Source organism: Oncorhynchus kisutch, linkage group LG13, assembly GCF_002021735.2.
Source record: "Oncorhynchus kisutch isolate 150728-3 linkage group LG13, Okis_V2, whole genome shotgun sequence".
Taxonomy (NCBI): domain Eukaryota; kingdom Metazoa; phylum Chordata; class Actinopteri; order Salmoniformes; family Salmonidae; genus Oncorhynchus; species Oncorhynchus kisutch.
Window position 1 is genome coordinate 19,550,012 of NC_034186.2, and position 130,466 is coordinate 19,680,477.

The window sequence follows — 130,466 nt, forward strand, 5'->3', positions numbered from 1 at the left end:
ACCCACTGGGAATGTGATGAAAGAAATAAAAGCTGAAATAAATCATTCTCTCTGCTATTATTCTGACGTGTCACATTCTTAAAATAAAGTGGTGATCCTAACTGACCTAAGACAAGGAATTTTTACTAGGATTAAATGTCAGGAATTGTGAAACACCGTAGCCAAATACATTTAAACTCAGTTTATGTAAGCTTCCAACTTCAACTGTAATTACTTCTGTCTAAATAAAATCATTCAAAATACTTCACCAAGGAGTATGACTTAGCCACAGAGAATCATTCGCTTCTTTAAGTAAAAAAATTGCTGTGGATTGTTTCAAATCACAAGTGAGTTTCCTATGCCTTTTTGGGAAGCCTGCAATTTGGGTAGTGCGCTTGGCAATAGGTCTTGCTGATTGAGTTGCGGCTGTCACTGAAAATTATCTAAAATATGTGTGATGATAAAATGTCTCAAGTATAATTTAAAATGTTGCATCAAGAGAAAGTGGAGGGGTGTGTGAGGATGATATGGTGTGTCTCTCTCTGGAATGCATGCATATGTAGGAAAGTGCCCATTTGGCAATGTTTGATTTTTGATTGTCTTAACTCACCACGTACACTACTAATAAGCATAACCTATCAGTCATTTTATCTTCGCCTCACACAAGTCAACAAAGTCTTTTTTTTATCCATTGCAAATGTATCCATTCCTCAGTAATTGAAAAATTATTCCAACACTCCCGGCCTCGATAATCAACAAGCCTCGTCTGAAAGAGCAAAATATCACGATTTGATGGTCCCATATATCCATTGGAAATGTCCTAAAAAAAACAGCTGTCTGTCCAGAGCTCACTTGCCCAGGAAACTCTGAGGTGCTGTAATAGGCTAGTTGATGCAATGTTGCAAGTTCGCTAGCGACAGCTTCTGGCTAGACCCAGTGATCATACAATGTTGAATTTCATTAACAAACGCTCAAGTCAAGACAGATATAAAGGGAGGCAGACAGGCGGAACAGAGAGATGAATGTGATTAAAAGAACCAGAATTATCATCAGGATATGTTCAACAGTTTTTATTTATCGGCTTTAGGCCTATGCATTTTACTTAGTCGATGATGGAAGTTAAAGGCCTGTGCTCTCAGTTCTTTAGCCGGTGTTGTGCTGAAAATCTCCCCCCTGACAGAATTCTTCTCCCTTTCGCTATGTTCATTGCTGCGACTTGCTTACTAGTTGAGATTTCTGCTCTCCACTCTGTTGTCAGTTTAGCCTACATTTCACAGATTTTTAGTAGCAGAAAGTATTTTTGTCTGCAGTTTTTGGTTTGGCTATTTGTTTCAAGTGTATGTGGTGTTCTAGGTTGTATGGAGCAAGCACTCGCCTGCACCTGGGGGTACCCCTTGCAGCCCTGGCAAGATGCCGCCCGTACCTAAATCCGCTACTGATTTTGTATTAGTCTATAAGTATATCTCTTTGCCAAAATTCGCCATCTATCCCAGTCTTATTCAACTAGTATTTTTGAAAGTGTAAGGATAATAATTCAATGGATCCCAGTGTATCAGTGTGTCCATATGGCAGAGGCTGGTGCGCTCGCCATAGTTACATTTTTATTTTTAGATTTTTAGCATTTTACTTCCAATTTTTATGATTAACCACATGACAATGATTTTGAGAAACAAAAACGTTATTATTGAAATGAAACTGTTGCACACAACAAGCGGCAGACAGGATTTTCAAGAGTGTCTTCCCCAGATAGCTGCCCCAGAGTGTCTGCCTCAGATAACTACTTTCCCCTGAAGGATAGAAACGAGGTATAACATACAACTTCTATTGATGACCTAAAATAATGCCTGACAAGACCAATGAAATCATAATCTTATCCTATTATAGTGTGGATACAGGAGTAGCCTATTTTACAATAATGTAACTGTATGTGCTAGTATTGTTTATCTAATTGATAAATTATATTGTAAATGTGGATGGGTACGATACTTCATTCAATGATTATGGTATTATGGGCGGCAGGTAGCCTAGCTGGATCAAATCCCTGAGCAGTTAACCCACTGTTCCCCGGTAGGCCGTTAATGTAAATAATAATTTGTTCTTAACTGACTTGCCTAGTTTTATAAAGATTAAATAAAAAAATATATTTAAAAAATAATAATTTGTACAAGGTAGATTCAGGAGTAGTCTATAGTCTAAATTAATAATGTAATTGAATGTGCTATAGAATAATTTATTAGTTAAATTGAAAATGGGGATTGGTATCCTACTTCATTCAGTGAATACTGAATGTCCTGCTATCTCTGGGAGCATCTTGATGAATGATTTCAATCAGTGGCTAACTGCAAGCATTGCAGAGCAATCATTAGCCTGCTATTCAGAGGAGTGTCTGTGTGGTCCCAACACTAAGATTAAGGGACTCTTTTCCTAGTTTTAAATTATAAACATTCAACATTGGCCATGCTGTCAATTAATTATGATTTGTGCCATGCTCAAAACAACTGTTAACTTGGAACTGTTAAATCTGACTTCAGTGAGTTCAAGACAACTGGGAACTCTGGAAAAATGAGCTACGACTGAGAAAATATGTTTTGAACTTTCATCCATCTCTGAATTTTGAATCGGGAACTCTGGCCTCTTTCTAGACCTATGACTTGAAGAACACTGACATCATCATGATTCAACCTTTTTTCCCCAGAGTTCCCAGTTGCACTGAAAGCACTATAAATCCAGAGAATGCCAGAGAGTGCCACCTTCCTGTTTAAGTGAACACAGCACAACAAGGTGAGTCCAAAAATGTCTTGTATGCTGCTGCATAATTTATGTAATATGCCAGGGAGATATGTATACTGTAGCTAAGAAAGTAATACTAAGTGTATGTTGTGTAGTAAGCTGTTAGTAGCCCATGTGCCTCACCCTAATAATTAGGTCTACTGTTCTGACTTGGTGGTGCACATGTACCTGTCACGAATCCCGCTTCCTGAGTCTGTGTTTGCCTGTGTTTCTGTCCTGGAGTGTGTTTGCGGTGTCCTGGAACGCACCCGGTCTGGTTGCCGGGCGAATTAGCTTGTTGGGAGATCGATGTTCACCCGCACCTGTATCCCATCAGTAATCTGCACACCTGTCCTGATCATCACCTCTCCCCTTCAAAAGCTCTGACCTGACATCCATTCCCTGCCGGATCGTTAGCCATGAACACCATTCACCCGGAACCCATACCCCATCCCTGTCTGCTCGTCGCCAGTGTGTTGTTATCCATTGGATCTGCATATCCACTCCCATCAACCCACCTCCGCTGCCCGCTCCTCCACCCGGAACTATCTACCTCCACGTTCTCATTGATTAATAAATACTCACCATCTTTATACTCACCTTGTCCTGGTCTGCTTCTTGGTCCAATTCTGGTAATCCATGACAGAACGATCCGGCCAATGATGAACCCAGCGGACCTGGACTCCGTTTGCCATACAATTACCCAGCAGGAGAAGATGTTGGGACAACACAACACGGCGCTACACGAGATAGCGGGTTCAATCCGGAACTTAGCGGATAGATTAACAGGTATCCAGGATCAGCTCAGGTTGCCGGCGGATCATCCACCACCTGTTTCACCCATATCACCTGCCGATTCGGGATCGGGTTCCTTCCGTGAGCCCAAGGTTCCGACACCGGAGAAGTACGAGGGAGATCTGGGAGAATGCCGTTCATTTCTTTTACAGTGTGGGTTAGTTTTTGATCTGCAGCCCTACTCTTACGCCACAGATAAGGCTAGGATAGCTTTTGTTATTGAGCTGCTGCGTGGTAGAGCTCTGGATTGGGCTTCAGCGGTTTGGGAACGACGGGACACATGCATGACGTCATACCAGGGTTTCACGGCAGAGATGAGAAAGCTTTTTGACCATCCAGTCCGAGGTAAGGACGCAGCTAAACGTTTGTTCTCTCTTCGCCAAGGAGCTCGCAGTGTGGCAGACTTTGTGATAGAATTCAGGACATTGGCTGTGGAGAGTGGTTGGAATGAGGAATCACTACAAACGTTTTTTTACCAGGGGTTGTCGGAGCAACTCAAGGACGAGCTGATCTCCTATCCAGAGCCTAGTGACCTAGATAGTTTGGTCACCTTAGCTATTTGGGTAGATAATAGAGTCCGAGAGAGAAGGAGGGAGAAGCAGTGGGGTCCATCTAATCAATCTGAGACTCGGTTACCATTCGGGTCAGGAAGTGGACCAGAACGGGTTGATAATTTTCCCTCTCACGGGATTAGTGGAGGAGTCCGGCACGGGTTAACTAAGGACGAGCGCCAATGTAGACGTGAGACCAACAGCTGCCTCTACTGTGGTAGCTCGGGACATTACATCTCCGTTTGTCCTCAGCGCCCGTTAAACTGCTCGGCTCGTTAAGTTTGGGAGGTTTGTTAGCGAGCCAGTTTCAACCAATCGATTCAGGTGCCGATGACAGCTTCGTTGATGCCGACTTAGTGGAACAGCTGGGGCTTTCCAAGGAGCAATTACCGGAAGCCATGAAGCAACCACTCTGAACGGCAGTAGTCTGGCACGGATCACTATGAGGACTGAACCGGTTAAGATGTTGTTGTCGGGGAATCATTCAGAGGTTATTTCTTTTTTCATTTTGCATTCCCCCCCATGTTCCTCTGGTTCTTGGATACCCCTGGCTAAGAGAACACAATCCTTTGTTCGATTGGGTGACTGGTAAGGTAACTAGTTGGAGCATTGAGTGCCATGCTAACTGCCTGTTCTCATGCTGACCCCAGTCGGGTCAGTGAGTCTGCTCCTCCTGATTTGTCCCTTGTTCCTGAAACATATCACGAGTTGGGTGAGGTGTTCAGTAAGCAGAAAGCTCAGTCACTTCCTCCCCACCGACCTTATGATTGTACTATTAAGCTGTTCCCTGGAGCTGCCTTTCCCAAGGGACGGTTATACAGTATTTCTCGACCTGAGCGGGAAGCCCTGGAGACCTACATAAAGTAGTCTCTTGCTGCAGGTCTCATTCGTCCCTCGTCATCACCCCTGGGAGCTGGATTTTTTTTTGTGAGTAAGAAGGATGGCTCTCTTCGACCATGTATTGATTATCGGGGGTTGAATGATATTACGGTCAAGAACAAGTACCCCTTGCCCTTGATGAGCTCCGCTTTCGATTCTTTACAGGGTGCTACTGTGTTTACGAAGCTTGATCTACGCAATGCGTATCATCTGATTCGGATCAAAGAGGGGGACGAGTGGTTGACTGGATTCAATACACCTATGGGACATTTCGAGTACCAGGTGATGCCGTTTGGACTTTCCAACGCTCCAGCAGTGTTCCAAAGTTTGGTGAATGACGTGCTGAGGGATATGATCGGTCTGTTTGTGTTCGTTTACCTGGATGACATCCTGATTTTCTCCAAGGAGCTTTCCAGCCACATCCAGCATGTTAAGCAGGTCCTGCAGCGGTTATTGAAGAACCGTCTGTTTGTGAAGGCAGAGAAGTGTGATTTTCACGCCCACACTACATCCTTCCTCGGGTACATCATCTCCAGGGGTGAGATCAAGATGGACCAAGAGAAGGTTCGGGCGGTTCGGGATTGGGCCCGGCCCGGTACGAGATTGCAGCTCCAGAGATTTCTGGGATTTACGAACTTCTATCGGAGGTTTATCCGTGATTACAGCCGGGTGGCCGCCCCTTTAACTGCTCTGACGTCTTGCACCAGAATTTTCTGTTGGACTCCTGAGGCAGACCGAGCATTTCTGAACTTGAAGAGCCGATTCACCAACGCGCCGATTCTCTCTCAACCTGACACTTCCCGTCAGTTTGTTGTTGAGGTGGACACGTCTGATGTGGGAGTGGGCGCCATCCTGTCCCAGCGTAGCTCCACTGATGGAAAACTCCATCCCTGCGCCTTCTACTCTTGTCGTCTTTCACCAGCTGAGAGAAACTACGATGTGGGTAACCGGGAGCTTCTCGCTGTGAAGCTTGCCTTGGAGGAGTGGCGTCACTGGTTGGAGGGAGCGGAGCAACCGTTTGTGGTCTGGACTGACCACAAGAATCTGGCTTACGTGCAATCGGCTAAACGTCTCAACTCTCGTCAGGCCAGGTGGGCTTTGTTTTTTGGACGCTTCAATTTTTCCCTGACGTTCCGACCTGGGTCGAAGAACGGCAAAGCGGACGCCTTGTCCCGGATGTTCTCCAAGACGGATGAGAGTGGGGCCAAGACTGAGACGATTCTTCCCCAGAACCTTGTCGTGGGAGCCGTTACATGGAGGATTGAGGAGGATGTGATGGCGGCCCTTCGGACTCAGCCCGGCCCCGGTAACGGTCCACCCGGTCGGTTGTTCGTGCCTGAGTCGGTCCGTTCTGCTGTTCTTCAGTGGTCCCACGCCAGCAAGATAGCTTGTCACCCTGGCGTTGCTCAGACTATGGCGCTACTGCGCAGACGATTTTGGTGGCCTGCCATGGGAGAAGATACCCGGAGGTTTGTTGCCGCATGTCCTGTTTGTGCTCAGAACAAAAGTACCAATCGGCCCAGCTCTGGGCTTCTTCACCCCCTACCTGTTCCTCTGCGACCTTGGTGAATCTGTCGACAATGGTCAGAATGATCTGGCCCTGGATTTTGTCACGGGATTACCCCCTTCTGTTGGGAACACGGTCATTCTGACCATTGTGGACAGATTCAGCAAGTTTGCTCATTTTGTCCCTCTCTCCAAGCTTCCATCTGCCACGGAGACGTCCGAGATCCTGGTTAGGGAGGTTTTCAGGGTCCACGGATTGCCCAGTGACATTGTTTCTGACCGTGGTCCTCAGTTTACCTCTGCTGTCTGGAGATCCTTCTGTTTGGCCATTGGAGCTACAGTCAGTCTCACTTCTGGATTTCACCCACAATCTAATGGTCAGGCGGAGAGAGCCAACCAGAAGATGGAGTCCACGCTGCGTTGTCTTGTCTCCTCTGATCCCACCTCTTGGTCATCTCAATTACCCTGGGTCGAGTATGCCCATAATACCCTTCCTTCATCTGCCACTGGGATGTCCCCCTTCCAGTGCCTGTACGGATACCAACCTCCCTTGTTTCCTTCTCAGGAGAGGGATCTTTCGGTTCCTTCTGTCCAGGCCCACATTCGTCGTTGCCACCGGACCTGGCATCGGGCCAGGAAGGTCCTCCTTAGAGTTTCTGACCGGTATCAGATCCAGGCGAATCGTCGCCGTATTCCTGCTCCCGCTTATACCATCGGAGATAAGGTTTGGTTGGCTACACGGGATCTTCCTCTACGGACTGAGTCGAGGAAACTGTCACCAAAGTTCATTGGTCCGTTTGTGGTGGAGAGAATCATTAACCCTGTTGTGGTCCGACTCAAATTGCCGGCAACGCTTCGAGTACACCCCACCTTTCATGTCTCCTGCCTCAAGCCGGTTCTCCTCAGTCCTCTGTTGCCCCCTCGTCCTCCTCCTCCTCGGATGATCGGAGGTGGTCCTGCCTACACAGTGCGCCGCATAATGGATTCCAGACGGCGGGGTCGAGGTTTCCAATATCTCGTGGATTGGGATGGATATGGTCCAGAGGAGAGGAGTTGGATTCCTCGGCGTCAGATCCTTGATGACGACCTGCTTCGTGACTTCTACCGCCTCCACCCTGGCGCTCCAGGTAGTCCGCCCGGTGGCGTTCGTCGGAGGGGGGGGGGGGTACTGTCACGAATCCCGCTTCCTGAGTCTGTGTTTGCCTGTGTTTCTGTCCTGGAGTGTGTTTCCGGTGTCCTGGAACGCACCCTGTCTGGTTGCCGGGCGAATTAGCTTGTTGGGAGATCGATGTTCACCCGCACCTGTATCCCATCAGTAATCTGCACACCTGTCCTGATCATCACCTCTCCCCTTCAAAAGCTCTGACCTGACATCCATTCCCTGCCGGATCGTTAGCCATGAACACCATTCACCCGGAACCCATAGCCCATCCCTGTCTGCTCGTCGCCAGTGTGTTGTTATCCATTGGATCTGCATATCCACTCCCATCAACCCACCTCCGCTGCCCGCTCCTCCACCCGGAACTATCTACCTCCACGTTCTCATTGATTAATAAATACTCACCATCTTTATACTCACCTTGTCCTGGTCTGCTTCTGGGTCCAATTCTGGTAATCCATGACAGTACCCTTAAACCTGTTTTTGAAAAAATGTAATAATCAAATATTGTAAGAGCTTTCATTGTCTGCTTATTTGCCTCCTTTATTTATCCTACGGTTCTGACATAGTGTACAGGGAAAACACTGTAAGAATGGCCTATGTTCTGAATTCTGTCGCTGTACATTTTAAAAGTGTTGAACACATAGTTATATTGACGACGTCCGTCCTAACTTGCTCATTAATGTCTTGATCGAAATGACGTATTGCCTCTTATCCACTTGTCGTCTCCTTATGCCATAGTTTGTAAATCTCAATTGTCAGTAGAAACCACATTTGTTTAAGCAAGTCAGCCATATCAGCTATGTTTTTTTTAAAGGCAGTAAATGAGGCTAAATGAACTGTTTCGCTCCAGTGATAGCAAGGTGCAGCAGTGGTAAGTCCCAACAGGGACTACTGTTGGGACAGCTTTATGTAGGCTCTAACAGTTTGTGGGCATTGTTTGTCACAGTTATAGTGCAATTAATGTATTGTTTAGTTTTGTGTTGTGTCTTTGCTGGTATGCATCCCAGAAGTTATTTTTCCCCCACCAAGATATACGTGCTAAAATCACCACTGACCATAAGACATGGTGACAGTGATTGTGTTGGTTAAACAGGTAAATGTGTGGTAAACTGGGAACTCTGGGGGAAAAAGAAGGTCAAATCATGACATCAGTGAGTTTCAGGTAGGACATTTGGAGAAAGTTGCCAGAGTTTTTTCGAATTGGAATTCTGAGTTGGATGACTGTTGAAAACAATTTTTACCAGTCAGAATTCATTTTTTTCAGAGTTCCCAGTTGTCTTGAACTTACTGAAGCCGCAAGTCAGAGATTGCAGAATTCCGAGTTCCTAGTTGTTTTGAAGGTGGCACTAGAGACCTAAACTGTGTTCGAATACTCATTCTAACCGCAGTAATCGTACTATTTGTGACATGAATTGAGTATATAGTATCACTATTGGTCATAGTATGGATATAGTTAATATGCCAAAAGTATGTAATAAATTCGCCAAAATACAAAGTATACATGCAGTGGACACTATTTCCGTGGTTTTAGGGCCCATAATGCAATTCTTCAGAAAACAGGCGTGGCTTCATCCCTTTTCAGATTTGAAGAAAATGGCGGGAAACATGTTGCAGAGTCTGATGAGAGTGTATACAAATGTATTGCTTTAACTAATTTTGACAAATGTTAATAAAATTTTGAAAAATGTAATAAGTAATGCCTTTCCAATAAGTTACGTTGCACGTTATGTTGACTGACAATTTGTTAGCTAACGCTATCCATTACAGCAGTATGTTAGCTAGTTACCTACTGTAATGTTAGTTGGCTACTAATACATCAAACTTGCCAGGCAGTATATTAACTATCTGCTATCTAACTAACTACCCTATAGACTTGATTATTTACATAATTCTTAGCTTAGTGGTATAGTCGTGCGATTCAATGGCTATCTACTCCGATTTCAGAGCATTCTCGTGCAGAATAACTCATGAATTTACAAACGCTCAACACCCGTTGAATATGGTCGGTGTCAGTAAACGTTGGCAAAAAATGTGAATTCAATTGTTGCCAACAGCACAGTTACAGTCACCGAACCAGCTCTGCTAGGGCGAGTAAAATGGTCAAAGTGAGGTGTTCTCTCACTTGTGTCTGGAAGTAGCTAGCCAACATTAGTCAGTTAGCTTGGGTGCTTGACTGCCGTTGAATGCTTGGATCAACCCTACTCCAGTGTGTGCTCTGAATGCTCCGAGAGCAAAAAGCTCTGAATTTACAAACGGACAATTTGACAATGTTTTGGATTTATTCATGCCCAGAGCACGCTCTGGCACTCCAGATTGAATTTACGAACACACCCCAAATCGTAAAATGTTTATCTAGTCATTTGTTGCATAGCAACAGCATCAACTTCCGGCAGACAGGTGAAGCTCTAGTATGCTCAACTGAAACAATACCGTTAGTTTACAGTATACTAAAATGAACTCATAGTATATAGTGTCGTGACGTGACTTTCATTAATGTGATGACTGATATTTAATGAACAATTACCTACTATGTTTAATAATGACCTACTATTCTGTTTGCCTCAGGGGCATAGGTATGAGTGGGCCTGGGTGGACACATGCCCAACCACTGGGGAGCCGGTCCCTGCCAGGCCCACCCAATCAGATTGAGCAAAACCAAAAACATATACATTATTAGTACAAATATATTCCTCAGACCTCCAAAATTGTGTCCTGGTGTGGTTTAAGCATTGTTGTGGACTTAGAACATCACATTTTTATGATTTTGAGAGTGAAAATCTGAAAAATATACTGGAAAACTAATAACAAACTATCATGGTCCAAACACACCAAGGCAGTTGTAAAGAGGGCACGACAACACATTTCCCCTCAGGAGACTGAAAAGATCCTCAAAAAGTTCTACAGCTGTACCATCAAGATCATCCTGACTGGTTGCACAACCGCCTGGCATGGTAACTGCTCAGCATCTGACCGGAAGCCGCTACAAAGGGTATTGCGTACGGCCCAGTACATCACTAGGGCCAAGCTTCCTGACATCCAGGGCCTATGTACTAGGCGATGTCAGAGAAAGGCCCAAAAAATTGTCAAAGACTCCAGTCTCTCTATTACCTCACGGCAAGAGGTACCCGAGCGCCAAGTCTAGGACCAAAAGACTCCTTAACAGCATCTACCCCAAGCCATAAAACTGCTGAACAACTAAACTAATCAAATGGCTTTTACACTGCTGCTACTCGCTGTTTATTATCTATGCCTAGTCACTTTACAAATGACCTCAATTAAGGTTAGGTCTCTTCCTAGGTTCTAGGTCCTTTCTAGGGGGGTTTTCCTAGCCACCGTGCTCCTACACCTGCATTGCTTGCTGTTTGGGGTTTTAGGCTGGGTTTCTGTACAGCACTTTGTGACATCAGCTGATGTAAGAAGGGCTTTATAAATACATTTGATTGATTGATTGATTAACCTGTACCCCCGCATATAGACCCGGTACCCCCAGTATATACTGTAGCTTCATTATTGTTATGTAAATTTCTTGTGCTAACTTGTGATTGATTAGATTTTTTAAACTTTAGTTTATTTAGTAAATATTTGATTAACTCCATTTCTTGAATTGCATTGTTGGTTAAGGGCTTGTAAGTAAGCATTTCACGGTAAGGTCCACACCTGTTGTATACGGCGCATGTGAAATATACAATTTGATTTGATTTGAAGGCGTAGAAGGTCCTCATTGTTCCCCACTGTGTTTGGGTAAGTAATAATTTCTGGAATGGCTCTATTTGACCTCAGCATACATTTTTTCACCAGTTTCAATGTCTAAAGAATCCATATGTTCTTCTGAAATATGAATACAGAAATACTGGAAATGTTTCATTCTTATTACGTTGGCGATTTGACAAAATTATAATCATGGTCTTGAATTGGACTCATATTTTTCTTGTGAAGGTCTTGACTCGGTATCGGACCCCTTGTCCCCTTCCTGGTCTTGGTCATGACTCAGTCTCCCACCCCTCTGGTGTTTGTCTTGACTCTGACTCGATTTGCTCCGATCTTGGGCTGGAATCTGTCTCGCTTTAGGTGGTCTCATACAAAACACTGATATACACATAGAAGTCTTATGGATGTTTTTAAGGCATTCATGGTGAGATCTTTCATAATAAACGTACACGCAAACTGACACTTGACATGTCAGTGTCAAGTGTCCACAATGTGACACTATGTCTACATGACCTGTATGTCACAGGAGGTTGGTGGCACCTCAATTAAGATAGGACCCAATATGGTGTAGCAGTCAGACGTGTGTTTGTCTTGTCTTGTCTTAAATAGTCGTTTTTTTTCATATATATTTTAATCTCACTTTCCATCTCTGAAGTAAATATACTTTCCTGCAACCCGCTTCACCCAAGCTGGTACGGATCTGCTATTTTTATACTTTATAACTGGAACCCCGATCAGAAGCTAGCCAGCTAACTAGCTACAAGCTAGTAGTCAGTTAGCCACTGCTAGCAGTCTTCACCATTAGATTGGACACCAGCCAGCGTTAGCTCGGTCAATACCAACCCAGAGCATATCGGACTGCTTTTCTCTACCACATCACCGGATTCCTGGCGCCAGCTCTGGACCATTACACTGGATCATCACAGCTAGCTAGCTAGCTGCAACTGAGTGGCTATTGCTGGCTAACGCCTCTGTTCCGAAGCAAGCACCAGTTAGCCTTGAGCTAGCCTCGAGCTAGGCCCATCTCCCGACTAGCCGAAGACGTATACCAGCTAATTCTTGGGCTACAATACCTCTTTTGCCAACTGGCCTGAACCCTTTATGGCCGACACGGAGCCCTGCAATCCATCAAGACTGGTCTGCCACGTAATCGTCCAATATGGTTTTAACAGGATTCTCCGTTGCGATGTCGCCGAAGACCCATCTACTAACCCCGGCCCGCTAGCTTTCTGAACGCTGTGTCTCCCACTCGCATAGCGTAGTAGCGACTACCGAACAGCTTCCTGACTAATCTATCGCTGCTCATTGGACCTTATGATCACTCGGCTACACATGCCTCTCCCTAATGTCAATATGCCTTGTCTACTGCTGTTTTGTCTAGTTATTATTGTTTTATTTCACTGTAGAGCCCCCAGTCCCGCTCAACATGCCTTAGATAGCTCTTTTGTCTCACCCCCCCACACATGCGGAGGCCTCAACTGGCTTAACTGGTGCCTCCAGAGACACAATCGCTCTCATCGTCACTCAATTCCTAGGTTGACCTCCACTGTACTCACATTCTACCATACCCTTGTCTGTACATTATACCCTGAACCTATTCTACCATGCCCAGAAATCTGCTCCTTTTATTCTCTGTTTCCCAACGCACTAGACGACAAGTTCGTATAGCCTTTAGCCGTACACTTATCCTACTCCTCCTCTGTTCCTCTGGTGATGTAGAGGTTAACCCAGGCCCTGTAGCCCCCAGCACTACACCTATTCCCCTGATGCTCTCATTTGTTGACTTCTGTAATCGTAAAATCCTTGGTTTCATGCATGTTAACATCAGAAGCCTCCTCCCTAAGTTTGTTTTAGCATCACTCCTCTGAACGGCTCTGGTTAGACTGTAAACTCTTATTCCAGACTCATATCTCCAATCTGAAATTAAATTTAGAATCGGTTTCCTATTTCACAACAACAATGCTGCCAAATATAACCTGGTGGTGGTTTCCATGTGTTTGATGAAATTCCATTTGCTCCATTCCAGCCATTATTATGAGCCATCCTCCCCTCAGCAGCCTCCACTTGTGTAGGTGTTATGTGACATGAACATGTCAGCAGTTTGATACCTTCTAAAAAACGTGTCCCCGTTAATTCATGGCGGTATCTTATGGGCTAGGGAGACGTTAGGTGACTTGGTGAAAGGTATCAGTAGCCTTACTAGGCTTAATTTTGTTATGAATCAGTCCGCATAGGCATGAATCAGAATCACTCCCATTAAAACAGTAGCCGACAAACTGGGTGAAGGACACTGTCTACTGTTGTAGCCCTCGCTTCTTCTTTTGTGGGGTTTATCGGCGGTTGGCATCCAACTGGTACCTACTGTACTGCTGCGCCCCTATCTCTCGGTTATTGTAGTTTAAACATTTACCAATATAAGTATAAAGGGGTTCCTTCGGAAGGTGCCAAGATGGCTGCTTGAACAGACGCTTTTTTACCGAGCTCCGTACCAAACTTCAGAAAGATTGTGAAAAAAAAAAAAAAAAAAGTTTAGTCATTACTATTTTTATTTGCTCAAGATATAAGACCTTTCCTGTGACTGGAATGATAATTGGATCATTTATTTCAGCATGTCCATGCAAAGTCGTGACAAAAAAAAGAAAGGAAAAAGTTAGCCGTTCTATTGCTAATCAACAAGAGAGAAACGTGCTTATAGACAACTGCCATAACTACACTTGGCCTATGGATAATATCATGCTTTCGAATGCTGAAGATGACGAATTCCCCTCTTTACCGGTTACTCCGTGCAAACCTCCACTCTCCTTACTCATCAACTCCAGGTGTGACGCCATTGAGAAAATGGTAGGCGCGAACACCATGGTTATCGAAGGCTTGAAAAAGACTGTGGAGTTTGCATGTGGTAAAATTAATGATGTGAAAACGAGAGTGGCAAAAGTTGAAAAAAATGTGGAAAGGGTGGAAAAGAATAACAATGTCTACCATAGACGTCTCACTGATCTGGAACAATACACAAGAAAATGGAACCTGAGACTCTACGGCTTGCCAGAGGTGGAGAATGAAGATGTGCGAGGAGAGGCTATCCGTATCTGCCAAGAAGTTTTGCCTGCAGAGAAGAACAAAGTTGGTGATACCATCGACGTTGTACATCGCCTCGGCAAGAAGCAACAGCAAAGCGATTCAAGACCCAGGGGTATCATCATCCTATTCACTACCAGATTCTACAGGGATGCTGTCTGGAAAGCTGCTAGGAAGAACGCCTTCCTTCAGAGCCATGGTATGCGTTTCGCCGAGCATCTCAGCCCGGAAGACATAGAAAGAAGGAACAAGTTGTGGCCAACGATCAAGATAGCACGAAGTGAGGGGAAGGCTGCTTACTTCGTCGGAGGACGAGGTTTCATCAACGGTTCAGAAATCCATATTCCTCCCTAAAATCTCACCAGAAGGAACAGGTTGATGGTTTCAGCCATGGTATTCTCATTTTCCTTATGTGGTTTACCTAACAAGCATCAGGTGACTATTTTACAGGAATACTCAGGATTTCAATTCATTAGTTTGTTCTTGTATGACCAGAAGTCCTATTTTGTTTACAAACTTACGAAGAAGATTGAAAGCTGAATTTATGTTTTATGTATACAGTAACTAAGATATTGTTTTAAATGGCATAAAGGTCTGCTCTGACTTTACACGGTTATTGTTCTATTTAGTTATTAATACTTATTTCCAAAAAAGGTCTTAGGGATGTTTATATGTAAAACATTTTGTTATTCAATTATTTTATGATCAGTTTTCATATGTACTTAAAATAGTAGGTACCCTTTTATTTAAATTATTATTTGTTGTTTTATTTCTCAGAATAGTTCCTGATTACACTAAAGAGGGTTTTTAGTCTCTCTTACTACAAGAACCCTTGGTTTGGTCTTGAACATAATTTCCAGTTGAGTTGAATTTCAAAGGTTATGGAATAAGCTATTTTCACTTTAAATTGACTTAAATGGTGCAGATCTCGGTTCCTTATCGTTTACGTTCACTGCTCCTACGTCTCTGACTCATCCTACTACAGTTTATACTTTTATATAATCTTTGTTGTTTTGTCTTTGTCTATATTATCTCTTAATGCTAGGGGGTTACGAAACAGTGTGATGCGCAAGGCCTTATTTTTATTTGCTAAACAATTTCGAACAGATTTTTGCTTTTTTCAAGAGTCTCACTCAATTTCTGCTGATGCCAACTTCTGGAGGTCACAGTGGGGCAACGATATTTGGCTTTCCCATGGATCTGAACGCTCTGCTGGTGTCACTACAATGAAAAATACCTTTGGTGGTAATATTCTACACTCGGAATGTGACCCCTTTGGTCACTTTATTTGTCTTGTGATCAGTTACAATGACATTACACTCATTACTGTAAACTTCTACGGGTACAACACCAAACATGAGAATGATGAGTTGATTGAATCTATAGAGAAACATATACTTCATTGGTTATCTAAATTTCCCAATTCGTTATTATTGATAGGAGGGGACTTTAACATTACAATAGATAATTCAACTGATAGATGGCCCCCAGGTAGGCCAACCAATCAGAATTTGGGTTTAATACTTTTTATGGAAAAGTTTGATCTTACTGATATATGGAGAGAGAGGTTTCCGGCCGAAAGATCTTTCACTTGGAGTAACAAAACAGGCTCCAGACAATCCAGAATAGATTTTTGGCTTATATCCAAATGTATTGATAGTGAGTGTGTTACTACAAATATGTGTACTACTCCCCTCACAGACCATAAGGCTATTTACATTGATATCAAAATATTTACCCCTGATACGAACCTTGGTAGAGCATCCTACTGGAAGCTAAATAGCTCATTACTAAATAATGATATAGTTACATTTGAGGTTAAAGATCTGCTCTCACACTTTTGGGAAAGGGCTTGTGAAGAAAAATCTTATTGCAAGAACTGGGAGCTCTTTAAATTTGAGGTGTCCAAATATCTTAGAAAATATGGTAGTAATCTTGCTAAGACCAGAAGAGCTGAGGAGGAAAAGGTGATCATTAAGATAACTTCCCTTTCTCAGAGGTCCCCAGCTGACCTCTTGGGGGAGGAGAAGATGGAACTAATTGAGTTACAAAATAAACTGGATAATATATATAAATTAAAAGCAGAAGGAGCCTTTATTAGATCTAGGAAAAAATGGATTGAGGAGGGAGAACAGAATTCATCCTAATAACACTATCCATAAGTTAATCATTGATGGTGTTATTACAGATGACCAAAAATGTATCGCTAAATACTGCAGCAATTTTTACAGAAAATTGTATAGCTCTACGTACTGTCAGGAATCACTGAATAATGTTCACTCTATCAGTGATATAGAATCTAAACAGTGTGATGAACCCATCAAAGTTGAAGAGATTATAGAGTCTATCAAATATCTAAAGAACAATAAATCACCAGGTGTTGATGGAATTACATCAGAATTTTACAAATTATTTTCTGAACAAGTAGCTCCCTTTCTATTTGAAGTCTTTTTAGAGAGTATTAAAAACAATGTTCTCCCTCCTACAATGAGTCAGGGGTTAATAACACTGATACCTAAGCCTAAAAAAGAAGTGCTGCTCATCGATAACTGGCGTCCAATTTGTCTTCTTAATAATGACTATAAGATATTAGCCTCACTACTTGCAAAAATAATTAAAGAAGTCCTGGATGCAATCATTGATGAAACACAGTCTGGCTTCATGAGGAACAGACATATTTCTAACAATGTCAGACTAGTATTAGACGTACTTGACTACTCAGACCTAATAACTGAGGATAGCTTCATATTATTTTTTGATTTTTATAAAGCATTTGACACAGTAGAGCATCAGTTTCTCTTCCACTCCCTTGAGAGACTTGGCTTTGGGGATTTTTTCTGTAAGGCTATTAAGACTCTATGCAAATGGTAACAGCTCTATCAAATTGAAATATGGCACCTCACCTAGATTTGAGTTAAAGAGAGGAATTAGGCAAGGTTGTCCTATCTCTCCGTACCTGTTTTTATTAATCACCCAACTTTTTGCAAATTCTTTAAATAATAGTCCTGTACAAGGTATTTCCATAGCTGGTAAAGAAATTATTATAAGCCAGCTGGCTGACGATACTACACTTTTTCTGAAAGATGCTAACCAAATTCCCATATCGATCAATGTGATACAATCCTTTTCCAAAGCGTCTGGTCTATATCTTAACATTAAGAAATGTGAACTCATGGCTGTCAAAGATTGTGTGACACCTTCATATTATGGTATTCCAGTAAAAGAAGAACTTACATATTTAGGCATAACCATTACAAAGGATCAGAAGTCTAGAGGCTTACTAAATTTTAACCCTCTTATTAAAAAAACCCAGAAGAAACTAAATCAATGGCTACAGAGGGACTTGGTTATTAGGTAGAGTCCTAATAACCAAGGCTGAAGGTATCTCTAGACTAACATATGGTGCTCTATCTTTATATCTTGACCGTAAAATAAGCAAGGAGATAGACCAGATGCTTTTCAACTTTCTTTGGAGAAACCGTACCCATTACATTAGGCAAACTGTTGTAATGAACACTTATGAGAATGGTGGACTGAATTTTCTGGATTTTACTACTTTAAATAATACTTTCAAGATCAATTGGATAAAACAATTCCTAAGAAGACCCACTTCTATCTGTTGCTATGTTATTCAGGAACATGTCAAGACCTGACCCTCAGAGCCTACCTTTTATTGACCCTGTTGACTCATCAGTAGGAAAGATTTGTTTCTCTTTTGGTCCATTCAACAACAGAGCGATACGATCCTTGTTTCAGCAGGATGTTGTATCTATACCTTATGTCATGCCTTATTGGAATGGATTTATTGATAATATCTGTTGGAAAAAAGTTTGGATGTTGCCACACACATACCTACTTGTATTTTAAGACGGTTAAATGCTCTACTAACAAAAAAGCTGTTAGAATTGTAAATATATGCATGTCCCTTAAGGTCCTTGTGTAATTGTAATGTGATATTGTACCCCCTAGCGCGATTGTCCATTGTTTGTAATCTATGTATGCTTGTGTTCCCTCATGTGCTTTAAAAAAAAAAATATATATATATATATAAAGGGGTTCCTGCAGATGCAGGAGTTGCGGGCTGCAATTGCACATTTCTCAGAAGCGAATGGTTTCCACTAAATAGCATAGCCACAAAGTCACATTTGGCTATATCGTAAAAATGCATTTTTAAAAATGTACATTTTGTCTTAATTTAAGGTTAGAGTTACGCATAATGTTTGTAGTGTGGTTAAATAACGAAGAGACAGTTTAAAAATAGGCGGAGTTTATGACTTTGTGGCTGTGGTAACTAGTGACGACCGAAGCGAATCAGGCAACTGTAGAATTCAACACGGCTGCCTTGCACTGTCAGTAGGGGAGTTGTTTTCAACTCAGAAGCGGAGAGCTTTTCACTATCGAAATCCAGAGAGAAATACAATTTCGTAGTCTGGGCCTCTCAAGCAGACCGCAATGGCTCAGTGCGTACAGTCTGTGCAGGAGTTCATCCAGGACTCGTTTGTTCCAATGGTGGCTGTCCTGTGCAGCGAAGATGCGGAAAAAATTACTCGTAAAAACAACCTTAATTTCTCGGAGCTGTTAAGACCTTTCTGCCGGTTAACCTCCGAAGGTAAGGGCTTTTATACACAACAACTTGACGTTTTCATGCTCGAACTTCCACCGTACACAAGGGGAATCTAAAATCAAGCTATTGCGACATTTGTGTGTTTTATGTCCACCGTTTTTAGCTAGCTACTTATTATTAACGTAGCATGTTATCCTAGCCAGCTAAGCTCGCTAACGTTAGCTAGCTAGCTACTGCCGTCACTTTGGCAGTCAAGTGACAGGAATGGTTAACCAGTAGCAGATGTGGTGCTGAAACAGAGGCCTTTGTCTTGTTTCTTCAATGTGTCACCCGATAGGACACGATATGTCCGCCATTGTCGTACGTCTGCAACCGTCTTGGGTGTCTTTGCATCTAATGCCGTTAGCAAAGAAGGCTTTCTGGTGTCAAAGGGCTGGGAAGAGGCCCAGTTAGACTAACGTTAAGTGGGGCTGACAGGGACGTGGGAGTTAAGCGTCTCCTGTCATACTAAGTTGTTTTGCTGCAACTTGAAAGTAGACTGTCTGCTTTCTATTTTAACCAATTTCAAAGGTGCTTAGCCAGCTAACAGCCAGTCATCTTGTGGGACAGTCACTGACTTTATTTTATCTTTATTTAACTAGGCAAGTCAGTTAAGAAACACTTATTTTCAATGACGGCCTAGGAACAGAGGGTTAACTGCCTGTTCAGGGGCAGAACGACAGATTTGTACCTTGTCAGCTCGGGGGTTTGAACTTGAGACCTTCCGGTTACTAGTCCAACACTAACGACTAGGCTACCCTGAACAACGCCCGACCATATTTGACATACCATACGCTAAACAGGAGGAAGATGGAGTCTGAGAAAGAGATGGCCATTTAGTTGAACTTGGTTTTAAGCGGCTACAGTTGAAGTCGGAAGTTTACATACACTTTGATTGGAGTCATTAACTTATTTTTCAACCACTCCACAAATTTCTTGTAAACAAACTATAGTTTTGGCAAGTCGGTTAGGACATCTACTTTGTGCATGACACAAGTAAATTTCCAACAATTGTTTACAGAGATTATTTCACTCATAATTCACTATCACAATTCCAGTGGGTCAGAAGTTTACATGCACTAAGTTGACTGTGCCTTTAAACAGCATGGACAATTCCAGAAAATTATGTCATGGCTTTAAAGCTTCTGATAGGCTAATTGACATCATTTGTGTCAATTGGAGGTGCACCTGTGGATGTATTTCAAGGCCTACCTTCAAACTCACTGCCTCTTTGCTTGACATTGTGGGACAATCAAAAGAAATCAGCCAAGACCTCAGACAGAAAATTGCAGACCTCCACAAGTCTGGTTCATCCTTGGGAGAAATTTTCAAACGCCTGAAGGTACCACGTTCATCTGTACAAACAATAGTACGCAAGTATAAACACCATGGGACCAGGCAGCTGTCATGCTGCTCAGGAAGGAGACGTGTTCTGTCTCCTAGAGATGAACATACTTTAGTGCAAAAAGTGCAAATCAATCCCAGAACAACTGCAAAGGACCTTGTGAAGATGCTGGAGGAAACGGGGAACAAAAGTATCTATATCCACAGTAAAACGTGTCCTATGTCGACATAACCTGAATAGCCGCTCAGCAAGGAAGAAGCCACTGCTCCAAAAGCGCCATAAAAAAGCCGGACTACAGTTTGCAACTGCACTTGTGGACAAAGATAGTACTTTTTGGAGAAATGTCTTCTGGTCTGATGAAACAAATAGAACTGTTTGGCTATAATTACCATCGTTATGTTTGGAGGACAAAGGGGGAGGCTTGCAAGCCGACGAGCACCATCCCAACCGTGAAGCACGGGGGTGGCAGCTAGACGTCGCCCGATTTTAATCGGAATGGCCGATTTAATTAGGGCCGATTTTCAAGTTTTCATAACAATCGGAAATCTGTATTTTTGGACACAGATTTTTGCCGATTTAAAAACAAAACAAAAAAGAAAATATATATATATATATATATAATATTTATTTATTTAACTAGGCAAGTCAGTTAAAGACTGAGGTCGCCTGGTGGTTAGAGCATTGGACTTGTAACCGGAAGTTTGCAAGTTCAAACCCCCGTGCTGACGAGGTACAAATCTGTCGTTCTGCCCCTGAACAGGCAGTTAACCCACTGTTCGTAGGCCGTCATTGAAAATAATAATTTGTTCTTAACTGACTTGCCTGGTTAAATAAAGGTAAAATAAATAAAAAATTCAATGACGTCCTAGGAACGGTGGGTTATCTGCCTCGTTCAGGGGCAGAATGACAGATTTACACCTTGTCAGCTTGGGGGATCCAGTCTTGCAACCTTACAGTTAACTAGTCCAATGCAATAACGACCTGCCGCTCTCTCGTTGCACTCCACAAGGAGACTGCCTGTTACGCGAATGCAGTAAGCCAAGGTAATTTGCTAGCTAGCATTAAACTTATTTTATAAACAATCAATCATCACTAGTTAACTACACATGGTTGATATTATCTAGCGTGTCCTGCGTTGTATATAATTTGACTGCGCATACAAGTGTCTAAGTATCTGACTGAGCTGTGGTAGGCAGAAGCAGGCGCGTAAACATTCATTCAAACAGCACTTTCGTGCGTTTTGCCAGCAGCTCTATGTTGTGCGTCAAGCATTCCGCTGTTTGCCTTCAAGCCTATCAACTCCTGAGGCTGGTGTAACCGAAGTGAAATGGCTAGCTAGTTAGCGCACGCTAATAGCATTTCAAACATCACTCGATCTGAGCCTGTGGTTGTTTCCCTTGCTCTGCATGGGTAACGCTGCTTCGAGGGTGGCTGTTGTCGTTGTGTTCCTGGTTCGAGCCCAGGGAGGAGCGAGGAGAGGGACGGAAGCTATACTGTTACACTGGCACGACTAAAGTGCCTATAAGAACATCTAATAGTCAAAGGTTAATGAAATACAAATGGTATAGAGGGAATTAGTCCTACAATAACTACAACCTAAAACTTGTAGTTTTAGGGAATATTGAAGACTCATGTTAAAAGGAACCACCAGCTTTCATATGTTCTCATGTTCTGAGCAAGGAACTTAAATGTTAGCTTTCTTACATAGCACATATTGCACTTTTACTTCTCCAACACTTTGTTTTTGCATTATTTAAACCAAATTGAACATGTTTCATTATTTATTTGAGGCTAAGTTGATTTTATTGATGTCTTATATAGTTTATATATGTTTTATATAGTTAAAATAAGTGTTCATTCACTATTGTTGTAATAGTCATTATTACAAACACATTTTTTTTTAATCGGCAGATTAATCGGTATCGGCTATTATGGTCCTCCAATAATCGATATCGGCTTTTTTGGTCATCCAGTAATCGGTATCGGCGTTGAAAAATCAATCGGTCGACCTCTAGTGGCAGCATTATTTTGTGGGGGTGCTTTGCTTCAGGAGAGACTGGTGCACTTCACAAAATAGATGGCATCATGAGGGAGGGAACATTTAGCATATATTGAAGTTAAAGCTTGGTTGCAAATGGGTCTTCCAAATGAACAATGACCCCAAGCATACTTCCAAAGTTGTGGCAAAATGGCTTAAGGACAACAAAGTCAAGGTATTGGAGTGGCCATCACAAAGCCCTGACCTCAATCCTATAGAACATTTGTGGGCAGAACTGAAAAAGCGTGTGCGAGCAAGGAGGCCAACAAACCTGACTCAGTTACACCGGCTCTGTCAGGAGGAATTGGCCAAAATTCACCCAACTTATTGTGGGAAGCTTCTGGAAGGCTACTCCAAACGTTTGACTCACGTTAAACAATTTAAAGGCAATGCTACCAAATACAAATGGAGTGTATGTAAACTTCTGACCCACTGGGAATGTGATGAAATAAATAAAAGCTGAAATAAATCATTCTCTCTCCTATTTTTCTGACATTTCACATTTTTACAATAAAGTGGTGATCCTAACTGACCTGAGACAGGGAATTTTTGCTAGGATTAAATGTCAGGAACTGTGAAACCGAGTTCAAATGTATTTGGCAAAGGTGTATGTAAACTTCCGACTTCAACTGTACTTGTATTAGTAATTTGGCTTAGTGCTAGTTTAACACTGGCATTTAAAATTCCAGGTTACTCATGGTCTGACAATGAAATGTCCTGGCTACCTTACTCTTTATGCAATCTAGTTAGCTATGTACTTTCCAACTGATATCCATAGCTACCATATAGTCTTGCTGCAAAGGCCTAGCAATCACATCCATAGCTACCATGTTTATTTTTGCTCTGGCTCATGTGAAATTGGAAAACTGTCATGTTTTGGAATAAACAAGACTGGGTTTTAATCATCAGGCTATGATAAAATCACATCCATTATAGTCAATGACCTGTAATAACCCTGGTTGTCTTATTACCCCTTTCGGGCCTCCCGAGTGGCGCAGCGGTCTAAGGCACTGTCCATTGGTAAAATAATAAATAAATAAAAATAACCCTCTCATAGACTCATAAGACACCATGTACATTAGATTTGTGGAATGCATAGCTTACATATTCTGCTCAAGAGGAGAGGAGTTGGACTAGGGGTTTCCTATTGTCTTCCTGCACCTGTCTCCCAAGAGGGTCACAGCCCTACATTACAGCACGGTTGTCACAGCTACCTGTAGAACAACAATAGACTTACTAACAATTTAGCAGCTGGTGTTGTGTGTATTCTGGGGGAAATTCCTCGAAATTGAGATGTTACTCCTGCAAACAGGTTGTGGCATTCACACAAAATTGTTTACATAGATTTTGCTTTTCAGTGGTCTGTATGTGTGTGCTTGCTTTTCAGTCAAATGTAATCTAATTTCTGTAGGAATGTTTCCAAATTGCTGACAGGCCAGACAGACTTAAGAGGAGGACACAAAACACTTCGCTATGGAGAAGTGCCATATGAGTTAGGCCACATGACCATTTGAATGTGAGTGCTTTGATGTCTGGCTGTCCAAACATGCTGCCTCATGATAATGTTCTTACTGCATGAAGTTCTATGGACGCTGTTTCTGTGGATCCTTCATGCAGTAGTCAAAAGTAGCTGGTAGTTTTATATTACCTTCATTTAGTCTCACATCCACGTCTCTTCACACATTTAGCATCACCCCCCCCCCCCCCCCCCTTTGTTAAAATGTCAAATTATTTTCTTCATTTGACTGTCTGTATCTGAAAGGAAAAAGGAGATGCACACTTCAATCAACGCTCTCATGTGGTTTATTGGTGACATCTGAATAGCCTATATTTTCTCATGTCCAGCTCAAAGACATATGTGATTGTGCGTATGTAGCCTAATCTTTTCCCATACGGGTCTCTCAATAGGTCACGTGAGGGACCCTAACAACCAGGTGCAGGTGGTGAAGAACCTTCGCATCAGTGTAAACAATGTGGTTACACGCCCGTCTGTCCCCACCTCCGGCGTCCATAGCCCCGCCCAGCGACGGCTCCTCAGCGCGGTGGTGTCGGCGAGCCAACCAGCAGAGGGGGGTGTGGCCAATGTCATCACCGCCGGAGACTATGACCTTAATATTAGTGGTGAGTAATTTGGACAGAGAAAGAAGGGGATGAGCGTGACATGGGTAAAGGATGGAGTGTTTAATGAGTTGTAGGAATGTAGTGTTTATTGATGATGAATGTGATACTTGTCATGTAGTTTCATAGACTGTCCTGCAGATGGCAGCAGACACTCGGGAGAGAGGCATGACTGGAAGGATTTATTTTAAAATAAAAAAAAATCCAGACAGACAATAACAGCAAACATTTTGCAATATGGGAGTGATTTCCATGTTCATTTATTTTGTTCATTTTGTAATTTATGAACTTCTCGTTTTATTTTCTCTTTTATTGACCTGGACGGCCCTTGGGTAAGAGCCTACTTCAACCTCTGTCCTCTAACCTACAACGTTACAGGTCAAGCCGTTTGACAGTGGAACAGAAATATCCCTAAACACTTTTAGTTACCTGAAATTTAGCTCAGAGAAATGCTTTTTCCAGGACATATTATTTTTCAGTGTATATAGCTATGATTCCATCCAAATGGCGATAGATTTTCATGCGGATATTCACAAATATGCATGAAAACAATTTGTACAATTTCCCACCAGACATGTTTCCAGCCAATTGACTTGTTGCAGATAAAAGGCTGTGTGAGGTGACTGCACATAAAAAATAACTTTTGTAGTTAAATTCCCATGTATTGAAAAAAAGAAAAAAGAAAGGGAAAGTAAAGAAAAGAAAGTTAAATGGGTTTCCATCTCATTTTCAAATCTACTGATGGTTTTAACACAAATATGCCAACTCTGGTATTGGCATGTGCGCTCAAGCCAACAGCTGGCAGATACAGTGCAGATATAGCCTACATGATGATACTAACGACAAAGGAGTTTAATATTTTTTTATTGTCAAGCGGCAGCCAAGCATTGATCATCATATCACCAGAATAAGACCCTTGATATTTATTAGAAAGACGCATCAAGCTCATCACCTTGTACATTCACCACCCTGTGAAGTTCATCATAGCTTATTTCATCTGTAGCCTAATAAACTGCATGCTTTTCCAAGTCGTAGTTGGAGAGCCACACGTCATCGCGTGACTCCAAATTTACTTCGATATGATGGTTGTTATATTCAATATTTGCGCGTAAGAGTTAACTCCAGTTCTTGCATAATTCATTTTACCATTAAGAAAATATCCCAGGCGTATTTTGTTTTGTGGACATTTGGAAAGTTTAACCGCAACATTTGGTGTTTCCATTAGGCCTGTCATAATGTTTGCTCACGAAGATGTTGGATGAACACCTGGTTCATTATATGAATACACCCTAGAGATATTTCAGGAAAGTTCATGGAGATTCCTGTTGCATTTCCACAAGGAAAGACCGTTGGGTAGCAGTGCAGCAACTTTGTGGTGACTATCAAAGCGTGTGTTTCCCCCTGCTGGTCCACATCCATAAACCTCTCCAATCCACTCTATTTCTCCCATCCTATTAGTGGACCTTGCTTGGATCAAACAGCCCCCTCTAACCCTAACCTACAGTTAAGTCAACCCAACTATGGCTCTCCTATTTCTCCATTAGACCTATGAATGGAGCATAGAATGTTATGTCTTCACTGTTTTGTTGGAAGCTAAACTGGAAGCTAAGCTTATGATTTGGGCTAACCTTTTTTCCAAGCTGTAGGTCACATTTGTAGGTCAAAGTGGAAGCCATGGTTGTGAGAATGACCCTCTCCAGCAGCACAGTCTCATATACTGCTGCTCTTCCCTGGTTTTCCCTACAGTGGTCAACTAGCAACAACGTGGTATCTACAATGTGATGTATACTATCTATGATATTGGTACTTTGGATGAGCTATGAGTGGTAAACATCAGTGGGAGATCCTGTACAGGTAATGGGATGTTGCTAACGCTAGTCCCTGACTCTCTCCCCTCGTTAGATCGCTCTGTTAAAGCTAGCGTCCCCTGGTACAGTGACTGGAGGGACACACTAACGGAACTCAGCACCTCCAAGCATTATACAGGTACCTGTACTCTCATCTCACCTGGCCTCACCCCACATAACCTCACAATATCTATGTAGGGGGTGGCCCTACCTCTCCCCCTCTTCTTTCCCTTTACAGCTATCCCCCCCTCTGTTCGTCTTTCTCTCCGTAGCATAACTGTAGCAGACTGTCCTTCTCTCCTAACATCCTCCATTTTTATAATTGAAACTGGCCTTTCCTTGGTTGGTATATTGGTTCCATTGTGCCAGGCAAGCTATATCAAGCACAGCTAATGTATTTGAAATGGTTTCAAATAGTATTTTAAACCTATGTATGAGCGTTAGTAGCATATAACTCCCGCGTCCTTCTGTTCTCTCTCAATCAGCTTTAACCTGTGGTCCTCTCTCTGAAAAGTAAAGGATAGGAAATTATTATGGGTGACACATGGTTTGCTTGTTTGTTAACAAGGTACAAACTACGCTATTAAAAGTAACAACCAATCATTCAATGACTAATTTCACGTTTGGCTAAATTGCCTTAGTACATATATGGCACTAAATGAATTGTGCAGGACAGTGGACACATTTACGCCGTTGTCTCTACATTTTCCAAAAACGGACCTAGTGTTGTCACGATATGCAGATTTTTTAAATGTTATACTTCTATCTAGTTTAGTATCATAATACTCAATACCAGAACAATACTGGAATGATACCATGGCAACAAAAATAAAACATATTAGCTAAAGTCACAGAATAACCACTTGGCCTAATTTTTTGAAACATTGAACAATATGTTGATAACTAGTAGAATAAATAGAATATATTCTATATTCAGCAAAAAGAAAAAAATATTTTTATATTTCTTATTTATCTGTTATTTTACCAGGTAAGTTGACTGAGAACACATTCTCATTTACAGCAATGACCTGGGGAATAGTTACAGTGGAGAGGAGGGGGATGAATGAGCCAATTGTAAACTGGGGATTATTAGGTGACCATGATGGTTTGAGGGCATTTGGATATTTTTTTAGATCAGAGGAAAGAGTGCCTCCTACTGGCTCTCCAACACCACTTCCAGCAGCATCTGGTCTCCAATCCAGGGACTGACAAGGACCAACCCTGCTTAGCTTCAGAAGCAAGCCAGCAGTGGAATGGCAAGAATATCAAACATGTTAATTATGCAAAACCATGTATGAGACTCAGCATACAAAATGTATTTACAGAAACTGAAATATAATTTGATACATATCAAGGTTAATCTTCTCATCTGTGGCCATAATATTGTGTGAAATTACATTCTTTAGACCCAGGATTCATTACAGCTAACTATTTTGATGTATTAAATTAATAGTTACAAAATAAGAAATACTTTGAAGCTACTTTCTGAAGCTTCTATATTGTAATAGTCTACACGCAATAGAAATACAATGGAATTTACACAGCATAGTACATTTCACTTCCCAGGGTGCAATTCTCCATCCAGGGCTAATGCTAGCAAGCCCAGTCTAACGCAAAGTAGTCTAAATATATTGCTGTCAAGTTATGAGTGCATTTCACATGATTTTTCACTTGTGTAATCATATTATAATGCTCACATGAATGTCATGCTGAATATAGGCAGGTAGCCTAGTGTTTAGAGCGTTGGACTTATAAAGGTTGCAAGATCAAACCCCCGAGCTGACAAGGTAAAAATCTGTCGTTCTGCCCCTGAACAAGGCAGTTAACCCACAATTCCTAGGCCGTCATTGAAAATAAGAATTTGTTCTTAATTAACTGACTTGCCTAGTTAAATAAAGGTTTAAAAATATATATATGTTCATGTCATTGTCACTCAAATAATTCAAACTTAGTAGAATAATGAGTTACATTGCAAATGTCATGTGCAAATTTTTTTAAATAATTTTTGGGTCATTTTAAAATGTTTATCTATGATCTCTCGCTTGCTTTTCAAAAGTTACTTGCGCTGTATGCATAAGCGCCGCCTGGCTTGAAACTGCCCCCTTGAAAAGATTCAGACAAATTACAAGACAGACTCGATCCTCTCAATTGGCATATGACGTGAGACACATTTGACAGATGTTCCTAAAGTAACACAAATTCTGGTACCAAACCATTTTTCATGTTCTAGCATCGAAAAAGTACTGAAGTTTCGGTATATACCGTGCAGCACTAGACTGACCTCTGGTGGCTTTAGGTTCCCTTTCTCATGATTTCTCTGCCATACAATGATTAATGTAAATGTCTTACTGCCTAATCTTTTTGGAAAATGGACTGGAGCCGTGTCCAGAGGTTTATAGGTTCATCTGCCTCATTGTGCTGTTGTGCCTGTGTTCTACTATAGTAAATGTACTGCTATATAACCAAATTATTGTTTTACTGGCAGTCTTGGTTTAAAGTTTCTCCATCCATATTCAGATTGAATCTAACATTCAATGGTCTCTTTTGATTTGATTGTTGCTTCTTGCTGTGCTATTTATTTAGGCCTATATTTTTGTAGAGCTGAGTGCTGGTAAAATCCTTCCTCTCTTTCATCTGGCTAATCATTCATTTATTTCTTTCCCTGAGTATCGTTTGTTGCAGCTACACAATCAGACCCTTCAGCAATCTGTGTGGGTGTTTGTCACTTCCCAGCCTCTCCTGTCTGGTTGAGCTGGGTGTGTATAGACTTATCTCACCAGCACCCCTGGGTACAGGCTTCAGGTGGTCTCTTCAGCTCCACTCTCTCAGGGTTGTGTTGCATGGAGGTGAGGTTAGAGTGATGTACTTGCTCTCATTTTGTTGTTGTCCTCTCTCCAGCCACGACTCCCTGGTTTGAGGCGTACAGGGAGAGCTTCCTCCAGTCAATGCCTGCCTCCGACCATGAGTTCCTCAACCACTACCTCGCCTGTATCCTTCTCTGCTTCAACATACTACAATAAACACTATGATCATGATAAATCAAATCTCAAAATCAAATCATTTCTAGGTAACAATTAAGTACCTGACTTTATTTTTTTTATTACAACAAATTATATATTACCAGTGTGATCATATACAGTGCATTCGGTATACATATACAAAGTATTCAGACCCATTCCCTTTTTCCACATTTAGTTACGTTACAGCCTTATTCGAAAATGGATTAAATTAAAACAAATCCTCATCAATTTACACTATAACCCATACTGACGAAGTGAAAACAAGTTTTTAGACATTTTTGCAAACGTATTAAATCTTATCAACAGATACCTTATTTACATAAGTATTTAGACTATTTGCTATGAGACTGGAAATTGAGCTCCCGTGTATCCTGTTAACATTGATCATCCTTGATGTTTCTACAACTTTATTGGAGTCCACCTGTGGTAAATTCAATTGATTAGACATGATTTGGAAAGGCACACACCTGTCTATATTAGAGGTCGACCGATTGATTTTTCAACGCCGATACCGATTATTGGAGGACCCCAAAAAAAATCCGATACCGATTAATTTTTTATTTTTATATATTTTTTTATATATATATATATATATATATATATTTTTTAAATGTATTATTATTATTATATATTTTTTTTAAACATTTGTAATAATGACAATTACAACAATACTGAATGAACACTTATTTTAACTTAATATAATACATCAATAAAATCAATTTAGCCTCAAATAAATAATGAAACAATAAATAATGAAACATTCAATTTGGTTTAAATAATGCAAAAACAAAGTGTTGGAGAAGAAAGTAAAAGTGCAATATGTGCTATGTAAGAAAGCTAACATTTAAGTTCCTTGCTCCGAACATAAGAACATATGAAAGCTGGTGGTTCCTTTTAACATGAGTCTTCAATATTCCCAGGTAAGACGTTTTAGGTTGTAGTTATTGTAGGACTATTTCCCTCTATACCATTTGTAATTCATATACCTTTGACTATTAGATGTTCTTATAGGCACTTTAGTATTGCCTTCCGTCCCTCTCCTCTTCCCTACCTGGGCTCGAACCAGGAACACATCGACAACAGCCACCCTCGAAGCAGCGTTACCCATGCAGAGCAAGGGGAATAACTACTCCAAGTGTCAGTGAGTAACGTTTGCAACGCTATTAGCGCGCACCCCGCTAACTAGCTAGTAATTTCACATCGGTTACACCAGCCTAATCTCGGGTTGATGGGCTTGAAGTCATAAAAAGCGCTGTGCTTGAAGCACAGAAAAGAGCTGCTGGCAAAACGCATGAAACTGCTGTTTGAATGAATGCTTACGAGCCTGCTGGTGCCTTCCATCGCTCAGTCAGACTGCTCTATCAAATCAGACTTAATTATAACATAATAACACACAGAAATACGAGCCTTATGTCATTAATATGGTCGAATCAATTAGGTGGCCCAAACTGTTGCATATAACCTTACTCTGCGTGCAATGAACGCAGGAGAAGTGACACAATTTCACCTGGTTAATATTGGCTGCTAACCTGGATTTCTTTAAGCTAAATATGCAGGTTTAAAAATATGTACTTCTGTGTATTGATTTTAAGAAAGGCATTGATGTTTATGGTTAGGTACACATTGGAGCAAGGACGGTTCTTTTTTGCGAATACGCACCGCATCGATTATATGCAACGCAGGACACGCTAGATAAACTAGTAATATCATCAACCATGTGTAGTTAACTAGTGATTCTGATTGATTGTTTTTTATAAGAAGTTAATGCTAGCTAGCAACTTACCTTGGCTTACTGCATTCGTGTAACAGGCAGGCTCCTCGTGGAGTGCAATGAGAGGCAGGTGGTTAGGGCGTTGGACTAGTAAGGTTGCAAGATTGAATCCCCGAGCTGACAAGGTGAAAATCTGTTATGCACCTGAACAAGGCAGTTAACCCACCGTTCCTAGGCCGTTATTGAAAATAAGAATGTGTTCTTAACTGACTTGCCTAGTTAAATAAAGGTGTAAAAAAAATATTGCCAAATCGGTGTCCAAAAATACAGATTTCAGATTATGAAAACTTAATCGGCCCTAATTAATCGGCCATTACGATTAATCGGTCGACATCTAGTCTATATAATGTCCCACAGTTGACAGTGCATGTCAGAGCAAAAACTAAGCCATGAGGTCGAAGGAATTGTCCGTGCTCTGTAGAGCTCCGAGACAGAATTGTGTCGAGTGACAGATCTGGGCAAGTGTCTGCAGCATTGAAGGTCCCCAAGAACAAAATGGCCTCCATCATTATTAAATGGAAGAAGTTTGTAACTACCAAGAGTATTCTATTCCAGCTGGCTGCCTGGCCAAACTGAGCAATTGGGGGAGAAGGGCCTTGGTCAAGGAGGAGACCAAGAACTCGATGGTCACGCCGATAGAGTTCCTCTGTGGAGATGGGAGAAGGACAACCATCTCTGCAGCACTCCACCAATCAGACATTTTTGGTAGAGTGGCCAGATAGAACCCACTCCTCAGTAAAATGCACATGACAGCCTGCTTGAGGTTTTCCTAAAGGACTCAGACCATGAGAAACAAGATTCTCTGGTCTGCTGAAACCAAGATTGAACTCTTTGGCCTGAATGCCATGGGTCATGTCTGGAGGAAACCTGGTGCCATCATGCTGTGGGGATGTTTTTCAGGGACTGGGAGACTGCTCCAGAGCACTCAGGACTTCAGACTTCCAACAGGACAACGACCCTAAGCACACAGCCAATACAATGCAGGAATGGCTTCTGGACAAGTCTCTGAATGTCCTTGAGTGGCCTAGCCAGAGTCTGGAATTGAACCTGATCTAACGTCTTCGGAGAGACCTGAAAATAGCTGTGCACAATGCTCCCCATCCACCCTGACAGAGCTTGAGAGGATCTGTAGAGAGGAATGGTAGAAACTCCCCAAATACAGGTGTGCCAAGCTTGTAGCGTCATAACCAAGAAGACTCAAGGCTGTAATTGCTGCTAAAGGTGCTTCAGCAAGGTACACTGAAAGGGTCTGAAATATCAAAATTGCCTTGTTATCTAAATGGCCTAGTTAAATTTAGCTAAAACTTTAGTCAAAACCTGTTTTTGCTTGGTCATTATGGGGTATTGTGTGTAGATTGAGGGGTGGAGGACGATTTAATACATTTTATAATCAGGTTGTAACATAACAAAATGTGGGAAAATCCAGGGGGTCAGTGTGAATGCGTTGAGCCTACAGCCTACTGCACAAGTCTCAGAACTATTTTTAAAGGTCTCAATATCAAATCATAAGACTGTCTTTTCAAACAGCTCTTACACTAAAAGGGCATTATCATTTTTCAGTTTGTCCCTCTGTCACTCTCCAGCTATTTCCCCTTCTCTAATTTCATCCTCTCCCCATACTCCCTACTCATTCTCCTCTCCTTTTGCTGCTCTCGCCGCTCTCTCTGGTTGTGGTTCCTTGACTGGTGATCCCGCAGGTCTGTTGGTGGTGTCGTCCAGTGAGGCTGTACCAGTGGAGCAGTTCCACAAGTTGTCTCAGGAGCAGCACATGATCCAGCACAATGGAGAGTACACCAACCCCAAGTGGTTCATCCCCAACACACTCAAATACTACGTCCTCCTACATGACATGAGCCAGGGGGACGAACAGAGGTGGGTAATAGACACACGCACACACACTTGCATGCACACACACACAGTCTCTCGCTTTCTCTCGACAGCCAAGTCTATTACCTCAGCTCTTCTCTGTGTGTGTGTGTTTGTGGCCCTTTGCATCATTAGACCAAAGCAGTAAAGAGGAGGGTGTTGATTTTGTTCCCCACCGGCAGTTATGGAATCCTTTTGTTTTTACCAGTACACAACCTTGAATTAAAACCTCACTATTAGCCTAACCTTGATGCATGAATGAACCAAGGGATGATTCATGTGGATTGAGAATGTATTTTTATAATAAAATAATGGCGGGATGTGAATCATTAGATTTTTATTTTACTGGCTGTAAAAATATGGCCGGATGCTGTTTACTGGTTGGGCTAAGTAGTAGCCTTTTTAAAATGTTAAATTCTCTGAGTCTATGGATTCGTCTCTGTCCATTCGTACGTTTAAAAAATGACCAAAGGGGGGGGGGGGCTATAGATCTATGTTTGTTAGTCACACATGATATCTCAGACACCACTGGCCTGACTTGGACAAGCTTTGGGGAAGGATGCATCTGCCATGGACAGTATAGAACAAGAAGGCCCGCACACTGTTAAAGCTCCCAGTTCTCCACTTTATTGACAACGTTTCGATCCGAAATGGATCTTCGTCAGGTCAAACAAACTGAGTGCTCATATCCCAAAATATACACATGTAACCTCACATGACCATTTCGGACATGACACATGGTGGGTGCAAAAACAATTTGTCTGTAATAATTTAATAACAATGAGATGTGTACATGTGGTAGTTCCAGAAAATTATATTTATATTTATATATATAATTAATATATATACTGCTCAAAAAAAATAAAGGGAACACTTAAACAACACAATGTAACTCCAAGTCGATCACACTTCTGTGAAATCAAACTGTCCACTTAGGAAGCAACACTGATTGACAATAAATTTCACATGCTGTTGTGCATATGGAATAGACAACAAGTGGAAATTATAGGCATTTAGCAAGATAATAAAGGAGTGGTTCTGCAGGTGGGGACCACAGACCACTTCTCAGTTCCTATGCTTCCTGGCTGATGTTTTGGTCACTTTTGAATGCTGGCGGCTACAACCCACACAAGTGGCTCAGGTAGTGCAGCTCATCCAGGATGGCACATCAATGCGAGATGTGGCAAGAAGGTTTGCTGTGTCTGTCAGCGTAGTGTCCAGAGCATGGAGGCGCTACCAGGAGACACATCAGGAGACGTGGAGGAGGCCGTAGGAGGGCAACAACCCAGCAGCAGGACCGCTACCTCCGCCTTTGTGCAAGGAGGAGCAGGAGGAGCACTGCCAGAGCCCTGCAAAATGACCTCCAGCAGGCCACAAATGTGCATGTCTGCTCAAACAGTCAGAAACAGACTCCAAGAGGGTGGTATGAGGGCCCAACGTCCACAGGTGGGGGTTGAGCTTACAGCCCAACCCAGCCCAACCCTGTGCAGGATGTTTGTCATTTGCCAGAGAACATGAAAGCAGGTTCACACTGAGCACATGTGACAGTCTGGAGACGCCGTGGAGAACGCTCTGCTGCCTGCAACATCCTCCAGCATGACCGGTTTGGCGGTGGGTCAGTCATGGTGTGGGGTGGCATTTCTTTGGGGGGCCGCACAGCCCTCCATGTGCTCGCTAGAGGTAGCCTGACTGCCATTAGGTACCGAGATGAGATCCTCAGACCCCTTGTGAGACCATATGCTGGTGCGGTTGGCCCTGGGTTCCTCCTAATGCAAGACAATGCTAGACCTCATGTGGCTGGAGTGTGTCAGCAGTTCCTGCAAGAGGAAGGCATTGATGCTATGGACTGGCCTGCCCGTTCCCCAGACCTGAATCCAATTGAGCACATCTGGGACATCATGTCTCGCTCCATCCACCAACGCCACGTTGCACCACAGACTGTCCAGGAGTTGGCGGATGCTTTAGTCCAGGTCTGGGAGGAGATCCCTCAGGAGACCATCCACCACCTCATCAGGAGCATGCCCAAGCGTTGTAGGGAGGTCATACAAGCACGTGGAGGCCACACACACTACTGAGCCTCATTTTGACTTGTTTTTTAAGGACATTATATCAAAGTTGCATCAGCCTGTAGCGTGGTTTTGCACTTTAATTTTGAGTGTGACTTCAAATCCAGACCTCCATGGGTTGATAAATTTGATTTACATTGATCATTTTTGTGTGATTTTGTTGTCAGCACATTCAACTATGTAAAGAAAAAAGTATTTAATAAGAATATTTCATTCATTCAGATCTAGGATGTGTTATTTTAGTGTTCCCTTTATTTTTTTTGAGCAGTGTGTATATGTGTGTGTGTGTGTATATATATATATATATATATATATATATATATATATATATACTTCCACTTTATTGTACTACTGCTTTAAACTGTTAATGTGTCATTCTTAGCTGTAATTGTATATATTTTTTTCTTTTGTGCTCTCAGAGCTGACTCTGTGTATGAGGATATGAAGCAGAGGTATGGTTGTCAGGGTTGTTACCTTCTGAAGATCAACTCTCGTACAGCAGCAGCAGGAACAGATGAACAGATACCGGACCCATGGAGCCAGTACCTTAACAAGAGCAGTCTGCAAAGCCAGGTACGGTAGAGCCCAGACAAAGTTTTCCAAGTATCTAATTCAGTGATCACCAACCGGTCGACCCGTTCAACTTGTCGATCTTCAAGGCATTTTTTTGTCGATTGCCAAACATTTCTGTAAAACCAGAGGTGGCGCTCCTAGTGGCCGGAGACTTTAATGCAGGGAAAGTTAAATCAGGTCTACCAAATTTCCATCAACATGTTAAATGTGCAACCAGAGGGAAAAAAATTATTGATCACCTGTACTCCACACATAGAGACGCGGACTGTTTTGCTATCACAGACTGGAACATGTTCCGGGATTCTTCCGATGGCATTGAGGAGTACACCACTTCAGTCACTGGATTTATCAATAAGTGCATTGAGGGCGTCGTCCCCACAATGACTACGGACATACCCCAACCAGAAGCCATGTATTACAGACAACATTCGCACTGAGCTAAAGGGTAGAGCTGCCGCTTTCAAGGTGCTGGACTCTAACCCGGAAGCTTACAAGAAACCCTGCTATGCCGAAAGGTTGGTAATGGCTCACATCAACACCATTATCCCAGAAACCCTAGACCCACTCCAATTTGCATACCGCCCAAACAGATCCATAGATGATGCTGTCTCTATTGCACTCCACACTGCCCTTTCCCACCTGGACAAAAGGAACACTTATGTGAGAGTGCTATTTATTGACTACAGCTCCGCGTTCAACACCATAGTGCCCTCAAAGCTCATCACTAAGCTAAGGATCCTGGGACTACACACCTCCCTCTGCAACTGGATCCTGGACTTCCTGATGGCCGCCCCCAGTTGGTGAGAGTAGGTATCAACACATCTGCCACGCTGATCCTCAACACTGGAGTTCCCCAGGGGTGCGTGCTCAGTCCCCTCCTGTACTCCCTGTTCACCCATGACTGCATGGCCAGGCACGACTCCAACACCATTAAGTTTGAAAAAGACACAACAGTGGTCACCGTCAACGACGAGTCAGCCTATAGGGAGGAATTCAGACCTGGCCAACCCCAACCCCTCTTTTTACGCTGCTGCTACTCTCTGTTTATCATCTGTGCATAGTCACTTTAACTATACATTCATGTACATACTACCTCAATTTCGCTGACCAACCAGTGCTCCTGCACTTTGGCTAACCAAAGCCCTTTTACACTACTGCTACTCTCTGTTCATCATATATGCATAGTCACTTTAACCATATGTACATACTACCTCAATAAGCCTGACTAACCTGTCTGTTTATAGCCTCGCTACTGTATATAGCCTGTCTTTTTTACTGTTTTATTTCTTTACCTGTCTATAGTGGGGAGAACAATTATTTGATACACTGCCGATTTTGCAGGTTTTCCTACTTACAAAGCATGTAGAGGTCTAATTTGTGTAGACCGGTGTCTTTTATACAGGTAACGAGTTCAAACAGGTGTAGCTAATACAGGTAATGAGTGGAGAACAGGAGGGCTTCTTAAAGAAAAACTAACAGGTCTGTGAGAGCCGGAATTCTTACTGGTTGGTAGGTGATCAAATACTTATGTCATGCAATAAAATGCAAATTAATTACTTAAAAATCATACAATGTGATTTTTCTGTATTTTTGTTTTAGATTCCATCTCTCACAGTTGAAGTGTACCTATGATAAAAATTACAGACCTCTACATGCTTTGTAAGTAGGAAACACTGCCGATTTTGCAGGTTATCAAATACTTGTTCTCCTCACTGTATAGTTCACCTAATACCTTTTTTGCACTATTGGTTAGAGCCTGTAAGTAAGCATTTCACTGTAAGGTCTACTACACCTGTTGTATTGAGCGCACGTGACAAACTGATTTGATTTGAAAAACCCAAAGATAAAGCCTTGTGTTCATATTTTTTATTTTATTAGTCTCTGGTTGTTGGTGGAAGGTGCAGCCAATTTCGCTGCCCGGCGCCGTGTCTGAAGGTACAAACTCTGCCTTTTTGGTGGACTTGGAGAGGAAATCAAGTGCACTATGCCTCCGCTGGCCAATCAGATTGCTCAGATAACCGAGTCTGCAGTAACGTAGCAGGCATAAAAGAAAGCTACAGCAAAATTGATACCGTGAGATTTCAAAACGTTTAGAACCATGACTAGAGAGAGACTGTTAACGAATACAGCAGAGCTGCTGTTTTTGAGTGAGTTCAGGTTTAATTTCTTACTCGGCACTGTCAACACTTTGTATTCAACACTTTTATAAGCCATAAAATGCATGTTCTTCCTATTTCCACTCAGTGCTACAACAAGCAGTGCAGCAGTAATGAACAAGTAGGAAAGTGTATCTATAAGCTTGCGTTATTAATATCAAGGAATATTTCACTTTCTCTGTTAATTGAAGTAACAACATGAATTTGTCCATGAGGCAGAAGTAATGCGGTGCGACTCGTTTTGCTATCAGCTGGAAGACTGTGTACCTTTGGTCAGTGGAGGAAAAGGAGAGCAAGCGGAGGGATGGAGAGACGGTCCCTCAGTCTGCTGCTCTCTCCCTCCGCTGAGGCTGACCATCAGATGCAGGCACCATCAGCCTAGTAAAATAAAAATGTAATTATTTAAATGTTTCCTTACTCAGATGTGCCTCACAAGTAATACAACAATGGATCGATGACTGGTGTGATCATATAGCCTACCTCAAATTTTGAAATGTAATTTTAACAAAATGTCCCAAACAACAATGCATTGGCAGGTAAATTCAAGCAAAGCTAGTATGCGGTGATGATGTATTGGGCCTATAGCTTAGTGCACAAACCTCATTGCTACAGTACTGTTTTATTTGTATTATATATATATTTGTTGAATTTTACCCTTTTCTCCCCAATTTCGTGGTATCCAATTGTTTTAGTAGCTACTATCTTGTCTCATCGCTACAACTCCCATACGAGCTCGGGAGAGACGAAAGTTGAAAGTCATGCGTCCTCCGATACACAACCCAACCAAGCCGCACTGCTTCTTAACACAGTGCCATCCAACCCGGAAGCCAGCCACACCAATGTGTCGGAGGAAACACCGTGCACCTGGCAACCTTGGTTAGTGCGCACTGCGCCCGGCCCGCCACAGGAGTCACTGGTGCGCAATGAGACAAGGATTTCCCTACCGGCCAAACCCTACCTAACCTGGACGACGCTAGGTTTGTGACCACTGATCTAATTGTCAGTTGCTAATGTACGGTAGCAGATAACTGACCATACCATTGTCGGGTTCATTAGGACACTTGGAAAAGGAGTGTAGCTTATTATACAAGTTCAGTTAGTACCTTCCCATTTTACTCAGTTTCTGAACACTTTCTTCTTGAGCCGACCAATAAATTGGTTGACTGATTTATCGGCTATCAGCCATTCACAGAAATATTTGTGTCGGTCTATATTAGGCTGATATTATATACATATGGAATGAACAAATACATTTGCGGTTATTTTTGGAATTTTTTCTTATGCCATTTTCAGTTGAAATATATAGCCAGTATAGTTTATATGGAATAACTGTAATTTACTTCATGGTTTCAGTAAGAAAACAGTTTTGTAATGAACTCCTAGTGTATGCTTGTCGTAACAAGCTCTCATTGTGAGTTTGCCATGAATAGCTCTTTACATGACCTTGTTGTAAAGCACTGTAGTGAATCTACTCGATACAAATGCTGATTCTAACATCTGGTGGTGATATCATGAATAGCATCTTATTGGGTTTCAATGCATTCTTATTGAACAGTTTAGTTTAAGGTTTACTTTGTAACAAAGTTCAATTCATTCAGCCCTCGTGTATTAGGATACTTGTGGTGCTTCAGTACAAACACTTACGCATTTTTATCCAGTGCCATAGATATACAAATCTTTAAGTTTTACCTAAGAAGGTAAACTGACCAAGTGTTTTATATTTATAGAGGATATACAGTGCATTGAGAAAATTATTCTTAAATAATGTTCATTTTAATATTTAGTTACGAAATTATATTTTCTGTTAATCAATTGGACCACAATTTGTGATAAGGCCTTTTTTTCCATTACACCAAAAATAAAGACATACAGTACCAGTCAAAAGTGTGGACTCTGACTCATTGCAGGGTTTTTCTTTATTTTTCTACATTGTAGAATAATATTGAAGACATCAAAACTATGAAATAACACACATGAAATCATGTAGTAACCAAAAAAGTGTAAAAAAAAAAAAAAAAGTGCCACCCTTTGCCTTGATGACAGCTTTGCACACTCTTGACATTCTCTACCAGCTTCACCAGGAATGCTTTTCCAACAATCTTGAAGGAGTTCCCACATCTGCTGAGCACTTTTTGGCTGCTTTTCCTTCACTCTGCGCTCCAACTCATCCCAAACCATCGATATTGGGTTGATGTCCGGTGATTGTGGAAGCCAGGTCATCTGATGCAGCGCTCCATCACTCTCCTTTGTCAAATAGCCCTTACACAGCCTGGAGGTGTATGTTATGTAATTTTTCCTGTTGAAAAACAAATGATAGGATGGTGTAACGCTGGTGTGGTAGCAATGCTGGTTAAGTCTTCCTTGAATTATAAATAAATCACTGACACTATTACCAGCAATTCACAATCACACCACCTCCTTGCTTCACGGAAGGAACCACACATGAGATCATCCATTCAGCTACTCTGTATCTCACAATGCACTGCGGTGGGAACTAAACATTTCTAATTTGAACTCATCATACCAAAGGACAGATTTCCACCGGTCTAATGTCCATTGCTCGTGTTTCTTGTCCCAAACAAGTTTCTTCTTCTTATAGATGTCCTTTAGTAGTGGTGTCTTTGCAGCATTTTGACCATGAAGGCCTGATTCATGCATTCTCCTCTGAACAGTTGATGTTGATGTGTCTGTTACTTGAACTCTCTGAAGCATTTATTTGGGCTGCATTTTCTTTGGCTGGTGACTCTGAACTTATCCTCTCCAGAGGTTACTCTGTCTTTCTTTCCTGTGGCGGTCCTCATGAGAGCCATTTTCACCATAGCGCTTGATTGTTTTTGCGACAGCGCTTTAAGAGACTTTCAAAGTTCTTGAAGATCAATCAATCCGGAAAACTTGGCATATTTGAGCTATTTTTGCCGTAATATGGACTTGGTCTTTTACCAAATAGTTTTATCTTCTGTTTACCATGGAAAGAAACTCCACAAATGAACTTAACAAGGCACACCTGTTAATTGAATTGCATTCAGGTGACTACCTAATGAAGTTGGTTGAGAGAATGCCAAGAGTGTACAATGCTGTCAAGGCAAAGGGTGGCTACTTTGAAGAATCTCTAATATAAAATATGTTTTGATTTAACTATTTTTGGGGGGGAGGGTTACTACATGATTCCATTTGTTATTTCATCATTTTGATGTCTTCACTATTATTCTACAATGTAGAAAATAGAAAAAATAAAGATTAACCCTGGAATGAGAAGGTGTCAACTTTTGACTGGTACTGTATTTTGGCAGAAATCTCGTTAATCGTTGACTATTGCCTCCCTAACATCGGTATCAGTATTGGATCTAAAAATCCCATATCGGTCAGGCTCTACTATCTTCAGTTTCGTGCCTATTCATCATGACCCATATATTGTCATGTTTGCTCCTGGCTGTTCTAGGATCAGTCTGAGGAGCCAGCCCCAACCCCTGTAGTGGTGAACAACACGGCTGTAGAGAACAACATAGGAGGAGCACCCGAGATGGACGGAGCACCAGAGATGGACGGACATGACTCAGCAGAGAATGGTGAGCGTAGCCACATAGAAATACTCGAGCTGAAGATTTCATATCATTAGTCACTCCTGGGGCGGCAGTTAGCCTTGTGGATAGAGCGTCGGACAAGTAACCGAAAGCTTAAAAGATCGAATCTCAGAGCGGACAAGGTAAAAATATGTTGTTTTGCCCCTTAACAAGGCAGTTAACCCACTGTTCCTAGGCGGTCTTTGTAAATAAGAATTTGTTCTTAACTGACTTGCCTAGTTAGGGTTACTTCGTTGGCGGCCGTTGGAGTAAACAAAGGGAAGTGCGGGAAGGCAGGAAAAAGAAGCTATGAATAACAGGAAAAAACGTGGTGGGCTCTGTTCCAAGCAGAATATCGTGCGGATAGACAAACATTTCATGTCTGCCCATGCCCATTAGTTTGGGACTATCGAATGGGATAAATCTAGCCAGGATTCTACCGCAAGACATCAGGGCAGCCCAGTGAACCACGTTTGGAACCGATGGAGCAAGTCTACGTCGGGGAGACTTCAACAAACTGCGAGAGGGATGAATTTGCTGAGTCATCCAGCATTGAGGGTGAGGGGAATGCAATTTTGACTGAATATGAGCACTTTTATCTGGGTAAAAACCCTTAATTGAAACGAATTGATAACACTGGCAGTAGTGTTTCCCTAGTAAGGGGATTCCTCCGAGGTATGTCAGAGGGCAAGGCCGATGAAGGACTGTGTTCCCTGGATACTTACAAACGTGTTTCTGGGTGGTGTAGCCAAGTTGAAGACTGGTATAGTCCCATCCACATTAAAAATGTCCCGTGCCGATGTTCAACGTTTCCTGAAATATCTTATTGAGTTTAAGCCGAGAAGTCTGCGGGTTAAAGAGAGGGAAATTAGATTGGTGTTACTCTACTTGGCAATGATGGATCGTGATTCCCGGCAGACCCAGGCAAAGTACAGAGCAGAACACACAGGTGTGTGTGTGTGTCTATATATATATCACACACACGCAGTGGGGAGAACAAGTATTTGATACACTGCCGATTTTGCAGGTTTTCCTACTTACAAAGCATGTAGAGGTCTGTAATTTTTATCATAGGTACACGTCAACTGTGAGAGATGGAATCTAAAACGAAAATCACATTGTATGATTAAGTCATTAATTTGCATTTTATTGCATGACAAGTATTTGATACATCAGAAAAGCAGAACTTAATATTTGGTACAGAAACCTTTGTTTGCAATTAGAGATCATACGTTTCCTGTAGTTCTTGACCAGGTTTGCCCACACTGCAGCGGGGATTTTGTCCCACTCCTTCATACAGACCTTCTCCAGATCCTTCAGGTTTTGGGGCTGTCGCTGGGCAATATAGACTTTCAGCTCCCTCCAAAGATTTTCTATTGGGTTCAGGTCTGGAGACTGGCTAGGCTACTCCAGGACCTTGAGATGCTTCTTACGGAGCCACTCCTTAGTTGCCCTGGCTGTGTGTGTCATTGTCATGCTGGAAGATCCAGCCACGACCCATCTTCAATGCTCTTACTGAAGGAAGGAGGTTGTTGGCCAAGATCTCGCGATACATGGCCCCATCCATCCTCCCCTGAATACGGTGTAGTTGTCCTGTCCCCTTTGCAGAAAAGCATCCCCAAAGAATGATGTTTCTACCTCTATGCTTCACGGTTGGGATGGTGTTCTTGGGATTGTACTCATCCTTCTTCTTCCTCCAAACACAGCGAGTGGAGTTTAGACCAAAAAGCTCTATTTTTGTCTCATCAGACCACATGACCTCCTCCCATTCCTCCTCTGGATCATCGATGGTCATTGGCAAACTTCTGACGGGCCTGGATATGCGCTGGCTTGAGCAGGGGGACCTTGCGTGCGCTGCAGGATTTTAATCCATGACGGCGTAGTGTGTTACTAATGGTTTTCTTTGAGACTGTGGTCCCAGCTCTCTTCAGGTCATTGACCAGGTCCTGCTGTGTAGTTCCGGGCTGATCCCTCACCTTTCTCATGATCATTGATGCCCCACGAGGTGAGATCTTGCATAGAGCCCCAGACCGAGGGTGATTGACCGTCATCTTGAACTTCTTCCATTTTCTAATAATTGCGCCAACAGTTGTTGCCTTCTCACCACGCTGCTTGCCTATTGTCCTGTAGCCCATCCCAGCCTTGTGCAGGTCTACAATTTTATTCCTGATGTCCTTACACAGTTCTCTGGTCTTGGCCATTGTGGAGAGGTTGGCGTCTGTTTGATTGAGTGTGTGGACAGGTGTCTTTTATACAGGTAACGAGTTCAAACAGGTGCAGTTAATACAGGTAATGAGTGGAAAACAGGAGGGCTTCTTAAAGAAAAACTAACAGGTCTGTGAGAGCCGGAATTCTTACTGGTTGGTAGGTGATCAAATACTTACATCATGCAATAAAATGCAAATTAATTGATTAATTAAAATCATACAATGTGATTTTCTGGATTTTTGTTTTAGATTCCGTCTCTCACAGTTGAAGTGTACCTATGATAATAATTACATACCTCTACATGCTTTGTAAGTAGGAAAACCTGCAAAATCGGCAGTGTATCAAATACTTGTTCTCCCCACTATATACATACACACACACACACCTCCGTGTGTGTATATATACTGCTCAAAAAAATTAAGGGAACACTAAAATAACACATCCTAGATCTGAATGAATGAAATATTCTTATACTTTTTTCTTTACATAGTTGAATGTGCTGATAACAAAATCACCCAAAAATTATCAATGGAAATCAAATTTATCAACCCATGGAGGTCTGGATTTGGAGTGACACACAAAATTAAAGTGGAAAACCACACTACAGGCTGATCCAAGAAGTCAAAATGAGGCTTGGTAGTGCCTGTGTGACCTCCCTACAACGCCTGGGCATGCTCCTGATGAGGTGGCGGATGGTCTCTTTAGGGATCTCCTCCCAGACCTGGACTAAAGCATCCGCCAACTCCTGGACAGTCTGTGGGGCAACGTGGCGTTGGTGGATGGAGCGAGACATGATGTGCTCAATTGGATTCAGGTCTGGGGAACGGGCGGGCCAGTCCATAGCATCAATGCCTTCCTCTTGCAGGAACTGCTGACACACTCCAGCCACATGAGGTCTAGCATTGTCTTGCATTAAGAGGAACCCAGGGCCAACCGCACTAGCATATGGTCTCACAAGGGGTCTGAGGATCTCATCTCGGTACCTAATGTCAGTCAGGCTACCTCTGGCGAGCACATGGAGGGCTGTGCGACCCCCCCCCCCCCCCCCCCCCAAATAAATGCCACCCCACACCATGACTGACCCACCGGTCATGCTGGAGGATGTTGCAGGCAGCAGAACGTTCTCCACGGCGTCTCCAGACTCTGTCACGTGCTCAGTGTGAACCTGCTTTCATCTGTGAAGAGCACAGGGCGCCAGTGGCGAATTTGCCAATCTTGGTGTTCTCTGGCAAATGCCAAACGTACTGCACGGTGCTGGGCTGTAAGCACAACCCCCACCTGTGGACGTCGGGTCCTCATACCACCCTCATGGAGTCTGTTTCTGACCGTTTGAGCAGACACATGCACATTTGTGGCCTGCTGGAGGTCATTTTGCAGGGCTCTGGCAGTGCTCCTCCTGCTCCTCCTTGTACAAAGGCAGAGGTAGTGGTCCTGCTGCTGGGTTGTTGCCCTCCTACGGCCTCCTCCACGTCTCCTGATGTACTGGCCTGTCTCCTGGTAGCACCTCTATGCTCTGGACACTACGCTGACAGACACAGTAAACCTTCTTGCCACAGCTCGCCTGGATGTGCCATCCTGGATGACCTCCACTACCTGAGCTACTTGTGTGGGTTGTAAGACTCCGTCTCATGCTACCACGAGTGAATGCACCGCCAGCATGTGGTCACCACCTGCAGAACCACTCCTTTATTGGGTGTGTCTTGCTAATTGCCTATATTTTCCACCTGTTGTCTATTCCATTTGCACAACAGCATGCAACATTTATTGTCAATCAGTGTTGCTTCCTAAGTGGACAGTTTGATCACACAGAAGTGTGATTGACTTGAAGTTACATTGTGTTGTTTAAGTGTTCCCTTTATTTTTTTGAGCTGTGTGTGTATGTATGTGTATATATATATATATACATACATATATACATACATACATACATACATACATACACACACACACACACACACACACACACACACACACACACACACACACTTCTTCCCCACCTCCGTTGTGCATCCCTTTCAGCGCCAGGCCCCCTTAATGAAAGCTTGATGAAGGATCAAGAAAGACACTGCTGTAGTTGAGTTTAATTATTTAACCCAGATGGAGAAACTATATGCTCATTACTAATCCATCTGAATCATGCCTGGGTTGACAATGTATTGTTTATTCAGATGTAGTTTCCATGAAGTCTGGACACACCTCATTTGAAGTGTGCCTAGGTTCTTGACAATACTTTCTTTATCCAGATGGAATCTCCCAACAGTCTGGGGACACACCTTTACATTGTTGACATTGTGTTGTTGATAATGTTTTGTTTATCAGACGGAGTCTCTGTAAACAGTCTGGACAACACCCACCCTCTCCAGCTGGAGACTGCCATTGACATGCCCGGTAGCCTGGACTCCCTCAGGGCCATCGCCGCGGAAACCAAGACTACGACAGTTTACACAGGAGTGGCGGCGGGCACCAGCCATGGAACATGTCTTACGCTGAACGACCACAACCGCCTAAGACTATTCATCCAGGAATTTACATTCAGGGGACTACTACCTCATATAGAGAAGAACATCAGACAGCTCAATGACCAGGTAGACACACACACACACAAGATGACCATGAGACCTCTCAGCTACCACGGTTTACCACTGTGTTGTCTTGTATTGTCATATTTTTGGTAACTGTCGACTGACTACTGCCATATCTAAGCATATGTACTTCCTGTCAGTTGGTGTATTGATTAATCGGTCAGGGTGTATTGAAACAAAAATAGCAGTGAAATCCTGGAAGGACTGATTTCATGATAGATAGATGGACACAATCTATTATATGGCCTTAGGCATTCTAATGATCTAATCTCATTCCCTCTCTCTCCCTCCTTCCCCTCCGCCTGTAGCTGGTCTCCAGGAAAGGCTTGAGTCGCTCTCTGTTCTCAGTCACTAAGAAGTTGTTTGGAGGAGGGAAAGTTCCAGAGAAGAGTATCGCTGAGCTGAAGAACACTTCCGGCCTTCTGTAAGTTCATCACCCTCCTTCTCCTCTTCTGTCCGCTTCCTCCTCTCCCTCTGAGATACCTACTCCAGTCCTCATTGTCCACATACAACACCTGTTCTGCCGTTCACTTTTGGTTAAAGGTCCTCAACGCACACACATCCCTGGGTCTCTCCTCTTTTCAGTTCGCTGCAGCTTGCGACTGGAACGAACTGCAAAAAAAACACTCAAACTGGACCGTTTTATCTCCATCTCTTCATTCAAAGACTCAATCATGGACACTCTTAGTGACAGTTGTGGCTGCTTCGCGTGATGTATTGTTGTCTCCATTTTCCTGCCTTTGTGCTGTTGTCTGTGTCAATAATGTTTGTACCATCTTTTGTGCTGGTACCATGTTGTCATGTGTTGCTGCCTTTCTATGTTGTCTTAGGTCTCTCTTGTTGTGGTGTCTCTTGTCGTAATTTTTTATTTTTTTATTATCCCATCTCCCAGCCTTTTGGTAGGCCATCATTGTAAATAAGAATTTGTTCTTAACTGACTTGCCTAGTTAAATAAAGGTTAAAAAAAATATTTTAAAGTGTAATCTGCATCATAGATGGGCAGGGCTACTGGTGGCAAGCGGGTCTTGTTTTTTTGGCAGGAACTCAATCGGTGTCTCAATTTACTGTTGAAAGGTAGAATACACAGTGTGCAACTTGGAAATTTGGTTGTGCATCAGCAGTTTCTCATGTCAGGGGGGCCCAAAAGGCTAGTGCCGGCCAGCGCTGTATGGATGTGGGTTTGCAGACTCGCGAGTCATAGTGGCCCTTCGTGATGAGTTCAGATTCTTTTTGTTTCCCCCACAATTTTTTTTTGCCCGTCTCTGATCTACTTCACCAGTAGCAAGGAGGTTATCTAGTAAGCTGTGGTCTTGGTACTTACTATCACATTTCTCACTGACCAGTGCTTTGAAAGATGGCAAGGTTCTCTCATTAACAGATTACACCTCGGATTCCACAATCAATCAAATGTATTTATAAAGCCATTTTTACATCAGCCAATGTCACAAAGTGCTATACATAAACCCACCCTAAAACCCCAAACAGCAAGCAATGCAGGTGTAGAAGTACGGTGGCTAGTAAAAACTCACTAGAAAGGCAGAAACCTTGAGGGGAACCAGGCTCTGAGGGGTAGTCAGTCCTCTTCTGGCTGTACCGTTTGGAGATTATAAAAGAACATGGCCAAGATGTTCAAACGTACAAAGATGACCAGCAGGGTCAAATAATTATAATCACAGTGGTTGAAGAGGGTGCATCTCAGGAGTAAATGTCAGAAGGCTTTTCATAGCCGAGCATTCAGAGTTAGAGACAGCAGGTGCGGTAGAGAGAGTCGAAAATAGCATGTCTGTGACAAGGTAGCACTTCCGGTGAACACTATGTCTGGTACATACGGTATGAACACAACCACCAGATAAGTTGACTGAAAACATTCTCATTTACAGCAATGGCGTGGGGAATAGTTACAGGGGAGAGGGGATGAATGAGCCAATTGTAAGCTGGGGATGATTAGGTGGCCATGATGGTATTATGGGCCAGATTTTGAAAATTAGCCAGGATACCGGGGTTAACACCCTGACAATAAGTGCCATGGGATCTTTAGTGACCACAGAAGGTCAGGACACCCGTTTAATGTCCCATCCGAAAGACGACACAGGGCAATGTCCCCAGTCACTGCCCTGGGACATTGGATTTTGTTTTTGAACAGAGGAAAGGGTGCCTCCTCCTACCCTCCAACACCACTTCCAGCAGCATCTGGTCTCTCATCCAGGACCAGGACCAACCCTGCTTAGCTTCAGAAGCAAGCCAGTAGGGTGGTATGCTGCTGGTTGTATGTCTGGTACATACGGTATTAACACAATCACACATTTACTGAGTTAAACTGTCCATGTGTCCAATCAGAGGTGCAGAATATGAGGATGGAGAGAGAAGTCAAAGATTGGCTTTAGGCTTTCACCCAAGATAGTGTATATGTACAGTGAATTCGGAAAGTATTCAGACCCCTTGACTTTTTCCACATTCTATTAAGTTTGACTTCTAAAATTGATTAAATTGTTTTTTCCCCCTCATCAATCTACACATGATACCCCATAATGACAAAGCCAAAACAGGTTTTATTTTTTTTGAAACCCTGAAATATCACATTTACATGCAGTACCAGTCAAAAGTTTGGACATCTACTCATTCCAGGGTTTCTTTATTTTTGACCAATTTTTACATTGTAGAATAATAGTGAAGACATCAAAACTATGAAATAACATACATGTAGTAACCAGAAAATGTTACCAAATCAAAACATATTTTATATTTGAGATTCTTCAAAGTAGCCAGAGGGCCTTGATAACAACTTTGCACGCTCTTGGCATTCTCTCAACCAGCTTCATGAGGTAGTCACCTGGAATGCATCTCAATTAACAGATGCGCCTTGTTAAAAGTTAATTTGTGGAATTTATTTTCTTAATCCGTTTGAGCCAATCAGTTGTGTTGTGACAAGGTAGGGGTGGTATACAGAAGATAGCTCTATTTGGTAAAAGACCAAGTCCATATTGTTGCAAGAACAGATGAAATAAGCAAAGAGAAATGACAGTCCGTGACTTTAATACATGAAGGTAATTTCAAGAAGTTTCTTCAAGTGCTAAGATGAAACTGGCTCTCATGAGGACCGCCACAGGAAAGGAAGACCCAGAGTTAACTCTGCTGCAGAGGATAAGTTCATTAGAGTTACCAGTCTCAGCAATTACCAATTACCTCATAGAGTTCAAGTAACAGACACATCTCAACATCAACTGTTCAGAGGGAACAGCGTGAATCTGGCCTTCATGGTCGAATTGCTGCAAAGAAACCACTACTAAAGGACACCAATAAGAAAGGAAAGGGAAGAGACTTGTTTGGGCCAAGAAACACGAGCAATGGACATTAGACCGGAGGAAATCTGTCCTTTTGGTCTGATGAGTCCAAATTTGAGATTTTTGGTTCCAACCGACTTGTCTTTGTGAGACACAGTATAGGTTAATGGATGATCTCTGCGTGTGTGGTTCCCACTGTGAAGCATGGAGGAGGATGTGTGGGGTGCTTTGCAGGTGAAACTGTGATTTATTTAGAATTCAAGGCACACTGAACCAGCATGGATATCACATCATTCTGCAGCGATCCGCCATCCCATCTGGTTTGCACTTAGTGGGACAATAATTTTGTTTTTCAACAGGACATTGACCCAAAACACACCTCCAGGCTGTGTAAGGGCTATTTCTCCAAGAAGGAGATTGATGGAGTGCTGCATCAGATGACCTGGCCTCCACAATCACCCAACCTCAACCCAATTGACATGGTTTGGGATGAGTTGGACCGCAGAATGAAGGAAAAGCAGCCAACAAGCATATGTGGAAACTCCTTCAAGACTGTGGAAAAGTTTTCCAGGTGAATACCTCATGAAGCTGGTTGAGAGAATGCAAAGCTGTCAAGGCTAAGAGTGGTTACTTGTAGAATCTTAAAGAATCTCAAATTGAAAATATATTCTGATTTGTATAACTTTTTTTACTACATGATTCCATATGTGTTATTTCATAGTTTTGATGTCTTCACTGTTATTCTACAATGTAGAAAATAGTAATAATAAAGAAAAACCCTTGAATGGGTAGTTGTCATCTTTTGATTGGTTCTGTAAGTATTCAGACCCTTTACTCAGTACTTTGTTGAAGCACCTTTGGCAGCGATTCGGCCTCAAATCTTCTTGAGTATGATGCTACAAGCTTGGCACACCTGTATTTGAGGAGTTATTCCCATTCTTCTCTGCAGATCCTCTGGGCCACTCAAGGACATTGAGACAAGTCCCGAAGCCGTTGTATTGGCTGTGTGCTTGGGGTTGTTGTCCTGTTTTGAAGGTGAACCTTCGCCCCAGTCTGAGGTGCTTAGTGCTCTGGAGCAGGTTTTCATCAAGGATCTCTCTGTACTTTTATCCATTCATCTTTCCCTCCATCCTGACTAGTCTCCTAGTCCTTGCTGCTGAAAAACATCCCCACAGCATGATGCTGCCACCACACTGCTTTACCGTAGGGATGGTGCCAGGTTTCCTCGCTTAGCATTCAGGCCAATGAGTTCAATTTTGGTTTTGATCAGACCAGAGAACCTTGTTTCTCATGTTCTGAGAGTCCTTTAGGTTCCTTTTAGCAAACTTGAAGCGGGCTGTCATGTGCCTTTTTACTGAGTAGTGGTTTCCATCTGGCCACTATACCATAAAGTCCTGATTGGTGGAGTGCTGCAAAGATGGTTGTTTTTCTCGAAGGTTCTCCCATCTCCACAGAGGAATTCTGGAGCTCTGTCAAAGTGACCATCGGGTTTTTGGTCACCTCCCTGACTAATTCCCTTCTCCCCCGATTGCTCAGTTTGGCCAGGCAGACAGCTCTATGAAGAGTCTTGGTGGTTCCAAACTTCTTCCATTTAAGAATGATGGAGGCCACTGTGTTATTGGGTACGTTCAATGATGCAGACATTTTTTGGTACCCTTCCCCAGATCTGTGCCTTGACACAATCCTATCTCTGAGCTCTTTGGACAATTCCTTCGACCTCATGGCTTGGTTTTTGTTCTGATATGCACTGTCAACTGTGGGACCTTTATATTGACTGGTGCGTGCCTTTCCAAATAATTTCCAATCAATTTAATTTAAAACGCAGCAAACTACTGCTCATGCTCCCAGGTGATATTTATTTACTTGAAGTTTCCTCTCAATGTCCCTTCCCCTGCTTGACATCTTGACCATTTCTATTCCAATGTGTCTCAGAGAACTAATAGGATGTCCAGCTTGTACAATGACAATCAACCAGATTTTGCTGACAACTCCAGCACCTGAATGTGCATATGTTCTTTAGCTTTTGTAGAATCAATTTAATTTACCACAGATGGACTCCATTTAAGTTGTAGAAACATCTCAAGGGTGATCAATGGAAACAGGATGCACCTGAGCTCAATTTCGAGTCTCATAGCCATGGGTCTGAATAATTATGTAAATAAGATTTTTTATTTCTAATAAATTTGCACAAATTATCAAACTTTTTTTCCCATGTCATTATGGGGTTTTGTGTGTAGATTGAGGATTTTTTTTTATTAAATCAAATTTAGAATAAGGCTGTAATGTAACAACGTGAAAAAAGTTAGGGGGTCTGAATGCTTACCGAATGCACTGCGCAGTTTGGATGTGTCCCAAATGGCACCCTATTCACTATAGTGCACTACTTTTGACCAGAGCTTTGTTGGCCCTGGTCAAATGTATTGCTGTCAATAGGAGAATAGGGTGCCGTTTGAGTATGACTTTGGATGGTGTTTTCTAACGCCTCCACCTATACCTCAGCTGAGTATATGACCTCTGACCTCTGCCCTGTGTGATGTCATCAGCTATCATCCAGAAGCCCCTGAGCTGCAAATCAGGAAGATGGCTGACCTGTGTTTCCTGGTTCAGCACTATGAGCTGGCCTACAGCTGCTACCACACGGCCAAGAAGGACTTCTTATCTGACCAGGCCATGCTCTATGCCGCTGGGGCTCTGGTGAGAACACACACACAGAAAGGGAGAGAGAGATGTGGCGCACACACACACACACACACTGTTGTGGAAATTCTAATCAATAAGAAGGAGAGACAAGGTCAATCACTGATCAGGATATTACTTTATTCACAACTTATTTATAATGAGGCTTAGAGTAATTGCTCTGCAATAATGAGGCTGGTTGACTCAACAGCGAGCAGCTCTGACATACAAAGAATGTAAAATATATTTTATAGCAAAGATGCACCTTCTTAGTCTACATGACAAACAACAGATGTATGGAATGGGTCACAAGGAGATACTTGATATATGAGAAAGCAGTATCCCCCAGCCAGATGGCATTTGTTTATGAAGACCTTTCTTATTCTACAGAGTTAGCCCCCGAAGATCTCGTCCCTGGTCCTTCACAATACAGAAACACCAACTCATTCTGTGGCATAAATCAATTGTAAAGTCCTGAGGGGAGTGAGCCTCTGGGTCATACACTATCCCAAGATAGGTGTAACATCAGAGATGACGTACAGTTGTTCCAGACACTGCCACACACACCTTTTCTCAGACCTGATCTCCCCCAAGTCCAAAGAGGGAGTGACTGGTGCACAGACATTCTGGAGACAAGTAATTGGTTCCCCATTTAATCACATGGTTTAAAATAGGTAAAGACACATTCACATATGAAAATGTTCTAGCCTGTCCTCTTCTCTTTCTGATATTCTGCATAGCAAAAGGGACATTTATTTATTTATTTTACCTTTATTTAACCAGGTAGGCAAGTTGAGAACAAGTTCTCATTTACAATTGCGACCTGGCCAAGATAAAGCAAAGCAGTTCGACAGATAAAACGACACCGAGTTACACATGGAGTAAAAACAAACATACAGTCAATAATGCAGTATAAACAAGTCTATATACAATGTGAGCAAATGAGGTGAGAAGGGAGGTAAAGGCAAAAAAGGCCAAGATGGCAAAGTAAATACAATATAGCAAGTAAAATACTGGAATGGTAGTTTTGCAATGGAAAAATGTGCAAAGTAGAAATAAAAAAATAATGGGGTGCAAAGGAGCAAAATAAATAAATAAATAAAAATTAAATACAGTTGGGAAAGAGGTAGTTGTTTGGGCTAAATTATAGGTGGGCTATGTACAGGTGCAGTAATCTGTGAGCTGCTCTGACAGTTGGTGCTTAAAGCTAGTGAGGGAGATAAGTGTTTCCAGTTTCAGAGATTTTTGTAGTTCGTTCCAGTCATTGGCAGCAGAGAACTGGAAGGAGAGGCGGCCAAAGAAAGAATTGGTTTTGGGGGTGACTAGAGAGATATACCTGCTGGAGCGTGTGCTACAGGTGGGAGATGCTATGGTGACCAGCGAGCTGAGATAAGGGGGGACTTTACCTAGCAGGGTCTTGTAGATGACATGGAGCCAGTGGGTTTGGCGACGAGTATGAAGCGAGGGCCAGCCAACGAGAGCGTACAGGTCGCAATGGTGGGTAGTATATGGGGCTTTGGTGATAAAACGGATTGCACTGTGATAGACTGCATCCAATTTGTTGAGTAGGGTATTGGAGGCTATTTTGTAAATGACATCGCCAAAGTCGAGGATTGGTAGGATGGTCAGTTTTACAAGGGTATGTTTGGCAGCATGAGTGAAGGATGCTTTGTTGCGAAATAGGAAGCCAATTCTAGATTTAACTTTGGATTGGAGATGTTTGATATGGGTCTGGAAGGAGAGTTTACAATCTAACCAGACACCTAAGTATTTGTAGTTGTCCACGTATTCTAAGTCAGAGCCGTCCAGAGTAGTGATGTTGGACAGGCGGGTAGGTGCAGGCAGCGATCGGTTGAAGAGCATGCATTTAGTTTTACTTGCATTCAAGAGCAATTGGAGGCCACGGAAGGAGAGTTGTATGGCATTGAAGCTTGCCTGGAGGGTTGTTAACACAGTGTCCAGAGAAGGGCCGGAAGTATACAGAATGGTGTCGTCTGCGTAGAGGTGGATCAGGGACTCACCAGCAGCAAGAGCGACCTCATTGATGTATACAGAGAAGAGAGTCGGTCCAAGAATTGAACCCTGTGGCACCCCCATAGAGACTGCCAGAGGTCCGGACAGCAGACCCTCCGATTTGACACACTGAACTCTATCAGAGAAGTAGTTGGTGAACCAGGCGAGGCAATCATTTGAGAAACCAAGGCTGTCGAGTCTGCCGATGAGGATATGGTGATTGACAGAGTCGAAAGCCTTGGCCAGATCAATGAATACGGCTGCACAGTAATGTTTCTTATCGATGGCGGTTAAGATATCGTTTAGGACCTTGAGCGTGGCTGAGGTGCACCCATGACCAGCTCTGAAACCAGATTGCATAGCAGAGAAGGTATGGTGAGATTCGAAATGGTCGGTAATCTGTTTGTTGACTTGGCTTTCGAAGACCTTAGAAAGGCAGGGTAGGATAGATATAGGTCTGTAGCAGTTTGGGTCAAGAGTGTCCCCCCCTTTGAAGAGGGGGATGACCGCAGCTGCTTTCCAATCTTTGGGAATCTCAGACGACACGAAAGAGAGGTTGAACAGGCTAGTAATAGGGGTGGCAACAATTTCGGCAGATAATTTTAGAAAGAAAGGGTCCAGATTGTCTAGCCCGGCTGATTTGTAGGGGTCCAGATTTTGCAGCTCTTTCAGAACATCAGCTGAATGGATTTGGGAGAAGGAGAAATGGGGAAGGCTTGGGCGAGTTGCTGTTGGGGGTGCAGTGCTGTTGTCCGGGGTCGGAGTAGCCAGGTGGAAAGCATGGCCAGCCGTAGAAAAATGCTTATTGAAATTCTCAATTATGGTGGATTTATCAGTGGTGACAGTGTTTCCTATCTTCAGTGCAGTGGGCAGCTGGGAGGAGGTGTTCTTATTCTCCATGGACTTTACAGTGTCCCAGAACTTTTTTGAGTTAGTGTTGCAGGAAGCAAATTTCTGCTTGAAAAAGCTAGCCTTGGCTTTTCTAACTGCCTGTGTGTAATGATTTCTAGCTTCCCTGAACAGCTGCATATCACGGGGGCTGTTCGATGCTAATGCAGAACGCCATAGGATGTTTTTGTGTTGGTTAAGGGCAGTCAGGTCTGGGGAGAACCAAGGGCTATATCTGTTCCTGGTTCTAAATTTCTTGAATGGGGCATGTTTATTTAGGATGGTTAGGAAGGCATTTTTAAAAAATATCCAGGCATCCTCTACTGACGGGATGAGATCAATATCCTTCCAGGATACCCCGGCCAGGTCGATTAGAAAGGCCTGCTCGCAGAAGTGTTTCAGGGAGCGTTTTACAGTGATGAGTGGCGGTCGTTTGACCGCTGACCCATTACGGATGCAGGCAATGAGGCAGTGATCGCTGAGATCTTGGTTGAAGACAGCAGAGGTGTATTTAGAGGGGAAGTTGGTTAGGATGATATCTATGAGGGTGCCCTTGTTTAAGGTTTTGGGGAGGTACCTGGTAGGTTCACATGTGATAGACAAGCCTGACTTCTCCCCTCTCTGGGCCCCAGATGACTGAGGCCCATATGAGGGCAGAAGTGCAACTGCTAACACCAGAGTCCAAAGGGATACATTCTAATAGCAAGAGTTTAACAGTTCAATCAAATAAGCATATTATGCACATAAGACATCTTAATAACCTATATTACTGAGCTAATTCGGATTCTTTTGCCACAATACTCAGAGAACCTACACAGATAAACACAAGTGAATACTGTACATGCACACACACACACACACACACACACACACACACACACACACACACACACACAGTACATTGTCATGAAGGTAATGAACAGTCTTGTAGAAAGGACACAGCAGGAGCAAAGGTTCAGGTGCCAGAAAGTAAGGGCTTAGTAGCAGTAGCACATGCAGTACAATACTGAGGCTGAGCACACACCAATCTTTCCTGCACCTCTGAATGACGTCAACAAAACGAGTCCTGAGCAGTGCGGTATCTACCACAGTAGACTAGAGAAAGAGGCAATGTGAAGTTTGTCCTAGTATTCCGCTGTGTTAACGATGCGGCCACGCCTCATGGCTATCTGGGTCACGTTAATATTAACAGCAGACCTGTTTGTGTTTGAGACTCTAATAGCCAGAATATTTTTGACAGTCTGATGTGGTCTGGAGCTGTGACGTGTCCATTCCTATCCTCCACACACCCACCATATTACCACTTATGACACTCAACACTAATTGTTATTTGAATATATGCGAAATGGATATATTTTAAATGGTTGTCATTCTCCTCTCATATTGCTGCACCCTCTTTCTCGTTATCTCTCTGTTTCTCTCTCGCTCTCTGTCGGTCTCTGTCGGTCTATCTGTAGGAGATGGCAGCAGTGTCTGCGTTTCTCCAGGGTGGGGCTCCACGGCCGTATCCAGCACACTATATGGACACGGCAATTCAGACCTACAGAGATGTGTGCAAGTACGGCATTGACACACACAGCTGCATGTGTTGTCACAAAAACACACATTGATTAACAATATCCAGGAAGCTAAAATACCCAGCCTCATAGCTCAACAGCCGCATACAAGTCACAAAACACACAACTACAATGCACTGGCTCTCCAACTCCTGTGGTAGTGTGTATGAATGTTTTATAAATGTCCCACCCCACAGGAACAAGGTCCTAGCTGAGCGTTGTGCTCTGTTCAGTGCTGAGGTACTGAAGAGTCAGGCCAAGTACTCTGATGCTGCTACCCTCCTCATCAAGATGACCAGTGAGGTGAGAAGAACACACTACTTCTCATTTGGACCACAGGTTCTATGTTTTTATTCTGTAGATTGACCTTTGGCTCTGTGCATTTCTGTGGAAGTCAGATTATTAAATGTTATGTGTATCATTTACAGTTGAAGTCGGAAGTTTACACACACTTAACTCATTTTTTAACCACTCCACAAATTTCTTGTTAACAAACTATAGTTTTGGCAAGTCGTTTAGGACATCTACTTTGTGAATGACACAAGTAATTTTTCCAACAATTGTTTACAGACAGATTATTTAACTTATAATTCACTGTATACTATTCCAGTGGGTCAGACGTTTACATACACTAAGTTGACTGCCTTTAAACAGCTTTGAAAATTCCAGAAAATGTCATGGCTTGAGAAGCTTCTGATAGGCTAATTGACATAATTTGAGTCAATTGGAGTTGTACCTGTGGATGTATTTCAAGGCCTACCTTCAAGCTCAGTGTCTCTTTGCTTGACATCATGGGAAAATCAAAAGAAATCAGCCAAGACCTCAGAGGGAAAGGAAGGAGACGTCACAAGGTTTTGTGAAGATGCTGGAGGAAACGGGTACAAAAGTATCTATATCCACAGCAAGGAAGAAGCCTCTACTCCAAAACTGCCATAAAAAAGCAGATTACGATTTGCAACTGCACATGGCGACAAAGATCGTACTTTTTGGAGAAATGTCCTCTGGTCTGATGAAACAAAAATAGAACTGTTTGGCCATAATAACCATCGTTATGGAGGAAAAAGGTTGAGGCTTGCAAGCTGAACACCACCATCCCAACAGTGAAGCACGGGGGTGGCAGCATCATGTTGTGGGGGTGCACTTCACAAAATAGATGACATCATGAGGAAGAAAATTATGTGGATATATTGAAGCAACATCTCAAGACATCAGTCAGGAAGTTAAAGCTTGGTCGCAAATGGGTCTTCCAAATGGACAATGACCCCAAGCATACTTCCAAAGTTGTGGCAAAATGGCTTCAGGACAACAAGTCAAGGTATTGGAGTGGCCATCACAAAGCCCTGACCTCCAATCTTATAGAAAATCTGTCGGGCTGAACTGAAAAAGCGTGTGCGAGCAAGGAGGCCTACAAACCTGACTCAGTTACACCAGCTCTGTCAGGAGGAATGGGCCAAAATTCACCCAACTTATTGTGGGAAGCTTCTGGAAGGCTACCCGACACATTTGACCCAAGTTAAACAATTTAAAGGCAATGCTACCGAATACTAATTGAGTGTAAATAACTGACCTGAGACAGGGAATTATTGCTAGGATTAAATACTGAGTTTAAATATATTTGGCTAAGGTGTATGTGAACTTCCGAATTACACTGTATTTATGTGTGAAACCTTTAATGTTGCTGCCTGCCACTGTCTTGAACAGGTCTCTCTGTACAAATAAAGGTTAAATTAATGTGTATGTGTGATATGTCCATGGTATTAGCTAACCTGTGTGTCTCAATCTCACTCTCAGGATTCTGATCTGTGTTCTGCCCTCCTATTGGAGCAAGCAGCCCACTGCTTCATTAACATGCGAAACCCCATGGTTAGGAAGTTTGCCTTCCACATGATCCTGGCAGGACACCGCTTCAGCAAGGCAGGACAGGTAAGTGGAACACAACCTGTGTTCGTGCATATTTATTTGTGCATACCTGTGTGTGTGTGTGTTAACCACAGCCAGGCCTTTTAAAAACAGAACTAGGTTATTCATGTTTGCTGACATTTATGACTAATTTTAAAAACGTTTGATCATCAGATGAGCAGAACAAGGTGATCTGAGATAGACCGGTGATTTACAGGTAGCTAGGTGGGTCAAAGAGGTTTAAGACTTGTTGTCTTCTATGTTCAGAGCAGCATGATGTGAATGAAGTTCTAGAACCGTTAGAGCATTCCATTTATAACCTTTGACTGATTGTACTCTTTCCCTCTCGTTTTCCCCTCTGTTCTGTCACTTTCTGCTTTGCTTTTCTTTCTTTGTGTTCCATCTTCTTGCTCTCCCTCTCTACCTGTACCTTGTTCCCTCTTCCCCACTCTCTCTATCCCTCTCTCCCATTTCCCCCTCCCTGTCTTCGTCCCCCCACATGCCACCTCTCTCTCACTCGCTGTAGAAGCGTCATGCGTTGCGGTGTTACTGCCAGGCCATGCAGGTGTATAAGGGTAAAGGCTGGTCCCTGGCTGAGGACCATATCAACTTCACTATCGGCCGCCAGTCCTTTACGCTGCGCCAACCAGAGAACGCTGTCTTAGCCTTCAGACACATCCTCACCAACGACAGCCAGCAGACCGCCACACAGCAGGGAGCCTTCCTCCGGGAGTACCTCTATGTCTACAGGGTAACAATGTTAATACAACCCTGTCACAACCTTAAAACAACCTTAACACATTGTTAGCAGGGAGCCTTCCTCATAGACATGAAAAGATGACAACACAACCTATACATAACTGCAATACAACCTTAGAGAGTCACACTGTCCCACTGTTTCTGAAGAAACATTCACCTGAAATCTGACAATTCATCTCAAGTATGTGAACACACACACACTACAGAACTTGTCCTTCACAAACCTGTTATATTAGTACTGCTCTCTGATTAATACATCAAAGAACTTTAAGCCTATGCATCAGCCCCAGAATCTCAATGTCATTTAAGAGTTTGGTTATTAAAATAAGTTACTTCTAGTAGAATTCTAGTGTGTGCTTTTAGGAATCGGAAATGTACTGAGCTTGGTCTGGATGAGTCAGAAGTGCTTGTGTGCGCGTGTGTTCTTACCCTCCACCAGTGAGGAAGCTGTGTGTGTGCGAGCTGAACCCAATTTTAAGTCTGATTATTATAACACTAACTCAGCATGCATAGTCCGTTAGTGAGTCTTGCACAGGCTATATTTTAGTGTGTGTGTGTGTGATGTTCGGCTTCAGTGTTTGTTAACAGTATGTCCTTACTCTACCTGTTCCTCCAGAATGTGCCAGGGGTGTGTGAGGTGGCACTACCCCAGCTGACCCTACCCTGCATCAACAGCTCTGCTACCAGGGTCTACTTCGGCCACGAACGCCGCCTGGCAGAGGGTAAGACTGACACACACACAAATTTCACCGCCAAGCATTGCACCCCAGTCACATATTTAAAGCTGCTAAATAACTGTGTGTATACAGTGGGGAGAACAAGTATTTGATACACTGCCGATTTTGCAGGTTTTCCTACTTCTACAAAGCATGTAGAGGTATGTAATTTTTATCATAGGTACACTTCAACTGTGAGAGACGGAATCTAAAACAAAAATACAGAAAATAACATTGTATGATTTTTAAGTAATTAATTAGCATTTTATTGCATGACATAAGTATTTGATCACCTACCAACCAGTAAGAATTCCGACTCTCACAGACCAGTTAGTTTTTCTTTAAGAAGCCCTCCTGTTCTGCACTCATTACCTGTATTAACTGCACCTGTTTGAACTCGTTACCTGTATAAAAGACACCTGTCCACACACTCAATCAAACAGACGCCAACCTGGCCAAGACCAGAGAGCTGTGTAAGGACATCAGGGATAAAATTGTAGACCTGCACAAGGCTGGGATGAGCTACAGGCAAGCAGCTTGGTGAGAAGGCAACAACTGTTGGCGCAATTATTAGAAAATGGAAGAAGTTCAAGCTGACAGTCAATCACCCTCGGTCTGGGGTTCAATGCAAGATCTCACCTCGTGGGGCATCAATGATCATGAGGAAGGTGAGGGATCAGCCCAGAACTACACAGCAGGACCTGGTCAATGACCTGAAGAGAGCTGGGACTACAGTCTCAAAAAACCATTAAAACACTACGCCGTCATGGATTAAAATCCTGCAGCGCACGCAAAGTCCCCCTGCTCAAGCCAGCGCATGTCCAGGCCCGTCTGCAGTTTTCCAATGACCATCTGGATGATCCAGAGGAGGAATGGGAGAAGGTCATGTGGTCTGATGAGACAAAAATAGAGCTTTTTGGTCTAAACTCCACTCGCTGTGTTTGGAGGAAGAAGAAGGATGAGTACAACCCCAAGTACACCATCCCAACCTTGAAGTATGGAGGTGGAAACATCATTCTTTGGGGATACTTAAAAATCATACATTTTGATTTTCTGAATTTTTGTTTTAGATTCCATCTCTCACAGTTGACGTGTACCTATGATAAATTACAGACCTCTACATGCTTTGTAAGTAGGAAAACCTGCAAAATCGGCAGTGTATCAAATACTTGTTCTCCCCACTGTATATGTTTTCAAGATCCATACTGCCTCCAGCTCATTGCAAAGTGGTGTGTGATGCATTGATGAACCCTGCCTTCCGTTGCCTATGCATTTGAATGGCTAATGGGAATCGTGCTTCAATTACCAGTTGAGAAATTTAAATATTAGCTATTTTTAATGGTAACCCCAAAAATATTTTTAGCCGAACATTGCATTTAGAATTGTTGCACAATGATTGGCTTATAAAAGTGCTGCCTGACAGATTTTCTGCTTAAAAGGCTCTATCTGTATGCTGTGTGTGATAACTAAGATTCATAACGAATTTAACACCAATTTAATTCTACGAAATTATTCAAATGAACCCATAGACAGATGAGCATGACCCTTCAAATGTATTTACATCACCTGGTATTTTCATCAATGAATACCCCAAAAAGCATTATTTCGCAATCGGGTTTTGGTTCATCTTCATCTCTAGGTGTATGACTACTTTAAAACATGTATTATTTGGTCCCATATTCCTAGCACGCAATGACTACGTCAAGCTTGTGACTACACACTTGTTGAATAGATTTGTTTTGGTTATGTTTTGCCCAATAGAAAAAGAATGGTGAATGATAACTTTAGTTGAGTAGATAAGATATTTCTGAAGACTTCTAAATTAATCCTGATAATGTAATTTAATAATTGTATTTATTTTACCTTTATTTAACTAGGCAAGTCAGTTAAGAACAACTTATTTTCAGTGACGGCCTAGGAACAGTGGGTTAACTGCCTGTTCAGGGGCAGAACGACAGATTTGTACCGTGTCAGCGCGAGGGTTTGAACTTGCAACCTTGTGGTTACTAGTCCAACACTCTAACCACGAGGCTCCCCTGCCGCCCCAATGAGGATTAGAGGCTTCAACAACACGATAACCTATCACCATTACCAATAACAGGGGAGATGAGCATTTTTTCTTTACACAATACGTTATTCACCATTAACTTCCAAAATGCTGCAATATAGAGCCAAATTGAATATTTTAGCTTCACTGCAAATGCATATGGAGGGTAGTGTATGTATCCCTTTTGCACCAACCTACTCACACAGTAATTGTTTTGATCCACAATGTCCTTGTCAAGTTGTTATTAATATATTTAATTTCCCAGGCAGAAATCTATGTTCTACTGGATAGTGCTTGTTTGATCCATAATGACCTGATTGCTTGATCAATTGTATTTCTTGTGATATTGGTTATTGATCAGGTGAGAAGCAGGCTGCCACCCATGTGTCCTTGGACCAGGAGTTTGACCAGGACCTAGCTGCCGTGTGGCAGGACCTCGAGGAACAGGTGGTTGCCGCCGCCAACCGTGGGGTTGTCCCGTCAACGTTCTACCCTACCCAGTGCTGCCTCAACAGTCAGACAGACAATCTCCACTTCCCGCTGGCTGTAGTAGAAGGTAAAAACAGTTACTCTCCTCCGTACAACACCTCTCCCATTTCCTCATCACTTTTCGTATCTCACTTTCTCATTAAAGAATGAGTCTGGAAACTCGATAGTTAGCCCATACAACCCCATACCTGCACCCACACACACTGAGTGTATAAAACATTAGGAACACCTGCTTTTCATGACAGACTGACCAGGTGAATCCAAGTGAAAGCTATGATCCCTTACTGATGTCACTTGTTAAACCTCTCTGGGATATGTGGGACGCTACCTCCCACCTCGTCAACAGTCAGTGAAATTGCAGGGTGCCAAATTCAAAACAACAGTAATCCCATAATAAAGATTCCTGAAACATACAAGTATTTTACACCATTTTAAAGATAAACGTCTTGTAAATCCAGCCACAGTGTCCGATTTTCGAATAGGCTTTACGGCGAAAGCACACCAAACGATTATGTTAGGTCAGCACCTAGTCACAGAAAACCATAAAGCCATTTTCCAGCCAAGGAGAGCCCTCACAAAAGTCAGAAATAGCGATGAAATGAATCACTAACCTTTGATCTTCATCAGATGGCACTCACAGGACTTCATGTTACACAATAAATGTGTGTTTTGTTGGATAAAGTTAATCTTTATGTCCAAAAACCTCATTTGAAATGGTTGTTTTATGTTCAGAAATGTATTGTCTCAAACAAACATCCGGTGAACGTTCAGAGAGCCACATCAAGTTACAGAAATACTCATAATAAACATTGATAAAAGATACAAGTGTTATGCATGGAAATATCGATAAACTTCTCCTTAATGCAACTTCTCCTTAATGTCAGATTTCAAAAAGGCTTTACGGCGAAAGCACACCTTATGATTATGTTAGGTCAGCACCTGCTTACTTACAAGCCCTTAACCAACAGTGCAGATCAAGAAGAGTTAAGAAAATATTTACAAAGTAAATAAAAAGTAATAATAATTAACACGATAAGAATAACAATAATGAGGCCACTCTGCAAATTTCTTGTTAACAAACTATAGTTTTGGCAAGTCGGTTAGGTCATCTACTTTGTGCATGACACAAGTACAGTTCCAACAATTGTTTACAGACAGATTATTTCACTCATAATTCACTGTGTCACAATTCCAGTGGGTCAGAAGTTTACATACAGCAAGTTGACTGTGCATTTAACCTCTTGAATCTAGGGGGCACTATTTTCATTTTTGGAAAAATAACGTGCCCAAAGTAAACGGCCTATTTCTCAGGACCAGATGCTAGAATATGCATATAATTGACAGCTTAGGATAGAAAACACTCTAAAGTTTCCAACTGTAAAAATATTGTCTGTGAGTATAACAGAACTGATATTGCAGGCGAAAGCCTAAGAAAAATCCAATCAGGAAGTGACTCATGTTTTGAAACCGTTGTGTTCCTATGCACTCCTATTGGCCTTTGAAAGGGATATCAACCAGGTTCCTTTTTCTACGTTTTCCCTAAGGTGTCTACAGCATTTTGACGTAGTTTCACGCCTTTATGTTGAAGAATGAGCGTAAACGACTACATTGCGTAAGTGGCCAGCTGAGGGGTCTCAGAGTGATTCTTGCGTAAAAGACAGTGTCATTTTTCCTCTCGCTCCTACTGAAAAGCCAATTGTCCCGGTTGATATATTATCGAATAGATATTTGAAAAACACCTTGAGGATTGATTATAAAAAACATTTGCCATGTTTCTGTCGACATTATGGACGGCGTTGTCGTGACCGCTATTTCCGGTGGATTTCTCAACATAACGTGACCAACAAACGGAGGTATTTAGGGTATAAAAATAATCTTTATGGAATAAAAGGAACATTTGCTGTCAAACTGGGAGTCTCGTGAGTGAAAACACCCGAAGCTCATCAAAGGTAAATGAATAATTTGATTGCTTTTCTGATTTTCGTGACCAAGCTTCCTGCTGCTTGCTGGACATAATGCTATGCTAGGCTATCGATAAACTTACACAAACGCTTGTCTTGCTTTGGCTGTAAAGCATAATTTCAAAATCTGAGATGGCAGAGTGATTAACAAAAGGCTAAGCTGTGTTTCACTATATTTCACTTGTGATTTCATGAATATGAATATTTTCTAGTAATATTTTTTGACCGTTGCGCTATGCTTTTCTCCCGGATCCGGGATGGGTAGTTCCAAGATTTTAAACAGCTTGGAAAATTCCAGAAAATTATGTCATGGCTTTAGAAGCTTCTGATAGGCTAATTGACATAATTTGAGTCAATTGGAGGTGTACCTGTGGATGTATTTCAAGGCCTACCTTCAGTGCCTCTTTGCTTGACATCATGGGAAAATATAAAAAAAATCTGCCAAAAATTGTAGACCTCAAGTCTGGTTCATCCTTGGGAGCAATTTCCAAAGGCCTGAAGGTACCACGTTCATCTGTACAAACAATAGTACGCAAGAATAAACACCATGCCGTCATACCGCTCAGGAAGGAGATGCGTTCTGTCTCCTAGAGATGAACGTACTTTGATGCGAAAAGTGCAAATCAATCCCAGAACAAAGGACCTTGTGAAGATGCTGGAGGAAACAGGTACAAAAGTATCTATATCCACAGTAAAACGAGTCCTATAATGACAGAACCTGAATGGCCGCTCAGCAAGGAAGAAGCCACTGCTCCAAAACCTTCATAAAAAAGCCAGACGACGGTTTGCAACTGCACATTGGGACAAAGCTCCTGCTTTTTGGAGAACTGTCCTCTGGTCTGATGTAACAGAAATAGAACTGTTTGGCCATAATGACTATCGTTATGTTTGGACGAAAAAGGGGGAGGCTTGCAAACCGAAGAACATCATCCCAACCGTGAAGCACGGGGGTGGCAGCATCATGTTGTGGGGGTGCTTTGCTTCAGGAGAGACTGGTGCACTTCATAAAATATATGGCATCATGAGGAAAGAAAATTATGTGGATATATTGAAACAACATCAATCAGGAAGTTAAAGCTTGGTCGCAAATGCGTCTTCCAAATCAAATCAAATTGATTTATATAGCCCTTCGTACATCAGCTGATATCTCAAAGTGCTGTACAGAAACCCAGCCTAAAACCCCAAACAGCAAGCAATGCAGGTGTAGAAGCACGGTGGCTAGGAAAAACTCCCTAGAAAGGCCAAAACCTAGAGAGGAACCAGGCGGGGTGTGGGGTGGCCAGTCCTCTTCTGGCTGTGCCGGGTGGAGATTATAACAGAACATGGCCAAAATGTTCAAATGTTCATAAATGTCCAGCATGGTCCAATAATAATAAGGCAGAACAGTTGAAACTGGAGCAGCAGCACGGCCAGGTGGACTGGGGACAGCAAGGAGTCATCATGTCAGGTAGTCCTGAGGCATGGTCCTAGGGCTCAGGTCCTCTGAGAGAGAAAGAAAGAGAGAATATGAGAGAGCACACTTCTATTCGGTGTCCTGTGTGAATTTGACAGGAGAAGTACTCCAGATATAACAAACTGACCCTAGCCCCCGACACATAAACTACTGCAGCATAAATACTGGAGGCTGAGACAGGAGGGGTCAGGAGACACTGTGTCCCCATCCGAGGACACCCCCGGACAGGGCCAAACAGGAAGGATATAACCCCACCCACTTTGCCAAAGCACCAGCCCCCACACCACTAGAGGGATATCTTCAACCACCAACTTACCATCCTGAGACCAGGCCGAGTATAGCCCACAAAGATCTCCACCACAGCACAACCCAAGGGGGGGCGCCAACCCAGACAGGAAGATCACATCAGTGACTCAACCCACTCAAGTGACGCACCCCTCCTAGGGACGGTATGAAAGAACCCCAGTAAGCCAGTGACTCAGCCCCTGTAATAGGGTTAGAGGCAGAGAATCCCAGTGGAAAGAGGGGAACCGGCCAGGCAGAAGACAGCAAGGGCGGTTCGTTGCTCTAGAGCCTTTCCATTCACCTTACCACTCCTGGGCCAGACTACACTCAATCATATGACCCACTGGGCCTCCCGGGTGGCGCAGTGGTTAAGGGCGCTGTACTGCAGTGCTAGCTGTGCCACCAGAGACTCTGGGCTCGTGACCAGGCTCTGTCGCAACCGTCCGCGACCGGGAGGTCCTTGGGGCGACGCACAATTGGCCTAGCGTCGTCCGGGTTAGGGAGGGCTTGGTCGGTAGGGATATCCTTGTCTCATCGCGCACCAGCGACTCCTGTGGCGGGCCGGGCGCAGTGCACGCTAACTAAGGTTGCCAGGTGCACGGTGTTTCCTCCGACACATTGGTGCGGCTGGCTTCCGGTTTGGATACGCAATGTGTTAAGAAGCAGTGCGGGTTGGGTTGTGTTTGTTGGGTTGTGTTTCGGAGGACGCATGACTTTCAACCTTCGTCTCTCCCGAGCCCGTATGGGAGTTGTAGCGATGAGACAAGATAGTAGCTACTAAACAATTGGATACCACGAAATTGGGGATAAAAAGGGGTAAAAAAAATAAAAAAGAATTAACAAACAAAAAATCATATGACCCACTGAAGAGATGAGTCTTCAGTAAAGATGAGCCTTCAGTAAAGATGAGCAAACCCGTATCCGGGAGCGCAATCATAGCCTCAAAGCATTAGCATAACCCAACGGACATAAATACCCCTAGAAATGTTTCCTATTAATGAAAATCGCATGAAATAAATATATTCAAACACAAGCTTAGCCTTTTATTAACAACACTGTCATCTCAGATTTTCAAAATATGCGTTACAGCCAACGCTAGACAAGCATTTGTGTAAGTTTATCATGGCATAATGCTATGCTAGGCTCTGCTGGCAGCAGGCAACATTTTCACAAAAATAAGAAAAGCAACCAAATTAAATCATTTTACCATTGAAGAACTTCAGATGCTTTCACTCAGGAGACTCCCAGTTAGATAGCAAATGTTCCTTTTTTCCAAAAAGATTATTTTTGTAGGAGAAATAGCTCCCGTTTCTTCATCATGCATGGCTGAGAAATCGACCGGAAAATGCTACAACTATAACGCCAAACTTTTTTCAAAATTAGAGACACGGCAAACGTTGTTTAGGATCCATCCTCAATGTGTTTTTAACATATATATTCGATAATATATCCGTCGAGGCAATTGGTTTCTCATAAGAAGCGATTGGAAAAATGGCTACCTCAGTTTTTTACGCAAGATTTTCTGCAGGAGACACCATGTGACCACATGCTATATATGTTCCCTTACAGCCATTCTTCAATGGAAATGCCTAAAAAGACGTCACAATGCTGTAGACACCTTGGAGAAAACGTGGAAAACGTAAGCTCATTCATAGCTCATTCACAGCCATATAAGTAGTCATTGGCATGAGGCGGTTTCAAAGAATGTGGCACTTCCTGGTTGGATTTTTATCTGGGTTTCGCCTGTAACATCAGTTCTGTATCACTCACAGACAATATCTTTGCAGTTTTGGAAACATCAGTGTCTTCTTTCCAAAGCTGTCAATTATATGCATAGTCGCATCTTTTCGTGACAAAATATCTTGTTTAAAACGGGAACTTTTTTCATCCAAAAATTTAAATAGCTCCCCCTAAATCCAAGAGGTTAAAGGTTGAGACACAGTCTGCGTCTCTCACATGGGTAGGCAGACCATTCCATAAAAATGGAGCTCTATAGGAGAAAGCCCTGCCTCCAGCTGTAGAAATTCTGGGGACAATTAGGAGGCCTGCGTCTTGTGACCGTAGCGTATGTGTAGGTATGTACGGCAGGACCAAATCAGATAGATAGGTAGGAGCAAGCCCATGTAATGCTTTGTAGGTTAGCAGTAAAACCTTGGAATCAGCCCTTGCCTTAACAGGAAGCCAGTGTAGGGAGGCTAGCACTGGAGTAATATGATCAAATATTTTGGTTCTAGTCAGGATTCTAGCAGCCATATTTAGCACTAGCTGAAGTTTATTTAGTGCTTTATCCGGGTAGCCGGAAAGTAGAGCATTGCAGTAGTCTAACCTAGAAGTAACAAAAGCATGGATTCATTTTTGGATTTTGGATTTTTGCAATGTTAATAGATGGAAAGAAGCTGTCCTTGAAACAGTCTTGATATGTTCGTCAAAAGAGAGATCAGGGTCCAGAGTAACGCCACGGTCCTTCAGTTTTATTTGAGACGACTGTACAACCATCAAGATTAATTGTCAGATTCAACAGAAGATCTCTTTGTTTCTTGGGACCTAGAACAAGCATCTCTGTTTTGTCCGAGTTTAAAAGTAGAACGTTTACAGCCATCCACTTCCTTATGTCTGAAACGGACTTCGAGCGAGGGCAATTTTGGGGCTTCACCATGTTTCATGGAAATGTACAGCTGCGTGTCATCCGCATAGCAGTGAAAGTTAACATTATGTTTTCGAATGACATCCACAAGAGGTAAAATATAGTGAAAACAATAGTGGTCCTAAAACGGAACTTTGAGGAACACCGAAATTTACAGTTGATTTGTCAGAGGACAAACCTTTCACAGAGACAAACTGATCTTTCCGACAGATAAGATCTAAACCAGGCCAGAACTTGTCCGTGTAGACCAATTTGGGTTTCCAATCTCTCCAAAAGAATATGTTGATCGACGGTATCAAAAGAAGCACTAAGGTCTAGGAGCACGAGGACAGATGCAGAGCCTCAGTCTGATGCCATTAAAAGGTAATTTACCACCTTCACAAGTGCAGTCTCAGTGCTATGATGGGGTCTAAAACCAGACTGAAGCATTTCGTATACATTTTTGGTCTTCAGGAAGGCAGTGAGTTGCTGCGCAACATCCTTTTCTAAAAATGTTGAGAGGAATGGAAGATTCAATATAGGACAATAGTTTTTGTTTTCTGGGTCAAGGTTTGGCTTTTTCAAGAGGCTTTATTACTGCCATTTTGTGAGTTTGGTACACATCCGGTGGATATTATGTTCAACACAGAATGGCCAAGCACAGGAAGCAGCTCTTTCAGTAGTTTAGTTGGAATAGGGTCCAGTATGCAGCTTGACGGTTTCGAGGCCATGATTTTTTTCATCATTGTGTCAAGAGATCTAGTACTAAAACACTTGAGTGTCTCTCTTGATCCTAGGTCCTGGCAGAGTTGTGCAGACTCAGGACAACTGAGCTTTGGAGGAATATGCAGATTTAAAGAGGAGTCCGTAACTTGCTTTCTAATAATCCTGATCTTTTCCTCAAAGAAGTTCATGAATTTATTACTGCTGAAGTGAAAGCCATCCTTACTTGGGGAATGCTGCTTTTCAGTTAGCTTTGCGACAGTATCAAACATTTTTTTCGGATTGTTCCTATTTTTCCAACTTAATTGAGGAAAATAAGATGATCGAGCAGCAGTGAGGGCTCTTCGATACTGCACGGTACTGTCTTTCCAAGCTTGTCGGAAGTATTCCAGTTTAGTGTGGCGCCATTTCCGTTCCAATTTTCTGGAAGCTTGCTTCAGAGCTCGGGTATATTCTGTATACCAGGGAGCTAGTTTCTTATGAGAAATGTTTTTAGTTTTTTGGGGTGCAACTGCATCTAGGGTATTGTGCAAGGTTAAATTGAGTTCCTCAGTTAGTTGGTTAACTGATTGTTGTCCTCTGACGTCCTTGGGTAGGCAGAGGGAGTCTGGAAGGGCATCAAGGAATCTTTGTTGTCTGTGAATTTATAGCACGACTTTTGATGCTCCTTGGTTGGGGTCTGAGCAGATTATTTGTTGCATTTGCAAATGGAATAAAATGGTGGTCCGATAGTCCAGGATTATGAGGAAAAACATCAAGATCCACAACATTTATTCCATGGGACAAAACTAGGTCCAGAGTATGACTGTGACAGTGAGTAGGTCCAGAGACATGTTGGACAAAACCCACTGAGTCGATGATGGCTCCGAAAGCATTTTGGAGTGGGTCTGTGGACTTTTCCATGTGAATATTAAAGTCACCAAAAATGTAAATATTATCTGCTATGACTACAAGGTCCGATAGGAATTCAGGGACCTCAATGAGGAACGCTGTATATGGCCCAGGAGGCCTGTAAACAGTAGCTATAAAAAGTGATTGAGTAGGCTGCATAGATTTCATGACTAGAATCTCAAAAGACGAAAACTTCTTTTTTTTGTTTTTGTAAATTGATATTTGCTATTGTGAATGTTAGCAACACCTCCGCCTTTGCGGGATGCACGGGGGATATGGTCACTAGTGTAACCAGGAGGTGAGGCCTCATTTAACACAGTAAATTCATCAGGCTTAAGCCATGTTTCAGTCAGGCCAATCATGTCAAGATTATGATTAGTTAATTGACTATAACTGCCTTTGAAGTAAGGGATCTAACATTAAGTAGCCCTATTTTGAGATGTGAGGTATCACAATCTCTTTCAATAATGGCAGGAATGGAAGAGGTCTTTATCCTAGTGAGATTGGTAAGGCGAACACCTCCATGTTTAATTTTGCCCAACCTAGGTCGAGGCACAGACACGGTCTCAATGGGGATAGCTGAGCTGACTACACTGACTGTGCTAGTGGCAGACTCTACTTAGCTGGCAGGCTGGCTAACAGCCTGCTGCCTGGCCTTCACCCTATTTCATTGTGGAGCAAGAGGAGTTAGAGCCCTGTCTATGTTGGTAGATAAGAGATCTTGTTGAACAAGAATAGACTGATATGTTTCAAAAAGGAAGTTAATCGTTTCTGGCCATTTTGAGCCTGTAATCGAACCCACAAATGCTGACACTTCAGATGCTCAACTTGTCTAAAGAAGGCCAGTTTTATTGCTTCTTTAATCAGAACAGTTTTCAGCTGTGCTAGCATAATTGCAAAAGGGTTTTCTAATGATTATTTGGCCTTTTAAAATTAACTGTCTATGAAAAATGAGGAGAGAGGAAACCAACTTAATTAGGTATAATCAATAGCCTATCTGTTAAATAAACCGTTCCATGTCGGCAATTGCATTCACGAATGCATGCGAATGATTTTAGTCGTGCTCAGAAGACCACTCTTCCAGAACGAATACAAGGAAACAAGCAACTAAGAGAAAGGCCATTGTGACATCTTGTGGACAATCAGAGACTTACACCTGAGAACGAAGGAGATGGCCATCCAAAGAACAAGGCCTACGTCAAACCTCTCTCACGAAGCGGAACTCAGCCCACGAAGGCCTGGGCCCAACAGAGTTACCCCACAGATACCCAACGAAGACCTTATTAAACACGTAAATACATGCGTTACACTTCTTACCCATAAGAGTGGCAGTTTGGGGCAAGGTATTATGGCAAAACTAAGCGTAGTTTACAAATGTATCCAGGTGTTGTCTCTCTCGCTCTCTCTCTCTCCCCTTTTTTAAAAAAAAGTGCCATCTTGTGTAACACATCATATTGTGTTGGTCTGCGAGGGACCTGTTGTCATGGTACTAAGTTTCTAGTCAATAACCTATACAGTGTGTGTGTGTGTGTGTGTGTGTGTGTGTGTATATATTAAGTTATCATTTAGCTTGTTAGTAAATAAATGACCAAATCAATTTTTGTGGTACGGAATGATCAGTGAGACCCGAGTCTACAACATTCAGAATAAGACTGATATGAGGAAATTATTAAATTGATGACTGCTATGATATCTATATACTCAAGTTAATTTGAGAAATGTTACCTCTTAAAAGGTTAGGGTGCATTATTTCTACTTTTTGATAAAAAGCGTGCAAAATTTCAACGTCCTGCTACTCATGCCAGGAATATAGTATATGCATTTGATTAGTATGTGTGGATAGAAAACACTCTGAAGTTTCTAAAACTGGTTCAATCATGTCTGACTATAACAGAACTTGTGTAGCAGGCAAAACACCAAGAAAAAAAAGAAAAAAAAGCCCTCTGGCAGTTCCCTGTATTGTCTGTCAAGGGAAATTAGATAGCGCCCAGTTTACAGTTCCTACAACTTCCACAGGATGTCACCAGTCTTTGGGATTGGGTTGAAGTTAATCTTTGGTGAAATGAAGAAGAGGCACTTCCTGGCAGAGGTTACACTGTGGATAGTTATGAAAGAGAGAAAATCGAGCATGTATTGTTGACTTGCTGCTATTGAATACAGATCGCCCCTTCAACAATTTGATCGATTATTAACGTTTACAAATACCTAAAGTTGGATTACAAAAGTAGTTTGAAATATTTTGGCAAAGTTTATAGGCAACTTTTGAAATGTTTTGTCAAGACGTGGTGTTTTGGATCGCTGTTTTTTTTTCTGGATCAGACTGGCTTTATAAATGGACATTTTGGGTATACATGGACGGAATTAATCGGGGAAAAAGGACCAATTGTGATGTTTATGGGACATATTGGAGTGCCAACAAAGAAGCTCGTCAAAGGTAATGCATGTTTTATATTTTATTTCAGCGTTTTGTGTAGCGCCGGCTACGCTAATTCTTTTGTTTACATCTCGTTCAGGTGGTTCGGGGGGGTGCATGCTATCAGATAATAGCTTCTCATGCTTTCGCCGAAAAGCATTTTTAAAACCTGACATGTTGGCTGGATTCACAACGAGTGTAGCTTTAATTGAGTACCCTGCATGTGTGATTTAATGAAAGTTTGAGTTTTATCGCGTACTATTTGAATTTGGCGCTCTGCATTTCCCCAGGCTATTGGCCACAAGAGACGCTAGCGTCTCCATATCCCTAAGCGGTTATTAACCTCACTGGGATATGTGGGACGCTAGCGTCCCACCTGGCCGGAAGCCAGTGAAAATGCAGAGCGCCAAATTCAAATAAATTACTATAAAAATCTAACTTTCATGAAATCACACTTAAGATACCAAATTAAAGCTACACTTGTTGTGAATCCAGCCAACATGTCAGATTTCAAAACGGCTTTTCGGCGAAAGCAAATGGTGCTATTATCTGAGGATAGCACCTCCGTAAACAGAGAGAAAAGCATATTTCAACCCTGCAGGCGCGACACAAAACGCAGAAATAAAAATTTAATTCATGCCTTTGACGAGCTTCTTTTGTTGGCGCTCTAATATTTCCCATAAACATCACTAATGGTCCATTTGTTCGATTAATTCCGTCAAATCATATCCAAAATGTCAATTTATTTGGCGTGTTTGATCCAGAAAAACACCGGTTCCAACTTGCGCAACGTGACTACAAAATATCTCAAAAGTTACCTGTAAACTTTGCAAAAACATTTCAAACTACTTTTGTAATACAACTTTAGGTATTTTTTTTATGTAAATATTCGATAAAATTGAAGACTGGATGGTCTGTGTTCAATACAGGAGGATAACAAACTGTAGCTAGGTTTCTGGTCACGCGCCTCTATCTAACAGTACACTACAAGTGACCCTCGTTCTGAACAGGGCTACTTCTTCATTACACAAAGGAAAAACCTCAAACAATTTCTAAAGACTGGTGACATCCAGTGGAACTGGATTCCCAATGAAAACCCATTGAAAAGAGTGACTTCAAGACAACAAAAAAATAAAAAATCTGTGGTTTGTCCTCGGGGTTTCGCCTGCTAAATAAGTTATGTTATACTCATTAGACATGATTCAAACAGTTTTAGAAACTTCAGAGTGTTTTCTATCCAAATAATATGCATATCTTATCTTCTGGGGATGAGTAGCAGGCAGTTGAATTTGGGCATGCATTTCAACTGGAAGTGAAAATACTGCTCCCTGTCACCAAGAGGTTAAATAAAGGTATAATAAAAAATAGAAAATTGAAGGGCTGTTTTCTCGTCTCCAAACTCTGCGGCATTGTCCTCAACACCAATATGGGTAACTTTGCTATTAGGCATAGAGCAACAAGGTCTAGGGAAAGGCGCCAATTCAACAGCACGCTGGTGTTTCAGAACCGTGGACAACCACTGTTATCCAACGCGGGAGAAAGCACATTTAATAAAATAAAAAAGCACAAATAATATTTGTATTAGTGTTGCACCATTGTTCTTACGAAATATAACCATACACAATTTCGGTAGCACATGTCTTGGACTCCGCAATGGATTATGCATTATTCAATGGATTAGTCCACTCAGACCGGTGTCTTGTGCACAAGTAACCTTTTTTTTCTCCTTTTTTTTTCTTGCCTAATGGAATCTCTGTCAACCAACACCCTATCAACCAAACAATTGACCAGTTGACTAAATGGGGTCAGCCCTAGTATGTGTGCCATTCAGAGGGTGAATGGGTAAGACAAACGATTTAAGTGCCTTTGAACGAGTTATGGTAGTAGGTGCCAGGCGCACCGGTTTGAGTGTGTCAAGAACTGAGAGAGGGGTTTTTCATGCTCAACAGTTTCCCAGGTCTATCAAGAATGGTCCACCACCCAAAGGACATCCAGCCAACTTCACACAACTGTGGGAAGCAATGGAGTCAACATGGGCCAGCATCCCTGTGGAATGCTTTGGACACTTTGTAGTCCATGCCCCAACGAATTGAGGCTGTTCTGGGGGGCATAAAATGGTGCAACTCAATATTAGGAAGGTTTTCTTAATCTTTGTGTACTCTGTGTACTGCATATTACATATGGTTTTGAATTCACTATACTTAGATATCCTCACATTTCTTTGGTTGTGTTTGTTCTCATCCTGGTGTCTCTCTTTCTGCTCCTATGTAGAACCCATCATAGTTGAGGTGGCGTTCCGGAACCCTCTAAAGGTTCCGCTGGTTCTCTCAGACCTCTCGCTGCTCTGGAAGTTCACGTTCAAAGACTTCTCTCGACCACAACCGCAGGACATCATGGTTGGAGACGCTGTCACCATCACCAATGAGAAGGAGGCCATCGCTCCCAGGGTAAGAAAGGGAAAGGGGGATACCTAGTCAATTGTACACCTGAATGCCTTCAATTCAAATGTGTCTTCCGCATTTAACCCAACCCATCTGAATCAGAGCAACTGTTGGTGTTACCTTCGCTCTGTGAGGCTACAGTGCTGTAAGAGCAGTTACTTTTCATTCAACTCATCACATTCAACTCGTTAACCTCTCATTTTTACAACCGGTCTCGTTACAGACAGTGCAGAAAGATGGCATCATCACCACAGAAGTCATCCCAGAGTTCTTCATGAGTCCCGAGGAGACAAGAGTGGTAAGCGGTGGCATCTTTTCTGATTTTATGCAGTTTTTGGTCTCTCTCTCTTACCATTTTTTTTTTATTTCTCTGCCTCTTATTTTCTTTGACTTCTCTCTAACTCTATGTTCAATCTCTCTCTTTCTCTCCCCCTCGCTCATCATTGTCATGTGATGTATATGACTCTTCTTTCTGATACAGTTGAAGTCGGAAGTTTACATACACTTAGGTTGGGGTCATTAACTCGTTTTTCAACCACAACCACTATAGTTTTGGCAAGTCGGTTAGGACATCTACTTTGTGCATGACACAAGTCATTTTTCCAACAATTGCTTACAGACAGATTATTTCACTTATAATTCACTATCACAATTCCAGTGGGTCAGAAGTTTACATACACTAAGTTGACTGTGCCTTTAAACAGCTTGGACAATTCCAGTAAATGATGTCATAGCCTATCAGAAGCTTCTAAAGCCAATTGACATCATTTGAGTCAATTGGAGGTGTACCTGTGGATGTATTTCAAGGCCTACCTTCAAACTCAGTGCCTCTTGGCGTGACATTATGGGACAATCAAAAGAAATCAGCCAAGACCTCAGAAAAAATATTGTAGACCTCCACAAGTCTAGTTCATCCTTGGGAGCAATTTCCATAAACCTGAAGGTACCACCTTCATCTGTACAAACAATATTACGCAAGTATAAACACCATGGGACCACGCAGCTGTCATACTGCTCAGGAAGGAGACTCGTTCTGTCTTCTAGAGATGAATGTACTTTGGTGCGAAAAGTGCAAGTCAATCCCAGAACAACAGCAAAGGACCTTGTGAAGATGCTGGAGGAAACAGGTACAAAAGGATTTATATCCACAGTAAAATGAGTCCTATGTCGACACAACCTGAATGGCTACTCGGTAAGGAAGAAGCCACTGCTCCAAAACCGCCATAAAAAAGCCAGACTACGGTTTGCAACTGCACATGTGGACAAAGATCATACTTTTTGGAGAAATGTCCTCTGGTCTGATGAAACAAAAATAGAATGGTTTGGCCATAATAACCATCGTTATGTTTGGAGGAGAAAGAGGGAGACTTGCATGCCGAAGAACCACCATCCCAACCATGAAGCACAGGGGTGGCAGCATCATGTTGTGAGGGTGCTTTGCTGCAGAAGGGACTGGTGCACTTCACAAAATAGATGGCATCATGAGGTAGGAAAATTATGTGGATATATTGAAGCAACATCTCAAGACATCAGTCAGGAAGTTAAAGCTTGGTTCCAAATGGGTCTTCCAAATGGACAATGACCCCAAGCATAACATTTGAAATAAATAATTCTCTCTTCTATTATTTTGACATTTCACATTCTTAAAATAAAGTGGTGATCCTAACTGGCAGGGAATTGTTACTAGGATTAAATGTCAGGAATTGTGAACTTGAGTTTAAATGCATTTGGCTAAGGTGTATGTACATTTCTGACTTCAACTGTATTTTCCCTCCTCTCCTGGCAGGCTCGTCTGAAGCTGCTTCCTCGCCAGACTGGTCAGCTCACCATCCTGGGTCTAGTTTATAACCTGGCCTCCACCCCTTCTACTGGAGACTCTACTATTAACAGCAACAGTTTCTCGCAGAACCAAGGTAACGCATACACATGGTCATGCAGTCTCACACACACACACACACTGTAAAACCAGTGCTATAAACTTGTTTTGGTCCTTCTCACCCGACCTTTGTTGTGGTTGCGGTACTCTCTAAAGGTCCCTCAGCGACTGCGGGGACATCGGTTCGTGGTCGACAGGACCTAGAGATTCAGGGACCGCGGTTAAACCAGAGCAAGGAGGAGAAGACCTCTGTCAGCCACGGTCCTGACCGACGTCTTGACCCCACCATCACCCCTCCCATGCCCCTGCTGGAGGTACTGACTCACCACTGTCCACTACCCCTTACCCAGAAATGAGCTTCAGTGTTTTTTTTGTCATTTTGAAACTAAACTATTCAATGAATCCAGGTCTAATGAATGTCATTTGACCCAATATTATGGCCATAAATGAGCAAATTAACCCTGATATGTATCAAACTACATTTTAAAACAGTTTAGATGTAATTGTAAAAAGTCTGTGGTTTTGCGTAAGGCAGATTTAAGATATTCTTCTGCTTTTTAATATGGTGTTTTATTTTTGATATTTGGGGTTCAAGCAGCGAGGCTGGGGAAACCTTGTATTTCTTGGTGTTCATTATTTACCTTCTGCCAAATGGGTGGGAAAAAAAGTCCAATTCCAGCGAGATGGTAAGGCCCAGGAGGGTGCAACTTTACATGATGATCAATGCCCATATGTCACATCCTCTCATGCCGTGCCAATTGGCCACATGGTGGCTCAATAACAAGCCATCATATTGTAACAAAACTTGGTACACATGTTCCAAACACTGCCAAGACTCAACATTATGCAAGCACTTTCAGATTGACCATAGGGTGGTGCTATAACCGGCACATATTTATCTCTTGACCTGTTTGGCACACATGCTCAGATATGAGACTAGCCAGAAAGGAAGAGGCGCAAATCTGTCTTCTTCAGCAGGAGGCGTTGTTTAGTTTCTTTCGCTCACCAATCAGTTTTTTTATGTAGGTCAAAGTGTTTCGAATTTGGTCAACAAAACATTTAATGGCTTATTTGCTACGTGAGGTTTATTTGAGTGTACTGATATAAGTAGGACATGTAACATTCCAGCAAATTTATAATATAAAAAATAGCCCTTTATATTGCTATGCATATTCATGACATGAGGTAAGTAGCATAGCATCTCTCTTCATAGAATACAGGCGATTGACGTCAACAACTCTAATCGAATATAAAAAAATGTATTAAAATAATGTATCCACTATCCAAAGTAAGAAATAGACAGGCACTTGTGAGCCCTCCGTGCTGCTTTGTGGACAACAACTCCTATTGTTAGCTGTAAACTATGGTTAAGTTTGACTGCATGGTGGACAGGAAAAACCATTCACACAAGCTCATTGGCTCATAACGGCCATATTGTTTGCGCTAGTCCTGGAAAATAGAAGGGTACATAGACGCTATATACCATATTTGGTGCCAATCGGCGCAACGGTTCTAGAGAAGGCATTTGAAAGTAGTCAACATCATTGAAAATGGTCCAAAATGCATCAAAAGCATATTGCATGATTTGTTTGATGTTGAGTTCTATTATTTGTAAAGCATGATATGGAGTACATAATTAGCTCATCCTAGGGCAATTTGTCCTGCTGGTGGTGCTATGGGGCCAAAGCTTGAACCCCGGGCATTGCTTCTTGCAGCTAGCTATATTTATTTTAGTTGTTCTAAAAGAAACAACAAGCGCTATGATGAAACTGGCTCTCATGAGGACTGCCACAGGAAAGAAAGACCCAGAGTTTGCTCTGCTGCAGAGTATAAGTTCATTCGCGTTACCAGCCTCAGAAATTGCAGCCCAAAGAAATGCTTCAGTGTTCAAGTAACAGATACATCTCAACATCAACTGTTCAGAAGAGACTGCGTGAATGAGGCTATCATGGTCGAATTGCTGCAAAGAAACCACTACAAAAGGACACCAACCGCTGTGTCTTTGTGAGATGCAGAGTAGTTGTGGTTCCCACCGTGAAGCATGGAGGAGGAGGTGTGATGTGTGGGGGTGCTTTGGTGGTGACACTGTCTGTGAATTATTTAGAATTCAAGGCACACTTAACCAGCATGGCTACCACAGCATTCTGCAGCGATACGCCATCCCATCTGGTTTGCACTTAGTGGGACAATAATTTTGTTTTTCAACAGGACATTGACCCAAAACACCTCCAGGATGTGTAAGGGCTATTTGTCCCAGAAGGAGAGTGATTGAGTGCTGCATCAGATGATATGGCCTCCAAAATCACCCGATCTCAACCCAATTTGAGATGGTTTGGGATGAGTTGGAGCGCAGAGTGAAGAAAAAGCAGCCAATAGGTGCTCAGCATATGTGGGAACCCCTTAAAGAGTGTTGGGAAAGCATTCCAGGTGAAGCTAGTTGAGAGAATGCCAAGAGAGTGCAAAGCGATCATCAAGGCAAAGGGTGGCTACTTTGAAGAATCTTTAATACTTTTTTTGGTTACTAGATGATTCGATATGTATTATTTCATAGTTTGGATGTCTTTACTATTATTCTACAATGTAGAAAATAGTAAAAATAAAGAAAGATTTTGAATGAGTGTAGGTGTGTCTAAACATTTGACTGGTGCTGTATACATTTTTTGTTTAGGTGTATATGTGTCTTTGGTCCATGCACATACATAAACTGTTCCATACATAGTCGTGGAAATAAAATGGGGGTGGTTTCTAACTATTCCATCTTTAAGGATTTCATCTACTTGTTTACATTTTTTTAACTGTTTTTGTTGTTTTAGCATTTTAGATTGAACTGGACAGTATGGGAGTAATTCAGACTAGTATATATTTAAAAATGACTTGCAGCCAATAGTTTCTGATTTATATTTGCCTGTCTTTCTCCTGAGGAAGACCGCTACACTGGAGTAGGTTGCACAATAACTAACTTCTATCTGTCCCCATGTCTCCGTCACCATCTCTCTCTCCCCTCCTGTCTGTCTCTGTCTGCTGTAATTCAACTTTTTTTTTTTTACCCTTCCAGGTATTCTTCCTCCAGTTCCCTACTGCCCTGCTATGCGGTGAAATCAGGAAGGCCTACGTAGAATTCTGTAATGTGAGTCACGTTCCCCTGTGCGGCCTGCGGGTGGCGTCCACGCACCCAGACTTCTTTACCTTCGGAAGCTCCTCCCTAGCCACACCCCTCACCCCCCTCAGCCCCACCTCCTTTGAGAACTGTTCTGCCTACAAGACCCTGGCCACACCCCCAGGAGCCACGCCTGGGTCGGTAACCGCGGTAACGCTGGTGTCAGCGGCTGACTTTGGGTCGGGAGGAGGAGGAGTGTTTGGTACGGGGGGTAAAAGGATAGCAGAGATCCCTCTAGGAGAGGGAACGCTAACGCCTGGAGAATCTACCCAGCTCCCCCTGTGGCTAAGAGGACCAGACCAGGAAGGAGTCCATGAGATCAACTTCCTGTTCTACTACGAGGGCGCCGAGAAAGGAGGAAAGATCAGGTGGGGAGAGCAGTCTGGTATTCTAACTACACACTTCGCAAGTCAAGATCAGGTAGGGGAGAGTTATTCAAGAGAGAACTCGGTACACACTACACAAGCCACATTATATCAGCCATTGAAGTATGGGAGAGAGAGAGAGAGAGCACCCTGTTGTAATCAGGTAGTGGAGAGGGAGAGAGCACCCTGTTGTAATCAGGTACTGGAGAGAGAGAGAGAGCGCACCCTGTTGTAATCAGGTACTGGAGAGAGAGAGAGAGTGCACCCTGTTGTAATCAGGTGAGAGAGAGAGAGAGAGAGAGCGCGCACCCTGTTGTAATCAGGTACTGGAGAGAGAGAGAGAGCGCACCCTGTTGTAATCAGGTACTGGAGAGAGAGAGAGCGCACCCTGTTGTAATCAGGTAGTAGAGAGGGAGAGCGCACCCTGTTGTAATCAGGTAGTGGAGAGAGAGAGCGCACCCTGTTGTAATCAGGTAGTAGAGAGAGAGAGAGAGCACCCTGTTGTAATCAGGTAGTGGAGAGAGAGAGAGCACCCTGTTGTAATCAGGTAGTGGAGAGAGAGAGCGCACCCTGTTGTAATCAGGTAGTGGAGAGAGAGAGAGAGAGAGAGAGCACCCTGTTGTAATCAGGTAGTGGAGAGAGAGAGACCACCCTGTTATAACAGGGTGCTCCTTCTCTCTCCACTACCTGATTAACAGGGTGCACTCTCTCTCCACTACCTGATTAACAGGGTGCACTCTCTCTCCCCTAGGGAAGCGTTTTACTCGCTACACATTAGGCCTACTAGAAGACTGCTTATCAGGTAGGAGAGAGGAGCTATTATATTCAGGTAGGGCTGTGGGAAAGCTGCCTGATGCAAGAAACTATTATCATTACGATAAAGAAAGAGAACAGAGGTGATCTAGTAAAAAAAATTATCATGAAATCTACACACACAAGTGGAGATCAGGTAGGGAGAGAGAGAGAAGACTGGTATTCACCTACAACACACAAGCCAAGTAGTGTGATGTGAAAGAGATTAGGGGAGCAAGAGCAGCCTTTTATATTCAAGTAGGACCGAGGCATAAGGAGAGTTGAAAGTTATTCACTAGTACACGAACCAAAGAGTGAATCATGAGAGATTCCTCATTTATCTTCTTCAAAGGGAATACTATGATGTAAAGTATATTCATACTGATGTAACGTATATTTAATTAAATCAGTAAAAAAAATATATATTTTACCTTCATTTACTAGGCAAGTCAGTTAAGAACAAATTCTTACTTACAATGACTGCCTACCCCAGCCAAACCCTAACCCGGACGATGCTGGTCCAATTGTGAGCCGCCCTATGGGACTCCCAATCACGGCCGGTTGTGATTACAGCCTGGAATCGAACCAGGGTCTGTAGTGACACCTTCAACACTGAGATGCAGATGTAGAATAAAAAATGGTTCCGGTACTTATTGTAGGTGTCGGCACCCCAAGTTGCACAGGCAGCTAAATTCTGATCTTTTGCTCCCTGTGTAAATGCAGCCTTAGTTATCCTGAATGTGCCCCTGAATGTTCGTCAGTCTCGCTTTAAATGACGGTGCTCACTGCTCAGCTCATTGGTGATAGAATGAGGTCAAATTAGGGCACTTTTGAGAACATATGCTCATGCTACTTAAGTTAATTTATTTTTCCCTTCATAGGGGCCTTTCAAATCTCACAGAATGTCCCTGATCATCTCTGTTTAAGTGAAATGGTGTCATTTTAATTCAGGGACATTTTGGAGATGTGGTTTCTGTAGTTGAAACTATATAGAGCCTGTGGCATTACTTTAAGCACCAGCTTTATAAAAGTTATAAATGCATGACAAGAACATATTTATATTACTCAATCTCTCATTACTTTCATCTGTTTCTTTCTCTACCCTCTCTCCATCTCCTACCTGCCTCTTGTCTCCTCTTTCTCTCTATTGCTCCCTCTCCTTTCCCTCGCTCCCCAATCACCCTCCATCTCCCCCTCCCTCAGTCACAGGGTGCTGCGTCACACAGTATTTATCTGTGCCAGTCGTTCTCTGTCGGTCCGGGCCACCGCCTGCCGTAGTAACACACTGCCCGAGGAGGAGGGGAGGAATGGCAGCATGCTGGTCTTTGTCGATGTGGAGAACATCAACACAGTGAGCTCAACACACGTGTCAACACGATACTCATATACCACTTAATCACTCTGTCAAGCTGACATTTGATGGAAAATTGTTATTCATGGTCACATGCATTCAGGCCCTCTTGGCTCCACAGAAATGTTGCTGTTTTAAGCTGGTTTCCTACAATTGTACACATTTTGTCATGGGGATGAGGAAAGATTTGCATTTAAAGCACATTTTCTGCAATTGTACACATTTTGCAGAGTCAATGTGCGAGGGTACAGGATAGTTGAGGTCATTTGTACATGCACAGTGGTTGCTCTACTAAAGGTTTTGTGATTATGCTGCGGTACTTAGAGGTCATTTGTGGTTTAGTACGGTACCCTGCGTCTCCACTTCATTGCTCCAGTCCAGTGCAAGGGGGAGTTAGAGCACTGATTATGCTTTTGGGTCCTACTGTGTCTCTAACTGACAATTAATGGGTGACATAAACCTAAATAGAAACTGATAATTGTGCAGACTAGCATAATTTCAAAATCTGAGATGACAGTTGGATTAACAAAAGGCTAAGCTGTGTTTTGCAATATTGCACTTGTGATTTCATGAATATGAATATTTTCTAGTAGCGCTATGCTATGCTAGGCGCTATGCTATTCAGCGTTGCTGATGACAATTATAACGGATCCCGGATGGGTGGTTCAGAGAGGTTAAGAACAAATAATAATTTACAAGGACAGGCTACTCCTTCCTCCCCATCGGGGAATTGAAACCTGGTCTCCCGCGTGCCCGCACGACACAGGGATTATTTAGCTAAATAGCCCAGTAGTGTAGCCTGCCTACTCCCGACCGTCACGTTGTACAGCGCCATATTTTCCGTTCCATCCTAACGGAAATTCAGAGGGTTTTTAATTTTTCTTGGTAGAGAAACACCATAATATTAAGCTAATTAATTAAGCAAATGTTCTTAATCAGTCCCATATACTATGTTCTTACAAAAAAAGGTTTTAAATTCTCTAGTACAGCAACTATTGAAAGCTATCAAATGGTTCTCAATGATGCCCTCTGGTGGTAAAACTAGCACTAACTAGCATTAATGGTACCAGTGGTTGGCACTTAAATAACGTGCCATAGAATTCTGCGGCACTACGCAAGCTGTGCTGCAGTTCGTTGCAGCTTTTAAAGGACAAACCACTGTAGGTAGGTGGTAAAGTAACTGAATACATAATAAACAGAGTAGCAGCAATGTAAAAACAAAGGGGGTTGGTGTCAATGCAAGTAGTCCAAGTGGCCATCTGATTAATTGTTCAGCAGTCTTATGGCTTGGGGATAGAAGCTGTTAAGAAGCCTTCTGGACCTAGACTTGGTGCTCCGGTATCACTTGTCGTGCTGTAGCAGAGAGACCAGTCTATGACTTGTGACTGGAGTCTTTGACAACAAAAAAATCTCCCTCTGACACTGCCTTGTATAGAGGGCCTCTGGCAGGAAGCTTGGCCCCAGTGATGTACTGGGCCGTACGCACTACCCTCTGTAGCAATTTACTGTCGGATGCCAAGCAGTTGCCATACCAGGCGGTGATGCAACCAGTCAGCATGCCCTCTGGTGCAGCGGTAGAACTCTTTGAGCATCTGGGGAGCCATGCCAAATCTTTTCCGTCTCCTGAGGGGGAATAGGCGTTGTCGTGTCATCTGTGTTTGAACCATGGTAGTTTGTTGGTGGTGAGGACACCAAGGACCTTGAAGCTCTCAACCCGCTCCACTACAGCCCAGTTGATGAGAATGGGGGCGTGTTTGGCCTTACTTTTCTTGTCGTCCACGAGCAGTTCCTTTGTCTTGCTCATGTTGAGGGAGATGCTGTTGTCTTGGCACCACACTGCCAGGTCTCTGATCTCCTCCCGATTTGTGTTTCAATGATGGTGTTGGAGTTGTGCTTGGCCACACAGTCGTGGGTGAACAGGGAGTACAGGAGGGGCCTAAGCACGTACCCCTGAAGGGCCCCTGTGTTGAGGATCAGCATGACAGATGTTGTTGCCTACCCTTACCACCTAGGGGCCACTCATCAGGAAGTCCAGGATCCAGTTGCAGAGGGAGGTATTTAGTTCCAGGGTCCTTAGCTTAGCTTTGGTCACTATGGTGTTGAACACTGAGCTGTCGTCAATGAACAGCATTCTCACATAGGTGTTCCTTTTGTCCACGTGGGAAAGGGCAGTGTGGAGTGCAATTGAGAATGTGTCATCTGTGGATCTGTTGGTGCGGTTTGCGAATTGGAGTGGGTCTTGGGTTTCCAGGATGATGTTGTGAGCCATGACTTCATGGCTACCAAACATTCTATACATCTTGTGCTATCTGAGTGACTCAAACATCAAAACAAAATCATTGGGGTCCCCGTGCCATGACATTTTTAGAATTTTATATTCTCCCTGACTGTCTTATTTTTATTTGGGTGATTGTTAGTTCTCAAAGATGACCTTATTATAAAATATATAGGTCCATTATCTTCTCTGCATACTTTATCTGGTATAAGGTATAACTTTACACTAAAAATTATTTACCATCCCGAAAAGTATTTTCAAAAATAAAAACATTTGCCCATCGCTGCTAAATGAATAGAGGGGAAACACTGCAGTATGTAGACTTTAAAAGTTGTTTAAAAGTTCCACTCTCTCTCTTGCACTCTCTCTTTCACTCTCTCTCTTCCACAGAGTGAGGCTGGGGTGCGTGAGTTCCACATTGCACAGGTCTCTAGCAGCAGTAAACAGTGGAGACTACACAAGTGTATAAACCCAGCAGAAAACAAAGGTTTGTCCCTCTGCTCTCCGTAACCCTCTCAGATAGCACTACAATAGTTTTAAACTCATTTACTCGATAACTGTTTGACTTTTTGGTGTCAGGTTTTGATTTGTACATTTACATTCAGGCTTTTTATGTTGCTGAGGAGTCTGCATCCCTAGGTGATATGCAATGTAGCAGTCCTACGCAGAAGAATTGCCAGCCTGCGATGGCTTTAAACAGATCAAATGTTCCCTCTACTGTGGAACTTGGGATTGAATCAACATTTGTCCATATCAATGCAACAAACCACATTTAAATTCAAGACCGAGTTGTTGATTTTGTTGTAGGCTGAGGAGCTCATCAGAGTAGCCTATTTCACGAGCACAAGCATTTTTTCCATCTGTGTTCAGAGAGAAGCATAGATGTGCATTTGAGATCACAGAGGGTCTAGCCCAGTTACAGCACATTTTGAGGGAGTGATTGCTTCCTACAAGAGCACAAAACTTGTACATATCTAATTGTCTTTGAAAAGCAAGTCAAGTACAGAGTTTTTTAAAGGGGCAGTGTCCTGTTTTGAGACAAGCTTCAATTTTTCAAATACTACCCTCTGCAAGTCACCTATTTGGCCATTTGTGTTACATATAATTAATTTTTTAAGTGATTTGAGCTTTCGGACAAGTAAAACATCTGTCCCAAAATGGTTGTCATAATGTGCATAACAATTTTTTTTTAAGTCTCACAGAATAAAAAATCAAGTTTCCGCTCACAACTCCTGAAATTTGCTCAGTGCTGAAAAATATTAGAGGGAACAGTGTCTCTGTGAAAACAACAAAGTAATTTCCAGTTTAGCTATTTGGCGTCTATTGGATGACTTTGGTGTATTTGGTTGTGTTCCTTAGATGTTGTGTTCATTAGATATATGCCTTTTGGTGGTTTGATCAGTGCGGTTCACCTTTTTGAAGAGGTAAGCTTGGGTTATCTAGCCTAGTTCAGTTGGTAGAGTAGGCTACTGAATCTTGTATGCTGCTAAGTCACAGTGCATTTGACATTTAAGTCATTTAGCAGACACTTTTATCCAGTGCGGCTTACAATTGGTGGCTTTTCATGTTGTATTTATAGCTATGGGACCGCCCTTCGCAGTTCATACAGTGTTAAATGCTTTCATTCAGATCTTGTTATTCAGCTTTTTCAGCTCTGCCAGGCTGGGTAGATGATCCCTGTGGGAACTAGCTTTGTGACTGAAGACCAGTGGTGTGGCTGGTGGCCAGGACACACAGCCGAGGGCAGAATTATCTTTTAGCCGCACCCTAGAGCAGTGTGAGATATGGGTAGTTCCAATAATCACACACACACCACCGGGGGGAACTTTTGCATGTAGGTCACTTTGTTCTTGTTCGCTCTGTAATCAAATATGGAAATGTGGTGATTATAGAGTTGGCAGTCACCAGGACAGAGTGGCAAAGAGAGACCACCCCACACCCTTATATGCTATTTTATTCAATCCTGTCCTATTTGGTCTCTCCCTGTCTGACTCGTGTGCTGCTGATGATTATAGAGAGATTGTACTGTATATATGCCAAAATGGTCTCTTATCCCTTTCTCCCTCTTTCCATCTCTCTTCCCCTCTCTGTTCCACTGATTGATCATACTAGTTCACAGCCTGAGGCTAGAGTGTTAGTTGCCTACAAACAGTTTTCCATCTCCTGTAATAACAATACATTAAGCTACATCAGGGTTTCCTTCTCCTGTAATAACAATACATTAAGCTACATCAGGGTTTCCTTCTCCTGTAATAACAATACATTAAGCTACATCAGGGTTTCCTTCTCCTGTAATAACAATACATTAAGCTACATCAGGGTTTCCTTCTCCTGTAATAACAATACATTAAGCTACATCAGGGTTTCCTTCTCCTGTAATAACAATACATTAAGCTACATCAGGGTTTCCTTCTCCTGTAATAACAATACATTAAGCTACATCAGGGTTTCCTTCTCCTGTAATAACAATACATTAAGCTACATCAGGGTTTCCTTCTCCTGTAATAACAATACATTAAGCTACATCAGGGTTTCCTTCTCCTGTAATAACAATACATTAAGCTACATCAGGGTTTCCTTCTCCTGTAATAACAATACATTAAGCTACATCAGGGTTTCCTTCTCCTGTAATAACAATACATTAAGCTACATCAGGGTTTCCATCTCCTGTAATAACAATACATTAAGCTACATCAGGGTTTCCTTCTCCTGTAATAATACATTAAGCTACATCAGGGTTTCCTTCTCCTGTAATAACAATACATTAAGCTACATCAGGGTTTCCTTCTCCTGTAATAACAATACATTAAGCTACATCAGGGTTTCCTTCTCCTGTAATAACAATACATTAAGCTACATCAGGGTTTCCTTCTCCTGTAATAACAATACATTAAGCTACATCAGGGTTTCCTTCTCCTGTAATAACAATACATTAAGCTACATCAGGGTTTCCATCTCCTGTAATAACAATACATTAAGCTACATCAGGGTTTCCTTCTCCTGTAATAATACATTAAGCTACATCAGGGTTTCCTTCTCCTGTAATAACAATACATTAAGCTACATCAGGGTTCCCTTCTCCTGTAATAGTAACAACTGTTTTTTGATCACACACATCTTTGAGTTTAGAACACTGATCACACTCACTCACACACTATCTGCTTAGAACACTGAGCTGCAGCTGGCCCATAGTAATAAGTAAGCTGAAGAGAACATCCAGGGTCTCTCCAATGTGTTAGAAAATCAGATGGCCTTTAGAGAGGTGTTGTTTGTATATGTTTTACTATACTTGTGAGTACCAGAAGTCGACAAAAGAATATTAAACTAACTACAATTCTGAGAAGTGTGGCCATTTAGCCAGTCCTCACTTGTAAAATTGATATTTTAGGCTTAGGGGTTAGAGTTGGGGGCTAGAGTTAGGGGTTCGGTTCAGATGGAGACAGGACATGGACACGTCTCTTTCATTCTTTCTTTCACCCTCCTCTTGTCATTCCAGACTGCAAACTCACCACCAGAGAGAGGGGCAAGCTGTGCTTCAGAGCAACACGATGCAAACCCCACGAAGGTACACACTCTCATTACCAACAATGTCAGACAATGAGGAGAATCTCTTCTCTCTCCTGACTTATCTTCTGTGTCTTAGCTACCTCAAAGTCACTAGAGAAGTACACCTTTGCAGACCTGAGCCTTGGAAATGAACAGGTATGTTAACACTTGTCCTCTTACAGTGGTTATCTGTCACTGCTGGTCGGTGTTGCTGAATGTATAAAAATAAATAGCTGTACCATTACCCTCTCCACCCAAACCTTCTCTCCCTCCCTTCTTTCCTTTCCAACGTTTTCCTTCCACCATCTCTTTTCCTCTCTCCCTTTTTTATCTGCTATCTTGTCACTCACCCTTTCTTCTTTCCTCTATTGTCTTCCCCTCTCCTTCCTCCTCTCCTCTTGTTCTTCTCCTCCTCTCCTCAGATCATCAGCTCCACCACTCCATGTGCAGACTTCTTCTTCCGGAGGTGTCAGCCCTCGGAGTCTTGGAGACCGCTTATTGCCGTGGAGACACAGGGGAGACATTCCAGGAGTCAGGGGGCGGGTCCTGGGGGTGGGACTGAGGATATAACAGGTGTGGTCAGGAAGTGCAACGAGGTGGACCTCGACATTATCGTCCTCTGGAAGGTAAATCACAGAATTAAAATACACTACTATTACTAATTGTATTAGGATTAGTACGACTGCATAATTTAAATAGACCTCTATTGCAATTGGTAAACACTTTACTTGACACCCAGCGTCATAGCACGTTATGACAAGGTCATAATCATGTCATAATGTCATAACAGCTGATATAAAGTGTCATAACCTGTTATATGGTCACAACACTTATGACACATATATTTAGACCTGTTGTGACATGTATTGTTATGTTATGGCTTTTTATGACATCTACATAAGTGTCAACCCACAAAACCTACCACAAGGCAAAACATTCCATTACACCATAGCCTACGCATCAATAGTATGTTTGTTATACATATAAAAAAATATTGACGGGTCCTGTTTGGACTGCCTAGGCAGCAGCTAATTGGGATCCTAATAAATACTAAACCACTACAACTCACTTAATACTGTTAGTTCTCCCACGCTATTCCAAAACTTCTATGGTGTTGCTGTTCCCTTCTCCAATTATACATAGATGGAATGTACACTGCTCAAAAAAATAAAGGGAACACTAAAATAACACATCCTAGATCTGAATGAATGAAATATTTTTATTAAATACTTTTTTCTTTACATAGTTGAATGTGCTGACAACAAAATCACACAAATTATCAATGGAAATCAAATTTATCAACCCATGGAGGTCTGGATTTGGAGTCACACTCAAAATTAAAGTGGAAAACCACACTACAGGCTGATCCAACTTTGATGTAATGTCTTTAAAACAAGTCAAAATGAGGCTCAGTAGTGTGTGTGGCCTCCACGTGCCTGTATGACCTCCCTACAACGCCTGGGCATGCTCCTGATGAGGTGGCGGATGGTCTCCTGAGGGATCTCCTCCCAGACCTGGACTAAAGCATCTGCCAACTCCTGGACAGTCTGTGGTGCAACGTGGCGTTGGTGGATGGAGCGAGACATGATGTCCCAGATGTGCTCAATTGGATTCAGGTCTGGGGAACGGGCAGGCCAGTCCATAGCATCAATGCCTTCCTCTTGCAGGAACTGCTGACACACTCCAGCCACATGAGGTCTAGCATTGTCTTGCATTAGGAGGAACCCAGGGCCAACCGCACCAGCATATGGTGTCACAAGGGGTCTGAGGATCTCATCTCGGTACCTAATGGCAGTCAGGCTACCTCTGGCGAGCACATGGAGGGCTGTGCGGCCCCCCAAATAAATGCCACCCCACACCATGACTGACCCACCGCCAAATCGGTCATGCTGGAGGATGTTGCAGGCAGCAGAACGTTCTCCACGGCGTCCCCAGACTGTCAAGTCTGTCACATGTGCTCAGTGTGAACCTGCCTTCATCTGTGAAGAGCACAGTGCGCCAGAGGCGAATTTGCCAATCTTGGTGTTCTCTGGCAAATGCCAAACGTCCTGCACGGTGTTGGGCTGTAAGCACAACCCCCACCTGTGGACGTTGGGCCCTCATACCACCCTCATGGAGTTTGTTTCTGACTGTTTGAGCAGACATGCACATTTGTGGCCTGCTGGAGGTCATTTTGTAGGGCTCTGGCAGTGCTCCTCCTTGCACAAAGGCGGAGGTAGCGGTCCTGCTGCTGGGTTGTTGCCCTCCTACGGCCTCCTCCACGTCTCCTGGTAGCACCTCCATGCTCTGCACACTACACTGACAGACACAGCAAACCTTCTTGCCACAGCTTGCATTGATGTGCCATCCTGGATGAGCTGCACTACCTGAGCCACTTGTGTGGGTTGTAGACTCCGTCTCATGCTACCACTAGAGTGAAAGCACCGCCAGCATTCAAAAGTGACCAAAACATCAGCCAGGAAGCATAGGAACTGAGAAGTGGTCTGTGGTCACCACCTGCAGAACCACTCCGTTTTGTGGGGGTGTCTTGCTAATGGCCTATAATTTCCACCTGTTGTCTATTCCATTTGCACAACAGCATGTGACATTTTGTCAATCAGTGTTGCTTCCTAAGTGGACAGTTTGATTTCACAGAAGTGTGATTGACTTGGAGTTACATTGTGTTGTTTAAGTGTTCCCTTTTTTGAGCAGTGTATATTTAACTCATGTCATTATTGAAGATGTCAATAAATGCTGAAGTTGTTTTTTGTTTTGTTTTCTCCATCCTGTTTCATTGTTTTAATTATGCGTTGATAGTCAATTTTATGTCAAGTTTTTGTTGAGCTGATTGCTGAAGTTGTTTTTGCTGTTTTGCTATTGACATCAGGCCAATGAATTTACTAATGTTTGTTTGTTCTTGTTGACTATTTGTTTGTTGACATGCGTATGTTGGTTGCTAATGTTTGTTTGTTGACAGACATGTTGGTTGTTAATATTTGTTTGTTGATAACAGGTGTTTGTTGGTTGCTAATATTTGTTTATGCTTGTTGACAGGCATATGTTGTTGGTTGCTAATATTTGTTTGTTGCTGACAGGCATTTGTTGGTTGTTAATATTTGTTGTTGACAGGCATTTGTTGGTTGCTAATATTTGTTGTTGACAGGCATTTGTTGGTTGTTAATATTTGTTTGTTGATGACAGGTGTATGTTGGTTGCTAATATTTGTTTATGCTTGTTGACAGGCATATGTTGTTGGTTGCTAATATTTGTTTGTTGTTGACAGGCATTTGTTGTTGAAGACAACAAGCAGGTGATCTTGGAAGGACAGCTTCATGTGGCACTACAGACCATTGGCAAAGAGGCCTGCTCCCTCAGACAGAAAGAGGTGCACACACTCCAGGCACACACACACGTACATACAGTGCCCTCTGTAATTAGTGGGACAGTGAAGCATTTTATTCTTTTGTCTCTATACTCCAAAATTTTTGATTTGAAATCAAACAATGACTGAGGTTAAAGGTGCAGACGGTCAACCTTAATTTGAGGGTATTTTCATCCATATCGGGTGAATAATGATGAGTGAGAAAGTTAGATGCACAAATCTCATACCCCCCAAAAAAGAGGTTTGCATATCTTGGGGGTATGATATTTGTGTATCTAACTTTCTCATCATTATTAACGATTCATTCAGGATTATCCGTAATCATGGTAGCATCCACATTACTGTAGAGAGTTTTTAGTAACGTTCTATTCTTAATTACAATAAAAGTGACTCTAAAATGACACACTACATTATTTACCATTCATGTCTATTGGCCACAAAATAATCTAAAACACAACTAAAAAAAGAGCAAATGCATCCAACATTTGTAGACTCAAAAGCTTGATGTACCGTAATTTCTGGACTATTAAGCGCACCTGAATATAAACCGCACCCACTGAATTAAAAAAATATATGTATTTTGTACATAAATAAGCTGCACATGTCTATAAGCCGCAGGTGCCTACCGGTACATTGAAACAAATTAACTTTACACAGCTTTTAAACTAAACACGGCTTGTAACAAAAATAAATAGGCTTTAACGAAACATGGCTTGTAACAAAAATAAATAGGCTTTAACGAAACACGGCTTGTAACAAAAATAAATAGGCTTTAACGAAACACGGCTTGTAATAAAAATAAATAGGCTTTAACGAAAAACGGCTTGTAACAAAAATAAATAGGCTTTAATCCCATTGAGAACTTGTGGTCAATCCTCAAGAGGCGGGTGGACAAACAAAAACCCAAATTCTGACAAACTCCAAGCATTGATTATGCAAGAATGGGCTGCCATCAGTCAGGATGTGGCCCAGAAGTTAATTGACAGCATGCCAGGGCGGATTGCAGAGGTCTTGAAAAAGAAGGGTCAACACTGCAAATGTTGACTCTTTGCATCAACTTCATGTAATTGTCAATAAAAGCCTTTGACACTTATGAAATGCTTGTAATTATACTTCAGTATTCCATAGTAACATCTGACTAAAATATCTAAAGACACTGAAGCAGCAAACTTTGAAAATTAATATTTGTCATTCTCAATACTTTTGGCCACGACTGCGTGCACACACACACACACACACACACACACACACACACACACACACACACAAACTGAAAAGTTGTCTTTTGTCAAAACGTCTAATTATAGTTCTCTGAATGTCTCTATCAAGGCATGTAACGGCAAAAGTCCTGGACGGGGCAGGCTGCAATTTATGCCACAACAAAATGTCTGTGTAACTACATGTATATAAATGCAGTGTTTGTTTGACACAATGGTCTCTGTTTCTCTGTTGTTTAGTAGGAGGCTTAGGAGATGTATAGATGGTGTGTTGAAATGGCATCTGTTCCTGTGTCCTGACCTCGTGTTGTTCCTCTGTCCTGTTGTAGGAGGCTGTGTGTATAATGGTGTGGATTCTGTTGTGTTCCTCTGACCTGTGGAATTGTAGGAGGCTCAAGAGATGGTGCTGCTGAAGTTTAAACCAGAGCTTCCTCCTCCTATGACACGGCCCTCCATGGAACAGCTCTCCCACCTCATCAAGACCAACCTGCACTACCCCGAAAGCTACAGCCACTCCTTCGTACAGAAGAGGTAACACGTCACGCATGCAGACATGTTCACACGCACTCCCACGTTCACACACACGCACACACACATTCCGCACACACATTCCATACACAACGCACACAGACATGTTTGCACGCATGCATTATCAACCCAGCCAAGAAAAGGGTAGAGATCTCTTTGCTTCTCTCTCTCCCCATGCGTCTTGGTACCTGTCCTGGTTGTATGGGTTTGGATGCCACTTGCCCTATAGCAGTATCTATGACTGGACTTCTAAACAGAAGAAAAGAATGGCTCAGGGGCCAGGTGACACCTGGAGCACTGAAATACAGACCGGGGAAGAGACCGGGGAAGAGACAGGAAGACAGAAATGCTAGGGCTGTGATGATAGTGCAATGTGTCTCTCTCTCTCTGATCTCCACAGGATATGGGAGTGCAGAATTACTTCTGAACAGGCACTATACTAATCTACTCTAAACTGAAACCGTTGATGAGGAATCTGTCAGCCTGCCTGTCCCAAGGGTGGTGACACACGTATTCTCGCATAATTCACTCGTCAGAACTGGACTTACACGATTATCTTTTGACATGACTTTGTTCTAAACTCTAATGTCATTATTTCTAGAACTGTTGTTGCTGGCAGAAGAGAGGTGCTTTGAGGAGATTAAATGATAACTATTAGTGTGGTTTGGAGACAGTGAGGAGAAACAGACTGATAGTCAGGAACATTAAGTGCAGCGCTTTAGTTAATGTGACATAGAATGAGTATAATAACCCCCCTCTCGCCCCCTCCCTCTCGCCCCCGCTGTCGCTCACTCCCCCTTCCCTTTTCTCCCCCTCACTACCCGCCCTCTGCCTCTCTCCCCCTCTGTCTATATGTAGTCTCTGTATGGTTCCAGTCATTTTGACTCTATCTAACTGCTCCCTGGCTCAAGTTGATGCCATCATTGACCTTCGACACAAAACTACCAGGTAAATATAATCACACGCACACCCACAGTAGTCCCTAGTCCTATTTTCTCCTATTAGTGCGTTAGCTCCGCACTGTACTGTTAAAGATGCAATATGTAACTTTTTGGGCGACCCGACTAAATTCATGTAGAACTTGTACTTGTAGATCTGTCATTCTCATTGAAGGCAAGTCTAAGAAGCAGTAGATATGTTCTATGTGCACTATTTCTATGCTTCCCTTGCTTAATCTTTCATTTTTGCATCTTTTGGTTTTGTACACCAGCTTCAAAATACAATCTTTTTGGTTATGAAAAATATATTTCACAGCAGTTTAGATGACGCAATGATTCTCTACATGATACTTAATTGTATTGTCACAAACTTAAATTAGACACACTTAGAATTTCAGCAACCAGGAAATGACGGAGCGATTTCTGCACAGTGCATCTTTAAATCTGCCATCTATTCCTCATGTCCCTGAGCACATGTATACCTGATAACTGCATCCCGTTCATCCTCCAGGTTTTAATTTTCATTGTTTTCCTCTCATCCCCCTCTTTCATCATCCCTTTTTCTCTCCCTCTTCCTCCCTCCATCAGTCCTGAGTCTCTTGAGGTGCACGGTTCATTTACATGGCTGGGCCAGACTCAATACAAGCTGCAGTTGAGGGCACAGGAAGTGATGCGGCTGCCGCTGAGAGCCGGCTTCCTGCATGCGGGCGTCTATAACCTGGGAACTCCACGGGTCTTCGCCAAGCTGGCTGACCAGGGAGCCATGTGTGAGACCAGCCAGCAGACGGCCACGCCTGGACTAATCATCATTAACAGCACCTGAACATTGTCCTGCCCCCCATCATCAACTATGAATTAACCACCATCTGTCAATCATCACTACGAAGACTCTCCATTTGTTGGCAACAACAGCGTTGAGAGCTCAGAGACCCACCCAGCAAGAAATATCTTCCAAATCCCACATCACCCGCTCTTTACGATCAACAATGCTTGAACACTGGGCTGTCTTCATTAGGCATAAACCTGAAGAAAACAGGGAGGGACTACTTGAAAGGCTATTTTTCATTTTCTGTTGCAAAAGGTTTTACTACAGTGTGCCCTAACGATTAGGATCCTAAGTCTGCCTGCCCGCCCACCCACCCAACAATAACCAATGAACAATTATCTGCAAATCACCACTACCAAGGCTCCCCATTGGTTAAGAAACTATTGAAAGCTCGGAACCAGCTACCAAGCAGAAATATCTTTCCACCACTCCACTCCCTAAAAATTTGACTCTTTTTTCCAAACTAGTACACTCAATACTGGACTAAGGAAAGCAGTTTTGATGTAAGATGTATTTAAAAATATATATAAAATGTTTGAATGGAATTGGGCATCAATTGAGCTTGTAACCACTGCAATGGTCAGACTGTTGTTAAATAAACCCCCCAGTAGCTATGTTATGTCCCAGCAACAAAGCAAAGCATCATGGACTTACATGTGGAAGAAGGATCTGTTTTCTCTCTGTGTATTATTGCTGTTTGTTATTCTGTCATCTCAGCTGATGCACTTTGGTTTTGACCTTTTTTATTTGATGAAATTGACCAGTGAACGGGGAGGAGAACAGACACGCTGTTGCCGTCTGAGTTTACAACATCTGTCTCCTACGACACTGGTGTCATCTGTCTACCGCCAGAGATTTATTTTTATTTTTATTGTTGAAAAACTAATCGCATGTTGTTGAGCAGTTGTCACCGTGGCGACAGATGTCGTTTACTTCTTGGATTAACCAGGATGAGAAAGTAGGAAAAACTGCCTCTGCCTCAATGAGACTGACCATGACCAGGGTTTTCTGTTGTGTGGTCACATGGACCAGACCATCAGCACATCACAAACATTTTAGAATATGACCCAGCGTTTAACCACTATACTACAGTATGTGACTGACAAACAAACTCTGACTGAGAGGTTCTAATACAGATACTGCCTGTCCCACCTGTCTGTGAGCCTGTAGTCCATCTGGACTGACCGTGCTGTCAGTCACCACGTGCACACATTTAGTTTTCTACAAAACAAACAAACCAACGTATGAACCAGTAAAGTCAACATGATCCCTATACATCTCCCTCATTGGACTTCCACCTTGTGCTCAAGCTGTTATTTAAATGTATGTATTTACTCAAATGCTTTTCAGATTATGTATTATATTTATAACAAATTTACTGTAAATATAAATAAAAATGTAACCAATGATGTGGGCTGTGAGAAAGTAACCGTCTCCCCTATGTGTGCAATGTGTAGACAATGTTGTGATTTGTAGTTGTACTTTATAGACTGACTGAGTTTTAGGATGTTTTCCAAATGGCATCCTATTCTCCATTACACTACTTTTGACCAGAGGCCTATGCGCACTATAAAGGGAATGGGGTGCCATTTGGGAAGAAGACAGGCTGCGTTTAGAGGCAGCCCAATTCAGATTTTTTCTACCTCACTAATTTGTCTTTTGACCAATAAGATCAGCTCTGAAAAAGATCTGATGTGATTGGCAACATTAGTGACTTCCTCTTTTATTATGGTTTAAGGAAGGGTTGATTGTAGATGCAATGAATGTAGTCCAAACTTCAATTAGCCTCTGTTCGTCTGCTTCGTCTCAATGCCATCGCTGCTAAATAGATTGCGCTTTTTATGATTTGAATGCATTAAGAGCGATGTCTTCATTCTGTCCTGTCACTCTTTCTTGCTGGCACACACACTTGCACTTCCTTGGCATTGCTTCAGGATCAAGGTATAGTCAATCAATCAAATATTTTATAAAGCCCTTTTTACATAGGCAGTTGTCACCAACTGACAAAGCTACTTACCTGGGGAGGCAGGTAGCCTATTGGTTAAGTGTTGAGCCAGTAACTGAAATTTCACTGGCTTGAATCCCAGAATTGACTACGTGAACAATCTGTCGGTGCCCTTGAACAATTGCTCCTGTAAATCACTCTGGATTAAAGTATCTGCTAAATGATGACAATATACATATATAGTTCCAGTCATAAGTTTGGACACACTCATTGAAGGGTTTCTTTATTTTGACGATTTGCTACATTGTAGAATAATAGTAAAGACATCAAAACTAAGAAATAACACACATGGAATCATGTAGTAACCAAACAAGTGTAAAACATATGTACACATCCTGACATGCATGCATACATACATACCCCGCCTAAAACCCCAAAGAGCAAGCAATGCAGATGTAGAAGCACAGTGGGTAGGAAAAGAAAACTAAGAAGAAAAAACTGGATCCGAAGGAGTAGCCAGTCAGTCCTCTTGCATACTTACGAGCCCCTAACCAACAGTGCAGTTAAATTAAATACGGATAAGAAATAAAAGTAACAAGTAATTAAAGAGCTGCAGTAAAATAACAATAGTGAGGCAATATACAGGGGGTACTGGTTAGTTGAGGTAATATGTAGGTAAGAGTTATTGAAGTGACTATGCATAGATGATAACAGAGTAGCAGTGGTGTAAAAGAGGGGGGGCATTGTAAATAGTCTGGGTAGCCATTTGATTAGATGTTCAGGAGTCTTATGGCTTGGGGTAGAAGCTGCTTAGAAGCCACTTGGACCTAGATTTGGCGCTCCGGTACTGCTTGCCATGCGGAAGCAGAGAGAACAGTCTATGACTAGGGTGGCTGGAATCTTGGACAATTTTTAGGGCCTTTCTCTGACACCGCCTGTTATAGAGGTCCTGGATGGCAGGAAGCTTGGCCCCAGTGATATACTGGGCAGTACACACTATCTTCTGTAGTGTCTAGCGGTCGGAGGCTGAGCAGTTGCCATACCAGGCAGTGATACAACCAGTCCGGATACTCTCTGGTACAGCTGTAGAACCTTTTGAGAATCTGAGGACCCATGCCACAGTCTCCTGAGGGGGAATAGGTTTTGTCATGCCCTCTTCACAGCTGTCTTGGTGTGCTTGGACAATTTTAATTTGTTGGTGATGTGGACACCAAGGAACTTGAAGCTCTCAACCTGCATTGCAGCGCTGTCGATGAGAATGTGGGCATGCTCGGTCCTCTTTTGCCTGTAGTCCACAATCAACTCCTATGTCTTGATCACGTTGAGGGAGAGGTTGTTGTCCTGGCACCACACGGCCAGATCTCTGACCTCCTCCCTATAGGCTGCCCGTTGTCGGTGATCGGGCCTACCACGGTTGTTTGATCTGCAAACTTAATGATGGTGTTGGAGTTGTGCCTGACTGTGCAGTCATGAGTGAACAGGGAGTATAGGAGTGGACTGAGCACGCACCCCTGAGGGGCCCCTGTGTTGAGGATCAGCGTGGCGGATGTGTTCTTACCTACCCTTACCATCTGGGGTCGGCCCGTCAGGAAGTCCAGGATCCAGTTGCAGACGGAGGTGTTTAGTCCCAGGGTCCTTTTATGGCACTGTGGGGTTGAATGCTGAGCTGTAGTCAGTGAATAGTATTCTCACATAGGTGTTCCTTTTGTCCAGGTGGGAAGGGGCAGTGTGGCGTGCAATAGAGATTGCATCATCTGTGGGGCAGTATGCAAATTGGAGGGGGTCTAGGGTTTCTGGGATAATGGTGTTGATGTGAGCCATGACCAGCTTTTCATGGCTACAGACGTGAGTGCTATGGGTCGGTAGTCATTTAGGCAGGTTACCTTTGTGTTCTTGGGCACAGGCACTATGGTTGTCTGCTTAAAACATGTTGGTATTACAGACTCGGACAGGGAGACGTTAAAAATGTCAGTGAAGTCACTTGCCAGTTGGTCAGCGCATGCTCGCAGTACATGTCCTGGTAATCCGCCTGGCCCTGCGGCCTTGTGAATGTTGACCTGTTTAAAGGTCTTACTCACATCAGCTGCGGAGAGCGTGATCAGACAGTCTTCCGGAACAGCTGGTGCTCTTATGCATGTTTCAGTGTTATTTGCCTCAACGAGCATAGATGTGGTTTAGCTCGTCTGGTTGGCTCTTGTCACTGGGCAGCTCTCGGCTATGCTTCCCTTTGTAGTCTGTAATGGTTTGCAAGCCCTGCCACATCCGACGAGCGTCAGAGCCTGTGAACTACGATTCAATCTTAGTTCTGTATTGAAGCTTTGCCTGTTTGATGGTTCGTCGGAGGGCATAGCAGGATTTCTTATAAGCTTCCGGGTTAGAGTCCCGCTCCTTGAAAGCGGCAGCTCTACCCTTTAGCTCAGTGTGGATGTTGCCTGTAATCCATGGCTTCTGGTTGGGGTATATGCGTACTGTCACAGTGGGGACGACATCATCGATGCACTTATTGATGAAGCCAATGACTGATGTCATGTACTCCTCAATGCCATCAGAGGAATCACAGAACATATTCCAGTCTGTGCTAGCAAAATGGTCCTGTAGCTTAGCATCTGCTTCATCTGACCACTTTTCATTGACCTAGAACACTGAGGCTGTACCCTTACAGTTTTAGACAGTGGCTATTTGAGCATAATGTAGGCCTACAAACAAAACAAATGGAGCAAATCCTATAACATTTTCACATGGAAATAGCTTTCGATTTCTATGATATAGCCTGCAGTAGCCTATATGTGGTGTTCATTGCAGGCTTACACTGCATGAGACTTAAGAATGTTTTTACATTATTTGTAGTTGTATTATGGATCTCCATTAGTTCCTGCCAATGCAGCAGCTACTCTTCCTGGGGTCCAGATGGGTACATACAGTTTAAAATAATACATGACATTACATTTCATAACACCTGACCCAACACTTTCAGTGTGTTCCCTCAGGCCACCACTCCATCACCACATATCTACAATACAAAATCATTGTGTGTGTGTCTTATCGTGTGTGTGTGTCTCTTCACAGTCCCTGATGTTCCATAAGGTGTATTATCTATTTTTTTAAATCTGATTCTACTGCTTGCATTAGTTACCTGATGTGGAATAGAGTTCCATGTAGCCATGGCTCTATGTAGTACTGTGTGCCTCCCATAGTCTGTTCTTGACTTGGATTGTGAAGAGACCTCTGGTGGCATGTCTTGAAGAGTATGCATGGGTGTCTGAGCTGTGTGCTAGTAGTTTAAACAGACACCTCGGTGCATTCAGAATGTCAACACTTCTTACAAAAACAGTTAATGATGAAGTCAATCTCTCCTCCACTTTGAGCCATGAGAGATTTACATACATATTATTCATGTTAGCTCTCCGAGTACATTTAATGGCCAGCCGTGCTGCCCTGTTCTGAGCCAACCGTTACTTTCTGAGATCCCTCTTTCTGGTACTTGACCACATCACTGAACAGTAGTCCAGGTGCGAAAAAACTAGAACCCGTAGGACATGACCGTTTACAATCCAGGGTTACTCCAAGCAGTTTAGTCGCCTCAACTTGCTTATTTATTACAAGATTTAGTTGAGGTTTATGGTTATGTGAATGATTTGTCCCGAATAAAATGCTTTTGTTTGGATTTAAATATTTAGGATTAACTTATTCCTTGCCACCAATTCTGAAACTAACTGCTGCTCTTTATTAAGCGTTGAATTCCTGATTCTACCTGGATTCTGTTGGACAAGCTTCCATTAATGAACACCCTCTGTTCTGTTAGACTGGTAACTCTTTATCCACAATATAACAGGGGGTGTAAATCCATAACACATGTTTTTCCATCAGCAGACTATGATTGATAATGTCAAAAGCCGCACTGAAGTCTAACAAAACAGATCCCACGATCTTTTTACCATCAATTTCTCTCAGCCAATCATTAGTGATATGTGTATGTACTGTGCTTGTTGAATGTCCTTCCCTATACATGTGCTAAAAGTCTGTCAATTTGTTTACAGTAAAATAGCATTGTATCTGGTAAAACACCATTTTCCAAAAGTTTACTGGGGTTGGTAACAGGCTGATTGGTCAGCTATTTGAGCCAGTAAAGGTGTATTTACTATTCTTGGGTAGAGGAATTACTTTTGCTTCCCTCCATGCCTGAGGGCACACACATTTGCTTCGATTGAAGATATCTCAAATATCATTGGCAATATAGTCAATTATTATCCTCAGTAATTTTCCATCCAAGTTGTCAGACCCCGGTGGCTTGTCATTGTTGATAGACAACAGTAATTTTTGTATTTCTTCCACACTCACTTTACATAATTCAAAATTACAATGCTTGTCTTTCATAATTTAATCAGTTATACATGGATGAGTAGCATTTCTGGCTGGCATGTCATGCCTAAGTTTGCTGATCTTTCCAATTAAAAAATCATTAAAGTAGTTGGCAATAGCAATGGGTTTTGTGAGGAATGAGCCATCTGATTCAATGAATGATGGAGCAGAGTTTGCCTTTTTTCCCCCAGAATGTCATTTATTAAGGTGCTCCAAAGCTTTTTACTATCATTCTTTGTATGTATCTTTGTTTTACAGTGTAGTTTATTTTTCTTCAGTTTAGTCACATGATTTATCAATTTGCAGTATGTTTGCCAATCAGTTGTGCAGCCAGACTTATTTGCCATTCCTTTTGCCTCATCCCTCTCAACCAAACCATTTTTCAGTTCATCAATCCACAGGGATTTAACAGTTTTCACAGTAATTTTCTTAATGGGTACATGCGTATTAGTAACTAGGACAAGCAATATGTGTCAAGTGCAGCATCTAGCTGCTCCTCATTACACACCACAGACCAGTAAATATTATTTACATCAACAACAGGAATCACTACAAAACGTATTATATGACCTCATATACTATATTAGGCCCAGCCTTTGGAACTTTGGTTGTCCTTGATATGGCTGCTATATTGTGATCACTACATCCTATGGATTTAGGAACTGCTTTGAAGCAAATTTCTGCAGTATTTGTTAAGATGGCATCCATACATGTTGACAATTTCATTCCTGTACTGTTTGTAACTACCCTGGTAGGTTGACTGATAACCTGAACCAGGTTGCAGGCACTAGTTATCGTTTGAAGCTTTCTCTTGAGTGGGCAGCCTTATGAATGCTGGTCAATATTCAAATCACCCAGAAAATATACCTCTCTGTTGAAATCACATACATTACCAAGCATTTCACACATGTTATCCAGATACTGACTTGGTGGTATATAGCAGCTTCCCACCAGAATGGGCTGTAGGTGAGGCAGAGGAACCTGTAGCTATATTTCTAAAACAATATTTAACATGAGATTCTCTCTAATCTTTACAGGAATGTATTTTTTAAATGGTCTGTAACTCCATAGGCCAAACAGCTGACTAAATCACATTGTGTTGTATGTTGCAAGAAACCACTTTTAAAAAATACAATTATTATTATTACAATACAGAGAATTAAACAATGTAAGCTCATCCTCTGCCTATTGGCTTATTTGCATATTCAAGCCTGTCTCAAAATGCAACACTGCCCCTGTAAGACAAACTTTATACCTGGCTGGCTTTTCAAAGACAGCTTGAAATGTCGTCTACGCGTTTCCTGCTCTTGTGAGAAGCAGTAACTCCCCATTGCTGACCTACAGTCGTGGCCAAAAGTATTGAGAATGACACAAATATTAATTTCCACAAAGTTTGCTGCTTCAGTGTATTTAGATATTTTTGTCAGATGTTACTATGGAATACTGAAGTATTCATAAGAACAAGAATACAAGCATTTCATAAGTGTCAAATTATTTTATTGACAATTACATGAAGTTGATGCAAGGAGTCAATATTTGCAGTGTTGACCCTTCTTTTTCAAGACCTCCACAATCAGCCCTGGCATGCTGTCAATTAACTTCTGGGCCACATCCTGACTGATGGCAGCCCATTCTTGCATAATCAATGCTTGGAGTTTGTCAGAAGTTGTGGGTTTTTGTTTGTCCACCCGCCTCTTGAGGATTGACCACAAGTTCTCAATGGGATTAAGGTCTGGGGAGTTTCCTGGCCATGGACCAAAAATATTTATGTTTTGTTACCTGAGCCACTTAGTTATCACTTTTGCCTTATGGCAAGGTGCTCCATCATGCTGGAAAAGGCATTATTCGTTACCAAACTGTTCCTGGATGGTTGGGGGAAGTTGCTCTTGGAGGATGTGTTGGTACCATTCTTTATTCATGGCTGTGCAAAATTGTGAGTGAGCCCACCCCCTTGGCTGAGAAGCAACCCCACACATGAATCATCTCAGGATGCTTTACTGTTGGCATGACACAGGACTGATGGTAGCGCTCACCTTGATGCCTCAAACAATCGGAAAGGGGATTCATCAGAGAAAATATCTTTACCCCAGTCCTCAGTAGTCCAATCCCTATACCTTTTGCAGAATATCAGTCTGTCGCTGATGTTTTTCCTCAAAATTAAGTGGCTTCTTTGCTGCCCTCTTGACACCAGGCCATCCTCCAAAGGTCTTCGCTTCACTGTGCGTGCAAATGCACTCTCACCTGCCTGAGACGGTCCTGGTGCTTGTTGGACTTTCTTGGGTGCCCTGAAGCCTTCTTCACAACAATTTAACCGTTCTCTTTGAAGTTCTTGATGATCCGAAAAATGGTCGATTTAGGTGCAATCTTACTGGCAGCAATATCCTTGCCTGTGAAGCCCTTTTTGTGCGAAGCAATGATGAACGCACATGTTTCCTTGCAGGTAACTGGTTGACCGAGGAAGAATAATGATTACAAGCACCACTCTCCTTTTGAAGCTTCCAGTCTGTTATTCGAACTCAATCAGCATGACAGAGTGATCTCCAGCCTTGTCCTCGTCAACACTCACACGTGTGTTAACGAGAGAATCACTGACATGCCAGCTGGTCCTTTTGTGGTAGGGCTGAAATGCAGTGGACATATTTTGGTGGGATTCAGTTCATTTGCATTGCAAAGAGGGACTGATCACTCTTTTTAACATTCTGGAGTATATGCAAATTGCCATCATACAAACTGAGGCAGCAGACTTTGTGAAAATGTATATTTGTGTCATTCGCAACTTTTGGCCACGACTGTTAACTTGTCTATAATTGGGCTAATAACTCGCTAACTTGAAAATAATATAAACAAATTTGCAAACGCGCTGCTCTGCGCTGTGATCTGAACTGATCTGAAAAGCGCATTCACTCGAGTGTGGGCTACCTCTGACAATATATGTATACTCTGTTGCGCTCTGGCACTCCCTACAACAAAACCGTAGACTCAGTCTTGCAAAGTTAGATTTGATTTGTTGCATTGAAAAGGGGATGATTGAATGTTGATTTGATAACAGAAAAAAACGTTGATCTATATACTGCAAACTAATGAGGCGAACTCGTCTCTGCGCGGCTTAGCATTTCTTCTGCGCGGCAGTCCTAGAGGAAGTGCGGCACGCGCGCAGTTTAGGGTTAACATTGGTGACAAGTAGGCTACACTCGAACCTCGTATGGTGCTATTTCCGTATGTTATTTTGCAGGAAAAATAAACGTTTCTTATTATCCTATTGAGTTAAGGGATGTTTTAGATTCCCTTGACTTCAGGTAAAGGGTAAACGTGCATCACTTCCAATAATGTTAAATAAATCTGTTTCGTGCTCGAGTATTTTATCACGCATTTGACTGACACACCTGCACACGCCACAACCTGAGCAATCTCGTTCAACACAGAACTAAAATCTCACTTAATTCGGTCTGATATGTTTACTTAGTCTGCCAACGAGAGACTACTTAACACCCGCCGTAAGCACGCGCACCCTTTGGTTTTATGATCGGATGACCTATCTTGATTTTCTGAAAAGCTCGAAAAATCTTAAAACATTTGGCCATATTACTTATGAATGAGTTATGAAATAGCGTTGGCTATTTCACAAACATAATTTGGTTAGGCTATTATAGCCCCTTAATAATAACAGACAGGCAACCACGTTTTCAGGTTGGTTTATTATCCTTTTCTGAAAAATAATTAGCAGGTAATTGTGTTGTTGAACATGGAAGGGGCACTCGAGGCGCGCTCGGCTCAGCCGCATCTTCAATACCTGACCTCAGCTGTGGAGTGGGAAAGTGACCTCATTCACAAAGTCGTTCTTTCGAAAAAGAACCCAATGGGTTCCTTAATTGGTCTGATACGCATGTGTATAAATCTCCCACCTAAAAAGGGCTGTTCCCCAGCGCAAACTAGTAGCTTTAAATCCGAACTTTTCGATATATTCAAAGAAATCTGCGGACACCCGGGTGAACTGGCATGTCGTGTCGTCAGTGACCAATCCCGCGGCATGCTGGGCTTTTTTAAATTGACTAAATACTGAGGTCGCCACTACTGCCCCACTGCCATGCGCGTTGAGCCGGAGGATATTGGATTTTGGTACACACCTCTCCCGTTACCCACGTTTCGCGCTGTACCTGATTGGACTGCCATTCTGATTTAACATCGAGAGAAAGTGTCCTTTATTCACGCATTGTCATTAACGTCTTTTGAACGTGTGGAACAGTTTCCGTTCACTCACAGGTGAAGTGTCAACTGCGCACAGGCATCCTCGCGCCATGACCGGAGGAGTTCCCTCGATTCACAGGGAATTATACAGACAGAGACTGGCAGAGTCAGAGAACCACAGAGAGGTAAGGCTCGATGTACTGGGAGAGGGTGGTGAGTGGGTGATTTTGGTCAGAGGATGTATATAGGATGGATAGCCACAGGTGCCGCATGCGTCAGACCTGACAGAATTGTATGATGACAGCACGGAGTGTTTTGTTTTCTGTAACAATTGGGAAGGTTGGTCAACCTTGCGCTTTACCATGGCGCACAGCCACAGTTGAATTCCACAGTGACAGAGCTGTCAGGATACGCGACCCGAAACAGCGAGAATAAGGAGACTGTCATACTGACCATGGGGCAGTCCCTGCCACACTGCGCGCTCACACTGGGCACAGTTGGACCTGCTGCGTATAAATAATTTTACTCTGTGCACTGTCAGTGATTGGATGACACGCACCTTGCACCTTTGAAAAGCACACATGATGACTTGCTTAACTACCATGGGTATTCAGTCCGAGTAGCCTACAGTATTAGCTGGAGGAACTAACAAGGCTGGACATGGGTGGCTATTATGTTGGCCTACATATATTTTCAGCAGTTTTTGTCCACTCAAAGTAGCCTGCCACAGGGAAAGTTGAGCAGCATAAAATCAACATATCACGTTTGTGAGTCTAGTGGACAGTTTTAAGCCTCCTGGCCTCCTTCACATGTACCACACACACTAATGTATTCATAATGCTTGAGGGTGGGTGGGTCAATATAAAACAAACCTCATCCCCAGGCTAAACTGTAGAGAGCGCTGGCTGGTGAACAAGATTAATATAAAACTAACTGGCCAGTATCTCTTCTATAGGGGTTCAAGCAGCAGCACATGCCTGGGGTGGTGGAGACTGGAGGGGCTATGGGGCAGATGCTGTAGTGTGTACACTACTGTACCTCAGGGCATTTAGATGAACTGGGATTTAGCTCCATTATGCATCAACAATCAGTTTAAATTTAATTAAAACTTGATCTCCTCAGGGGCTAAGTAACACCCTGGGCTGTTGTCTCTATGATGGGAGAGTGTCTGTACAAATGTGCTGTTGTTCATTGATCATGTTTGTTTGTGTGGTCACTGTGTAGAAGATGACCCCCCCAGGGCCTCTGGCACCAGTCACTCACAGTTAAATGCATTGTTATTGTAGCCTCCTAGTGCTCAATGGGAGAGCACACTGTCTCCATCTATTTTACCCTTGTCTGTCATTCTCAGTCACTGTTAAATTGGCAGGTACTCACACAGGTGGGGTGTCACAGTGTCTCACACTGTCCGTCATAGTGCTCAGAGGAGAGCCACACAGACTTGACTAGACACACCTCTGGACTCTGTACTAGTCTGTCTTGGGAGGCAAAGGGGAGGGAGAGAGAATAGAAATCTTCCCTTTCTTTCTCTTGACTCTTGCTGCTCCGCAGAGTTAGAGAGCAGAGTGAGAGAGAAGAAACTGGTAAATCACATTCAAAGGTTTTATTTCCAATTTAACAATTGCATAACAGGGAATTAAGTACAGAACATTATCGCACCCATATATGTCTGTTGCTCTTCTGTGAGCCTTTTAATTTTCTTCAGAACTGCAGCAATTATGTAGAAAGTTACCCAACCAACAGACCACTTTAACTAGAACTACATTCTCAGTAATGGCTACAGAAACATTTAACTTTTGTGGTCGTTTTATCAACCTTAGTTGAATGCACTGACTGAAGTTTCTCTGGATAAAAGTGAATTCTAAACCACCAATGTTTAAAAAAAAAATACTTGCAGAGCATGCTGGATGTTACTCTAATGAGCTCTGCCCCCAAACAAGACAAACTTAAATTTGGTCAGTTGATTTCTGCATGAAGTAATCTGGTTCACATCAAATTCTGCCAAATTAAGTAAATTCTACAAGAGACACTACATTCTGGCATAAAACATTAATTGATTATGTAATGTTAACACATTATGATAAAGCAAAACATAATGGCAGCTGAAATCTTTCTTTGTTGTTGTGTAGAATAATGAATCATGCCTGCATTTTGTTTTTGAAGTCCTTTCTCAAAGCAGGTTACTTTCCTTGCTTATTGTGTTTGGAGGGTAGCTTTTGAACTGTGCGTAGCACTCATATTTTTTGTAAATGTATGTAAATTAATTGCTTGTCTTTCTGCATGTAGGTCTACTTGTGTGTTCGATACCCCTCAGAATGCTGATGTCTTGGTTCACCTGCTCCACTATCCCACAGGTCCATCAGTAACATGTTGTTAATCAGTGCAGTGCAGCGCCATCTCTGCCTTCTCTGCCCCACAGCCAAGCACCACACCTATCAAGCACCACACCTATCAAGCACCACACCTATCAAGCACCACACCTATCAAGCACCACACCTATCAAGCACCACACCTATTGACCTCCATTAACGTCAGCATTGAATTAAGGACACCTACCTTCATGTAACTTAGCCTGCTGCTGTAGTATTTTTTTAATTCATCATTTGAAGTCATATACAGTGCATTCAGAAAGTATTCAGTCCCCTTGACTTTTTCTAAATGTTGTTACATTACAGCCTTATTCTAAAATGGCATTTTTTTTCTTATCAATCAACACACAATACCCCATAATGACAAAGCAAAAATAAGTTACTTTTTTTTGTGCAAATGTATAATAAAAAACTTTAAAAAACTATCACATTTACATAATTATTCAAACCCTTTACTCAGTACTTTCTTGAAGCATATTTGGCAGTGATTACAGACTCAAGTCTTCTTGGGTATGATGCTACAAGCTTGGCCCACCTGTATTTGGGGAGTTTCTCCCATTCTTCTCTGCAGATCAAAAAACATCCCTTTTTCAGGACCCTATCTTTCAAAGATAAAGATTTCGATATCGGACGTTTGAAAAGGTCCTGAGGATGTCGATATATGGTACGACACTGGGCTCAATCTCACAAGGCTCAGAGCCAGAGCACACTGCTTAGACCATTGCAGCTCACAGATCTTTAGCAAGCAGGGAGAGGACTCGATGATACTCAATGGAAACAGCACATTGTTTTTAAGTATTTTATTTTAAGCCTTCCCCAAATCACAGCCCTAACCTTAACCACTCGAAATGAATACCTTAACTTAATCCTTTAAGTTGTTTCAGTTTTAACCCTGCAACCACGTGGAATTAACCCTGTAACTGTGCAGAATTAATGGGTAAAAAAATGTATGTTCATACAATTACGGCAAGTTACGAAATGAAACTATGAGATCAGGTTGGGTGGCATCTAAATATATAGATAATTTTTTTCCAAAACTTACACTGACAGTAAGACTTTTTGTAACGAATGCCCCTTTCCATTCAAATGGCAGGTGCACTGTTGGGATGCTGGACTCATTTTGGAGGAGATGAACGTGTGCAGATAACCTACTTCTTGAAGTGATTGTTTGACAATCAATTAGATGTGTTCATGGCACATTAAAAGGTAATACATTTTTACTGTTAAATGACATGTCTTTACTATAAACACCATGAATAATTTTTGTTCGCACACACTTAAGTTTGTGCACACATAGGAGACCCCCGAATGTCACGGTATAATTTGCACTCTGGATGTCTCTTTCAAGTGATTTTACTGCTAAATGCGAATACCCTTTACATAAATATTCTGGAAATGCCAATGGCACCAAAACATCTGAATTGAGCCCCAGACTCTAGAATCCTAACTCAGAACATGTTGACCAAACTGGCTACGCGCGTGCGTCCACCATCGCGTGCATGTTGATTTTGCCTGTCCCCACCAGACAAGTTCATGAAACGCAGGTTAAAATACCAAACCAACTGTGAACCAACTATTTTACTTTGGGGACAGGTTGAAACACACACAACTAGAGGTCGACCGATTAATCGGAATGGCCGATTAATTAGGGCCGATTTCAAGTTTTCATAACAATCGGAAATTGGTATTTTTGGGCGCTGATTTCCGATTGTTTAAAATGTTTGTTTTTTTATATATATATTTTTTATACCTTTTAACTAGGCAAGTCAGTTAAGAACACATTCTTATTTTCAATGACATTTTATTAATTTTTTTCATTTCACCTTTATTTAACCAGGTAGGCTAGTTGAGAACAAGTTCTCATTTGCACCTGCGACCTGGCCAAGATAAAGCATAGCAGTGTGAACAGACAACACAGAGTTACACATGGAGTAAACGATTAACAAGTCAATAACACAGTAGAGAAAAAAAAGGGGAGTCTATATACATTGTGTGCAAAAGGCATGAGGAGGTAGGCGAATAATTACAATTTTGCAGATTAATAACACTGGAGTGATAAATGATCAGATGGTCATGTACAGGTAGAGATATTGGTGTGCAAAAGAGCAGAAAAGTAAATAAATAAAAATAGTATGGGGATGAGGTAGGTAAAAATGGGTGGGCTCTTTACCGATAGACTATGTACAGCTGCAGCGATCGGTTAACTGCTCAGATAGCAGATGTTTGAAGTTGGTGAGGGAGATAAAAGTCTCCAACTTCAGCGATTTTTGCAATTCGTTCCAGTCACAGGCAGCAGAGAACTGGAACGAAAGGCGGCCAAATGAGGTGTTGGCTTTAGGGATGATCAGTGAGATACACCTGCTGGAGCGCGTGCTACGGATGGGTGTTGCCATCGTGACCAGTGAACTGAGATAAGCTGGAGCTTTACCTAGCATGGACTTGTAGATGACCTGGAGCCAGTGGGTCTGGCGACGAATATGTAGCGAGGGCCAGCCGACTAGAGCATACAAGTCGCAGTGGTGGGTGGTATAAGGTGCTTTAGTGACAAAACGGATGGCACTGTGATAAACTGCATCCAGTTTGCTGAGTAGAGTGTTGGAAGCAATTTTGTAGATGACATCGCCGAAGTCGAGGATCGGTAGGATAGTCAGTTTTACTAGGGTAAGTTTGGCGGCATGAGTGAATGACTGCTTAGGAACGGTGGGTTAACTGCCTTGTTCAAGGGCAGAAAGACAGATTTTCACCGTGTCAGCTCAGGGGTCCAATCTTGCAACCGTACAGTTAACTAGTCCAACGCTCTAACCATTGCACTCCACGAGGAGCCTGCCTGTTACACGAATGCTGTAGAAGCCAAGGTAAATTGCTAGCTAGCATTAAACTTATCTTATAAAAAACAATCAATCATAATCACTAGTCATAACTACTAATCCAGTTTAGCAGGCAATATTAACCAGGTGAAATTGTGTCATTCCTCTTGCGTTCATTGCACGCAGAGTCGGGGTATATGCAACAGTTTGGGCTGCCTGGCTCATTGCAAACTAATTTGCCGGAATTTTACGTAATTATGACATAACATTGAAGGTTGTGCAATGTAACAAGAATATTTAGACTTAGGGATGCCACCCGTTAGATAAAATACCGAACGGTTCCGTATTTCACTGAAAGAATAAACGTTTTGTTTTCGAAATGATAGTTTCCGGATTCGACCATATTAATGACCAAAGCCTCGTATTTCTGTGTGTTATTATGTTATAATTAAGTCTGATTTGATAGAGCAGTCTGACTGAGCAGCAGCAGGCACGTAATCATTCATTCAAACAGCACTTTTGTGCGTTTTGCCAGCAGCTCTTCGCAAGCACAGCGCTGTTTATGACTTCAAGCCTATCAGCCTAATGGCTGGTGTAACCAATGTGAAATGGCAAGCTAGTTAGCTGGGTGTGCGCTAATACCATTTCAAACGTCACTCGCGTTTAGATTTGGAGTAGTTATTCCCCTTGCTTTGCAAGGGCCACGGCTTTTGTGGAGCGATGGGTAACGCTGCTTCGAGTGTGGCTGTTGTTGATGTGTTCCTGGTTCGAGCCCCAGGTAGGGGCGTGGAGAGGGACGGAAGCTATACTGTTACATTGGCAATACTATAGTGCCTATAAGAACATCCAATAGTCAAAGGTATATGAAATACAAATGGTATAGAGAGAAAGTCCTATAAATACTATATTAACTACAAGCTAAAACCTCTTACCTTGGAATATTGAAGTCTCATGTTAAAAGTAACCACCAACTTTCATATGTTCTCATGTTCTGAGCAAGGAACTTAAATGTTAGCTTTTTTTACATGACACACATTTTTACATGGCACATAGATGGCACATATTGCATATTGGCACATATTACTTTCTTCTCCAACACTTTGTTTTTGCATTATTTAAACCAAATTGAACATGTTTCATTATTTATTTGAGGCTAAATTGATTTTATTGATGTATTATATTAAGTTAAAATAAGTGTTCATTCAGTATTGTTGTAATTGTCATTATTACAAATAAATACATTTAAAAATCTGCCGATTTAATCGGTATTGGCTTTTTTGGTCCTCCAATAATCGTTATCGGTATTGGCGTTGAAAAATCATAATCGGTCGACCTCTACACAAAACATTCATGGACATTTAGCTTGCTTGCTGTTGCTAGCTAATTTGTCCTGGGAGATAAATATTGGGTTGTTGTTTTACCTGAAATGCATGTTTCTTTTTTTTGCTGGATCTTTTTGACCCACTTTGAGCCGTGTGTTCTCTACTCCGTCATTTAACCCACAGATTAAAGGGGGAACCTAGTTCATTTAAAAAAAAAAAAATCTGCTCATTTGTTCTTCTTCTGTGGATTTTATATTGAGGTTGGCAACCGATTTCCAACCTGTGTAATGTTTATGTCCATTGGCCGATGAGGACATTTTATCTATAATTTCACTTTATATTTCAAGGATTGAAAAGGATTTGCCAGTAGATTTTTGACATGATTCATGATGATTGCTTGTCGAGCTTGCTAGCTAAGATTTTGAAAGTACGTTGTTGACATAATCAATCCAATCAAAACTACGGTATTCATGTGATTTGACGTCATTTTATCTGCAGCCAATGACCTTGAGCCTTCTTGGATGGGCACGTCTAATGTAACTCTATGGTGTAGCACCCAAGGGATTAAAATTTTCGAGCTCTATCCGTAGATTTTGTGGTGACGTAGTGTCTCCAAGAGTGACATTACTAACCCCTATGCTACGTATTTTCCGCTGGCTGCCCCACCACCATAGAAAGCACTGAGCCAGGCTGAAACACCTGCAACACCTGCATCAAGAAAACAAAAAAGAGACCATGTTTTGTATGCAGCTTTATTAACTCATTGTTTGCAAACTGATATGTGACACATATTAATGCTAAAATAACATGCAAAACAGGCAACAAAGGGGTTTCAAGGGTCTAAAGAAGCATGTTGAATAACATGCATGTGTACATTTATTTTGCACTGCACGCACACCGAACGCAGGCGGTTTGGTCAGCATGTTAGACTTTTGTGTTTATAAAAAATGTAAACCATGCAAGGATGTCAAAGGGGAACTTTTGAGTTATGTGTATGGATCTAAAATGAGGATTCCATGTAACATTCCTTGGCCATAATGAGGATCAGTTTATAGATTGGTGCCTGATGGGAAATACAGTGCCTTGCAAAAGTATTCGGCCCCCTTGAACTTTGCGACCTTTTGCCACATTTCAGGATTCAAACATAAAGATATAAAACTGTATTTTTTTGTGAAGAATCAACAACAAGTGGGACACAATCATGAAGTGGAACGACATTTATTGGATATTTCAAACTTTTTTAACAAATCAAAAACAGAAAAATTGGGCGTGCAAAATTATTCAGCCCCCTTAAGTTAATACTTTGTAGCGTCACCTTTTGCTGCGATTACAGCTGTAAGTCGCTTGGGGTATATCTCTATCAGTTTTGCACATCGAGAGACTGACATTTTTTCCCATTCCTCCTTGCAAAACAGCTAGAGCTCAGTGAGGTTGGATGGAGAGCATTTGTGAACAGCAGTTTTCAGTTCTTTCCACAGATTCTCGATTGGATTCAGGTCTGGACTTTGACTTGGCCATTCTAACACCTGGATATGTTTATTTTTGAACCATTCCATTGTAGATTTTGCTTTATGTTTTGGATCATTGTCTTGTTGGAAGACAAATCTCCGTCCCAGTCTCAGGTCTTTTGCAGACTCCATCAGGTTTTCTTCCAGAATGGTCCTGTATTTGGCTCCATCCATCTTCCCATCAATTTTAACCATCTTCCCTGTCCCTGCTGAAGAAAAGCAGGCCCAAACCATGATGCTGCCACCACCATGTTTGACAGTGGGGATGGTGTGTTCAGGGTGATGAGCTGTGTTGCTTTTACGCCAAACATAACGTTTTGCATTGTTGCCAAAAAGTTCAATTTTGGTTTCATCTGACCAGAGCACCTTCTTCCACGTTTGGTGTGTCTCCCAGGTGGCTTGTGGCAAACTTTAAACGACACTTTTTATGGATATCTTTAAGAAATGTCTTTCTTCTTGCCACTCTTCCATAAAGGCCAGATTTGTGCAATATATGACTGATTGTTGTCCTATGGACAGAGTCTCCCACCTCAGCTGTAGATCTCTGCAGTTCATCCAGAGTGATCATGGGCCTCTTGGCTGCATCTCTGATCAGTCTTCTCCTTGTATGAGCTGAAAGTTTAGAGGGACGGCCAGGTCTTGGTAGATTTGCAGTGGTCTGATACTCCTTCCATTTCAACATTATCGCTTGCACAGTGCTCCTTGGGATGTTTAAAGCTTGGGAAATATTTTGTATCCAAATCCGGCTTTAAACTTCTTCACAACAGTATCTCGGACCTGCCTGGCGTGTTCCTTGTTCTTCATGATGCTCTCTGCGCTTTTAACGGACCTCTGAGACTATCACAGTGCAGGTGCATTTATACGGAGACTTGATTACACACAGGTGGATTGTATTTATCATCATTAGTCATTTAGGTCAACATTGGATCATTCAGAGATCCTCACTGAACTTCTGGAGAGAGTTTGCTGCACTGAAAGTAAAGGGGCTGAATAATTTTGCACGCCCAATATTTCCGTTCTAGATTTGTTAATTTTTTTTGAAATATCCAATAAATGTCGTTCCACTTCATGATTGTGTCCCACTTGTTGTTGATTCTTCACAAAAAAATACAGTTTTATATCTTTATGTTTGAAGCCTGAAATGTGGCAAAAGGTCGCAAAGTTCAAGGGGGCCGAATACTTTCGCAAGGCACTGTATGTGAAACCTTTATTTTTTATTTTACCCCTTTTTCTCCCCAAATTAGTGGTATCCAATTGTTTTAGTAGCAACTATCTCGTCGATACAACTCCCTTACGGGCTCAGGAGAGACCAATGTGTCGGAGGAAACACCGTGCACCTGGCAACCTTGGTTAGCGCGCACTGCGCCCGGCCCGCCACAGGAGTCGCTGGTGCGCGATGAGACAAGGATTTCCCTACCGGCCAAACCCTACCTAACCCGTGCGATGCTAGGCCAATTGTGCGTCGCCAGAACCCAGAGTCTCTGGTGGCACAGCTGGGGCTGCAGTATAGCGCCCTTAACCACTGCGCCACCCGGGAGGCCCTTAAATATGTGAAACCTGTGTCATCAGACAGACCATGTATATAGGGAATAGAGTGCTATTTGGGACATTCATCGTTGAATGAACCAAATATGAAGGAAGATGCCTGTAAAATGCATGTGTTTATGAATATCCTGAATGTGACATTTATCTCTGAAAAAGGGAGGATGTTGGATTAAAAAACTGTGAATCAAATCAAATGTATTTATATAGCCCTTCTTACATCAGCTGATATATCAAAGTGCTGTACAGAAACCCAGCCTAAAACCCTAAACAGCAAGCAATGCAGGTGTAGAAGCACGGTGGCTAGGAAAAACTCCCTAGAAAGGCCAAAACCTAGGAAGAAACCTAGAGAGGAACCAGGCTATGTGGGGTGGCCATTCCTCTTCTGGCTGTGCCGGGTGGAGATTATAACAGAACATGGCCAAGATGTTCAAATGTTCATAAAGGACCAGCATGGTCCAATAATAATAAGGCTGAACAGTTGAAACTGGAGCAGCAGCACGGCCAGGTGGACTGGGGACAGCAAAGAGTCATCATGTCAGGTAGTCCTGAGGCATGGTCCTAGGGCTCAGGTCCTCCTCCGAGAGAGAAAGAGAGAATTAGAGAGAGCACACTTAAATTCACACAGGACACAGAATAGGACAGGAGAAGTACTCCAGATATAACAAACTGACCCTAGCCCCCCGACACAGAAACTACTGCAGCATAAATACTGGAGGCTGAGACAGGAGGTGTCAGGAGACACTGTGGCCCCATCCGAGGACACCCCCGGACAGGGCCAAACAGGAAGGATGACCACATCAGTGACTCAACCCACTCAGGTGACGCACCCCTCCCAGGGACGGTATGAGAGAGCCCCAGTAAGCCAGTGACTCAGCCCCTGTAATAGGGTTAGAGGCAGAGAATCCCAGTGGAAAGAGGGGAACCGGCCAGGCAGAGACGGCAAGGGCGGTTCGTTGCTCCAGAGCCTTTCCGTTTACCCTCCCACTCCTGGGCCAGACTACACTCAATCATATGACCCACTTCAGTAAAGACTTAAAGGTTGAGACCGAGTTTGCGTCTCTGACATGGGTAGGCAGACCGTTCCATAAAAATGGAGCTCTATAGGAGAAAGCCCTGCCTCCAGCTGTTTGCTTAGAAATTCTAGGGACAATTAGGAGGCCTGCGTCTTGTGACCGTAGCGTACGTGTAGGTATGTACGGCAGGACCAAATCAGAGAGATAGGTAGGAGCAAGCCCATGTAATGCTTTGTAGGTGAGCAGTAAAACCTTGAAATCAGCCCTTGCCTTGACAGGAAGCCAGTGTAGGGAGGCTAGCACTGAATTTTTTGGTTCTAGTCAGGATTCTAGCAGCCGTATTTAGCACTAACTGAAGTTTATTTCATGCTTTATCCGGGTAGCATTGCAGTAATCTAACCTAGAAGTGACAAAAGCATGGATTAGGTTTTCTGCATCATTTTTGGACAGAAAGTTTCTGATTTTTGCAATGTTACGTAGATGGAAAAAAGCTGTCCTTGAAATGGTCTTGATATGTTCTTCAAAAGAGAGATCAGGGTCCAGAGTAACGCCGAGGTCCTTCACAGTTTTATTTGAGACGACTGTACAACAATTAAGATTAATTGTCAGATTCAACAGAAGATCTCTTTGTTTCTTGGGAACTAGAACAAGCATCTCTGTTTTGTCCGAGTTTAAAAGTAGAAAGTTTGCAGCCATCCACTTCCTTATGTCTGAAACACATGCTTCTAGCGAGGGCAATTTTGGGGCTTCACCATGTTTCATTGAAATGTACAGCTCTGTGTCATCCGCATAGCAGTGAAAGTTAACCTTATGTTTTCAAATGACATCCCCCAAGAGGTAAAATATATAGTGAAAACAATAGTGGTCCGAAAACGGAACCTTGAGGAACACCGAAATTTACAGTTGATTTGTCAGAGGACAAACCGATATCTTTCCGACAGATAAGATCTAAACCAGGCCAGAACTTGTCCGTGTAGACCAATTTGGGTTTCCAATTTCTCCAAAAGAATATGGTGATCGATGGTATGAAAAGCAGCACTAAGGTCTAGGAGCACCAGGACATTGAAAGGTCATTTACCACCTTCACAAGTGCAGTCTCAGTGCTATGATGGGGTCTAAAACCAGACTGAAGCATTTCGTATACATTGTTGGTCTTCAGGAAGGCAGTGAGTTGCTGCGCAACAGCCTTTTCTAAAAGTTTTGAGAGGAATGGAAGATTCGATATAGGCCGATAGTTTTTTATATTTTCTGGGTCAAGGTTTGGCTTTTTCAAGAGAGGCTTTATTATTGCCACTTTTAGTGAGTTTGGTACACATCCGGTGGATAGAGAGCCGTTTATTATGTTCAACATAGGAGGGCCAAGCACAGGAAGCAGCTCTTTCAGTAGTTTAGTTGGAATAGGGTCCAGTATGCAGCTTGAAGGTTTCGAGGCCATGATTATTTTCATCATTGTGTCAAGAGATATAGTACTAAAACACTTGAGCGTCTCTCTTGATCCTAGGTCCTTTCAGAGTTGTGCAGACTCAGGACAACTGAGCTTTGGAGGAATACGCAGATTTAAAGAGGAGTCCGTAATTTGCTTTCTAATAATCATGATCTTTTCCTCAAAGAAGTTCATGAATTTATCACTGCTAAAGTGAAAGCCATCCTCTCTTGTAGTACGTTCAGTCTTTGTTCCCATTTCTGCCAATTTCCTGCGAGGTTTCCAGTCAATAACAACGGAGATCGTGGTATAAATGACTGCATTGCTGCTAATCCCAAGCTTGACAGCTAACAATATTAAAGTATGTTGCTTCACTCATGTTAGTGTACGCCTTCTAACTAGCCACTCATTTTAGTAGTCTGCTGGTGAAGTACAGTCGTGGCCAAAAGTTTTGAGAATGACACATTAATTTTCACAAATTCTGCTACCTCAGTTTGTATGATGGCAATTTGCATATACTCCAGAATGTTATGAAGAGTGATGAAGAGTGATCAATTAATTGCAAAGTCCCTCATGTATTTTTAGAGTAACAGTGGGTGTAAAATAAGGTTATTTTTGGTCAAGGTTGGCTAAAAGTATACCTGCCTCAGTCTGTTAGACACTGATCTAATATGACTTACTTCAATAATATCCAAAAAAAGAAATTAAAATCCACTCTGTCCCCATCCATTCAACACCAACAAAAGGCACAAAAATGGCTGTACTTTGTAGCGAAAATACTTTTGGGATTTTATTTTTAGTGAGTGAGAGAGAGAAATGAGAAGACATGCAGGTCATTTTATACCATTAGAATTTAAAAAAAAGTTTTACCCTTTTATTACTCAAAAGTAACCCAATAATTCAGACACATGGAACATCTTAAACAGTCTCATCCACAATGGGGCAAAACTACATTAAAATAAAAGAACTGAAAAACAATTAGGGGAAAAACTCCGATAAAGTAAGATCCCAAACAAATTTTACAGTACTCCTCCTGTTTCTCTCTTTTGATGCTTATTTTGTGGGTGGACGCATCAAAGTGTACCTCCTATTTTTAAAGGTGGCAAAGCAGTCAATGACACAATTGTGGCTTAGTGGCCCAAGTGATTCACCCTCTGTGGACATGGCTGCAAGACTTGCAAGCCTTTTCTGACCCATTGTCTTATACAACCAGGAGTGCAGCCAGGAAACAGTGCACCTTTCACAGGAGCAGCTGCTCACAGGAATTGTGAGGGCAACCTCAAATCAAATCTTATTGGTCACATACATATGGTTAGCAGATGTTAATGCAAGTGTAGCGAAATGCTTGTGCTTCTAGTACTGACTATGCAGTAATATCTAACAAGTAATCTAGCAAATTCACAACTACCTTATATATATACACACACACACACACACACACACACACACACACACACACACACACGTAAGGGATGAATAAGAATATGTACAAATAAATATATGGATGAGCGATGGCGTGCGGCATAGGCAAGATGCAGTAGATGGTGTAGGATATGTAAACATTTATTAAAGTGGCATTATTTAAAGTGACTAGTGATCTCTTTTAAGTCCATTTATTTAAGTGGCCAGAGATTTGAGTCTGTATGTTAGCAGCAGCCTCTCTAAGTTAGTGCTGGCTGTTTAACAGTCTGATGGCCTTGAGATAGAAGTTGTTTTTCACTCTCTCGGTCCCAGCTTTGATGCACCTGTACTGACCTCGCCTTCTGGATGATAGTGGGGTGAACAGGCAGTGGCTGGGGTGGTTGTTGTCTTGGATGATCTTTTTGGCCTTCCTGTGACATTGGGTGCTGTAGGTGTCCTGGAGGGCAGGTAGTTTGCCCTGGTGATGCGTTGTGCAGACCGCACTACCCTCTGGAGAGCCGTGGTTGAGGGCTGTGCAAATGCCGTACCAGCCTGACAGGATGCTCTCGATTGTGCAACTGCAAAAGTTTGTGAGTGTTTTAGATGACAAGCCAAATTTCTTCAGCCTCCCGAGGTTGAAGAGGCGCTGTTGCGCCTTCTTCACCACACTGTCTGTGTGGGTGGACCATGTTTCCGGTCGCCTTGCCATGATTAAAAGCTTTGGATCGCGCTTTCAGTTTTGCGCGAATGCTGCCATCAATCCACGGTGTTGCGTCTTTAGCTATGCCGGATTAAGTGATATGACATGCTATTCTATAAAATAATTTCTCTGTAATTAATATTACCTGATTAAGCTAATCAGGTAAATAATTAACTAGAAAGTCGGGGCACCACAAAATAATGTTTATAGAGCTGTAATCTTCCGAATAAACTCTTAAAGACCTAGTAATCTTTTACCTCAATAGCAGTCAATATTTAATCGTCACTTCATTTAGTCTCATCTGAAAGTTGCAAATTATTGGTTATCTTCATGAACCCTGGCTAACAAGTTGAATCAGCTATACAAAATGTGGTTTAATTATTTATTTACTAAATACCTAAATAATCACACAGAATTACATATACACAGAATGTATCATACATTGATTACAAATTATGTCAAAGGAAAACGTCCCTGGTGGACGGAACAGATACGACGGCTGGTTACACAAAGAGGGGGTTGGGTTTGAGTGAAAGAGCAGGAAGACTGAGTAACAAAGGGAGAAGCTATGCTATCGTAAATACAGAATCTTATGCATTCTAAATAACCGCCCATTTGAAAAAGGAGGATGCAATAAATATTTACTCTGAGCTGCGCTTCAGTAAATTGTTCGTAGATGGGAGGTCGGGTGGTACAGCATGGATCTCTGGTCCTCTGAAGACTGTCTAGTGGTGAACTGGAGCGTGGTAGAATGGATACTCTGTCCGTCCTCTCCTAACCCACATTTAGCGGGCGGAGGGGGTAGCACTTCTTTAGTGAATAAGAGTTCTAAGTTCATATCAAGTTGCCATACTTTAAGCTCATGCTATATTCTGGCTGGTATAGTCGAAATTCATCCTTCCGGTGTGTAGGTTGTCACCTTCACATTGAAATTTGTTGCCAATTGTGTTAGGTTCTTGCTGATGTTGGCTCAGTTCCGTAGGTGGTCTTTGTCCTTTCAACGTGTGGAGTGCCAGTCCGCACGTCCTTGGAACAGAAGTTACATTTTTGTCAACGGGTTTATATAGTGGTGAAAGAAGGGCGTGTTTCATAGTTTACAACCCGTGTCTGTTCAATTGGGCGGGGCCTCTGAGTGAGCAGAGTGGTGTTCTTCTGACAAACCGTTCTCTCATTAAGAAGCTTAAAATTACATTTAATCTTTTCACAAATAGTTTCATATTTAAACATTTAAATTGCACAACAATTCCATGTGAATCTGATAACTAGAATGTGTAGATTTTCCAAGATACAGTTTGTCATCCTATCATCAGTAATCATGTCTCAGACGCCAACTGAACTGACATCATATTCATTAATTCTTCATTAATTAGCTGACATGCCCAGCTAGTGTTTGATAACTGTACAAGTTCAGCTGATGCTATTCCAAGTTTGGACTGGTCTTCTTTGAACTTGTGGTGATTGACTAGGGATGTACTGAAAAACAAATACACATTCTCCAAGAAACTGAAACTCAGCAGCCTCGGGAATATCCCTGCAAGTATGACATAACACCAAATTAAGCTCATGGGCATAGCAATGTACATAAATTGCCTCCAGATGCAGCACTCTGAAATGTGCTTGCTCACCTCCTTTGGACCCACTCATGACAGCTGCACCATCATAGGTCTGTGCAACGCACTTCAGAACTGCTATCCCTCTCCTTTGGAGTTGCTGTTGCAACTCATTTACTATCGATTAGGCATCAAATGACTTGGTTTCTGCTCGTGCTAGTAAATGATCCTTAACTGTCCCCTCAGTCACATACCTAACACACAGAGCCAACTGTTCAGACTGCCCATCCCTGGCCTCAACCGCCACAATGGCATACATTCCAGACTTGGATATCTCAGAGACGATGGTGTATGTAATCTCTTGAGCACAGTGTCATGACTGTCCTGATCAGGTCAGGTTACAGGAGACCACAACCCTACAGATTATCTCTAAACCCCAACAGAGGAGGAGAAATCTAGGGGCCTGAAGATCTGGGGGTTTTATGACCCCTCACGCCCCTGATAAATCTCAGGCCACAGACAAATTCCTTTGTCCTGTTACTATGGAGAACCAGCCTCAGAACATTAAACATGAAATAAAGGGACTTTGGAACAATGGTTTCCGTCAGCCACAATGGTGGTCATGACGATAAATGGAATATGAAAATGTATGTCATTTTTGTTTTGTTATTAAAGGTTAATAGATGAAGTTATTACGAAAACATTGTAACATCAACCGTTTTCCTAGTATATGTTTGATGTTTATACGTTGTGTGGAAAATGTCCAAATCAAAGGGAATGTTTTGGTAAAGATGAAATGTGAAGTTAGTTGTCCAAAATTGGATTTGAGAAAAACCTAGACCTTGCTCTTAACTTGGTACGCCCAGATAATTGCCCTAAAGGCGGTTACGCCCACTTCTGACCCAAGGGTATAAAACCTGTGAGTAAAGAATTTACAGAGAAGACTACGTGACCCAAGCTGCAGCCAAGGTCTAAAAAGTCAACGAACCCATAACGCAACGCAAGTTTGAAGACAAAGAAATCCTTTTCTACCCAAGTTACGGATGAGTAGCTGTGTCTAAGCGGGTGAATTCAAGTTGAACCACCTAGCCTCCATCTCCCATCAAATCATGGTATCTACACTGTTTCATTCCAACGCTGTGAGCTCTGAGCTACAGAGCTGTCTGTCCTCAGAAGACCCCTTCCAGAGCAAGGCTGAGGGAACAGACTCCTAAGCCAAAAGGACACTGACATCGGGAGGACGATCAGAGAGGTGCGTCATCGAGTAGCTGAACAGTCCCCTGAATGGTCCATGCAGAGAATCCTCGGAGACCTTCCCCACGTAATTACATCATTATATTCTGACCCATAAGAGCGGCAGTTTGGGGCAAGGGTTAGAATAGCATAGCTGACAAATTCACCCAAATGTATATTTCTCTCGTGTACTTCGTTTTCCTCTCTCTTTCAAATCCCCATTTTGGGTAACACGCGCCATAGTGTGTTGCCCCGTTATACTAGGTTCTAATCAATAGCCTATAATGTGTTTTGTCTATGTGTATCTTTTATCATCATTTTAACTTTCTAGTAAATAAATATTCAACTAAGATTGGTGTGGTACGAACTCATTGGTGAGACTGGGTCCGTGCAGATTCACGGACTATACGACGTTCAGAACGAGATTGTAGAGTTAACTGGTTAATTAGCGGCTGTTGTAAAATCGATATTCTGATATTCTTTGAGTTAATTTTTGGAAATAGAAACTCAATAAAAACTAGTTTTCCCATGGTGCCCCAGGTTAATAATTGCTTGATTCAGTTAATCACGCAATTAGAATCTTCTAATCATTCGATGAACAACAGTCGTCACGTTAACTAATACGTCACAACAGCATTCGATCATGTCATTCTGAGATTCTGAAGAGAGATACATTGCATTTGATGGAGTATTGTACCTTTGCAGGAAAGGGTCAAACTCCTTCAAATGCTCCATACGTCCAGGAAAGCTCCCTCTATTTGTGCTTTCACTAGATTCATCATTGGCACGGAAAGAGTCTCTGTCTGCCTCACATTGAGGTGACCGCAACAATTCTTCTCAGATACTCCCTTCTCTCTGCAATATCACTAGCATGGGCAGATGTTAAAATCTGAGCAATGTTCCCATGATTGCTAGTTGCCTGGTAGCTTTTCCATGCCACAACACTGTCTCTCTGTTTGTGCCATCTCATGTTTACCGAAGATAAACAAAGCTTTTTTCACATTTTTGCAGCCATTATTGACAAAATAATCCAATTGAATGTTTTTGCCAAAAACTCTACATGGAAAGCAGAAAATTGTGTTTTTGTGGACAGAGTACTCTACCCAATTTGTATTTCTCAAGCCAGCAGTGCCCTTTTCTGTGTACCAAAACTTTTGTGTGGGTAGCTATTCAGCTTCACTTGTTTGGGCCCAGTGTTTTTGTCACCTAAATCGCTCTAATTTCTGGAAGGAGTTGCTGCAAGCGGCTTGATTACTTTCTTTCTCTGGATCTGTTTGTTGTCCCTCCCTGTCTGGATCTGTTTGTTGTCCTTCCCTCTCTGGATCTGTTTGTTGTCCCTCCCTCTCTGGATCTGTTTGTTGTCCCTCCCTGTCTGGATCTGTTTGTTGTCCCTCTCTCTCTGGATCTGTTTGTCCCTCTCTCTCTGAATCTGTTTGTCCCTCCCTGTCTGGATCTTTTTGTTGTCCCTCCCTCTCTGGATCTGTTTGTTGTCCCTCCCTGTCTGGATCTTTTTGTTGTCCCTCCCTCTCTGGATCTGTTTGTTGTCCCTCCCTGTCTGGATCTGTTTGTTGTCCCTCTCTCTCTGGATCTGTTTGTCCCTCCCTGTCTGGATCTGTTTGTTGTCCCTCTCTCTCTGGATCTTTTTGTTGTCCCTCTCTCTCTGGATCTGTTTGTCCCTCCCTGTCTGGATCTTTTTGTTGTCCCTCCCTCTCTGGATCTGTTTGTTGTCCCTCCCTGTCTGGATCTGTTTGTTGTCCCTCTCTCTCTGGATCTGTTTGTCCCTCCCTGTCTGGATCTGTTTGTTGTCCCTCTCTCTCTGGATCTGTTTGTCCCTCCCTGTCTGGATCTTTTTGTTGTCCTTCCCTCTCTGGATCTGTTTGTTGTCCTTCCCTCTCTGGTTCTGTTTGTTGTCCTTCCCTCTCTGGTTCTGTTTGTTGTCCCTCCCTCTCTGGATCTGTTTGTTGTCCTTCCCTCTCTGGATCTGTTTGTTGTCCCTCCCTCTCTGGATCTGTTTGTTGTCCCTCCCTCTCTGGATCTGTTTGTTGTCCCTCCCTCTCTGGATCTGTTTGTTGTCCTTCCCTCTCTGGATCTGTTTGTTGTCCCTCCCTCTCTGGATCTGTTTGTTGTCCCTCCCTCTCTGGATCTGTTTGTTGTCCCTCCCTCTCTGGATCTGTTTGTTGTCCTTCCCTCTCTGGATCTGTTTGTTGTCCCTGCCTCTCTGGATCTGTTTGTTGACCCTCTCTGTCTGGATCTGTTTGTTGTCCCTCCCTGTCTGGATCTGTTTGTTGACCCTCTCTGTCTGGATCTGTTTGTTGTCCCTCCCTCTCTGGATCTGTTTGTCCTTCCCTCTCTGGATCTGTTTGTTGTCCCTCCCTCTCTGGATCTGTTTGTTGTCCCTCCCTGTCTGGATCTGTTTGTTGTCTCTCCCTGTCTGGATCTGTTTGTTGTCCCTCTCTCTCTGGATCTGTTTGTTGTCCCTCCCTGTCTGGATCTGTTTGTTGTCCCTCTCTCTCTGGATCTGTTTGTCCCTCCCTGTCTGGATCTTTTTGTTGTCCCTCTCTCTCTGGATCTGTTTGTTGTCCTTCTCTCTCTGGATCTGTTTGTTGTCCTTCCCTCTCTGGATCTGTTTGTTGTCCTTCCCTCTCTGGATCTGTTTGTTGTCCCTCCCTCTCTGGATCTGTTTGTTGTCCTTCCCTCTCTGGATCTTTTTGTTGTCCCTCCCTCTCTGGATCTGTTTGTTGTCCCTCCCTCTCTGGATCTGTTTGTTGTCCCTCCCTCTCTGGATCTGTTTGTTGTCCCTCCCTCTCTGGATCTGTTTGTTGTCCTTCCCTCTCTGGATCTGTTTGTTGTCCCTCCCTCTCTGGATCTGTTTGTTGTCCCTCCCTCTCTGGATCTGTTTGTTGTCCTTCCCTCTCTGGATCTGTTTGTTGTCCCTGCCTCTCTGGATCTGTTTGTTGTCCCTCTCTGTCTGGATCTGTTTGTTGTCCCTCCCTCTCTGGATCTGTTTGTCCTTCCCTCTCTGGATCTGTTTGTTGTCCCTCCCTCCCTCTCTGGATCTGTTTGTTGTCCCTCCCTGTCTGGATCTGTTTGTTGTCCCTCTCTCTCTGGATCTGTTTGTCCCTCCCTGTCTGGATCTGTTTGTTGTCCCTCCCTGTCTGGATCTGTTTGTTGTCCCTCTCTCTCTGGATCTGTTTGTCCCTCCCTCTCTGGATCTGTTTGTTGTCCCTCTCTCTCTGGATCTGTTTGTCCCTCCCTGTCTGGATCTGTTTGTTGTCCCTCTCTCTCTGGATCTGTTTGTTGTCCCTCTCTCTCTGGATCTGTTTGTCCCTCCCTCTCTGGATCTGTTTGTTGTCCTTCCCTCTCTGGATCGGTTTGTTGTCCTTCCCTCTCTGGATCTGTTTGTTGTCCCTCCCTCTCTGGATCTGTTTGTTGTCCCTCCCTGTCTGGATCTGTTTGTTGTCCCTCTCTCTCTTGATCTGTTTGTCCCTCCCTGTCTGGATCTGTTTGTTGTCCCTCCCTGTCTGGATCTGTTTGTTGTCCCTCCCTGTCTGGATCTGTTTGTCCCTCCCTGTCTGGATCTGTTTGTCCCTCCCTGTCTGGATCTGTTTGTTGTCCCTCTCTCTCTGGATCTGTTTGTCCCTCCCTCTCTGGATCTGTTTGTTGTCCCTCTCTCTCTGGATCTGTTTGTCCCTCCCTGTCTGGATCTTTTTGTTGTCCCTCCCTCTCTGGATCTGTTTGTTGTCCCTCCCTCTCTGGATCTGTTTGTTGTCCCTCCCTCTCTGGATCTGTTTGTTGTCCCTCCCTCTCTGGATCTGTTTGTTGTCCCTCCCTCTCTGGATCTGTTTGTTGTCCCCTTGTTGTCCCTACAGCAACACCCTTAGATGTATGATCTGTACAAAACACATTGCAACCATTTATGCCAATATTTTTGTCAGTAATAGATTTTTTAAAGCCAGGTTTCAGAAAGCATAAATACATCAGGGTCGGCAGTTTTTATCCATATATTCACAAAATCAAGCTTCGGCAGAAGACTTCTCACATTTATATGCAAAAACTTCAGGCCACTCTGACTACTTAATTCGTCAGGGGTAAGAATGTCAGGACCTGGATTAGACTGGACATTTCCAGACAATAGAAGGAGCAAGATAATGGCAAGTCTAGATCGAGGGTTGCAACATTTGGATTTACAGACAGCAGTTGAACGAGAATCCGGAGTCACCAGAGTCTTTAACGCCACATATTTCAGGAGTTGTGTAAAGTCCAGAGACATGGTTATGTACCAAGAGAACAGTCCTGACATGTAAGCGCAAGAGTCCAATTTCTCATGTGCATTTCCTCTCATGTGCATTTCCGGAGCAAACGGGGGGTTTCTCACAATACTCAAGGGAGAAACAATCATAGATTTCCTCATTCACAGTGCAACAGGCTCTAAATGTATCGCCAACATTGTGAAAGACAAGGGTAGACACCAGCAAAATAAACAACAGCATCATGTTTGTTAAATGCCCTAAAAGTCACTAATCAAATAGTTCAACCGCTGATCAATAAAAAGTCAGTGATGTATGAGTATGATGTAGGCGAGCAAAGGTCCAGGGAGAGAGAGAGAAAGTGGCGAGGGCACCTGTACAAGAATAAGAGAGACAGACCAGGGCAGGCATCTCAGAACTCGCTGCCGTGTTGGCGTCTTGATGTGAGATCCGGTGACTGTGCTGGCCACTCCTCTGAATGTGGGGGGACATGTCCCCCGTCCCTAGTGAAAGTTGCGCCGCTGCACACGTACTGTACACACGCATCAGATTTTTTGGGACAAAAAACGAACAATTTAGACAGGCTAAAGATGGATAGCCTCATCTGGTATTTGGCCAAGCTGTCCCTGCATAGAGAATTACAGACAGTATGGGGAATGTTCAGAAAACAGACAACTGATGTTGCTGTGTCTTCTGATGAATCAATTTCACACAGGCACTTTGGTTTTACTACTACTTGTTCTGTTTAGCATTGGGTAAAGGATGCATCCCAAATGGCACCCTATTCTGTCCCTTTATAGTGCACTACTTTTGGTCAAATGTAGTGCACTATATAGGCAATAGGGTGCCATTTGGGACAGACAGAAGTCTCCAGATGCACTTATGAGGCAGTCAAGAGGATGATCTATAAATTAGCTAATGGACAAGATCAAAGTGTGTACCAGGCCACTTCTAGTTTCATTATCCGTCTGATTATTTGTACTTTGTTCCCCTCGGGTCCCATGGTTGTCATTGATCATGTCTGTTGAGCGCGCAATAATACGAGTTGTCTCCTATTCACTTATTGAGTGTAATGCTATCTAGCAGTGTGCGGCTGTGCTTCTGATCATTTTGATACGCATTGTTATTTATTCATTATTTAATTGGAAAGGAAGAGCATGTGAGTCAGATCAGAGAGTGTGTATAAATGTAAATGTTGGAGACAAACTATGACCCGTTCTGGCTATGCCAGTGCAATGATCATACGTGCCAAAGGGACACACGTGTTCATGATCTTCAGGAGCACATAGACTGCATTAACTTGTGTGGTGTCACCATCTAGTGGCCATGGGCATCTCCTGACATGTACAGACTGATCGCTGCTGCGCTCATGTTTCTTTTCACTTGAAAAACAATGTGAGCTATTCTAAGACCAGGATGCAAGGGTATTTTGGTATGCAAGGGTACTTCAAGGGCAGCTAGGGGCCTAAATCTTAAAATACCTGGGGGCCAAGTTTCTCATGGGTGCCATTTCATGATGTGGCACCTGGGACTTGAGTTTGAGGCCCTCGTTCAAAAGCTAAATCTGTCATTACAAAGTTTTTAAAAATACATTACAATAAATTACAATAAATGAATGCATGAATAATTTGTGAAGTCTATCTGGCGCATTTAGCAGCGAGTGAGGGATAGTGTGGTAAACTGAATTAAAATATTAATTGGGGGTGACAGCTGCTGTGTGAAACACCAGGCTGTGCCAAGATATCACCAAATCAAACACATGGTTTCCTTGTATTTGATACCATTCCATTCACTTAATTCTAGTCATTATTATGAGTCATCCTCCCCTCATCAGCCTCCTTTGGCTAGAATACATTGCCTGGTCTGGGTACCAGTCTGTTTAGCTAACATTCCACTCCTTGTACTCTGTGTTTTGGCTACAGAATATATGAGTACGACTCTGGGATGAGCATCGACTGATTGGGAAACATTGTGTGCAAAGAGCCTAAATAAAATGTATGATTCCACAAATCAATTGTGAAAAATGCAACCCGACTGGCTCAACCTGACTTGACTCTTCCTGAATTTTAAAGCTATGGTAGTACCTCAGATGAAAAGCAGTCTTCTGTTTACCTCTCACATGGCACACTTATACCCTACATAGCCTGCGTTTAGACAGGCAGCTCAACTCTGATATTTTTTCCACTATTTGGTATTTTGACCAATCAGATCAGCCCTAAAAAATATCAGATGTGTAAAGATCTGATGTCATTGGTCAAAAGACCAGTAAAAACACTTTTAAAAGATTGAATGAATGACTCATGACTGACAACTACAGGAGTGGTTTCTATAATCTTAATGTTTTGCTCAAATAACATGGTCCATTGTTGAATTATGGTATGGGTTACTGGAAGTCACATCTGAAACACAAAATATAATGTACAGTCGTAGCCAAAGGTTTTGAGAATGACACAAATATAAATTTTCACAAAGTCTGCTGCCTCAGTTTGTATGATGGCAATTTGCATATACTCCAGAATGTTATGAAGAGCAATCAGATGAATTGCAATTAATTGCAAAGTCCTTCTTTGCAATGCAAATTAACTGAATCCCCCAAAAACATCTCCACTGCATTTCAGCCCTGCCACAAAAGGACCAGCTGACATGTCAGTGATTCTCTTGTTAACACAGGTGAGAGTGTTGACGAGGACAAGGCTGGAGATCACTCTGTCATGCTGATTGAGTTCGAATAACAGACTGTGGAAGCTTCAAAAGGAGGGTGGTGCTTGGAATCATTATTCTTCCTCTGTCAACCACGGTTACCTGCAAGGAAACACGTGCAGTCATCATTGCTTTGCACAAAAAGGGCTTCACAGGCAAGGATATTGCTGCCAGTAAGATTGCACCTAAATCGACCATTTATCGGATCATCAAGAACTTCAAGGAGAGCGGTTCAATTGTTGTGAAGAAGGCTTCAGGGCACCCAAAAAAGTCCAACAAGCGCCAGGACCGTCTCCTAAAGTTGATTCAGCTGCGGGATTGGGGCACCACCAGTACAGAACTTGCTCAGGAATGGCAGCAGGCAGGTGTGAGTGCATTTGCATGCACAGTGAGGGGAAGACCTTTGGAGGATGGCTTGGTGTCAAGAAGGGCAGTAAAGAAGCCACTTCTTTCAAGGAAAAACATCAGGAACAGACTGATATTCTGCAAAAGGTATAGGGATTGGACTGCTGAGGACTGGGGTAAAGTCATTTTCTCTGATGAATCCCCTTTCCGATTGTTTTGGGCATCTGGAAAACAGCTTGTCCGGAGAAGACAAGGTGAGCGCTATCATCAGTCCTGTGTCATGCCAACAGT

The 130,466-nt window shown here is 42.6% G+C and overlaps 1 protein-coding gene across 4 annotated transcripts; it reads left to right on the forward strand.

The window, feature by feature from the left end:
* The first annotated feature begins 18,704 nt into the window (after positions 1-18,704).
* On the forward strand, positions 18,705-96,952 carry trappc8 (trafficking protein particle complex subunit 8). Of its 4 annotated transcripts, none has more exons than XM_020499423.2 (30): positions 18,705-19,033; positions 24,319-24,531; positions 26,431-26,514; positions 29,274-29,363; positions 32,864-33,038; positions 35,518-35,671; positions 41,267-41,393; positions 45,915-46,180; positions 46,486-46,601; positions 52,002-52,152; positions 56,493-56,593; positions 56,789-56,894; positions 58,383-58,514; positions 59,017-59,241; positions 59,866-59,971; positions 62,374-62,568; positions 75,122-75,297; positions 75,515-75,589; positions 77,078-77,204; positions 77,324-77,481; positions 80,223-80,692; positions 82,685-82,832; positions 85,498-85,594; positions 88,604-88,672; positions 88,751-88,809; positions 89,076-89,279; positions 91,916-92,017; positions 93,620-93,762; positions 94,618-94,707; positions 95,286-96,952. In XM_020499423.2, the coding sequence occupies exons 1-30, from the start codon at positions 18,877-18,879 to the stop codon at positions 95,518-95,520; spliced, it is 4,551 nt and encodes a 1,516-aa protein (XP_020355012.1). In that variant the 5' UTR covers positions 18,705-18,876; the 3' UTR covers positions 95,521-96,952. The 4 variants fall into 4 exon arrangements, with proteins under 4 accessions (XP_020355012.1, XP_031641586.1, XP_020355014.1 ...); XM_031785726.1 differs by lacking the exon at positions 26,431-26,514 and adding an exon at positions 23,822-23,926 and having other exon boundaries at positions 18,721-19,033; XM_020499425.2 differs by lacking the exon at positions 26,431-26,514 and having other exon boundaries at positions 18,721-19,033.
* Positions 96,953-130,466: the final 33,514 nt, after the last annotated feature.

Coding starts and splice junctions, on each gene's coding strand:
- trappc8 (XM_020499423.2), top strand. CDS start 18,877: ATGGCTCAGTGCGTACAGTCTGTGCAGGAGTTCATCCAGGACTCGTTT. Junction 52,153..56,492: donor TCTATGCCGCTGGGGCTCTG/GTGAGAACACAC, acceptor GTCTATCTGTAG/GAGATGGCAGCAGTGTCTGC. Junction 59,242..59,865: donor AGTACCTCTATGTCTACAGG/GTAACAATGTTA, acceptor CTGTTCCTCCAG/AATGTGCCAGGGGTGTGTGA.